General features: G+C 45.3%; 3 protein-coding genes and 1 non-coding gene across 4 annotated transcripts; 2 read left to right on the forward strand and 2 right to left on the reverse strand.

Moving 5' to 3' along the window:
- The first annotated feature begins 9,854 nt into the window (after positions 1-9,854).
- Positions 9,855-42,756, forward strand: BUB1 (BUB1 mitotic checkpoint serine/threonine kinase). The gene is made up of 23 exons (XM_056853020.1): positions 9,855-9,904; positions 11,816-11,875; positions 11,961-12,102; positions 13,294-13,490; positions 14,699-14,742; positions 15,014-15,111; positions 17,274-17,323; positions 18,223-18,419; positions 20,092-20,249; positions 20,997-21,349; positions 23,436-23,488; positions 24,937-25,065; positions 27,804-27,902; positions 29,529-29,610; positions 31,083-31,161; positions 33,890-34,064; positions 35,174-35,311; positions 36,776-36,891; positions 38,493-38,654; positions 39,392-39,549; positions 39,641-39,818; positions 40,240-40,346; positions 42,561-42,756. The coding sequence occupies exons 1-23, from the start codon at positions 9,855-9,857 to the stop codon at positions 42,754-42,756; spliced, it is 3,021 nt and encodes a 1,006-aa protein (XP_056708998.1).
- Positions 37,190-37,264, reverse strand: TRNAS-UGA (transfer RNA serine (anticodon UGA)). Its single transcript has one exon. It is a non-coding gene; the product is annotated as a tRNA-Ser (tRNA).
- Positions 42,757-44,035: 1,279 nt separating the features above from the next.
- Positions 44,036-73,311, reverse strand: LOC130480241 (two pore channel protein 1-like). Its single transcript, XM_056852694.1, has 18 exons — positions 73,212-73,311; positions 72,022-72,136; positions 70,921-71,049; positions 62,054-62,170; positions 61,192-61,310; positions 59,001-59,102; positions 57,889-58,015; positions 56,046-56,247; positions 55,187-55,331; positions 54,813-54,998; positions 50,675-50,739; positions 49,835-49,922; positions 49,495-49,564; positions 48,389-48,608; positions 48,009-48,099; positions 47,174-47,287; positions 46,110-46,234; positions 44,036-44,282 (listed from the first exon to the last, which is right to left on the reverse strand). The coding sequence occupies exons 2-18, from the start codon at positions 72,106-72,108 to the stop codon at positions 44,137-44,139; spliced, it is 2,133 nt and encodes a 710-aa protein (XP_056708672.1). The 5' UTR covers positions 72,109-72,136; positions 73,212-73,311; the 3' UTR covers positions 44,036-44,136.
- A 25,065-nt stretch (positions 73,312-98,376) lies between these two features.
- Positions 98,377-100,583, forward strand: MTLN (mitoregulin). The gene is made up of 2 exons (XM_056853741.1): positions 98,377-98,563; positions 100,515-100,583. Exon 1 carries the CDS (start codon positions 98,377-98,379, stop codon positions 98,557-98,559), a length of 183 nt encoding a protein of 60 aa, XP_056709719.1. The 3' UTR covers positions 98,560-98,563; positions 100,515-100,583.
- The last annotated feature ends 2,586 nt before the right edge of the window (positions 100,584-103,169 follow it).

Consider the following 103,169-nt stretch of genomic DNA (forward strand, 5'->3'; position numbering starts at 1 on the left):
TTCTTTTAAGCCATTTATGGTTCTGTCTTTTGCTACATTTGGCTCTAGAGCCTGGGGCAGATCAGCTGTTAAGGCCACCAGGAAAAGTCCCAGCGGGCCAACAGCCTGTGAGATGCCCCTCATGGCCAGGGATGCACCAGCTCCAAGTAAGCTTTGCATCACAGTGTGACTGTCCAGGAAAAATATAGACAATGGGTCTCCCCTCACCCCAAGTGAGGCAAGGACAGTCTCATCTTGAGCAGGACAGCCTTGTTACCACACACATACACACCCAAACACATGAACATACATTAAGATTAACATGGAGAATCAGTTTGCGTGTTTGTGCAGGGCACAGCAAACCGGGACCTTTTGTCTAAAGAGGTGGCTGTGAGGAGCAGGTTTTCAGTAGGAAAAGGATGACACGGGCCTGATTTAAAAGGAATATAAAGTTTATTGAGGGATTTGGTACAATAGCAGGGAGGGGACTTAATCCTAAGCAAATACTAGCAGTACTAAACCAAAGCACAGACACATTCCTTATCCCTATTAATACAGCAACAACCAACAAACATTCGGCAGAACTACTCCAATTTGGAGCAGGAGTTAATCTTTGACCTAAAGGTGGACAAGTGTGGAAAATGGGGAACAGTGGTTTGGAAAATAAGGGGGGTGAATAGATCAAGTGGGAGAGCAAAGATTACCTGTCCTATTCTGCAAAGAAATCAGATGGAAGAAGGAGGGCTCCAGTGTGTGTTGGGAGTCTCTCTGTTGCAGTTCAGTTGGTATCCAAGATCAGACTCTCCTGGCTTAAACCGAGGTTAGTTCTACTGGTTTTGGCCCATAGCATAAAAAAATTTTTTTTCAGAAAAGAAAAAGATTATGACAGAGGATGAAGGGAATACTTCAGACTTGGGCAACTAATCAGGAGAAATCCATAGAACTGACTAAATGGCACCAGGGAAGTGCAGTTTTTGATTGAATTATAATTCAAGATTACAAAACTGGAGATATAAAGGTGAGTCATGTATTCAGTGGGAGCTTTGGGGACAATGGGAAGATTCGAATTGGAGGTTCCAGACTGTCACAGGGCACTTAAAAGTCCAAATTGCGTTTATGGTCAGTGGTTGCATATCATGTAAAAGACAATACAGGAAGAGGGGTCTTTGTCTTCTCGCCTGGTGTGCCTTACTTGCTGTCATCCTGTTGGCACGCCCTGATTTCTTCCAAAAAAGGCTTCCCTTGGAAGCATTTGCTGTGCTCGTCAACCCAGGATGCTCTGTGTTCACCTTGCAAGGTTCCCTGTGAGACACAAAGCATGGCAGTGCTCCCCATGTTCGGTGTGTGCCTCGTGGGACTTGCTCACAGCGTTACGTTGGCAGTACATCCATTCAGGCTGGGAGAGAGGGTGCGCAGATGAAATGGGGGGTTGGCAACAGCCTGATTGTGGGTAAGTTTCTTGCAGCCACCCCCACCAGCCAATCCTCCTTCCATGGGGGGAGGGGGCATGGCCATTTTGCCTTCACAATGCACCCCCTACTGGAGCAACAGGTGGCGGACCCCCGTATTAAATAATAAACACATCTTCTTAGCCTTACCTTTTGATAAGTGTGACCTCCTTTTTTTGTTTTCAATAGAAAGGAAACTACCCTTGGCTTCCAGCGTTTCAGCCAGTGAATACAAAAGCATTAACACACTTAACACTTGTTTTCTTACTTTATTCAACTCCATATAAAAAGCTTTGAGCACATCACATTACTTAAATTTAAGGGTTTTTTTTTTTTTTACTGTTACACATAGACTTATTTCCCCAATGAACCTTTTCCCTCTCCCCTGCTCTCCCCCAATTTCTGGCTATGGGGCCCAAGCCATAAACTCTTATGGATGAGAAACTGGACAATTGGGATTAAAGCCAGAGTGAGAAAATTAAGGTTCTTTAGAAGAGGAAGAGTTGGTTTTTATATGCTGACTTTCTCTACCACTTAAGGGAGACTCAAACCGGCTTACAATCACCTTCCCTTCCCCTCCCCACAACAGACACCCTGTGAGGTAGGTGGGGCTGAGAGAGCTCTAACAGAGCGGTAACTTGCCCAAGGTCACCTAGCTGGCTTCGTGTGGAGGAGTGGGGAAACAAATCCCGTTCACCAGATTAGCCTCCACTGCTCATGTGGAGGAGTGGGGAATCAAACCCAGTTCTCCAGATCAGACTCCACCGCTCCAAACCACTGCTCTTAACAACTACACCCCGCTGGTGGTGTAAACCTTTAAAATGTAAACCTTTAAAAAAACCAAGATACAGTATTAAAGGGTAAACTTGGTGCGTGTGTAGAGGAGGGAGATAAACAATTTGAACCATGTGAGAAACAGACACCGCCCACACTCCAGGAAATCTCTCTTGGCTGTGTAGGTGGAGGTTCAGAGATGTGTTATCTTTAAAGGGCAATTCTGGGGATACCTCATTGCCTTTTTTCATGTGTAGATAACAGCTCATCATCTTTCAGCTACTAGAGGCAAGGGATGAAAATTCGACCGCGACGCCAGCTTAATGTCACTGACACAAAAAGCCATACCCGGTCGAAGAAATGAAAGTGTCATCTCAATCATCTCCATTCTCAAAATGGCAATATGTTTTTTTCCCCCAGACTCAGCAGTCGACTGTATCAGCCTGAAAAGAATAATAAGTTACCTGCAAAAACCTCAAGGCCATGCATCAAACTGAGATGTCACTCAAGACAGCAGGAAACACATCATTTGCCAACAGGGCTCAGCGCTGTATACATTTAATTACAAGGTTTAAAAACTACTCTCAACTCATCTTTAAATGCATACTGTACCCCAGTGTGGTGTGGTGGTTAGAGTGAGAAACCTAGGATGTGAGAAACTTAGGTTTGAATCCCCACTCTGGCATGGAAGCTTGCTGGGTGACCTTGGGCCAGTCATGCACCCTCTCAGCCAAATCTACCTCACAGAGTTGTGAGGATAATCAGGAGGAAAGGAAAATGTTGTAAGCCACTTTGGATTCCCACTGGGGAGAAAAGTGGGGTAGAAATGAAGTAACACACAAACTTATTTTCAGCATGATAAATTCAGAATTGTTCTTTGGATGATACGAGAACCACAATGTCAGGGTCTTTTCCCACCAGTGGTTTCAATCTACCTGTGTTGGAATATGCATGATAGAATACACAGTAAGTCATTTCCTGCTGAAAGATTAATTCACGTTCATGTAGGAAAAAGGCATCAAGCCCAGAGTTCATCTACCCTTGATTTACAGCCTCTCTCCATGATCACTCGCAGACGAAAAGGTACAACCACCAAGAATTTACTCATTAAGCTCAGACTCCACTCCCAGCGGTCTCTATATGATTATCCCAGGCAGTATCCCATCCAGAAAGCATTCAGGGCTAGATCTGCACAGCTCCAGCAGCATCACATGCTTTCAGACTAGCCTCTGAGTAATCTCTTGCATCAGTGCTGAACTGGATGATTCGCAACAGATCTGTAACCAGGCTCTGCAGAGCGTTTTTTTGTTGCTGTTTAAAAACAAGATCTCCTGAATATTTTCTTTTAAGGTTAAAAGCGGCTGTGTCTATAGAAGCCCTTGAACTGGCGCCTGGGAAGGAGCTCCTGCTGCCATTTCCCTGATTTTAAACCCCCTTCCCCTTCTGTTTGCCCAACAGCAGAAAAAATATGTGGTGGGAGGGGGGCACTGGGGTTTCTTTATTTTTGGGTGGGTTTAAACTGGGATGCTTTTAATTATGATATGTAAGCTGCTTTATGCCACAATGAAAAGTGAGATATAAGTGTTTGAATCAATAAATGCAGACATCTGGAGCAGTGACTCACACAGAGGGACACATGGCAGCTCTTCTGTAGGTGGATACCTTTGGGTTCACAGGAACCTTTAACTGCTTCACGTGTTTATTTCTCACAGCAGTTTTCTTGTAACACACTAGTGTGTTTTTCAGCACTGTTTGGAAATTGGCGCTTTAAATAGATACAGCTGGAAGGGACAGAAGCACAACAGAACAGTATTCAGCGCTCTTGATCCAACACCTGTGACAAAACGCTTAAGCCACTGTGATGTGATGAAGTGTGGATGAACATGAGACACCCCTTTGCAAGGAGTGAGAAACAGCATGTCCAGTGACATCTCTTACCTGGTGGGCGGTGAGTTAGCTTTTTATATGCAAAAAGTAAGAATTTTGTGGGTGAGCGCCAAGGTAGATTTTCTTCAACCTGACCAATGCTGCGGTCAGATACAGTACAGACTATTGGGCAGCCAGATGTTTCACATTAAGCCTGAAGAATTTCCGTATGAAAGAGAGCCCACAAAATGTGCAGATCCAACTGCCTTCAAGAGTAACAGAAGATTGTCAGAAAATGCCCAGAAGGGTCTCAGGTTGTGAGGGTCTCAGGTGCAGTTAGCAGTTCCTGATAGTCACACAAACATCATTTCTAAAAGTAAGACTTCTCCTCCAAATTAAAGGTAAGGCAATAGTCACATTTCCTTATATCAACATGTTGCTACTAGGACACAACCAAGTAAAGAATAGTTAATTGTTTAATCATTGACTTTGAACTAGTTGAGTGAAATTAAATTACTCCATGTAAGGGAATTTTGAGTGTATGAAATCTCTAATATGGAAATAGCAAAATAGTGCCGAACAGAACATATGCATTAAATTATACAAGCAATGAAATGAAATGTCAACATTAGGAGCCATCCATTTTATGCACCCTAACTCTGCTCTGAAACATAATGCAAGCAAAACTGATGATTGCACTATCAATGTTCATCAGATATACATAATACAGCCAGAATTCATATATATGGGGCTCCTGGGCAGAGTTAATCAGAGAATGAATAAAACAGAGGTCACATTACAAAGTGTTAATGTAAATACCACCAAACAAAATGTGTCACCAACTGCAGAATTAGCACTGAACCAATAATAATAATTCACAGTGGGTAGCCGTGTTAGTCTGTCTGCAGTAGTAGAAAAGAGCAAGAGTCCAGTAGCACCTTAAAGACTAACAAAAATATTTTCTGGCAGGGTATGAGCTTTCGTGAGCCACAGCTCACTTCTTCAGATTCAGCTAGAATGTGAATCCATCTGTCTTTAAGTAGAGGAGAGTGAATTCAGACAAGCATTAGTATGTAAATATTAATAGTATGTAAATGTGAATAGCAGGCGTGATGGGATTAGGTGTGGTATGCAGAAGAGTCTGTGATGTCCAGGAGAGATCTCTCCCCTGGACATCACAGACTCTTCTGCATACCATAACAGTATGTAAATGTGAATAGCAGGCGGGATGGGATTAGGTGTGGTATGCAGAAGAGTCTGTGATGTCCAGGAGAGATCTCTCCCCTGGACATCACAGACTCTTCTGCATACCACACCTAATCCCATCCCGCCTGCTATTCACATTTACATACTGTTAACATTTACATACTAATGCTTGTCTGAATTCACTCTCCTCTACTTAAAGACAGATGGATTCACATTCTAGCTGTATCTGAAGCAGTGAGCTGTGGCTCACGAAAGCTCATACCCTGCCATAAAATATTTTTGTTAGTCTTTAAGTTGCTACTGGACTCTTGCTCTTTTCTACCAATAATAATAATAACGGTTAGTATTTACAGCGTTCAAAACCAAGTAATGCTCACAATAACCTTGACCATAGGCCAATATTATTAGCCACAAATTTTAGGTGGGGGACTGAGGTGGAGAAGGAATGGCTTAGCCATGGCTACCTGGTGAGACTGTGGCTGCAATCCTAAAAACACTGTCCAGGGAGCAAGCCTCACTGACTAAAATGTGACCTGCTTCCGAGTACACCTATTTAGGATTCCTCTCTACAGCTGAAATGAGATTTGAACCAGAAGCCTTCTCTTAATCTTTGTGTTATACTAGCTCATTATAACACAATCAAAGAACCAAGACCACGGTTACACAGCCCGGATAACCGACGAGAACCAAAATCACAGAGGTTGTTTACCTATTAAAATCTATCTTGATTTATCACTTTTAAATGGTAGCACAATAATTTTTGTGGTTTTATATGTTCAAATTCTATTGCCTGCTCTGTGTTTTTGTGGAATGAAAAATCCAGCTACAGATTTAGGTTTTGATATAGCAGATAATCAGGTGCTCTTTAACTCGTTGGGCATAAGTGCCCAACTCTCTGCTGGATTGTGGCCTCTTTCCACAACTTCTGGATATATACCATGGCCCCTAAGCATGTTTTCTCAGAAAGTCCCACTTTCCATACAAATTACCTCACTAGTAAGTGTTTCAGAACTGCACAGATTATGAAGTTCCTCTATTTAAGACTCCCATCTCTAATATTTTGTAAAAGCAGTATATACTGTCACTGGCAACTTTTTTAAACAGGAAAAGAAGAGGAATATTAACTTTCTCATTATCACCAACAAGCAGTACTTGAAATTCAAACAGTCTCTTGACAAACTTCAAACCGTATAGAAAGAAGGCAGCACTGTGGAACTATGAGGTATTTTTAAAAACTTATTGTTTGCCACCCTCTTGTGGAAAAAATGGAAATTAAAATGTGCCAGAGGAGCTAGATAGAAGTAACTGTAATGACAACAAATAAACCAAGGGACATTTAGCATGATTTCCCCTGGCAACAAGATGAAAGAGCATAGTACCCACAGGGCAAGTTGGAGCGGTTCAGTTGCCCCAGGGTTTTTTTGCTGACTGATGCTGTTAACAGATGATTAGTGGCTGGCTTTCATATTTTCAAAGGAAAAAGGCCAGTTTTATGCTCTCATTCCAGTGGCTTTTGAGGCATCTTAAGGGATGTGAGCAGTAGAGTCCCTAAGGGATCTGTACTGGGACCGCTGCTTTTCAACTCATTCATAAATGTCCTGGAGTTCAGTGTGAGTAGTGAGTTGGCCAGGTTTGCAGATGACACCAAATTCTTTAGGAATAGGGTTGCCAACCTCCAGATGGTGGCTGGAGACCTCCCGCTATTACAACTGATCTCCAGGTGACAGAGATCAGTTCTCCTGGAGAAAATGGCCACTTTGGCAACTGGACTCTAGGGCATTGAAGTCCCTCCCATCTCTAAACCCCACCTTCCTCAGGCTCCACCCCCAAAATCTCCAGGTATTTCTCAACCCGAAGCTGGCAACCCTATTTAGGAATGTTAAAACAAAAATTGATTGTGAAGAGCTCCAAAGGGATCTCTCCTAACTGGGGGAATGGGCACTAAAATAAAAAATGAGATGAAATGTGAGCAAGCGTAAAGTGATACATATTGGGGCAAAAAATCCCATCTTCACACATACACTGAGAAGAACTGAGCTGGTAGTTACAGACCAAGAAAGGGATCTTGGGGTGGTAGTGGGATAGCTCGAACAAAATGTCATCCCAGAGTGTGGCTGCTGTAAAAAAGGCAAATTCCATGCTGGCTGTAATTAGAAAAGAAATAGAGAATAAAACTGCCACTATCATAGTGCCCTTATATAATCTATGGTGAGACCACACTTGGAATACTGCACACAATTCTGGTCACCACACCTGACAAATGATAGTATAGAGCATGAAAAGGTGCAGAAAACTACAACAAAAAAGATCAGGGGGCTAGAGTAATTGCCCTATGAGGATCAGTTAAAATGCTTAGGGCAGTTTAACTTAGAAAAAAGCGGGTAAAGAGAGACATGATAGAGGTCTATAAAATTTTGCATGGACTGGAGAAAGTGGACAAGGTGATGCTTTTCTCCCTCTGTCATAATACTAGAACCAAGGGACATCCACTAAAGCTGCAGGGTGAAAGATTCAGGACAGACTTCCAGCCCATTCCTAAAGTGGGGCCTGAATGTCCATAGGAGCCGGTGTCACCCCTACGCCGGCGTCCGTGCCACTTGCGCCGTGCAAACTGGCACAGACGCTGGTGTAGGGCAACTTATGATGCCCTTTGGACCACAGCGGCAGCGAGCTTAAAATGCACCATTTTGCAGGCGTCATGATAAACCTGCAAGATTAATAGTGCAGTCTCGTGGAAGTTTCACGGAGCTTTAAAAAAATGTTTTGAAAAACTTTTTTTGGCTTGCTGTGCTGACAGCAAGCCGGTCTGGAGGCAGCACAGCTCGCTCCACTTCCTCCGGGTGCCGCGGGAAACCCCCCCACTTAGGAGTGCATGGTTCTTCACACAGTGCATAGCTAAACTGTGGAACTCACTGCCACAGGATGTGGTTATGACTGCCAACTTGGAATGCTTTAACAGGAGAGCGTACAAATATCAGTGGCTACTGGCCATGATGGATAGCTATTCCCTTCAGTACTAGAGGCAGTATGCGTCTTTATATCAGCTGCGGGTACACAGATGGGAGGATGCTGTTGCAGTCATGTAATGTACTTTTACTGAAATCTCATACAGTGAGGGCTGGGGAGGAAAGGCTGGTTATGCTGTTAAATATAATTAATAATTTTGGAAGTTATTTGCTTCGTACACAGGCAAAGGGTAGTTGAGGAAGGGTGCATTTTAAGGGGGTAGGAAGCTGCCTAAAGGCATAACATATACTTCCCCAGAGCCCCAAATCCTTGTTATGCACTTCATCAATTGAATAAAAAGCTGTGTCTTCAGTTGTCGGATTTGTATGCATGGTAAAAGAGCATTTCACCTAGAGGACCCAAAGGTCAAGAACGGTTAGAGGCAATAGTCATGCTTCCAGGCAAAGCACAAAAGAATGATATCAGGGTGGAAGTGACTCATTCTTATTTAACTGGCATAGCAAGAAAGGTAAACAAGAATCTTTGTAAATCGCCTCAAGCAGAACGAATTTCTCTTCTCATAGTTTAGTATTTTAATAATCCTAGTTTAGGCAGCTTTTTTGAGTGTTGGGAGTACTTCAACTACATTCTCTCAGACTGGATCTGCATGTAGAGCAGAATAAGGTGGTAAAATGGACCACACCACTTCTGACTGCAGGAAGATAGAAGAGATCACATGATCGTTACTTCTATGCCAAATACACAACAACAACAAGCTCCCTAGAAGGAGACAACCAGAAAAGCAGGAAAAAGGCTAAGCGAGCACATTTTACCCATGAAGGGATAGCTTTCTCTGTGTAGGGAGTTTTTACAAGGTAGAAAACTCAAAAGAGTTATCTTAGCACTAGACACTGAAAAAACTAGCTTATATAAATGTCTTAAGTGTTTCTTACCTGCATCCTCAAGCGGCACAATCCATTCTACCGGCATGTTTTACCTGCAGGTATAGACCAGGCCTCAATAATTCTTGTAACAGCTCTGTGGGATAGGTCCCTTTAAAAAAGAAAACAAAAACTAACTCCTTTTAAAAGGCACCAATTCTAAGCTGTACAGAAACCAGGAAAACAACACAAAAGTTGCGACGCTATTTTCCTTCCCTGGCTTTACAGCTTCCTGTCCCATTCATTGGCCTGGCTCTGCTCGTAAAAACGCTGGTTGCTTGGTAGAGTCATGACACCCAAGACCGCGAAGGCGCTCCCGGCCCAGATCTCCCTTCCCAAACAAAACACCACTCGATGACGCACGAGGCCTACCACTTCTGCACGCGCGTCCTGTTCTGACTTGAACGTCAGGGAGCAACGGACGAGCAAGGGTACCACAGAGGCTTGCGGGGGAATGGGGAGCAGACCGTCTCTTTCTTGCTGCACTCTACGCAACGGCAGCTGTCGAATGGAAGCCGGAAGTGAAAGCTGCGTTCACCTCTATGCCCCTCTATGAATGCAACAGAACGAGGTCTCCTTGCCCTTCGTTCTGATTGGCTGTCCGTGCAGGTGACGCTACCCAGTCCCGAAGAAGCCAGGAGTCCTGCGCGACTGCGCGGGGCGATTTGAATTCTGAGGCGTTTCGCCCGTTGGGATGGACGGGGCTTCTGCCGAGGGGGCCGTGGACTTCTCCGCGCGCGCACGGTAAGTTGCGGGGATGGCAGACAAAGCACGTCGTCGTCGTCGTCCCCCCACTTTCGTTTAATGATTCCGGTCTCTTCCTTGCCTCTGAAATGCCAGCCCAGAACCGTGGAGGGGGAAGGCACTCTGTTCATGCTCAGAAACACGCTGCCCGCGACCTCGCACGCGGGGAGAGGCCCTTCACATGTGCAGGAGAAGGAGGTGGAAGCGAGCAGGCAAAAAGCTGAACGGGTAGAATGGAGCGTACCATTTCAGACAGGGGTTGGTGGGGCTCTAGCTTTGAGCTAGCCCATCATAGCTAAAGTGCCTTGACAGCTTAAACACCACCATGGACATGGGTGTGCTTATGGGAATCATGAGCTCCTTGGCAATGTTAATCTTGTCCCTTTTCCAGGGTTGATGGGAATAAAGCTTTGCACCTGGCCGCTTTCTTCCTTTTCCCTCTTCCCCATACCTATTGCATTATCCTTTTCCTACCTTTAAATTAAATGGCTCTCTTGTGAGCCAGAAGCTGGGCTCTTTTATGCAGGGATAAATTGGGTTTGGGGGAAGTCACAGAAAGCAAAGATTTTGTGAAGTTTGTGAGTTGAATCTTGTTGAGAAAGATTTAGAGGATTAACTGTCACCTGTTCTTGTGCCTTCAGCCTTTCTGGGGATGTTAATTTCAGCAATTCTAACTAGCACTGATGTGGCCACTTGTCCTGTTGGCCTTTAATGCCATCTTGACACAAATTTAACAGCAAATCTTTTCCTGGTGCAATAGCATATTAAAACACACCAATTCAAGGTGCCTAGAGAAAGACTAATGCATTTGTGCCATGAACAGGCCTATGGATGAAACTTTCACAATACATTCAAGATCCTGCCCCCAGCAAAATTAATCCAGAATAGCCATAACCCATAGGATGCTGTCAGTTACCAAAGCCCCACAAGAGCCATTTATTTATTTCAGATATTATATCCTATCTTTCTACAATGCCCAAGGTGGCTTACAAAATATAAACAATCAAAAACATAGTTGACACAAAAGATATATCAAGTTAAAACTGCAACTACCACAACATATGGAAGAATGCAAAAATAACAACAACAACTACAATTTGAAGGATGGTTTAAGTTATAATCCTCATCATACTTAACGCGAAATAAGCCCCATAGATCTAGTGGGATTTATTTCTGATTGGACTATCAAAAGTAGTATAATATTATGCAATCTTGATGCAACCTTAACAATGCAGCAAGTCCATTCATTCTAAAACAGTCTCTCTCACTGACAGAACTCGCTCAAGGCCAAAAAATGTGATAGATTTGTGAGCAGTAGAGATGTACAGGCCCTGACCTGGATGGCCCAGGCTAGCCTGATCTCGTCAGATCTCAGAAGCTAAGCAGGGTCGGCCCTGGTTAGTATTTGGATGGGAGATCACCAAGGAATACCAGGGTTGCTGTGCAGAAGAAGGCACTGGCAAACCACCTCTGTTAGTCTCTTGCCATGAAAACCCCAAAAGGGGTCGCCATAAGTCGGCTACGACTTGATGGCACTTTACACACACACACAGAGATGTACAGAGCAAGGAGAAAAGGCCAACACACTCCTTGTTTGGCAGACTGTAGGAGAATCTAGACTGGCCAATCAAAGGGAATTCCTGCTCCCTGCTAAGGGAGAAGAATACCAGTCCTTGGCATGTATAAATCTGAAAAGTCTTATCTAGGCTAAGTCCTAATCCTTGAGGTAGTGGGCTCTGGCCCTGTTTTCTAATGCCCTAGCTTGTTGGGACATTAATAGTAAAAACAACCCCTCTTTTTGTCTTTGGAAGTCTGTTCAAAAATCTGACAACGGTAATCTTCCAGTAGCCCCATTTCTATTATATGTATATATTATGGTCTACAAATACTATACAACTTTATCTTTCACAGATTATTTGAAGCTCACATACAGAGCTACAAGGGAGATGATCCACTTGATCCTTGGGACAGGTTTGGCTTTATTTTAACTACATTCTTTAGTCCGTATTCTAAACTTACGGTAGAAAATCACCTGATTGATTTGGTTCATTTTTAGATACTGTCAATGGGTAGAAGGGGTTTCTGAAGAAGGAAGACAAAACTACCTATCAAGTTTGTTGGAGCGGCTTGTGAAGATCTTTTTGGGTGACAAGAGGTACCAGCATGACAGAAGATTCATCAGTTACTGCATGAAATTTGTACGTACACAGAGTAGAAGTATAAACTGTCAGAATTTCAGCCTGTGCCAAACAGTAAATTTTAATAAGCTCAGTTTTTCTTTTGATCGGTTTTTCTTTTGGCTCGTTAATGCTTAGCCATTATTTTTAGCTCTTTTGTGTTTCAGACAAACAGATTAAATTTCAGAGAGTACAGAGGGAGCCAGTATGCAAGTAGCAATCTTCTCTGGCCCCACAACCTTCCCACGTGTCTTCCAGTTTATTCCCGAGTAAACTGAGACATAGGCAAAAGAGTTTGATTTTCCTGCAATGTCACCAGGGTTAACATGGGGAACCATCTGTGCATTTGGGAGGGAGGGTGTAAAGTTCCATCAAGCACCCTTCTGTAGGGATGTTATTTTGTGTTTCTACAACATGCTGTCAAGGGAGGCATCTGGGCCAGGGACCGAGTGGGAGAAAGGCCTTGATCCCTCTTTCCATGTTATTAGCTAATTCTCAATGTATGATTGTAGGTGTTGTTTTCGTACCCTCTGTAGGGAACTTTGAAGCTACATCTTCAAAAGTACACCTTATGCTGGAAAAGTGAACCTTGGATATTTTAAATGGGCACAGAACCGCTATCCTAGAGCCCGTACACTTGCCTATTTTACCATGGATTTTATGTTGATGAAAACCCTCCTTACCACTTGGTGGGGTGATCCAGTTGACCACCTTTGTAAGGGCTCAGAGAACTCCCTGCAGGCACCTCAGCTGCTCACTTCCCTTTGCCTGTTTTTTTTTTTATGGGGGGAGGGATCTGTGGCTCAGTAGTAGAACATATGCTTTGTTTGCTGAAGGTCCCAGGTTCAGTTCTGGCACCTCATTTTTCAAGGATCTGATGACATGGAAGATCTTGGAGAGTTGCTGCCGGTCAGAGTAGATAATACAGACGAGTCAGTACAGAGTAGCTTCTTGTGTCCATGCACTCAATTCATACTGTGACCACTGTTTTAAAAACAACAACGAGAACAACTTGTTGATCACCAGAGAATAACCTGACCTGAAGGGATTCCTCCTGACATTCAGTGGAGGTTATTTTGCGGTGGTGATATTGCTTGCTTTAAGGTGGAGAAAGAAAACAACAGGGAATTGACTGCTGAGCTCAACTGTCCCTCTGCTTAGCCATATGTTAATGTTAATTCATATGTTAATGTTAATTCATATCTTCTTTAGGCCACATTCATTGATGACCCAAGTCAATTTTTTGACTATATGTCCAGCCAAGGAATTGGTACCAAGTCATCCAATCTGTATGTTGTATGGGCTCAGCAATTTGCCATGCAAGCGAATGTGTCACATGCAATCGCTGTTATTGAGAAGGGGATTCACAATGGAGCAGAACCTGTTGAAAAACTACATCAGCAGTACAGGTAGGTGTATGCATGGTCTTTGATTGAAGCTTCTCAATTGCTGTGGAGAGGGTCAGCACAAAGGAACTCTGATCCCCCTGGCGAAGCTGGTACAGCGAAACACATAGGGGGCTTTATAATAAACAATAAAGCTGTCACTTGGCATCTCCCCCCCCTTTGTTGCTTTGCTGGCACGTTGCTAGGTTAGCCCCATTTTACTTTCACTTTAGGAATCAATATGCCAAGATAAGCAATGATATCTGGGCATCGCAAAAATGTCCGTCAGCCAAATACACTCCCATTGGCATCAACTCAGTTTTTGTGCAGTTAATCAAATAGCGAGACAGATCACCAGAGGTATGAATTACGTTCATTAATACAAGAATGGCTCAGGTTCTGAAATGAACAATAAAAGATCATCCATATAAAGAATAGTTTTAAATTCCAAAGAGATATACAAAGGCATATGCTATTGTTTTGTCTGACAGCACAAGCCAGAGGTTCTTAACATAGAACAAAAATAAGAGGAGAAAAAGACAGCCTTGTCTAGAACCCTCTCACAGTGGAATGGTACAGAAAACATGCAGTTAGTCTCAGGACCCTAAGTCTGGGAGATAAATAATTCTAATCCATTTCAAAATGTGTGAGGAATGCCAAATTTAGCCAATGTAACAAAAGTATAATTTCAGTATATTTTATGAAAGGCTTTTTCAGCATTGACAGAAAGGGTGGCAACTTGATCAGATCTCTTACTATTTAAAGCAATCAAATCAATGAATTAAGCTTATCTGAACCTTGGTTACCTTGTATAAATCCTATCTGGTTTAGAAAGAGAGCATAACTGGCCCAAGGCCACCAAGCAATCTTCATGGCACAGTGGGGATTTGAAGCTGGTCTTCCAGGTCCTAATCTGATACTTTTAACCACTGTGTGTGTGTGTAAAGTGCCGTCAAGTCGCAGGTGACATATGGCGACCTCTTATGGGGTCTTCAAGGCAAGAGACTAACAGGTGGTTTGCCAGTGCCTTCCTTTGCATAGCAACCCTGGTATTCTCTGGTGGTCTCCCATCCAAATACTAACCAGGGCTGACTCCGCTTAACTTCCAAGGTCTGACAAGATCGAGCTATACCATGCTGCCTTCCCTCCTCCTAACCCCTGCCCTATACTTTACTTTCTGAGTGTCACCTTGATTTTCAGTGTCAGTAACTACTACTTTTTCTTCAACCTAGGTTGTTACAGAGTTGCTTAGCCCAGAATCAAATTTCAAATCAAGGTGGGTCCAATTCTACTCTGTCAGTGTATTCAAAAAGGTAAAATATCTTGCCAGCCCTTTGTATAAAAAACGAAATAAAAGTCCTCAGTTGAGAAAATGTGTGTGATTGGATCCCCCCCCGCCCCCTGGGCCTTCACATTTCTAAAAGCATCTAAGATAGTTTTTTTCTGAGAACCAGTTTTTACTTGTAATATTTTTGAGAAGTGTTCCAATGTTAACTGTAATGATCAGATCCCATTTTGAATTTTCTAATGATAATTTTCCTTTGTAGTTGGAGTCTTGCAGTTACATAATTCTCAACACTGCAATCAAATTACTTCTAAAGATGACCCAGCCAGTTTTCACCAAAATCAGGGACCTAAGAACATGGTAGGCTGCCTTGCATTCTTCTTTGAAATAGCAGATTTAGACCTCTATCTGTTCACTTTCATGAGACTGTAATTAAAAAATTGTTTTTCTGTTTATACTTTTAACAATATTAAAATGTTATACACCACTACTTTTGTAAATTATGTCTTATAAATGTCTGAATACTTCCTTATTGTATCCCATAAACATCTATTAATATCTGCCTTGTCCAAGGTGACAAAAATAGGGTTGATAGGATAATATAGCCCAGTGAATTACTCTGCATGAAATTTGATGAACTTTAAAAAAAATCTTAATCACTAGCCTTTTTACAAGCTGTATGAAACCCCCCGCAGTACCATTTGCAATCTCTACTTCTCATCATGAGATGTCAAAATGTATCTAATTCTGAACCTGGCCCCAGTGTGTGGATCAAAAACCCCACACAATGGGGTCAGATGAACAGGCAGCAGGAGGGTGTTTTTACATACCCCAGGGAGCCCCCAGGCTTTTAAGAAAAAAATCTGAAGGTGGGTGGAACTGATGTAGAATTAAATGTATGAAACCCCCAAACAAACTCAAAACACACCTCATAATACTATGCTGTAAAATCTTGGTTGCTGGAAATGGCTTTAAGCAGAAAGGGCTGCAAATGCTTTGTATTCCAAGCTCTTCCCAGCAGGTGGCCAGTGGTGGTGAGGAAAGCTGGAGCAGAAACTTTCAGTTCCAAGACTACCCCTCCAAGCCAATGATGTCCATCATTGGAGGCTTGAAGTGAATGCATGTCAGGCATGCTTTTCACTTCAGATTCAGACTGCCTTTCCAATTAGCTGGTTAGTAGAGGGAGGCTTGAAACAAAAAGTGCATCTTGCACACTTTCTGCTCCAAGTTCAGCCCTTCCCAAGTTACCTGGTAGGTGGGGGCCACAAGGACAAGCAGGAATGGGAAGGAGGCTTAGAAGGGTTGTCGGGGAGCAAGACAGCTATGGCAATGGAGGGGAGAAGGCAGCAGAAGCATTGGGGATGGTGGAAAGAGGCAAGCTGTTGGAGAGGAAGCAGGGACCTGCAGAGGAAGGTGAGATATATCCTCCCTTGCGGGTTCCTGCTTGTGTGTCCACAGAGTTCAGATTTCTTTTGGGATGGCTGGAAAGTTGTACAATTTTTTTCCTCTTGGAGAGGCATGGATATTGCAATAACTAGCTTTGAGAGTTTTGTGATAGAAATGATTTAAATCCAAATTTTAAAATGAGGGTTCCGCTACCTGGGGCCTATAGGCACATAGCCACTGGTATACACTGTCTCCAATCCAAATATGCAGCTGCATGAGCCAAAGGCACTTCTCATCCACAACTAGCCACTGATGTCCCCTCATATCTACCTCCCTGGTCTCCTTCAGAAGGGCCCTTCAACTCATAGAGCCTGTTTTTGGAGTCCGGATAGACGGGCCAATTTGAATCCTTTCCCTGAGTTGAAAGTTTGTTTTACTATTTTTTTTTTTTTACCATTCTTTAGATTGTGTGATGCCACAGAGTGCCATAAAACAATATGGAGTCTGGCTGATATGACAGTTCAAATAGATCTTTGTTATAGCCTTAAAGGCATTTCTTATCCTACTAGGAGTCCACAGTGGCTTACAAAAATACCAGTAGAATTTAAATAAACAAAATACAACATAAAGAAACAGGGGCCATGGCTCAGTGGTAGAGCCTCTGCTTGGCATGCAGAAGGTCCCAGGTTCAATCCCCGGCATCTCCAGTTAAAGGGACTAGGCAAACAGGTGATGTGAAAGGCCTCAACCTGAGACCCTGGAGAGCCACTCCTGGTCTGAGTAGACAATACTGACTTTGATGGAACAAGGGTCTGATTCAGTAGAAGGCAGCTTCATGTGTTCAAATATAACCCTCTTATGGGTACTCTAGCATTGTGGGCTAGAATCCACTGGGGTGAGGTCCATTAAGACTTCAAGCTGCAAGCCCTGGGCTAAGTGTCCTTTGGCTCTTGCCAAAAGGCTTATACCTCACTGGTAACAGGACTGAAAGAAAAGCTCAGCCTATATTTTATGCATCTGGTGTCCATCTTCCCACAATTCTTCTCCCTCTTGCTCTTCCCCTGACCACTGCAAGTATTGCTGAGCCCCATGATAAAAAGCAATCCTTGGTCTGAACTTCCTATCTTACTTTTTAGACTCCAACAAATTCTGAATTGTGTTCTGTTCACGGTGGACAGGAAAAAATGTAAGTAAGTTTGAACAGTGTTGTGCTTGAGGAGCATGGGCAGCCCATTCCTGAAGGGGGGGGTAGTTGGGCAGTGGCCGGGAGTGATGCAGCCATACCGCCTCCACAGAGGCTTCCTGGACGCCGAAAATAACTTTAAAACAGTTTTAAAATAAAAGAAAATGCCCGCCACAGTGCGAGGGGGCGTTCCCAAGGCAAAAGGGGCTAGGAAACTGACTAAAGGCAGCTCCGCCCCCAGGAACGTCCCCCCATGTTGGCATGGGCTTTCCCTCCCGGGAATTCTCTGCCAGTGTGGCTGCGCTGGTGGCGGGGGCCAGCGCAGCAGCTCTGCAGCTCCCCAACGCCGACATTCCCCCCCCCCCGAATGGTGTAAGTGTCCCTTATACCGAATTAAAGGGGCACTTATGCTGGTGTGGGGCCATGCTGGCTCCTGAAGAGCTTGCCCCCCCCCTTAGGATTGCACATTTCGTTAACATGACTAAATTGTTTTAATCCTGTATACCTGCGTGAACACTTTTTCCCATATATGCCTTCCTTTCCCTTGAATGTGGGGGAGACGTTTGGCCAAGGCCAGTATAGTAACCCCTAGGGCTACCTGTGTTGAAGGGGCTTCCAGAAGGAGATTGATCTCATGGCTACCTCCCAAGCTGTGTTTCACTGCTCTCATTTGATTTGGTTTTGGTTTACAGTGACTAATTTATGATTGCTATTTTATTAATTGGTTGTAAATTTTAATATATGTTGGATGTTCGGTTGGGTAGAAGTTTTTACAAAATTATACTGATATTTTAAAAATAATATTGATATTTAATTTTGATTGTTGTACTGTGATGCCTTTCTGCAGTGCCTATGGCCAGTAAATGCCCTAAACAAATAAATTTCCACATTTTCCTCTGCAGGGAACAGCCTCAATATATAACTTCCATTTCAAAATCTGAAGTCTTACCAATGTCATCTTCTAGTGTGACCCATGAGCAGAGGGTTATGTATGACAAGAATCTTCTTAATTGTGAAGGCTCTGAATTGTGCTTTGAAGAAGTAAGAGCCAAAATATACTTGAAAAGGGCTGAACGTCTGAGAAGGCACAAAGAATGGGGTAATTGCTATTTACTCTTAAAATTAGCCCCCATCCCAAAGACTTACGGTGGGGAAACAACAAATGAGAAATGTACTAAATGGCCACTAATGCACACTGTCCATTTGCTGCTTGCGTAAACGGGTAACATCAAACCCTCTCCTAATTTCGTTTTAAATCTTGTCACTGAAAGGCAGCCTAAATAAAAAGTTCATAAAGTGTACTGTTTTCAGAAACAGTACACTTTAGTAATTTTGCAGGGGAAGGGGGTTGTGGAATTGCCTCTGTCCATACTAATCATATATAATTCTAAGCGTAGATCAGGAAATCCACACAATGGATTTTCCCTGGAATAGGATTTCACTGGCCTGTTGGGCTGCTTTGGGGGGGTGGACATGTCACACTCTACAGGAAGAAATCCTTATGCCTAACAAAACGTTAGTCTGTATCCAAGCCAACTGGCCCAGGTACATAAAAGGGAGATATTTTTACAAACCTGGGGGAGCTTCCAGGTTTTAAACAAAACCCAAATTTAAAAAATTGGGTTAGCCCGCCCTACACACATTCACCCAATAAAGTGATGTGTGCTTGTGTACACATCACCTATTATTCTCCCCCTACCACCAAATTGCCAGTGAAGATCTTGCAATGTCACAGTTCCAGACAACCAGGCATTTTTTAAGTAAGGACGATTTGAAGGGAGGTGGAGAATGGGGTTTGGGAAGAAGGAGAAGGCAGTGAAGGGGGTAAGCAAGTGGAGAGGACTTGGGATGGGTGGGGTGGGTGGGGGGTGGCATTTCCCCAGTCCTGCAAGGCCTTGTGGCTTCCCCTCATGTAAATTGTGCTGTTAAAATGGCTCTCTTGAATGATTGCTGTCTAGACCTAAGGCGAAGGCTGTATCTTAGGTGTGAGCTCTAAGGGTATTAAGGGATTTATAATCAGAAAGAGCAAATGCCTGAAATGTTTAGGTACTTGACAAAATAAACATGGTTCTGTTCACAAGCTCACAATCTAAACAAGTCAAAGCTTGACTTTATAAGCCGAATTCAGTGCCCGGAACCGTGCACAAAAAGTAATAAGGAACCACTGTAAACACAGTACAACATACTGCCAATGCACACCTTCCAGCCCACTCTTATCAGCATAATAAGAAGTGATATTCTGCGCAAAATGAAGCTTCCAAACAGTCATCAGGGACAGCCCCATATGGACTGTCTCAGGGTTCATGTGCATCATCTGTATTTGTTCAAAAGCAGCAGTCTTATCTGATAGGACTAAAGGAAAAGCTTTCTGGGCATGCTCTTTAACCCTGGGTTTGCAGAAAAATCTGAAAAAATTAGAAAATATGGGGTTATTTTTGGGGGGAAACCCCAAAACTAGAGAAGTGATGGCTTGGATCCACCAAAGTGTATCTGTGGATGGAAGGATTTTCACCTGCGGAGTGTGCCTTTCTTGCCTCCCCACTCCCACCGCAGCCCATTTGCGCTCCACAGATGAAAATCCGCCAATCTTCAGAAATGCTCTGATGGATCCCAGCTGTCCTTTTGCAGACATTGCAACCAACAAACCAACAAACAGATTATCCTGTGTTACCAGCTTTTTACAATAGCAGAATGGATCAGGGAGGGTGGGATGGGGAACCACGAGAGGTATTCATACGCTTTTGTACAGTAATGGTTTTTGACACTTTCAGAGGACGAAGACAGAGAATTCATGAAAAAGAAAGAGAACAACCTACTGGAGCTGCAGACGTTGCAACAGAAACTGCATCTTCTCTCCCAGACATCATCCTCTTCGCAGAAAACTCTGCAAGGGCCATCTACTCACCAGTCCCTGCTAAGCACCACAGTGGTACGTTTGTGATACTGTACATCGAAATGTGATATGGAATTCCTTTATAGAAACGTTAGCAATCTCAAATGTTGGCGCTGTAGTGAGGAACTCGACTAAGAAGTCTTGGTTACAATTTGTGAGGTCCAAGTTAGTTTCTTGAATCACCTTTCTCCCTGTATTGTGTTAAGACTAAGCATGAGTGTCCTTCTAAGAATGCCATCCGTGCACAGTGTAAGGGCATGCACAACAACATTTAAGTGGCTGTTCCAGAATCCAAGTTAAATGTGGTTTCGAGGTCTGTGCAAGCTATTGTTTGCCCTTTGGGGAAAGGGGAGGGTATTATTTAACAAATGTATGAAGCTGTCTTTTACTTTTTTAGTCAAGCCACTGGATCTGCTCATTCAAATATTGCGTACTCTGACTGGCAGCCACTTCCTAAGGTCTTTCCTCAACTGGCTGCTCTGTTGAATCTGAGAACTTCTGCATGCAAATTTGTCAGTGGCGGGCACTATCTGAATGTACATATTGAATCCTGAGGTGTATCAGGATAGGATGAGATGCAAATTTAAAAGGGCCTTTTATTAACAGTTTAGACCCAACACGCTGACTTTTTAAAATACCCATAAGCTGTTTCAAACATGGTCTTTTAATTTTCAAAGCTTATGGTGAAATATCAAAACGTCCCCATTTTTGAAGGGGTCAGTAGCTATATTGTGACTGCAAAGCTGGGTTTGCCAACATGCTCTTTCCTTTGTATTTGGAAAGGGTCACCCATGTGGACAGCTTGGGGCAGCTCCAGAGTGGGCAGCCCCTTCCCCAGCTGGATATCCACAGCATTCTTTGACGCTGGGGACGGAGCGTCGGAGCGCATCAGTGCTTTTCAAGACAGCAGCAGAGATTTCAGCAGCTGCGGCGTCATCTCTACAGCCTGCCGAAAAGCTTCAGGAACAGCAGGTGTCCCCGTCAGTCACCATGGCTGAAAAGGATCCTTCCAGAACCAAGCTTGATATCGAGGAATGTGAGGAAAGTCTACATAGACTTCAGGTCGGTTCAGAAGATGTCGTTCAGCCTCCTCAGAAACGTGCTGCCGTCTCCCACGACTACCACTATGTAGAGCAGTAAGTAAAAAGAACTGGGAGTCTCAACTCCTGCTCTGGATAACTTCTTTTGTTTAACTGTATTGATTCTGTTTGGCTGTCCCCCTAAGCCAGCACGCCACCTGTAAGAGGCGGAAAGCAGAATCTCACGCATATACCACACACTGGGCAATACACCTCATGTGGGATATGGTACCTGTAAAAAGTCTGTGTCTAATGCACATCGTCTCAGCCCTGTGATTGTTATCTGTCAGACTCCATGTCCAACTGGAGACATGCCTGGTGGGAGATGGTACCACACATAGGCTATCAGTGCAATCCTATGTGTAGTTATTCCAATTTAAGCCCATTGAAATGAATGGGCTTAGACTAGAGTGACCCTCCTTAGGAATGCATTGTACTGTGCTAAGGCCTAGCCTCCTATCCCACTGTTTATGTGCTGGGTTTTGTCAGCAGCATCTCAACGTTAAATTGTAGAAGTAGCGCATTTCTTGGCTTGTACCCAACTTCTTGTTTCTGAAACTGGAAGGGCCCTTGCATCTTTGAAGAGAGGGGTGATATCTGTCACTTCCCCCATCCCTGTGCAGCTCTCCCTTTCCTTTTATGCTGTTATTGAGAGTCCGCTCATTCCAGGACCAACATTTCATTGGGTTTAGTAGACTGCAGCTGAAGTGGGAAACTCCCACTTTGTGAGGTCCATTTCTCCAGCAGGTCTCACCTATATGTAAAATGTTTTCCCCTCCATATTTTTAATGCATTAACTTCACTAAAGCAACCCACATCAGTTAGTCTTGGGTCATCATGGAGTTTCATAATAATGTTGTCATAATAACGTCCCTCTCATGTTGTGTTAAGTCTTCTGTGGGGCTGTTGAGGGATATTGCTGCAGCTTCAGATAAAGAATTTCTATGCTCTCTCATCCTTGTATCTGGTCCGCTTTTCTTCTCTGCTTCTAAGCACCATGGCAACCCCTGGAAATACCACCATACTAGTTTTTAAATGTAATTTTTTCCCTTCGTGTGAAGTAGTCCATTATACTGCTAGTGTTATGTGAACAGAAGAAATGTGCAAACTCATCCTTTGAGTGGGATGATGACGAAATGTCACACTAGAACAAGAACAGGCAATCCCTTTGTTGGCGGCATGTCAGATTATTTTGCTTAGCGCAGCAGAGATGGCTGAGCGCATGTTATGGGTGCCAAGCGAAAGGGCAGGCGGGTCGTCAGCAGGATCCGGAGGAGGGATCCTCTCCACACCCCGACAGCTGTTGAAAATTAGAATCTGAAACAGTTGTTCCGAAAGTGAACTCTCCCGTCAGTATCCTAATGCCCCTTCTGGGACCCCTCTCACAAAGCATCTTTTAGGAGCAGGGGCTATGCTGGTAGTATTGCATGGTATAAGGGGCTGCCCATTCTGGAGCTGCCTCCAATGCAATTGTATTGCTAAGGGTGTGCAGTGAGTGCAGAACTACAGAGGCGGAAAGCAGAGGTGGAAAATGTCATGTGGACATTTTAAAAGCAGTTTTAGTTTAGTCTCTTAGTCCCATGCACAAAAAAGAAAAGATCTGAAGAAGAAGAAAAGTTGGTTTTTATATGCCGACTTTCTCTACCACGTAAGGAAGAATCAAACCGGCTTACAATCACCTTCCCTTCCCCTCCCCACATCAGACACCCTGTGAGGTAGGTGAGGCTGAGAGAGCTCTAGGAGAGCTGTGACTAGCCCAAGGTCACCCAGCTGGCTTTATGTGGAGAAGTGGGGAAATAAATCCAGTTCACCAGATTAGCCTCCCCCACTCATGTAGAGGAGTGGGAAATCAAACCCTGTTCTCCAGATCAGAGTCCACCGCTCCAAACCACTGCTCTTAACTACTACACCACAGCATAAACACTGTGTCTGGCCAAGTGTAACCCTCTTCTGTTTGCTGGCGCAGCATAGTCTTTGAGGTGGATGTTTTCACGTCGTTCAAGCACTCGGGTCAAAAAAGGCCGCCTAAGCACTGTACTATTTGTGGATCAGAGTTCGGCATCCCTATTACGTCTTGTCAGAATTCGTTTTCTTTAGAATGGACCTGATGCTGGAGACCTTCAATGTTGGTTTTTCTCTGCAGGCAACTGAATGCTTCCGATCAGAAGCTGCCGTGTTCTACAGAAATGAGAGACGGTAAATGAATCTGCTGTCCTGCTATCTTTGTAAGAGTTTCTTAGCCCCCTCGTATGTGTTATGGCCAAGATTATGGAATTTCAGGGGCCACAGTCAAGGGATCACCAGTGGTCAGGCTCTATAATAAAGTGGGCACCTCTCACATGGAGCAGTCAGGCCTGGACATAACACTATGTACAAACATGTACGTTTTGTATGCAAACTCCAAAAAGAGATGTCATGTTAGTAAATTGAATCGTTCTCCCTTACAACGTTATTAAAGTTCTTACATCCTGCCACTTCTGCCCTAAAAGTTGCCAAGGGACTCTCACAACAAAAATGTAAAAAATAAATAAATACATGGACAGTGGTAGCAAATTTAAAAAAACAACTAAATACAGCAAATGGTAGAAAGAAGCTTTGAGCTAGTTTTATCCTCCCTTTTCATCCTCCCCCAATAAAACCAGAGCTTTTGGGAGAAAAGCAGCTTTTCCCTGTCTCCAAAAAGACACAGCTCACTTCTTCAGATACCTCAGAAAGCTCATGCCTTGCCAGAAATTTAGTTAGTCTTTAAGGTGCTACTGGACTCTTGCTCTTTCCTACTGTTAGTGACAGACTAACACGGCTACCCTCCAAAAAGACAATGAAAGTGGCCAGCAGGGCCTTCTTTAAGATGATGCTCCATAACTGGGGCAAGCAGAGCTGTAGTGGAAGCTGCCTTATATCGAGTGAGTCAGAGTATTGCTCTGTCTAGCTCAGTGCTGTCTACTGTGATGCAGTGGCTCTCCAGGATCCCAGGCAGAGAAAGATCTTTCCAAGCACCTGCAGTCTGAGATCCTGTAGCTGAAGATGCCATATACAGAACCTGGGACCTCTTGTATGCAAAGCATCTATCTGTTCTGCCATTGATCCATGGCCCCTCATTGGGGACTACTTTTAGTAATGGCTTACTTTTCCTCTAATGGAGGTAGAGCACGAAGTCTTGCCTTCACACCTCTACCTGAGCGGGTGGTGAAGTTCATAGGGGAGCAGATATTTCTGGTATTCTGACCCCAGACCATTCAGGATTTATAGGTCAAAATATCAGAATTGCTTGCAAAGATTTGCATCTGGTTTACAAACCCTCAGTTGGCTACATGTTATCTACCGGAAATCTCTGTTTATGTAATTATTTTGATGTTTCTTTTGGATTAAAGAATTCTATCCTTTAGTGGAATGTATGCTAATTCTGAGTTAACAGTGGGTACTGAAAGTCACAGCTTAAATATTAATCTTTTAGCTCCTTTGAGACCTCTCATCAAAAAGTGGGTTGTAAATCTATAAATGTTGTTGCCACTTCTATAGTGCAACTGTTGTGTGTCCTCTGTGGCAGTTGTGCATAATAATGGAGTGTGAGCACAGAACAGAATCCAAAAATGTAAAGCGCATACCCTGCAGTTAAATTCTTACCACTTTTCTTATTGGTTCAGTATCAGGTGGCCGGAAGTCTTCCATTTTATTTGGTAATCAGCAAGCCACCCCAAACACATCAACGACAATGCAAATGGCTCTATCTTTAGTGCAGCCATCTCCTACTGTTCACACCAAAGAAGCCTTGGGTAAGTATGTGGTTTCTTTTCAAAATTCAGAATCTCCGCTTCACAGAACTTGAAGCGACCTAAGCCAGACTTCCACTTAGTTGAGTGTCAGTTACTTCTGAGTTGATTAACTATCAAATGACATGCATACAGCCAAAGGCATGAAAAGCTGATGAAATAGTGAGGGGGGGGGGCATTAGTAAATTTTGTGGGTCAATCAAAAAACAAAGCCAGGTATGATGGTCTCTGGCAGATTCTTTGGAGCAACAGGAACCCAAAACTAAGGTTGCTGTTATCCCACTCTGCACCTAGTTAGTGGCTACAGATCTTGCTAACCAGTGCCAGATTCCAGGACAGAAAACTAAAATGAAAGCAAAGCTAACAAAGTTAAATACCTGGGAATTTGGATCACTGCAAAGAATAAAGATCTGTTAACCAACAATTACCTCAAGTTATGGGGTAAGATTAAAACTGATATGATTATATGGTCAAACAAAAAATTGTCATTAATGGGACGTATCTCAACGATCCAAATGAATGTCTTACCGAGGATGCTCTTCTTATTCCAAAATTTACCAATAATATCACAAACAAAATATTTTGAAACTTGGAGGAAAGACATTTCAAACTTCATCTGGCAAGGAAAAAAACCAAGGACTGCTTATAAATACTTGGTGGATCTAAAAACTAGAGGAGGTTTAGCACTGCCTAACTTTCAACTCTATGCTGAAGCGGTAGCTTTAGTATGGCTAAAAGACTGGATGGATTTGTCAAATGTACGTTTGCTAGACTTGGAAGGTTATAATAACTTAAGTGGATGGCATGGTTATTTGTGGTATGATAAAATTAAGTTACAAGCAACATTCCGTAATCATATAATCAGGTCCTCTCTACTTCGTATTTGGATGAGATATAAACACATTTTGGAACCAGAAACACCGATGTGGATATCACCCCAAGAAATGCTAACTTTGCGCCCACTTAGACCAGACAAATTTATTACTTATCAAGATTTAATTAATTGGGAAGGAAAGAAATGCTCACTAAAAGACTTTCAACTGCTTAAGGATGATTTACAATGGCTTCAATATTACCAAATCAAATCAGTTTTTGTACAAGATGCAAAAAAAGGTTTCTCTAAAGAAAAATCTCCTTTTCAAAGGATTCTACTAGACAATAATACAAAGCTGATTTCTAAAATGTATAATCTCCTTTTAACAATATACTGTGAGCAGGACACGATTAAACCAACTATGATCGATTGGGCTCAAAATGTGGGACATGATATTGTTTTAAATAAATGGGAAAGATTATGGTCTAAAGATTTAAAAGGAATAAAAGCACAGTCAGTGCGAGAAAACATCTATAAAATGATGTATAGATGGTATCTAACACCCAAGAAAATTGCAAAGATTTATAAAACGATGTCCCCTACTTGTTGGAAATGTAACAAAGAAATTGGTTCCTTTTATCACATGTGGTGGACCTGTGACAAAGCCAAAGACTTCTGGGACATGATTTATAACGAACTGAGATTAATACTACAAAAGAATATATCCAAAACACCAGAAATGATGTTATTGAGTATGATTCCAGACGACTTAGCAACACAAAGAACCTTTTTGATATATGCCACAACAGCTGCGAGACTGCTTTATGCAGCGAAATGGAAAGGGCTAGAAACTCCAGAGAAAAAAGACTGGATTGTTAAAATGTTTGAAGTGGCAGAAATGGCAAAACTCACAGCTATTCTAAATGAAGAAAATGACGTTCGGTTTTTGGGGGAATGGGGGGCGTGGATGCATTATTGTGAATATGAGTTAAAATTGGGAAGAATGGAAGAATATTTTCTAATCTGATCCAGAGGATTATTTTTGATTTTTTTTTATATTGAATAAGCATAATTATATTTACTAACAGATTATGGTTTTTTATATATGGTATTGATATTTTATCAAGATTAGATTACCTATGACGGGAGGAACTTTTTATTAAGAGGCAGATAGAGGTGATGGGGAAGTCAAAAAATTTTCCATTTCTTTTTTTTCTTTTTTCTTTTCTCTTTTTAATTATATGATATGGAATTATAACAACTTTAGGTTAGAATTGAAATTCGATATTGTTATAGATGTTGTTTAATGCAATGGAAAATTTCTATCATAAAACCCAATAAAATTTATATATATAAAAAAAAAGAAAACTAAAATGAAAGCAGGGGAGAATTTTACCTTGTCAAACTCAGTTTCCTTAAATAATTATAAGTAACACCATCCAGCAGGTTTTTTTAGTCTTGCTTCACATGGCGGTACATCTTCTTAATAATATAACAGGAGGGGGGATAATAGGGAGGCCAGCAGATGATATTTGCAGTTGTCCTCAGCCATTGGCCTGGCGGAATAGCTCTGTCTTGCAGGCCCTGCGGAACTCTATAAGGTCCCGCAGGGCCCTGATGTCACCAGACAGAGCATTCCACCAGGCTGGTGCCAGGGCCAAAAAGGCCCTGGCTCTCGTTGAGGACAGCCGCACACTCTTAGGGCCAGGGACCACCAGTAAGTTGTTGTCAGATGACCGTAGAGATCTTCGGGGGATATACCAGGAGAGAAGGTCTCAAAGATACGAAGTTCCCAGGCTGTGTAAGGCTTTAATGGTCAAAACCAGCATGTTGTGTCTCATGAAGAGATGGGCCCTTCTTGAGATGATGGTGGGGCTGTCTTTTGTGCCTGACCATTGAATATTCTTTTCTTATTTGGTCTCACTAGGTTTCATAATGGATATGTTTCATGCAACTTCTTCTAAAGATTCCACTATGGTGTCTGAAACAGAGGAGGATGCATTTGAAACCTATTGTAGAAATCAAGGTATGACTAGCTACAAATATCAAGAAGATTTTATGTGTGTGTGTTCCCCTCATAATGAGGGTTTGTAATGGGTTTGTTAATGCCAAGATTTTGGAGAAGTTAACTTGTGCTTTATTAACTGAGTATGCTCTTGGTAGAGTTAAGATGTCCTGAGCAACGCTTTGTGTGTATAATTCATTAGAATTATTCCAGTGTTTGGGAAATAAACATGTCTATAAGTGGCTTTGCAATGGAATAATAGAAGAAGATGCTTTTTTTACAAAGGGTTGTTTTGTTTCTTGGACTGCACATGCCAAAAACACTCCTGGTTGAAATGGGAAACAAGACCAACTTTTCCCCACTTCTGCCTTCTAAATGACTTGCCAGTGCAGTGAAAGGAACAGAAACATTTTGTCTCTGTTTGAGGACAGGCAGAGGAGGATGCTTTTGAAACCTATAGGTCTCCTGTAGGTCTAGGGATTAACTTTAGCTAGGCTTGTTAGGATGCACCTATAGAACCTGTTTTCAGTGCTGAGGCTGAGCCCAAGGACAAATGAAATAACAGAACCTCTTAGCATATGCAAAATGCCTTCCTACCCATTGAGTAGTTAGCACAGGCACATCTGGAAATGGGCAGGCAAAGACTGGAAATAAACTGCCTACAAAAGTAATTTGTAGTCTCTTCCTAGAGGAGAAATGGCTAAAGCCTCTCTTTAGAATCATAAACACCCTACCATCATACCATTTCTCAGTGATTCAGCCTTGGGGTATGCAAAAGACAATAAAGAAAAGGAGGCGATAACTGGTCAGGTGGTAGCTAGTCTCCTTTGGGAGGAAACACACAGTTGGCAGGGGTTGATTGTTGTACAGGCAGGAAACATCCTGCACGAACTTTCTACTTTTCAAGGTCCAGATTCATGCTGGAGATGTAACACAGTGCAAGGACTCTGGGGCCCAATACTCTTGGGGGTGTCTGGCCTGTAGCACTTTAGACTGCAGGTACAGACTGATGCGATGGAATGCCCCACAAAAATAAGTGTCTGTATAGCAAATTAGATGTCCAGGAAAAGGATTTTAACGTCACCTTCTCCTTCATGTGCTAGTTTTTTGGTTTCGTTTTGTGTTTTGCTTTTAAACATGTGGAAATGCTTCCTTGTGGCAAAACATTCCATCCTGTGACCTTCCACCGCCAGTCTGGTGGAGCCCAGACACAGCTTTCCCACCTCACGGAGAACTAGGCCAGAATCAGCGCCCGCTAGGCTGGGGAAAAATTCTGTCTTGCTCTAGCGGCCCATCGCAGATGGTTATTTGTTTGTGTGAATATTAAGTGCTAGGAAATGTGGGTCCCCTTGCGCCTGGCACTGGTGAGGCAATGCATCCACTTGTGGTGACCGTGTTCTAAAAGGATGAATCCAAAATGAATGGGAATCTGAAGTCTCTGTAGTCCCAACTTCCCTCTTCTTTCCCGAGGTACTAACTAGATCTCCAGTCCAACTGAGAGAGATCTCTGAGTCCTTTGGTTAATAAAAATATGCACAGTTTGTCTGTAAAAGGCCTCCCCTGCCTTACTTCTGCCTGGTTATGAAAAGCCAAAGCCACTCCTCTCTTTTTTCCTTATTCTCTTTATCTCTCTCTCTTTTTTTTAAGGGCCATGCAATACTGACAGTGCAAAGTCCACTGCTCCTGCTGCAGCTCCTGCTTTCACCATCTTTGAAGATGAGAATGCAGAGTGAGTTAAAGTAATAAAAGACTGACTTTGTAGGAATAACAAGATGGTATCGTCTTAAGTGGCCTTCCTGTGATCATGTTTGGACTTCCTTCAGCTTAGGAAGAGTACAGGAAGCAAGACAAAGGGCATCATGGAGTGAATGAAGGGGTGGGGGGAGGTGGGCAACTCTTCTTTTTCTTGGGCTTCATATTGCCAGGTGTCCCATAAACGGCCTCCGAAGCTTAGTCCTGCCCCCTTTCTACACACACCAACAAATACATGGAATCATAGAATCATGGAGTTGGAAGGGACCGCCAGGGTCACCTAGTCCCACCCCCTGCACAATGCAGAAAATTCACAACTACCTCCCCCCCCGCCACACCCCCAGTGACCCCTACTCCATGCCCAGGATCATAGAATCATACAGTTGGAAGGGACCACCAGGGTCAGAAGATGGCCAAGATGCCCTCCCTCTCATCATCTGCCTAAGGTCAGAGAATCAGCATTGCTGACAGATAGCCATCTAGCCTCTGATTAAAAACCTCCAGGGCAAGAGAGCTTACCACCTCCCGAGGAAGCCTGCTCCACTGAGGAACTGCTCTGACTGTTAGAAAATTCTTCCTAATGTCTAGACGGAAACTCTTGATTTAATTTCACCCTGTTGCTTCTGGTCTGACCTTCTGGGGCAACAGAAAACAACTCAGCACCATCCTCTATATGACAGCCCTTCAAGTACTAGAAAATGGTTATCATATCCCCTCTCAGTCTTCTCCTCTTCAGTCTAAACATACCCAGCTCCTTCAACCTTTCCTCATAGTACTTGGTCTCCAGACCCCACACCAGCTTTGTTGCCCTCCTCTGGACACATTCCAGTTTGTCTACATCCTTCTTAAATTGCGGTGCATGCTTTCCTCACCCCTCTGCAATTCATGGCATGCCCATCTCTCCATTAGGTATCACCTTGCCTGGATCAGAGGGAAGGGCCTGAAGGGCATCTGATAAGGCTACCTTGTTAAAACTAAGCAGGTTTCTTTCTGGTCAGTGCCTAGATCAGAGACTGCTCTGTGCTTCCTGAAGGAGGAATGGGATATATGTCCCCCCCTTCTTCCATACACACATAATGTTTTCACCTCTATTCAAGGTGAAACCACTTTTTGCAAATTAGTGTGGAACCAAAAAAATGATAAGGTAGGGCCAATTATTAGGGTTGATAGGGAATTAATAGCAGGGGCAGATGGGAAGTGAGAGGCAGAGGGTTTGATTTGACTGGAGCTCAATATTGCTCGCTTCTGAAGTTAACACACACACACCCAACTAAGGCCACGTTATCTTATTTGAGGATTTTTGGTGCAATTATTTGTAGTCACAGTCTCTGTGAAGCTCTTAATTTGTTTCTCTTCTGAATTCTGTTATTATAATTTGCGATCCTGCTTTCCACCTTGGGCATATAGACCTCTGAAGACTTACTCTGAATTCAAACTCCCCTCTTCTAGGGTCCTCCAGCCACCTCCGAAGCCCACTGAAGTAAAAGTCTTAGGAGAGCGTCTCGCAGACTGTGCTGCCAAACCAGGAGTAAGTCAAGGGCCTCTATAACAGAGGCATGAATCAAGGATATTGTAAATGAGACATTCTGTAATTAATTCCAGTTAATACCGCAACGTTTTTGAGAGACTCGCAGCAACAAACACAACCAGTAGCCCTGGGCTTACATTCCCTTAATGAGGTAGAGTTTCATTGGGTCATGCTGCCGCATCCCTGGAGTGTACTTATTCAAAATGCCTTGATGGCTTTGTATTGTACTTTTTGGGGAGGTGCTGTGACTTAGTGCCTGCTTTGCATGCAGAAGGTCCCAAGCTCAATTCCCGGTTACTCCTGTTAGGAGGATCAGTTAGTAGGTGATGTAAAACCTCTGTCTGAGACCCTGGAGAACCACCAGGCCATCCCCAAGAACAGATCACCTGTTCCGGAGTTCAACAGCATGCTGTTGAAAGTGGGGTGTTGAGAGAGAGCAGCTATTACTTGGGTATTCTTATTCTGTTGCAGTTGTTGCAAGAGTTGTTCCATTCCTCTTGAGGCCAGGATCTTCCCAAGTGCTGTTTTTTTAAAAAAATAAATAAAACACTTTATGTCAGGGGTGTCAAACATAAGGCCAGAGGGCTGGATCCGGCCCCTTGAGAGCTCTTAACCGGCCAGCAAAGGCAGCCACCCCCCTCCACTCTCAATCTGGTCTGGCGAGGCCCAGCCCGACCAAGTGACATTTATGTCATATCCGGCCCTCTAAACAATTGAGTTTGACACCCCTGCTTTACGTGATTAATCGTGTTGATAATCTTTGCATGTTAAAGTATATTAAAAAGGTAAAGGACCCCTGTGCAAGCACTGGGTCATTCCTGACCCATGGGGTGACGTCACATCCCGACATTTCCTAGGCAGACTTTGTTTATGGAGTGGTTTGCCAGTGCCTTCCCCAGTCATCGCCCCTTTACCCCTAGCAAGCTGGGTACTCATTTTACCGACCTTGGAAGGATGGAAGGCTGAGTCAACCTTGAGCCGGCTACCTGGAACCAACTGTCAAGGAGGTCCGGCCTGCTCTCCAGCAAACCGGTTCCTCCTTGGGTCAAAAGTTGCCAAACTCCCCACTGGGCTTCAGGACTCTCCCTAAAGCACAATGCGGGTAGACTCTGCTACCTTGTCGAGGAGACTCGGTCTGCTCTCCAGCAGGCCGATTCCTCTGTAGTTCAAAGTCACTAAATGTTTCCCTAAGGAAACCCAAATTCCTTACTGTGCCCCAGGATTCCCCCTTTGAGCAAAGTACAGGTATTTCGCCACCAGCTCTCAATTCCAAAAGGCTGGCTTTCCCAGGGATGAGCTGAGAGCTACTCTTCCCCAGCCAGTTTCCCAAAAGTCAAAAACAAGCAAAAACCGTCCCTGCAGAGTAGAGCTTCTGCCAGGGGAGGCTTATTGCCACAAAACACTAGGGTAGGTGGTTTCTCACACACACACACACACTCAGGCACTTGGATTTAGCCCTGAGACCCAAAAAAGGTTTCTCAGACTTCAAAATAAAGTCTATAAGTTTATTTAATAAAATGTGCTCGTTACAGAAAGGAAATTGTTTGTGAGGCAGATAGCATAAAAACAAGAAATCTTAGCAATCTCTAACTTCACAGTAGTTCTTTAAGTTTCAGGCAAAATAGGCAAAGTTTCCAAGAGAGTAACAAATGCAAGGTTTTAGTTGATTTATAGTTACCAAGACCCAGTTTTGGTCCTAACACGCAGAGTGTCAGCCCTTCATGGTTCCCAGATGATGATCGCTTGGAGACATGACCAGCATGTCTCCCTCCCAAGCTTCATGATTTTGATTAGAACAGAGTTCATATTTATCTCTCCCATCTCATTGGGTGATGGCCATTCCGCCCAATGAGATGTTGGGGACGCAATAAACTTGTAAGATATTTGGCATGACACCTCTAGGCCTTTTGAAGTTACAGATGTATTTGCATCTCTGCAGCAATACAAAACATCTGGGCTCCTTCAAGCTTTTGAGATGTCAGGCTTCTAACAGGATTGTCACCAAAAGAACAGATAGCTGATTTACAATAGGAAGGCTTTGAAATGGAGCTGCTTTGAAGTGGAGGTGATGGTGCCTCCGGTCTCCACACCTTTCCCCCCCCAAAGTGAGGTGGCTTCCCATGGGAAATGGGAATGGTTTCTCACGGGAATGGTTTGTGAGAGAGCTGGTCATCAGCTCCCAGAGTCTGATATCAAGACATTGAAGACATAGAAGGCCGCAGCCTGAACCAAAGTTTGGTGATCAGAAGAAGAGCAAGGTTGCTTTTCTTTACACCAACTTCCGTCGGGATCAAACTTAGGTCGTGAGCAGACCTTGGACTGCAGTACTGCAGCTTACCCCTCTGCTCCACGGGGCTCCTTATATTACTGCGTTCATTTTTATACTTTTGCTTGTAATAGTGGCTTTTTTATACTCAAAACATGTCCCATTAAATTCAGAGCACTTTGTACGAAAAAGAGTAATTCTAGCACCTTTTTGAGGTTTGATTCCTTCCCCCTTGTGGTGTGTGCTCCCAGTTGCCAAACCGTGGCTCTGCCTTGCATCTAAACTGAGCCACTGTGAGCATGCGGCCTACATCAGAGAGAAATAGTTCTTGCAAGGCTGAACAAAATGGAATTGGTGAAATTCAAGTTTGCTTTTAAGTTTCTAAATCCCTCTTATGAAATTCAGCTCTTTGCTTTGAAAAGAAAGATAGATGCCGCTTGAGTGTGTGTGTGTGTTCTTCAGGAAGGAAGTCTGCCAGCTGAGTGCCTGACAGGTGACTGTACCGTGTGGGTTCACTGCAACAAAACCCTGGCTCCCAATCCTAACAGTACAAGAGACTTTGCTCCTGCGGCACAATACGTTTCTACGCCCTTCAACTCTGTTCCAGTGCACGCCTGCCAAGTGACACAGGATAAAGGTAAAGTGCTGCGCTAGAAAGGAAGAATGTAGTCCAGGACTGCAAAATAATTTTAAAGAATTATTCCAGTAGAACTACATAGAACATATCACTAAAGCGCTGGAGCAGTTAGCATTGAGACGTCGAAGAGACAGGGGCCATGGGAGGAGGAGAAAAGGAGGGACAGCTCCAAGGCACCCGTAAAGAGAAGAGTCGGGCAAGGCACCCACCCCACCACCCAAAACTCTTCTTGAAACCAGCCAGCAAGCATAGCCTCTGCTCTCTCCTGCCCTCCTATGCAACACTGTGATAGTTACATAGTCATGGACGACTCAACATTAATAGGTAAAAATGAATTCTGATGGGTGTTCACTGTTTTATTCAACCGTCAGGTATTCCTGATGTCTTTTGAGCACAGGCATTTTTATTCAATAGGGAGAATAATAGCCAAACTTTCTTTGAGGGTAGGTATTTAGAGAGTTGCAAGGATGCTTACAGTGACAATTCTTACTAGCCCCTGTGCCTTGAGGAAAATGTCATTCTCAGAACATGCTGGAAACCTCTGTTTAATACAATGCTAGGCACCCACTAGAATTGGATATTTTCATATGGATGGACGGTGATCAGATCTGAATGCTAAAGTTGCCGACTTCAGGGCAACCTGTGCAGTCTTCCCTTGTCAGTTTTATCTTCTCAACAACCCTGTGAGGAAGGCTGAAAGAGTGACTTTTTCAAGGTCACCCAGTGAGCTTCAGGACTGAGTTTGGTTTTAAGCAGGTCTCCAAGTTGTAGTCCAGCACAGTTAGGTCACACTGCTAGTGGGTTGACTGGACTGCTAAAAGTCTCTTAGATGCACTGTCATAGTGGCTTTTCCATGTGGCCCCAAAAGCCCAGTGCCTCTGAAGGCAGGGTTTTTACGTGATTCCATGCTATTGGGGAGGGTGGGGGATTAAGTCTGATACCAGTTTTCCAGACCATATGATTGCACTAAGATTCAGCCCATCAGCCCCTCAGACTAATTATTTAAGCTTGACTTTTCAACAACTGAAAATGCATGTCTGTGAAAGGATCTTGTTTTTTTTTCTCCCCCTGGTTCTTGTCTATGACTTACCGTTTGTTCTTACATGAAGTAATTGAAAACCCTTGGGATGTCGGCTTAATTTGCCAGCTCCTGTCCGAGGTGACTAAACCAATAAGTGCCTACAAAAATACTTTTGAATGGGAATCAAACCTTCCAGTTCTGAAGCCGAAGGCGCAACTCAGATTGGGTAAGATGCACACACAGTGGTTACTTAGCTTGCTTCTGTAAGCTTGTTTGGGTGTGATGCGAACGGTGAAAGTGCTGAAAATGGATCCGTTTGGGTCCATTGAGTGTGTTCCAGGTGCAAAGGGGGGTAGGGAATCAGCAATTGAAGCTCAGCCTTAGTCTTGTTTGCATTCTGCAAGATTGGAGCCATTTTTGTTACTCCAAAGCCAACTTGGTGATGGTTATATAAATAGCTCAGCACGTACAATATATGTCCCTTGCATAGCACTGAAATTAATAACAGGGCTGTGCATTTTCTTGAGGAATACAGAATGTCTTAAGGGGTGTAGAATTCAAAATATGAAGGATCACCGCTCACACATAAGTTTAAAGCCAAGTTTCTCACCCTTATGGCTGTGGTGATATATTTGAAAGTATGTAGCCAATGCCTGCTCCGATCTCAAAAATCAGAGAGGAGGCTGACACCGATTTTCAAGTGGCTCTTGAGGGGTCTTCAGTGTTGTTACCCTACCTCAGGACTAGCAAAATAGTAAAAAAATGCATAATAAATTATGCAGCAGACATTGAGCAAATGTGGCCATTTTTGTGATAATTTAGACAGGCTTCAGACTTCAGTTTTTCTGGCATGGAATATGGCTTGCCTGGGCACAGAATTTCTATTTAAGAACTGAATACATGCTGCCCTGGCTAGAATAGGGCTTCATAATAATGTATTACTGAGCATGTAAAGGATGTATTTTATGTTGTTTGTGAATAGCTTGTTACCATTCCAGGAGACAAACCTAAGCCTTGAGTTCCATCGGACATGATATTGGATACCTGTATCCATCTTGGAAGGGGCGTGAAAGAGTAGAATGGACTATAGCACTTTGGAGTGGGGAGAGGGAATGTCATGGAATTATGGTTGCCAACTGGTCTAGAGAAAAATGTTTTGTCCCTTTAATACAGATTTGAAAGGGTTTTATTCACCAGGTGGTTATTTATCTCCATGCCATGAAAAGCTTCATTTGCCTGCCTCTATACATTAAGCCTCTGTTAAAGGGAAATTTTCCGCCATTTGGCAGCCCTGTGTAGAATGTTCCCTTACCATTGCCGTTTATAATTGGTGTGCTTTTTTTAAATTTGCAGGGAGTTTTACTTGGGAAACATTAAAAAGAAAAAATTACCCCACCTTTTTCCTCCATCTGAATTGGTGCAGTCTTTTTTACCATCTCTGTTGCTTGTGTAGACCAGATATAATGCTAGATTTAAAAAGATAAAGTAGCAAGCTACCTCTTCCCACATGCAATTTCTGTCTGACAAACACTATCTCATGTAGCAACTCAAAGCAATTTAACTCATGTTTCATGGAATTTATTTTGAGAATACTTTAAAAGGGTTGGAATGTTAACACCTGCCACTTAATGAAATGGATAATTTTTACTATGTTCTAATTCCCCCCCCCCTTCTTCCTAAACAACATCAGATTCTACGTCCTTCCATGTTGACTGTTTACTTGGAGAAGGGGCTTTTGCGCATGTCTATCAAGCCTCTATCCTTGGCATGGCCAACACAAGAAATTATCAGAAAGTAATATTGAAAGTAAGTGAGTTTGGTTCTAATTTTGAACTGCTTGCCTAAAACTACACTCTACTGCCGTAAAAGATCACTTTGAATAGTGCTGAATACTTTTTAATCTCTCTGTTCTAAAGTTGTTAGGAGTTCTTAGTTTTGGGCTACACATGGCTGCACTGGTTGTGGCGTTGTTACAAACATGAAACTGCCTTACACTTAAGAGTCAGGCCATTGGTCTGTTGAGGACAATATTGTCTACTCTGGCTGGTATTAGCCGTCAGGGTCTCAGGCAGAGATTGTTCCCCTAAGGCCTAATCCTTTTAAGTGGAGAAGCCAGGAATTGAACCTGGGACCTTCTGCATTCAAAACAGATTCTCTACCGCTGAGCCATGGCCCCTCCCTTGTAATGCACAGCTCGACAGCATACACAAGTAGATATCAATATGGTCATAAGCTGATCCAGATCTACATGTTTGCATGTTGCAAAGGGTTTTCTTAAAATACAATCATTGCACCTTGGCAGAAGATCCAGGATATACTAGAATTCATAGTACTGTTTTTGAGTTATTGTTTGTCCATCCATATTTTTCTTTCGGACTAGCACCCACACATTGGTCTCACATGCTTAGTTTAGACCTTGGGATCCACATGACCCTTAAATACCTGGGTTCCAGTGTAACATGCTGACTGCTAAAGCAACATGAATTAACTCCTACTTGCTCTCCCCTAAATTCCAGAGCGAGCCTGACCTTATAAACATGTATGCTTTGGCCTGGTTAGGTTGGGTGGGAAGGATCTTGGGTAAGGAAGGAACCAATCCAATTCCACTACTGGGTGCTCTTGCTAGTTATGGGATTTTTGTTAGTGACAGATACAATATGGGCATCATTCACCCACAGAAGTGTGACAGTGTCACAGTATAAGAAATGTTGGTTCTGGTTTGTTCTTATTTATATATCCTCAAGAACTAAAACTGGAATTTATCCAGAGGTAAAGGTATATTATGGCTATAGAAAACCTCCTGATTCTTAGAAAGCAAGCTAAAAATGAACCTGAGCTTCTGATGAGCATGACTGGAATCAAGTAACATCTTGCAGAAGTACAAGATATCCAGGATATAAGCTTTTGAGAATCAAAGCTCCCTTCATCAGATAGTTCTAATGTTTACTTCTTCTAATTTTTTACTAACTTCTGATGTTTACAAACTGCACAATTCAAGATCAACTGAAAAAATATTGAACAAAAAATCCTGAGCTGACATGATTTGGTCTATTGCACTGAAGAAGGATAATCTTCAGTTTTCTAATTTTCTGGCCATTTTAGGAACCTGTGGAATAACAGCATATCCTAAAGTTCTGTATGCCATTGTACAAGACTTTTGGGGCATGCTTTCACTTGGAACGAGATCTAGCCAGGCTGGAGGCAAGGAGTATTCTGCCTGGACACCTCAAAAATGTGAAGCTGACTATATCCTTTCTTATAACAAGCTACAGTGGTGAAAAGGCCTAGAGAAATATTCCATTGATACAAGATCTGTTTCAATAAATGGCTTCAAGACCTCGGTTTCACTAATTTTGGGGATAGTTATCTCCCCACATTAGTTCAAAGCCGAACCTTTTCTTTTGTAGGTACAGAAGCCTGCAAGCCCCTGGGAATTCTACATAGCAACTCAACTGACAGAAAGGCTTAAGCCAAGCCTGCGTCATCTTTTCATCCATTTCTATTCTGCTCACTTCTTCCGAAATGGAAGCATTTTAGTTGGGGAACTTTACGGTTATGGAACTTTGCTGGTAAGTATAGAAGAACTTGTCTAGAACTGGGTCTAAAAGGGCTGCCTACTCCCATATAAAACTACCCAACCACTGCAGTCATCTTTGGAGGGCCTGATTTGGATGCCATTTGACTCTGGCTTGGTGGCAACCTGGGAAAGGGCCTTCTCAGTCATGGCACCAAAATTATGGAATTCCCTCCCCAGGGAGATTCATCTGTCCCCCTCTATCATTGCCTTCCACTAGTGGGTCAAGACTTTTTTTGTTTTGTCTGGTGTTCCTTCACTGATTCTCATTGAACCTCCCTCCTGTTCACGCGTTTGTTTAGGTGCTGTTTTGTTTTGTATAGTAGATATTTATACGTGTTTTAATCTTACTTTAATGTTTTAAACGAGTACCCAGCTTGCTGGGGGTCAAGGGAAGATGACTGGGGAAGGCACTGGCAAACCACCCTGTAAAACAAAGTCTGCCTAGTAAACGTCGGGATGTGACGTCACCCCATGGGTCAGGAATGACCCGGTGCTTGCACAGGGGACCTTTACCTTTTTAATGTTTTAAATAGCATTCATGCGCAGCTTCCATGGATTTTAGTGGGGCTAAAGTAAGATAACTGCAGCTGAATTTCATGCATATTTTCTCAGAAAGCCCCATTGTTTTGAGTGGTTTACTCCTAGGTTAGGTGTGTAATAGGAATACAGAAATATTAATGTGTTTGGCTACATTATGTCTAAGCAATTTCTCCCCTGCTCTGTTTTTAGAACACCATAAATATATATAAAAAACTGCCAGAAAAGGTGATGCCCCAAGCGCTGGTTCTCTACTTTGCCATAAAAATTCTCCATATGGTTGAAGAGCTTCATAAGTGTGGAATCATTCATGGTGATGTTAAACCTGACAACTTTATCTTTGGTGAAAGGCAAGTATTTCACTTTTAAAAAATGAAAAGGAAACCCTGACTTGTCACATTGCCCTTGTTGGTACTAACCATCCTTCTTTTCGACACACAGATTTTTAGATGAGGACACATGTGATATAGACAGCGAATCTCATGGCTTGTCCATCATTGACTTTGGCCAAAGTATAGACATGAACTTGTTTCCTGAAGGAACTGTATTCACAGGGAAGTGTGAAACGTCTGGATTTCAGTGTGTTGAAATGTTGATGCACAAGCCATGGAATTACCAGGTACACGTGAATTACAAAGATTGTGTCTGCGTATAAAGACTTGTATAAATGGAGTTATTGTGGGAAGATTTTGGTGGCTGTGATATGCTTGCTGACTGCCTTAGTGTCACCTTCTGGAAAATAATTCATAATGGGACATAGTATTGTTCACCCATGGGAGGCAGCATGCCAAAATGCTAAAACTTGATATATATTTTAAAAAATTATATACCACTTTTCCGACAGACTCAAATATTGTTCTTACATTTCACTTCTCTTGTTGAGCCTGATCACTACTATTTGATGCTGGAAAGCTTTGTAAAAAAAACTTGAGAGGCAAGGGTATAGGTCCAAATGACACTTGAAGAATAAATACTTCATTCCTCCCTCCAAACTATAAACTTTCTACAGCTGTCCCCTTTTCTCCCTTTTATTTCTTCAGACTGATTATTTTGGAATTGCTGGAACGGTGTACTGTATGCTGCTTGGCACGTACATGAAAGTCAGCAATGAGCAAGGTGTATGGAAGCCAGAGGGTGTATTCAGGAGGTTGGTCTTCAAGTGTTTTTCAAATTTTCTACATTTCTAGTAACACTTTTCAACATTATATTTGCTGAAGAATCCCTGAGTATTGCAGGGCTAAGTAGGAAGGGGACATTGCCATTCTGCTAGCATAAGCGCATTACACAGTCACCTTCGGATCCAACCCCATTATGAACACTGAGGGACTTGGGCTTTAGGATGGAGTTAACAATTTTAAGGATGGTTTGTTTTTCTTCTTGTACCTCAGTTGTGTCTACCTGTGGTTTTCTAATTTATATGTATCCATTCAGATATAAAAAGATCTTCAGTTATACCTAAAACCAGGCTTATACAATCAGATACTTTAAAACCCAATAAGTGATTCTTCATTCTGTAGTTTACATAAGCCTAAAACCGACAAGCAGTAGCAAAACACCCACAGTTCCCAAATACTAACTATAAGATAAAATGAGAAGCATTCTTACCAACTTCCCAAGCAATCCAACTTGAAATAGCCTAGCGGGCCTCTCGCCATTGGAGTGTTCGCACAACTAGCCCCTCAGCAGAAGATCTCTGAATCAAGGATTCCTTCAGTTGGAGATATACACGTGGGCAGATTTGGCTCCAATATAATTATCCTTTGGATGAAAATGAGGCTGTATTATGTAGCAGGTGAGACTCTTAAGACACCTTTTCCTGGGCAGATCAGCCTAGTGAGCTGAAGGTTTTGCTTTCCTTTCGTGTCTTCACATAAATGTTGTTTGAATATTTGCATCAGGAGCATCTCTGTAGAATCCGTTTTGAATTTATTTGTATGGCCACCAGGAAGATATTTCTGGTACCCTCATGAATCCTTTAACACCTGATTTAAACTAAACCTTTGAAGTCTGGAAGTAACTGGAGGCCTCACTTCAAAAAGGATGTGGATAGAATGTAGTAGTGGGTGCAGAGGAGATCAACGAGGATGATCTGGGGCCTGGAGACTAAGCCCTATGAGGAAACTCCTGAGGGAGTTGGGAATGTTTATTCTGGAGAAGAGGAGGTTGAGGGGGGAACATGATTGCTGTCACTTAGAGGAGGGCACAGACCTGTTCCTGTTGGTAGCAGAAGATAGGACCTGCATGAATGGGTTTAAATTATCAGTGGAAAGATACCGGCTGGATATCAGGGAAAATTTTTTTACAGTAAGAGTTGTTCAACAGTGGAACTGGCTACCTAGTGAGGTGGTGAGCTCTTCCTCACTGGCAGTCTTCAAGCAGCGACTGGAGAAACACTTGTCAGGAGGCTCTAGGCTGATCCTGCATTGAGCAGGGGGTTGGACTAGATGGCCTGTATGGCCATTTACAACTCTATGATTCTAGATTACAGCAGCAAATTCTTGATACTTCCATTGCAATTTGAGGATCTAAAAAAACTGAAGATGAAATTTCAGTTCCTCTCCTCAAGAGGTAATGGCAGATTTGTAGGCCTTCTCTGGGACAGAAGTCTGCTGGGGGCAGGGGTCAAAACTGAACATGGCCCTGCTTTGCTCTCTGAGCGTAGCATTTTGAAGAGAGTCACAGGATGCAGTACTTGCTCAAGGGAGTGTAGCTTTGTAGCTGCCTTCTATTTTATTTATCTAAAACATTTCTATGCCACCTTTTCACCCAAATGGAGTCCCCAAGGTGGCAAACATCAAATGTTTCGATACTAAAACATATAAAATAAAGCATATATATATATATATATATATATATATATATATATATATATATATATGAGAATACACACACACACAACACACACAATAGTTCAATACATATAAACAGACATAGCACCAAAAACCAGGGTGGAGGCAATAACATTGGTGGTATGCCAAACAGGACAAAAAAGTCTTCACCTGCTGGCAGAAGACAATAGAGAGTGACAAATGAGTCTCCCTGGGCTGGGAGTTTCAAAGTTTTGGTACCACAATCAAGAAGGTCCTTTCTCAGGTTGCCACCTATCTAGCCGCAGGTGGCAGGGGCTCCCAGAGCAGGTCCTCTGAAGATGACTGGGGTGGACGGCTAGTTTCATATGGAAGGAGGAGGTCCTTCTAGTTACTCCAGGAATTATTGCCACAGAGTTAAAGGGGGGGAGTGAATGTTTTTTCTCGTCTGAGGGGGACCACCATTTGCCCTAGAAATGTTAACAGTGGGTATGGCATTTTGTATTAAGAGATAATTAAGTCAAGTCTTTTTGCCCTTATGCTTCCTTCTCCAGGATTCCACATGCAGAAGTTTGGAGAGATTTTTTCCACACTTTGCTGAACGTGCAAGACTGCAACCATCTGCCTTCTTTGGGATCTCTACGGGCAAGACTGAGAGACCTATTTCTGAGTACTTACGCTAGCAAAGTAAAGGTGCTCCGTAACAGGCTTGCAGTGTTGCTTGTGGAAAATAAACGTTCACGTAAATAAACTCAGAAATCCCAGACTCAACTGGAGAAATGGAATCTTGTACATTTCCTGTGAAGAGATTTTATCCAGGCTATAGCTTGGATAATGTCTGGCAAATTGTATGAAGTGGTTAAGATTAGATGATGGTTAATCTTGCAGTTTTAAATAAAAACAACCTTTTTAGAGCTTTGACACAAAAGGTCTTGCTGGAATAAGTTACGGCAGTCTTTAAGGTGCCATCAGAATTGTTTAATTTTACTGCTATAGATTAATGTAGCTACCCTTGTGGACTTACTACCTCTTGATGTTTTTTCTTGGAGATGTGAGGAAACAGATAAGTAGAAATCAAGGACAGGGCAATTGCTGTGAACAAACAGCCAGAAGAAGGGAAATAGGTGGGTTCTCCAGTTTTATTACTAACAATGAATTGCTAGTTAAGTCCTGCATGTTCCCTCTTAGATTGGGATCATCTGATACCCCCAAAGCCTGTGAAGTCGCCAAGGAATAAACACAACTGAGAATTGTTCTGTCAGATTTGGATTAGGATCATGGTCATGAGGGAAGGGGATGCAAGCTTCATGCACCCAATGGCTACATTTAAGTTTCCCCAGCAGGATGGTAGCAACTGTCCAGCTGCAGAGTAGTTTCCGAGTAAGGAACTTGTGGTACACATTTGATAAACGTGTCATAGCTGGTTCTTGTAGGTTATCCGGGCTGTGTAACCATGGTCTTGGTTACACAGCCCGGATAACCTACAAGAACCAATGAACTCTGACCGTGAAAGCCTTCGACAATAGTCTCATAGCTGTTTTAACCTTTACTGTATCAAGTCTGCTGCACTGAGACCTGCCTTTGAACACTTAACTGCTCATGTACACTTGTTCATGCTGTAACGTAAGCATGTACAGATAAGAAAAAAATGATATGTGCCCTACCCCTATTCCTGCTTTGCCTGAAATTCATCTATGAGATCAAGCGAGTATGCACAGCACTATGGTCTATACATAGCTTTTTATTTTCCCACATCTTGTTTTGTAATGCTTCCACAAAAAGTTGCTGGTTGTAGACAATGAGGTTACAAAGTACCAAAATGTACACAAGTTAATACTATGTTTTATGCCAAGAGTCTAGATAGAGTCAAAAATTTTGGACACATTCAATGTGCTTCCCTTTTTAACAAAAATACTGTATTTTTCATGATTTATATACATTATTTTTTTAAATGAGCACTACGGAATGTTTAATGCTTTGGAGGGAGAAGTCAGGGACCAGGGCAGCAATACCTCTTCAGTGGAAGTGGTAGATGGGCCTTGCAGTAAGTTTGAACATTGTACCGTGAGGTGCAGAGAGGTCTAGAAAACTGCTCCAGCCACTTCCAGTAATTTCCCTTCATTCTGAAGGTTATGCAGCATTGTCAAAGGTAGGGTTCTTCAGGTAAATATCATCTGCAGAAAGGTTTAAGATCTCATCCAGTGAAGGACCTTCTTCTTCTGGAGATATCTCTGCTTCAAACATGCGCTGGAGTAAAGCATCCACTGTCCTGTATCCTGGGGAAAAAGATCCATCAAAGTTTCTCATTGTGTGGCTGACTATAAATGGATGGGGGTCTCTTACTTGAAAGAGTCACGTCCTCACTAATACACACCATGTAGATAGAATCATGATTCACCTGTGTTAACCAGTCCTGCAAAGTCTGGATATAAATATACAGGTCATTCAGCTGCCTAGAGAAGTCTAATTCTTTCCCTTCTAGTTTTGAGAACTTATCTTCAGTTTGGGAATTGTCTTGTGGGCTTCTTCAGGGTGCAATTTCCCCCCCTGTGTTATTCAACCTCTATGTAAAGAAAGCCTTTAGAATAAATAATTTGTAGCTTTGGAAATGAATACCATGATACCCAGCTTTCCATCCCTCTATCAAAATCTCCCAGTGATGCAATAGAGGTCCTGAGACATTGCCTGACTGATGTGGTTGAATGGCTGAAAGCAAGTAATTGAAGCTAAACCCAGACAAGATGGAAGTGATGGTGGGTGGGAAGGCAGATATCTTGAGACTCCAGTCAGAGGTAGCTAGGTGGAACATGCATATCACTCCCATTCTGCAGTCACTCCATCAGCTGCCCATCAATTACTGGGCTCATTCAAAGTATTGACTATCACATACCAAGCCCTTCATGGGCTTGATCCCTCTTATGTGCAGGACCACCTCCCTATGCACCACCATGACAACTTCACTCATCCTAGCAAGGCCTTCCGCATGTACCATCCTACAAATGGGCAAAATCAATAACCACTCATACTCATGCATTCTTTGATGTGGCCCCCACTTTATGGATTGACCTCCCTGAGGAGGTCAGGAAGGCTACTCTCCTGACTCTGCAAACTATGCAAAACGGAATTATTCAAGAGAGTTTTTTGCACAGGTAAATAGAACAGTTACTGAAATGGTCAGAATGTTGCATTGATAAATGGAGAAGGACTAACCTACGCCACTATTGCTACCTAATACTAAGTTCAACAGTTTCCATATCTAGATACTTTCTATACCACTAAATGTATCATGTTTAGAAGTTCATGCGTTTAGATTTCTGTAGTCCAAACCCTATTGTATTGGATGTCCCATCCTGTTGATTGTACTTGACTTACGCTTATGTAATCTGCCTTGAATCTCAGTGAGAAAGGTGGACCAAAAAAGCCTATTGTTATGAGACCTGGTACCTTAAATTTTATTTTCACTGCAAAAATAAGATTTGTGAAAACAGATGCAGTACTGCACGTAGGTAGCAGTAATGGTCAAGTGTGTTAACATACAAGAGGCCTGCATTGCAAAAGAGGGTGGGTAGGAAAAGAGGTAAAAGATGCAGACCCATGCTTCTTTCAGTGAGCCTGTTCTACCTTTTTCTTGCTGCTTCACATATCTCAAATGTTCTTCCATTCTGGGGGAAAGGAGTATGACTAACATCTATTTGTAGCAGTTAAAAGATGAGACAGAGCCATGGAAAACATAGCCATAAGTGTGGAATAGTAGTTGGAGTGTCAGACTAGGATCCGGAGGACCCAGGTTTGAATCCCCACTCTGCAGGTTGCTACTCACACTTGCTCATCTAAACCTAGCCCACAGGATTTTTGGGAGAATAAACTAGAGAATATGTGGCTTATAAAACTTTTAAATATGGTGAGAGTTGGAACTAATCTCAAATGTTTGGGCATTTGAGCAGATGGTTACTACTACGCTTGCCTTTTAAAAAATCTAGATATTGCACCAAAGATGGTCACCATTCATGCCCCCCAATACTCTTCAATCAATAGACATTCTCCTTAAAAATTACAGCATGTGAAAGATTCCAAACAGGGCTTTCTTGACAGCATATACTCACTTTTTGAAGCAATTTTGAACATCAGCCCTTTAGGTTTCTTCTTTGTTATTGTCCCCTCTTCACCTCCAAGGTCATTTTCACTGGTTTCCATGTTGTCTACTAGTTTGCCATCCAGTAGTTCTTCCCTAAAAATCCACCCATCAAGGAATCATGAGACTTACCAGCCTTCTTGATACATTTTCTCCAAAGGCTGGAGGTTAGTTATTTGCCATTTGGCATTACCTACTCTCCCATTCTTCTTCCACTCATTACAAAGTTATCAGAGGGAAGAGTTTTTAAAAAAATGTTTGAGCCTGTTTGAGGTAGCACAACTGGCTCCCAGCTACCCCTTGGTATTTATTTGCCCTTTAACAAAAACATGACGGTTGCATGAACTTTTACTAACATGTAATTTAAGTTATCCTGACAGCACATTTCTGCAACAAGTTATAGTCATTTTGTAGAGTAACTTGGATTCTGTTATTTATAAGGCCCATAAAGTTCATACAAATGCTGAAGAGATTGGTAGTGCCTCCTCATCATGAAGAATGGGGTAAAGATCTGAGGCCCACCCATTACAGCCAGGTAGAGAAAAGAGATAACAGTTGGGAAGGGATGGCAAAGGAAACCAAGGACCCAAAGTGCCCTCCCACTGTCATGGCATGACAAACAGCTGCTTGTGCTGTGAACCAAACCTGCCGGTCCTTTTAATACCACAGAAACTGCATCCAAGTCATGCTGAAATGAACTTAGCTTTCAGGCTATGGCTAAGTAACCCCTTTTCCTGTAGGCTGAGAGTGCTGCCCCCATGAAGACATAAAAAAAAAAAAAAAATCAGTCACCAACAATGTGGCTGTTATCCCCAGCAACTAAAGCAGCTGTGAGCAATAGCTATTAAAAACCATTGCTTATGAGAAGGTTTAGATCATGAGATATGGAAAGAGGACAGGGACCCCAGTACAGATTCATACATAGCCAAGTTAACCTGGGAGTGGGATCAGATCTGATTTCACACATGGCAACTAGGCACAACCAGAAGTTACTCAACTATCACTGGCATTGGGAGCAGAGAGATGTTTACTTACTCCTGGATTCCTACACCGAGTTCTTGGATTTTCTTTTCGATGGCAGTTTCTACTTCGCTCTTTTCAAGGGAATATTCCACAAAAAAAGCTTCCAGAATAAATGCTACAAAGATGCTAAAAATCAAGTCAAGATGTGTGGAACATTGCATTGTATTTAACATTTGCCCATTCTTCTTTCCCTCCCCATTCCCACAGTAAATGCATGAAAGATTTCCTGGCCTGCACAATTTGTATCATTCACATATTACAAACCAAAAACTCAGATTTAAAAAACATGAGTACAGATGGCCATATGTTTGCATGATACCTTAATCCCAAACATGCTTAGGGATGCTCAAACTGCCACCAGTTCGGCTCACCAGTAACAAGCAGAAAGCCAACTTTCTGACTGGCTGTTTGTGCCTGTGTCCCAGGCCTTTCAGGGATGAAGGGAGAAGCTTGTGGGGGAGAAAAGCTGGTTCTCAACTGATCAGTCTCTCCGAGTCCTTATCTTGCGGGAACGTGGGATGTTGGGGCGGGGAGAAAAAAAACTAATGGTGTCTGTCCTGCTCCTAGATAGAACAGTAGCGATCGGCTTCACATCTGACAGTTTCTGTCCCCAGCCCTGCATGGGGGTCCGAAGTGATCAGCCTCTATCCTCCCTATTGCAAATGGGGAGGTGAGAAGCTGATCTGTTCCTCCCCTCCAAGATGTGACAGGGAGAGGGAAGCGAATCCCATTGCTTCTCTCCTTTCCCCTCCAAGCCAGTAATTACAAGTATATACACAGCATTAAACAATGTGCACAATAAAAATATCCTCTCAGGCCAACTAATCAAAATCAGCACAGGACTTACTTAATAATCATAATAACCACGACGATATGAAAGATGATGAAGTACAGTTTCGCAGCCTGATGAGTCACAAGGGCAAATCCACTGGCAAGGAGTACAAAGTTAAGGTCTACAAAAAAGAGAGAGAGAAGCACTGCACACATTTAGATGCTGTTCAGAACCTTTAAAGGTTTTGAACTAAAGTGAGTGACGATGAAGGTACAAAGACTATCACCTGCCTCCCATTCTCCCCCAAGAGCACTTCTGAGCCCCATCTGTTCTGGGAAAGCAGTGGATCAAGCACATGCTGCTTGGCTAAGGGTGGACGGGCCTGGTTTTGCTAACCTTTCAGTCCCTTCCAAATCTTTTTTTTTTAATAACATTTGTATGTCTACAAAGGATATCATGCCACTGGTTGACAACCGTGAGTTCCATTAGGACAATGAAAGAGGACACAATGTCATTGAAGTTGTTCTTGCAATATTTGGAATGAGCAAATGCAGAGTCCTTTAGAGAGGGGTTTCCGCAGTATGAGGCATGCTGCGCGGTGGTGTTTCCAGCAAAGAACTGGACCTTCCCATGGAAAATTTCCATCCCAACAATGGCAAAGATATAATATACCACCTAACAGGAAAGAGAAGGACATCTATTTACCATGGGCATATCGCATATTAAACATACAGTAGATATGTCAAGGATTAGTAAGGTCAGTCCGCATTACTGAGCAGATGAGGTATTTGACCACTTCTCTGGCTTATCTGCCCCAAGAAGCTAATCACTGAACACCTTAACCTTCTAACAACTTGGGATGCCACTACAGCTATCTGCACACATATAATTCTAGGTACCATTGAAGCTGCATACAAAGCATCAACCCACATTTACTCTGTGGGAAGCACACCAAGTCCTTCATACTTTTTCCTGTGTCTTTGAGGGAACACAACAGAAGTTAAGGTGGGAACAGAAGCATGGACTTCTCTACTTCCTATGCATGTATGGCCCTGTTTTCCTTCTGCCCTCCACCAGAGAGCATGTCTCTGCATCCCATACTGAAATAATAGTTTTATAGTCCACAAGGACTATATAACTCAGTGGCAGAGCAAATGTTTTTTGCATGCAGAAAGTTCAAGGTTCAGTTCCTAGCATCTGCAATCAAAAAGTTATTGGACAGGAGGGCTGAAAAATCATTTGCTTGGTTGAAACTGGAAACAGCCATTGTCATTTGGAGCAGATGATACTAGATGGAGCAAGCCATGTTAAGGTTCCATACAGTCACATGACTTTTCCCTGAGAGGAAAGTAGCTTTTTAGATTTGTCTTTCAAAAAGAGGAAAGAATAGTACTGAAGAGATTCAGCCTTCTGGAAAATGCAGCATTTTTTATTTTTTTTTACACAATGCTGTGACACGTGACCATAAGCAAACAATTGCTAAATTGATTTGTCAAAGTCATACAGGATGGAGCCTCAACCTTCTTTAGTTTAGGATTAAGTTAAATGAGAAGTTGCTCACCAGAGCCAACCCACCAAAGGTCAGCATTGTAGGTACAATGTTTATGAGCGTATTCATGATCACACGGAACCTAAAAGAGAACACAATGGAAGAGATCTGGCACAAAATGCACTGTGCAAAAAATGTATTTTCACTTCACTGGAATATCTTTCTGTTATAAAGCTACAGCTGGTAATTTAAACAGGAAAGCAGCAAGAGGAAATACATGGGAAGAATTCTAGCTGATGTTCCCCCCCACCCCATTCATTCAACTGTGTCTTACTAAAAGTAACTAATTCAGTTACTCCTCTACACTCTGAGTCTGCACATAGCTGTTATTGCAGAGCTAACGAACAACTACCTTTGTATACTGTCGATAATCCGTATGAGCCTAAGAACTCGCAGAATGAACACGATGTCCAGTACTTGTTGGCTGTTGTATACAGTCACTGAGGAGGAAAAAGAAAAAAAGGATGTCATGTGACGTCCTCCCCAGTTGCCCATATGTTTGACCAATCTTATCTCAATGTCAGTGAGAAATCTTCCCTCTTACCTTATAGCCAGTAGAAAAGAGCAAGAGTCCAGTAGCACCTTAAAGACTAACAACATTTCTGGCGGGGTATGAGCTTCCATGAGCTATAGCTCACTTCTTCAGATACAGCGAGAATGTGATCGTGACCTTATAGCCAGACATTCTAATTTAGTGCACATTAAGTTCTGTTCTTATTTGAATCCCTATTGTATTCTAGGAGAGGAAGTCTAGGACCCTGGAGCAAAGATTCCTCTACTCAATGGATGGAAGCCCAGAGACATGGCACCTCCTACCACACCTGGCATTCAGCTCTGCTCCCTACCCAACCTCTCTCAGCATCTTTTCTAACTCACTCAGGGAACCACATGGAATCATAGTGTATTAAATTGTACGCTATATTTAAATAGCTGCTTTGAGCCAGACCTAGTCTGGAAGAGCAGCCTAAAAATCCAATCAATCAATATTTAGATTGCAATAGTTTTGGTGACAAATGAATTTTGGGGGGGGGGGGAAACTGTTCTAAGTTGTTCCAATCATGACGACCAGGATATAAATTCCATGCCCTCCTGTGGAAGAGGCTGCTCCAGAGACTGGTTTATGGAGAGTTTTCATCTTGCTCACTGCATACGTCCCCACAGAAAAAGATCTGGACACAAATGCAGGGCTTACCTGATTTAAGTGTAGTGTTGAGCACTGTCGCTATCAAGGCAGAAATAATGATAAAAGTATCAAACCTAGGAAGGAGGGGGTGACATGTTAGAGAAAGTGTGGCAACAATACTTTGAGCCCCCTGCCTTAACAGTCCAGATGTAACAGGGAAGGCTGGGAAAGAAGGTTGTCTGAAATCAGCTGGGTTGGGGCACAGTGTTTTCAGACTCTTCCTGGCCCCATGGGAGGGACCACTGTTTATGTTGCGCCCTTGTGTTGCCCAGCCAATGCTTCTCTGTCAGTGATTCTCAAAGGGCAAGAGCTTAGCCCTTCCCCTATTCACAGCTGATCCCCTGCATCTTTCCCCCACTCTCCCCACCAGTTGCTCTTTGCTCAGGGTACCAGACCAATACTGGACAGGAAACACTAGTCTAGAATCCCAATGTTTGTATAGCGAAGCTAGGGAAAGCAACAGGTGAGGGGGGAAAGGTTAAGCAAAACATCTCATCTTGAAGCTACTTAAAAAGGTAAAGGTCCCCTGTGCAAGCACCTGGTCATTCCTGACCCATGGGGTGACATCTCATCCCGACGTTTCCTAGGCAGAATTTGTTTTACGGGGTGGTTTGCCAGTGCCTTCCCCAGTCATCTTCCCTTTACCCCCAGCAAGCTGGATACTCATTTGACCGACCTCGGAAGGTTGGAAGGCTGAGTCAACCTTGAGCCGGCTACCTGAAACCAACTTCCATCAGGATCAAACTCAGGTCATGAGCAGAGCTTGGACTGCAGTACTGCAGCTTACCACTCTGCGCCACAGGGCTCCTTCTACAAATGGCGGTAGGAGATTCAGTGAAATGTGGTTCCAGCCTTAGTGACACACAGCTGTGGGTTCAAGCTTCAAAGCGTCTGCACAACTCAACCCACTGTTGCATGCAGCCTGCCTCTCCTGGAATGTGGCTTGCCAGATGCTCAACAACCCTCCTGTTTTTGTAGTCTCAAGCAACTTCAAACAGAGTCCTTACCTGGGCCACCATACATAGGTGACCCTTCACCTGTGGGCCACTCATTATGCATACTTCATGCACATAGCACTAAGTCGCTGAATTTGAGCAGTTTCACATAGTTTTTTTAATTATTATTAAGTACTGCTTTCTCCAAGTTTTCTAGTTTTAGATACTAGGGACGCAAGATGAAGGGCCCGGAGCCTTTCACATAAACAAGATTCAAAGTTCAGGTCTTGGTATCTCCAGCTGAAAAAAAAGATTTGAGATGACAGGATGGGAAAGATCTCACCTTGGAGAGCACCTGCCAGTTAGCAAGAGCAGACCAAAATGGGTTAGATAAACCCAATATTTGACTCTGTATGAGGAAACATCATACATCCACTTTGCCAAGAAACACATCCAGTCTGCTGAAATTCGCATACCACCAACTAGCAATATGAATATTTAACCACCAATCCTGCCATCACTTTGATTTCCCCCCCCCCAAATGTGCGCCTTTAGATTCTCCGCTGGAGAGGCGCGGGCTGTCATTTAAACTCATCTGCGCCTCCCAGCTGGGAGGCTCAGATGAGTTTAAAGGGCAGCCCGCCCCCCTTCAGCGGGCTCCGCTGGAGAGGCTCGGGCTGCCCTTTAAACTGATCTGAGCCTCCCAGCTGGGAGGCGCAGGTCAGTTTAAAGGGCAGCCCGTGCCTCTCCAGCAGAGCCCGCTGAAGGGGGGCGGGCTGCCCTTTAAACTGACCTGCGCCTCCCAGCTGGGAGGCTCAGATCAGTTTAAAGGGTAGCCCGCGCCTTTCAGCGGGCTCCCCTGATGGGGGGCCGAATTTGCCGAATTTATTCACGAACTCCCGAACTCGCTGAATTCGGCCCCCCCGGTTGCTTTTGAGTTCGGATCCGTCCGAACAGAAAATCACCGAATCAGGGGAAATTCGGTTGATTTTCAGTTCGGACCGAACCGAATTGACAGCCCTAGTTGTGACATTCACATTTATCCGTATACTTTAGATGATTTGCAAGCCATTTAGCTGAATCTTGCCCAGGTTTAGTTATCTAGTAGTAAAGTTACTTAATGCTTAAAACATCTGGCGGGGGGAGGGGAGGAACACCACATACAGCCAAAGTCAGAAAACTGTCTGATACTCATGATGTCTTTAGTTTAAGGAATGAAAAAAATGCTGCATTGGGACATAGACCCGTGTTGGTGAACCTATGGAATGCGTGCCGCAGCTAGCACACCGAGCCCTCTCTGTGGGCACGCGCGACCCGTCGCGTCTGACTAGGGCTGTGCCATGTTGCCGTGGTGAGGGTGCTGAGGGCGGTGCTCCTTCTCCCCAAGCCCATGTTCCCCATGCCTGTGCTGGGGGTTTTTATATGGGAAAAAAACAAGGTGTAATTTTTTTGGTGCAGTGGTTGGACTAGGATCTGGGAGGCCCAGATTCGAATCCCCACTCTGCCATCAAAGATTGCTGGGTAATCTTGGACCGGTCACACAAACTCAACCTAACCTAGCTCACAAGGTTGTTGTGAGGATAAAATGAAAGAGAGGAGAATGATGCAAGTTGCTTTAGGGCCCCCATAAGGGAGAAAGGCAGTGTACAAATGAAGTTAAAAAAAAGATAAATAAGACCAATCCCAACCTTTCCCCCAAGCTGAGGCCCTCAGCATCTAGCCAGCCTGCAGCTGACAGCAGAGGGAAGGCTGATAGTGATTCGACCCCTCCCCTTGGCTGAACTCCCAAATTATATTATGTAGTAACTTTGCATGAAGAACTTCAGGCTTTTTCTTCTGACAGAGGAGTTGGGACAAAGTATGCATTCAATTTTTTGTGTGACAAAAATTAAGAGCCCATACATTTCACATGGTCCTAGGCTTGGTATCACATCCAATCAGGCCATGACAGTGAGAAGAACAGCTTCCCTTCCTGTCCATTATGTCTAGGGTTGCCAAGTGCCCGGTGGTGGTGGGTAAAATCCCGGCAATCCACCGGGCTGCCCACCGACCAGCTGAGGGCTGGCGGCCAAAACACATGCATGCGCGACACACCTACGTCACTTCAGGGTTTACCTGGAAGTGACGCGGACGCTCTAGCAACCTCCACAGAAACTCTATGGAAACCATAGAGTTTCGGCAGAGATTGATAGTGTCTGCTTTGCTTCCGAGTAAACCTGGAAGTGACATAGGCGCGTTGTGTGGGACACGCACACGCATTGCAGCAGGCGTGCAGGCGCATCACACCAGGCACGCACACACCACACGCTGCAGAAAAGCTCCCGTCAATGGAGCTACAGGACCTGGTAAGCCTAATTATGTCCCAACCTCAGATGGCTGGCATCATAGTGGAAATATGGCTGACCAAATGCTCCTTGCTCTATGGGGCTGTGCTCCAATGGCACCAGTTTATCTCCACATGACTCTTTCCTTCTGTGCCAGGCCCTAGAGATTCTACTTTGAAAACAGCAATAATCATGAATGACATTAGTACCTTACATAGCCACAGACTACAGCAGTAAACCAAGTTCATCTGTCAAGTGAATTTGACCTCAGCAGCATATAGGGCGGCACACCTCATGAGCTTTGGTCTCCTTTTGTGTTAGTGGTATTATTAGTACTAATGCATTTGCTTCCATTACAGTGGGAAACATTCACATCTTTTGCTCTCTGCTGACCATCCTAGTCTCGAAAACCAGGCATAGGGGAAATAAATGTAACAGACAAAATATGTTCATTTGTCCCCCTGCCACGGTATCGGATTCACTAATGAATGCAACAAATGGCATTTCTTTGATTTGTTTTCCCCATTAGGTTGGAAGTGAGTGCACATCGCTACTTGGACATTAAAAACACCAAATACAAGAAGGGTGCATGGCAAATCATCTAACTAACTCAGTGCAGAGGTGTAGAGCGCCTTTCCCATCCCATTATGAACATGTATGAAGCTGCCTTACACTGAATCAGCCCACTGGCCCATCAAGGTCAGTCTTGTCTAGTCTGACTGGCAATGGCTCTCCAAGGTCTTGGGTAGAGGTCCTTCACATCACCTACGTCTGTGGTCCTTCTGATTGGAGATGCCCAGGTTTGAACATGAGACCTTCTGCCTGCCAAGCAGAGGCTCCACCACTGAGCCACGGCCCCTCCCCTGAACAGGTGAAGGCTGTACTCACCAGTTCCAGAACTGGTTCCTTGCAAAAAAGGTTCTGGGTTCATAGGTGTACAGCTTCAGGAGGATCTCAACTATGTACAGAGAAAGGAACACCCACTCTGCATATGAGATAAATGGATTTTTCTCATCCAGAGCTATGAAGACTGCATTAATAAGTATGATTACATCATACATCCAAACGAATCCCCTGCAGGAGAATGAGACAGATTTGTGAAAAGTCCTCCGAAGTATTTTCTCAAAGTTTAACATTCGTCTTTTTAAAAACCAAGCAGCTGCTCAGCTCTCTGCCATCCGAACAGTCACTCGGGCAGGTAGGGGGATTCTGCCACTGACCATCAGGGGCCGCTTGCAAAAAGAGAATCGTTACAGACTTACTTGTGCTGAACTATACTGCGTATGCAGAGGCTGGAAGCAGAGTTGTACACATGCGGAAACCAGATTGCGAGGGGGTGACTACGGAGCTTCATCGTAATCACCTGTATATTCAGAAGATCAGCCAGACGGACAAAAGATTTTTTGTCTGCAATGCATAAGCATAGGATAAACAGAACTTAGAAAGCATCTTGTACCAGTACTTTTGCAACACTCGACTAACAGTAGCCCATATCCAACAAGATATTATAAGCTATGGCCATTGTGGGAGAGCTGACTTGCAGCCCGCTGCTGTTCTAAACAGAGTGCTCTGGGTGAATATACACACAACACAAGTCATGGTTTTAAGTAGGATCCTCATTAAAATGAGCATTTCAGACTGTAAGTAGCAAAAAACATTTTTGAATGGTCCCCTCCCTAATATGCTCTGCAAGATAAAATCGAGTACAGTAGAAAAACAGCTGAGCTAATTGGCTTTCTCTGAGCCTGATGCTTCCCCCCCGCCCCACACACACAGGGAATATGTTCCTCAGTTTTAAGGAGTATAGTCCATTCTACAACCTCAGGACTTCACCTCCATCTCACTAGGCCAAACGAACAATTTATGTACATATCATGGGTATATCATAATGGGAGAATTCAGCCCCTGCCCCCACTTCTACCTTGCTCCACATTCGAAAGTTTTTTTTTTTTTTTTAACACAAGTAGCACAGGACTGCTTTTAGGCTATGGAGCTCTTTGAAGTACTTGTTCTTCCTTGAATGAGACATGACTCCCTACTGCTTCTCATTCTTCCCCATTCCTGGCAACTTCAGCTTCTATCTGGCTGGCTCAGGTGATCTGTCAGTCTGGTGCTACTTACCCACGTGGCCTTTTTGTTCTTCGTCAGATATCCTTAACAGAAGTTCTCGATGAGACGTGCTGATGTCAGGAGCCACCAGTTTGATCAAACTCTTCCACTTGTCCTCTTTGACAACAAACTCCGTTCCCTCCTTGATCTTCAATAGGTTGAAGGCTTCTATCATCTTGCGACGCTTCATGTAAACAAGTTTACGGATCTCATTCTGAAGAACATAAAAGTTATCACTTTAAAAGAGCCCCTTTACAAGGTGGTTCATAAGAATGCTTCAATGTTAAGGGATAATGTTTCTTACAATGTCTACATAGGTCAACATTTCCTAGACTTTTGACACACTGAGTGCAAATATTTTTCTGGATCTAAATTGGAGGACGAGGCATTTCCTAGGTAAGCTTCCAGATCACTAGGCAGGTGTCCCCTCACAACTGGAGGGTAGTCCTGTTCATAGTGGCTCTTAGTATCCCTCCTTCTCCTTTGCAGGATCAATCATGGCTTAGAGATGAAACCATGCTTTATCTTTAGGTTGCAAGGAGTGAATGGGAACTCATTGTTGCATGGGGCATCTCCACTGTGGAAAAGCACAGAGTGACAAATGGACCAACATGGAGCCTCATTTTTCAAGGCATTCACCACCTCCTCCTGTAGCACACCAATATGGCCTAGGACACCGTTTGGGAACGGCAGACATCACAAGAGGTCTTGCAAGAAAAGTTAGTAGTTTTTAGGGATGCACAAACTTTTCCCATGATAAAATCTTAAAGCTGCATATTAGATTTTGTAGAATAGTTTTGCAAACACAGAATTAAAGGGAACAGCATGATATGTACTGACAATGAATTGAGGTGATTAGTAGCCTTTGTACAGGGGTGCCAAGGAAGATATCCATCCAGCAACCTTTCCCACACTCTGAAACAGCTAGAGAGTTTACATGTTAGCACAATGCGAAAGAAGGACAGCATTCAGATTGCTAAAAGCATTCACAATAGCATCTGAGGCTGATTCATCTCACAGCAGAAGTCCAGTGATCACAGGAGGACACTACTACCAACACTACCTGGACACACAAATCAGACAATTAGTCTGTCAAGGTTGGTACTTTCTACTCTAATTGGCAGCAGCTCTCCAGGGCCTCAGGCAGAGGTCTTTCATACCACCTACTACCTAATCCTTTTAACTGGAGATGCCAGGAATTGAACCTGAGACCTTCTGCATAACAGGTAAATGCTCTAACAAAGAGCCACAGCTTCAACCCAACTGCTAGTACATCAACAATGCTGTGCCATTCTAATCTGTCAGGCTAGTGTTGCAGTTTCATTCAAAGTAAAAAGTGGGGGCGGGGACCATCACAAGCCAAGGTTTTTGTTTTGAAAAGTGGAAAGTTTGCATTTATTTATCTCCTCCTTTTCTTCCAAATGGGGACCCAAAACAACTTAGATTTTTCTAACCATCAACCTGTGAGGTAGGCTGAAAATTACTCACTGTCAGTCTTCAAGCAGCAGCTGGACAAACACTTGTCAGGGATACTCTAGGTTGACCCTGCATTGAGCAGGGGATTGGACTAGATGGCCTGTATGGCCCCTTCCAACTCTATGATTCTAGCCCAAGATCATCCAGCAAGCCTCCATGGCAGAATGGGGATTTGAACCTGGGTCTCCCAGGATCCTACTCCCACATTCTAGCCACGATGCCACATTGATTTCAAATTTGGCTAACAATGATTAGGCAGCAACCTTATCCGTAGCCTCCATAGCAGCTACTGGGAACTACTGTTCCACAGGGAGATACCTTTCCACCACTGTCATAAAACAAACCCAGAATGTGCTTCCTTTCCTCATGCAGAACTTACTTTTAAGTGTTTCCTGTAGTTGTTGTACACCACAGCCAAGAAGACGGACATAAAGATGTAGGTGTTGATAATCACATAGGTTATGAAAAACAAGCAGTACCACCCACTGAAATTGTAAGCTGGCATCCTGCAGGACAGAAAACAGCAGTTACGAAAAGTACTACTGAAAATGCTTGCAGCTTTGTTGCTCAAGGTACTACTGAATTCCATGGAAGTGCTTCCCAAGAGTAGGGGCCAGGAGGATGAGCCGTGGTCCAGAAAGTCTCTGGTTCAACTGGCTAAGGGGGCTTCAAGAAGCCATTCTCACTCAGCCTCGTCTGTAACAGAGATATACTGGCCTACTTTACAGGGCTGTTTAAGAATAAAGATAACATGGAGCACTTTGATCTCTGAAAGCACTATATAACCACCTAGTATTCTGCAGTGGGTACGTGAGTTCACTCCACACTTAACAGGCTCACAGGGCCAGTTGCTGTCAGGGCCTTGTATGTAGCCAGACACCAGCAGTCTTTTCATCTGGTGGTTTTCCCCATGGTTTGGGTGCTGAACTGTGAAGTGTTTTTCCTCCAAGCTTCCTCACTGCCTTGCTGTACATTTGTTCCCTTTACGTGTTTTCCTTATTATTTCTCTATGCTTTCTCAAACTACCTTTGATCCAATCTGAGAAAGCACAGTGAGGTATCCACAGGAAAAAAAATGCTCCTTACATAAACCCATGAAGTTGCCTTATACTGAATTGATCATTGGTCCATCAAAGTCAGTATTGACTACTCAAATGGTCAGAGGCTCTCTAGGGTTTCAGGCTGAGGTCTTTTGCATCACCTACCTCCTGATCCTTTTTATAGCTGGAGATGTCTGGGATCGAACCTGGGACCTTCTGCATGCCGAGGATATGCTCTAACTCTGAGTGACAGCCCCTCCCCAGAGAAATATCAAGACAGAACATGGATTTGCAGAGAGTCAACCAAAGGGTAACGGCACTTTCAGATTACCATGTCAATAAGGTCAAAGAGTTCCTTCCTCTGCTGAAAAGAGTCCCACTGCTACAAATCTACATTTCATCGATTTATGCTAGAAGGAAAAATCTAGCGCCTGAACAGGGGATATACGTACATGACATCGGGACTATTTGCCGTGGTCACCAGCACATACATATCAAAAACGATGTTCAGGTAATCTGTAAAATATGGCAAGCCCTCCACTGTCTTCAGATTCCTAAGCAGCAAAGGAAACAAATGCGAAGGGGTCAAGGCCAGCTGTGTAAGAGATTGTTCAGAGCTACTCTCACAAGAGGCTTTCCACATGCACTGTTTGTCCCCCTTCTGGTGTGTGCTGCTGCTGCAGAGGTGACAGAGATGGAAGAGACAGCATCTGTTCTCCTATATCTCCAGACAGCACCCTAGAAAGAAAAGACCCCACAGAACCACACTCAGCACTGTCCCCATCCCACTTTAGCCCTTTGCCAGAAGGCTGTCTCCTGCTCTTCCTCCAAGGCATTCACAGAAGCTTACGCCAAATGTGTGGGTCATTTTTTTAAAAAGCCAGAGAGGTCATTTAATGGCTACAAGATCAACTAAGCCTGTCTACACACCATTATGGAAGTGTTTGTCATAACTAGCCAGATGATTATAAAAGCAAGCAAGCGCGCCCCCCATCCCAGCAGCACAAGAGTTTAGGAGAAGGATCTGGAAATTTATACACACATACAAACTGGCAGCCAGCAAGGAATATGGAGAGGAAAAGAGGGAGAAGAGACCAGTTTAGAAAATCCAACCCCTCAAGATCTCGCAGAGGCTTTAGCAGGCTAATTTCACACGTACACCTTTCATTTAAAAGGCTGTTGAATATTCTACCCATTCTGGAGCATTTTCTGTCTTCATCAGGCCATTTTTTCTCTCTTTTGCTAATTTACAAAGCAGATTTTTCTACATATCCAGGCAGAGTCCCCAAAACCTGCAGAGAACCCACCTTATTGGTCGGTGTTGAGTGGCTACCATCATCCACAGGGCTGCCAGCCATTGTACTATTGGATACAGCAGTAGGCATGACAGGAGTTAGTCTGGAGGTAAGTGGTGATATTTGTGCCTAGTAAAGAACTGTCATGGACTTATATCCCCTTCCCTCCCGCCATTCACAAAGACCACTGGCTGGCTACTCACCAGCTGGTTGGAGGGTTCCATGTCTCCAGACTTCGCTAAACCCCAAATAAGAGCTGCTGTGTTTGGCTGTGGGCTAATGAGAAGATAGAAGGGCCATTCTACCTGACCTGCTACCCTCTCAGTATCTGGGGCTAGAAACTACATTACCTTTGACACCCATTTTGTGCTACACCAGGGAGAAGATGAAGAAGAGTAGGTGTCTCAGCCACCCTAGTTATACGCCCAACAATGATGTATCATATAGAGCTCCTCTTTCTCACTCTGTATTATTTACTTCCAACTGGTTATTAATATTTCATGGGTAACAGTTATGTGATAAAATGAATGCTGATGGAATTGTTCAAAATGTTTTATCCCACCTATCAAAGAATACCAGACAACTACCAATAGAGTTTAAGTAAAAAAAAATCAAATACCTCAAAAACCTGACAAACATAATTAAACCAAACCACAGCAGGCAACTAAAATCATGACACATTTTCAAACATCAGAAAACAGACAGCTCAGCCCCAGCCAAAGTCTACAATTTCTCCAGCCTAAAATGCTCTCCTCCAGCTGCTTTTAGCCTGGGAGATGGGAAGAGAAGACATAATGCAGTCTTCTCACATACAGATGGACTAAGTGCAATCTGGGAGGGCCATTTTCAACTGGGGAAATGAGGAACAGGAAAAGTTAATGCCCTTTTCCAGAACTGGAGCCTCAAACCATAGTCTCTACACTCTCTCTTACACACACAGAGCAGCAGCAGCTTTTTACACCTAAGTTACACCTAGGAGGCTCTTCTCATGGATCTCCAGCATCACATGTAAGTTGGCCCCCAAAAGCAGCTTTTCACAGAAATCAAGCCATGGAGAGGAAAAGGGGGACATCTCACAGGAAGGGATTGCACAACAACAATGCCACGAACTCCATCCATCCTCAACTCACTGAGCCTCTATAGTCACAAGAAGGCCAGCTGATGATCCAAGAAGTTGGATAGGTACATATGGGAGGGAGCAGCCCTAAAAGTAACACATGGTCGTCTTAGCTGCGTATTAGAAAGCATGACCACTTTCCCTCCCTTTGTGCAAAAAGGCTGACAACAATCTGTGGGTCCCCACTGGAGAAAAAAAGTAGGATATAAAACAAATAAATAAAAATCTTACCTGTCCCCAAAGAGTTTCAAGGCCATAAGAGAAAACATCAGAACGCTGAACATGAACAGAAGAAAGACGTAGGTGATCTCAGGCAGGGTGTTACGGATGCTACGGAATGCCCTTCGGATCTGTCAAGAAGCAGCAGCTACTAGTTAAGAGCAAGATGAACAAACTGTGCATTGGCCAGAGTTAAACTCCCCCTAACCCCTCCCCCCATAGCTCTATTCTGAGCAGTCATAGGTGGCCACAGTTATTTCATTTTTAAAACCTCAGGGAAGACCCAGTTTTGGCCACACACACCCTGGTGTCTCATTAGACCATCCAATTAACCTCAGAATCGACTATCTTCATTACATGCAGAACCCCCAGCTCTCCCACTGCATACAGAAGTTATATTCTCCTACTTCCAGGACCTAATGATACCTTACCTCATGCTTTTAGCTTCCCCCAAGCTAGGTCAGGCTAAAGCCTGCAGGTTTGCATAGAGAGAGAAGAAAAAGTAGAAAGCAATTTCAGAGGGAGAGGAAAAGTCTTTGGAAAAGACATGATACAAAGCTAAAGCAAGGCCCTTTTCACTTTATAAAGAATGTCCACTGACCAGTTGCCAATTAATTTGATAAACAAGCATGCTTATTTCAGAAACTCAAGTAGGGTTGCCAGCCTTCAGGTGGGGTCAGGAGTTCTCCTGAAATTAGAACTGATCTCCAGACTACAGAGATTAGTTCCTTCAGAGGACAAATTCTACAGTATACTAAAGATTCTAGGTGAAACCCCTCTCCGAATTCCCACCCCCCAACAGGTGCTGCCCTGAATTTCCAGGGATTTTGTAGGCTGGAGTTGGCAACCCTAAATACAAGCCATTTTTTTTTACCTGTCGACTTTCTGCAAAGTTTATTAAGAAGATGGGCCTCATGGTTCTTGACCACCTGACGCTCTGAATGTTCGAGATCCTAAGAGATCCATAGATAATTAGGTCAACCAAGGTCATCTGGTAAAAAGAGACAAATTATGAACCAGTAAAATAAAGGAATGATACTCTAGAAACAGCCAAGAAATGGCATAGTCTATCATTCCTGATATGCAGAAAAGGAGCCACATTCACGGACTGAAATTGCATGGTCGGGACTCAGAATGTTAGCAAGCCAGTTGCAGGACTGTGACTTCCCAAGTCAAAACATGGTTTATGTACCTCAACCACACATCTTAATCTTCACACATTTAATCTATAGCCTGGGAGTGCTTTCACTCCCAAAGTGAATATAGAATCACATCTATCTCCTGCTTTTCCCAAATGAGATGACAAAGGTCTATAAAACAGACAATTGAAAAGAATATTGAATAATCATGCAATACAGGAGCCAGATTCAAGTCTAGTAGCACCTTAGAGACCAATAAGATTTTCAGGGTATACGCTTTCAAGAGACAAAGCTCCCTTATTCAGATATTTATTTATTTATAGTCCGCCTTTCTCACTTGGACTCAAGGCAGATTACAACATAGTGAGCCAATACAATAAGCAGGATGGGACATTCAATTAACACTGTAATAGGAATTAGGGTTTAGAACCAACCAGAACTGAGGTAAAGCGTAAGTATTACCATGACACATTAACAGTGTAATCCTAAGGGGGGAGGGGTGGGCTGAACGTGCAAAGGGAGCAGACTGAGTGTTGTAACAGCAAATCTCCGAGATACACTGGTGTAAAACTCAGTTACACCAGCACAGGCCCCAGCGCTGCTCCACCGTTCTCGGACACTGTTGCAGCCCTGCAGCAGCTGCCCATTGGTGGAAGAGAGGCGTAGGTGCCTGCAGCAGTGTGGTTGTAGGGCATGGGGGCATTTAGTCAGCTTTCAAAGCCATTTCAGGCTGGGAGTGCCCCCTGTCACAGGCAGAAAGTTACACCACCCAAAAACATAACATAGTCCACAGTGAAAAACCTCCCACTGGTGCAGACACACCCATAAGGCTTGGAGCTTCTCAGGATGCTGACTACAGCAGCGGCCAATCGAATCCCTCTCCTGTGGGGGGCCAAAGCCCCTCCCCAGCCCTAAAACCCCCCAGCTAGGATGCAGCACAACTCACAAGATAGGACACTGGGCACAAGACTGTCTCAGAGCACCCTGGTGTGTGAATTTAGAGCGAGCAGCAAGGCACCTTGGCGGCAGGAAAAGCACAGAAAGGGCACTTAGTACTACTGGGCAACCACTTTGCACCAACACCCAAAGGGGACAGCGAAGTCCATAGTCTGTAGATGACCTCTCCTGTAGAACCCAAACAGGTACCCCAACTCTGGAAGCAGGACCCAAAGGCCTGGCCGTGCACTGACAGTTAAGCAAGGGCCTGTTTCCCATGCCTGCTTCCCTGTTCCCCTTGGTCATGGCCTGGAGCCGCCCTGGCAACACTTCCTCCCACACCCAAACCCAGCAGTGCTGCGGTCAAGCGGGCATAGCAGGAACAACGACCTCCCAGCACCATGGCCCCTTGCATACAAGGGGGATTGGTGCATGGGGAGTGCTTCGGGACAGCTGCCCTGGGAGGGGGCCCAAATTTTTGGCTCCGCACCGGGCTGTAAGCTCATTTCTTTGGCAGGCTCACCCATGACAGGGTGTTTTGATGGGGGGGGGTATGTGCAGTGGAGCCCTCCATTCTAAGTGGAGTAGGTCGCCACACAACCCTTGAACTCATTCCCTTGCAGAAATAGAGCCCTATGCGGCAGTTGCCATGGTGGATGGGTCACTAGCAGTCACTGAGTACTTCACTGCAGGACAGAGGAGCATGGTTCAGATGTCAGTAGCCTGTGCTTCAGGGGTGGTAGCAGAGTTTTATCCTATGGGCCATGGAGTGAAGTCGCTGGCAGGCCACAACAGACATGGCTGTGCCCAGCAAGGCACTCACAGCTGCTTGTAGTCGCTGCACCCACTCCATGTCCAGAAGATGGCCAAGATGCCCTCCCTCTCATCATCTGCCTAAGGTCATAGAATCAGCATTGCTGACAGATGGCCATCTAACCTCCTCTTAAAAACCTCTAGGGAAGGAGAGCTCAACACCTCCCGAGGAAGCCTGTTCCACTGAGGAACCGCTCTAACGGTTAGAAAATTCTTCCTAATGTCTAGACGGAAACTCTTTTGATTTAATTTCAACCCGTTGGTTCTGGTCCGACCCTCTGGGGTACTAATTAGTACCCTCTGAGGGTACTAATGTGGTCCCCAGAGACAGTACATGTGGGGTTTATCAGGCAGCCTTGGGCTTCATTGAGTGGCTACATTTGCTTCTCCTTCCCCTCTGTTTCTATGTTCTCTGAGGCAGAGGCTGACACGTGGTACCACAGTTGCGGCTGCTTATGTCAGTTTCAAATTTGCCTGCTCCCCACTTTCCCCAGTCCGGCTCCTGCAACCTGGCTGAGTGTTTTCTTAGTTGATGAATGATTGATGGGGGAGGAGCTCAAGAAGGATCCCACCCAGGAGCCGGGGTCTCAAACCCATTTCCATGCATTCCACAAGGGTTCCGGTGTGCTAACAATGGGAATGGAACAATCACTCAGTACAGCAGCCGAAGGAGGACGCTACTCGGGAGACATTGAAGCACTCCCATATCGCAGGGGAGATCCACAGTGCCACCAGGTTGTGGCTCCCTGTCCCGAGGTCACCTGAGCAGGGACTAGAGTCGCTGCGGGCAGAGTGGATGGGGGGGGGGCAGATTGCCTGCAAGCTCAAAGGGTTTCTGACCACATAGCTGCTGGAGATTCAGCCTTCTCCAAGGATGGAAGAGAGGCAGCTGTCCCAGTCAGACATCTGGGGGGCAGGGCGCTTCATGCTCCATATGTGTCCCCATGCCCCTTTCTAGGTGATGGCACCCTTTCAACACATGAACACATGAAGCTGCCTTATACTGAATCAGACTATTGGTCCATCAAAGTCAGTATTGTCTTCTCAGACCGGCAGCGGCTCTCCAGGGTCTCAGGCAGAGGTCTTTCACATCACCTACTTGCCTAGTCCCTTTAACTGGAGATGCCGGGGATTGAACTTGGGACCTTCTGCATGCCAAGCAGATTCTCTACCACTGAGCCACAGCCCCTCCCCACTCTTTGCACCATATGGGCTGAGGGCCTGCTTGCGGTTTCCATGGGAGGGGGATTGCTAGGGCCCTTGCCAACTCTGTCAGCTGCCCAGTGGCCGATGGCAGGGCTCAGACCCTTTAAGGGGGTGTTGGTGTGTGCTGCAGACACGGAGCCTCGATCCCCAGGCATGCCCCTTCCCCCCCCCTTCACCTGTGACATGCACAGGAGTAGGTTCATGGTCCTGCCAGCCAAATTGATTATCCCTACTCTATCCATCAAGGCTCAGCTGTCACAACAAACCACCAGGTAGGGGTGCTATGGCATGGTTATCGAGGACACTGATGTGGTTGCAGCCTCAGAAACCCAGCAACACCCTCTTTTTCCTGCCAGCCAGTCGCTAACCAAACTCTTCAGGGAGCAGACTAGTGGCCCCATGGTTACACCAGTAGCCAGACGCGGCAGCACAGGCAGCCCGTAGGACTGCATTGCCCAGGAGGCAAAAATTACATAGCAGGATCCTAGTTTCAGCAAACTATACACAGTAGTATAGACCACAGTCCCTAACAACTGATCCAAGTAACTCTGAGAAACATTTAGTACAATGAGACTCTACTGCCTGTGCAAAAAAATCACTCTTGAATAATTCAGTTTTGCACAGTTTGCAGAAAACCAGGAGAATGGGAGCCTTCCTGACCTCCTCAGGCAGGCCAGTTCATAAGGTGGGGGCCACAATGGAAAAGGCACATATACAAGCAGTTGTTGATTTTGCCCATTTGCAGGTTGGCACCTGAAGAAGACCCTGCTCTGGTGAGCAAAGCTGTCGTGTCGGACAGCAGAGGGAGAGGTGGTCTCACAGATATGAGGGTCCAGGCGCTACTGGACTCAAATCTCCTTTTCCACTGCAAACCAACACTGCTACCCTCCTAGAACTATCACACAATACAGAGTACTGTTAAGATACAACGACCGCCCTGGGCCTTGTGTCCCACCTGCAAGAGAGTTGGAAGCTGCCTTATAGAAAATCAGACCACGGGTCTATCAAGGTCAGTGTGTCTACTCAGGCTGGCAGTGGCTCTCCAGGGTCTCAAGCTGAGATCTTTCACATCACCTACTACTATATTCTTTTAACAGGAGATGCCAGGGATTGAGCACTGAACCTTCTACATGCCCCAAGCAGATGCTCCACCACTGAGCCGCAGCCCTTCCCTTTAAGCAGAATATTCAGCTTAGACATCCAGGCTCAAATGCGCCACACTCGCTCATTTTCAGACTTGCTTTAGAGGCTTACGTGTCAAGAGAACAGAATGCAGTGTCAAACACGTCGTACATTAGGGCTGAAATCCCAGCATAAGCCAAAAGAAGTGCATCAAACAGCTTGCCTTATGTCTCTAGTTTGGCATCCCCGCCGCAGGCTGCTGGCGTGCTGACATACTGCTGCATAGCAGATTCACTGGAATTCCACAGGCTGTTGAACTGAAACCAAGGCCTTCCCCTGACTCACAGTGAATAGCTGGCCGCTGGATGGCCTACCATGTGTGGGAAGGCAGCCTGGCAGAGGAGGCTCAGCTGAAGCCTTAAGGGACATTACTCTGCTAATTCATTTAAATTCATTTCACTGCTCATACACATGCAGGACAAAAAAAACCCAAACGCATTAGCCACCAAAGGCTCAAGTATTACTGTTGTTAAGCCAATAGTTCCCAAATATTTGAAGTGAACCCTTCTTTTAAATTCACTTTACCTTTTGGTACCTACTCTCAAGTAGCTCCACACTATTCTGCCTCTTCTCCCACTTTCCCCCCAAAACCAGTTAACTCCAAACAAGTTTGTTTTCCCCATGTTTAGTACTTATAAATATGCAGCATTACTGATAGGGTTGCCAACCTCCAGCTACTAGCCGGAGATCTCCTGCTATTACAACTGATCTCCGGCCGAAAGAGATCAGTTCACCCGGAGAAAATGGTCCCTGTGGCCATTGGACTCTAAGTCCCTCCCCAAACCCTGCCCTCCTCAGGCTCCCCCCCAAAATGTCCCGCCATTGGCGAAGAGGGACCTGGCAACCCTAATTACTGAGCCAGTGGCTGTATTTCATGATGATTTTGCACATTATATGAGGCAAATACAAATTTGCCATAGAGTCCCCTCCCTTGGCTCCCCCGGTGTTTTATCTCTCACCTGGTCTCACCTGGTCTTGCCAGGGGCAATCTTAATGATTCTGGGCCCGAGCCAAAAGGCCATACAGGACCCCCGTAATCACTGCCACCCCCCCCCCCACTGTTCCCTGCAAGGGTCAAGCAGGAGGTGGCCCTAAGGCTGCTGACCTCCACCTGCAGTTCTCCCAGCAATCCAACTGATCTTCCGACTGAAGAGATCAGCTCCCCTGAAGAAAATGCCAGCTTTGGAGGCTGGAATCTGCAGCATCACAACCCTGCTGGAGTCCCTCCCCAAGCACCGCCCTCAAATCACCAGGAATTTCATAAGCTGGCAACCCTAGGTGGCCCTCAGCCTGTGCAAGGTGGATGGGAGTTGCTGCTGGAATACAGTTTCCAACCTCCAGGTGGTTGAAATGGAAAAAACAGCACTACAAGAAACCTAATTAAAGGCAATGAGATCACAACAGTGAAAGCTATTGGAAAATATATATTGTGAGGACAAGCCTCAAAATGACAACCACAGTTGAAGAAAAGACGTAAGTCATGTAAGTACGCAAAGCGTTAAAGTGCTACAAACGGCGTGGACTGAATGTGAGCGTCCGCGCCGTTTGTAGCACTTTAATGCTTTGCGTACTTACATGACTTACGTCTTTTCTTCAACTGCAGTTGTCATTTTGAGGCTTGTCCTCACAATATATATTTTTCAATAGCTTTCACTGTTGTGATATCTCATTGCCTTTAATTAGGTTTCTTGTAGTGCTGTTTTTTTCCATTTCAACTTCCTGTATAAGCACTCATAGCCTTCTTTGATTACCAACCTCCAGGTGGTGGCTAGAGATCTACTGCTAGTACAACTGATCTCCAGGTGATAGAGACCAATTCACCTGGAGACAATGAACGCATTAGAAGTGGGACTCTATGGCATTGTACCCTGTTGAGGTCCCTCCCCTCACCAAACCCCGTGCTCCTCAGGCTCCACTTCCAAAATTTCTAGATATTTTCTAACCCAGAGCTGGCAACCCTATGCTGGAAGCCTGTTGCCCAAGGCCCAGAAGGGGCAGGTGCCAGCAGCAACTGCTCGAAGCCTGCTGCCTGAGCCCCAGATGAGGTGGGCATAAGTGGCAGCAGGAGCCTGCTCTTCTTCTCTCCCCCCCTCCATTGAGTGGAGCAGGTCTGTGGGTGGTTGAGGACTCTCCCAGAGTGGGGCCAGGACAGCTGCTCCTGTTGCCTATTAGCTAAGACTGCCCTGGGACTTGTGTCCCACCTGCAAGGGTTGGACACTACAACAGGAGATTTTTGGGGAGGGGTTTGGGGAGGGACTTCAATGTCCAAACCCCACCCCAAAAATCTCCTGTTGTAGTTCAATGCCATAGAGTCCAATTGCCAAAGCGGCCATTTTCTCCAGGGGAACTGATCTCTATTGGCTGGAGATTGGTTGTAATGGCAGGAGATCTCAGGCCATCACCTGGAGGCTGGCAACCCTACAACTAGGGTTGCCAGGTCCCTCTTCGCCACTGGCGGGAGGTTTTTGGGAAGAGCCACAGGAGGGCGGGGTTTGAGGAAGGGAGGGTTTTCAATTCCGTAGAGTCTAATTGTCAAAGCGGCCATTTTCTCCAGGTGAACTGATCTCATCAGGTGTAATAGCAGGTGAACTGATCTCCAGGTAAACTGATCTCATCAGTTGTAATAGCAGGAGATCTCCAACTAGTGCCTGGAGGTTGGCAACCCTAGCCACAACCCACAGTTTGAGAACCGCTGGGTTACACCAGTAATTCTCACATTTGGATCCAGCCCTGAAGGATCCTAGAGACAACATGAAATCTGAGCCATGTTTTCTCAAAAACAAATCTTGTTTAAGAATGGAGGCTAAAGCTTCTCATTGCTGTTTGACCTGCAGCAGGCTTAGCAGAAGTGAGTGCAACATACTGGCTGGGCAGAGTTATCTGATTTACAAGCATGCCTGAAAACAGATGTGAAACAAATGTATGTTTTCTGTCTAAGACCAGACTCATCATTTACCCACACTGATACATGGTATGTGGAGTTAACCCATTACCAAGTGATTTGCCAGGCCTGACATTTTAAAATATCTGAGGCCATAATTAATCAAAAGAAAGGGCTCCCAGTGCCCAAAATCCAGAAATACAAAAAAGTCACTAATCTAGAGACAGTAAATGCCAGATGTCAGGCAAAAATTCTTTGCCACACAAGCAGCTCTTATGATTGGAGATAGAAAAGATTATGGTGGCTCAACGTTACAGAAAAGAAAAGGAGGGAGGCCTATTACCATTCATAGGAAAGTCTGACAACAATTCAAGAACCTTTTGATTTAGAGTATTTGTTGTGAGGCATGAAAAAGTGCTTCCTATAGGAACTGATTAATACTTGTCCCCAATAGTTACTTCTGACGTGGGAGTAAGTGGATTAGCAGTTATCCAGGACACACCACCAGAACTCCTTGGCTTTATAGAAAACAGTGTTGTTTAATTTACAGTGCACAGATACAAAACAACAACAACAACAAAAACCCCCATCACGTACTCTTCTCTCCACCAAACTTCCCAACACAGAGTTATAATCATACAGATTTATATACAGAACTGCACCAGATACCAATTAGGCCACCTGTGGACCTGCCCACAGTATTGCATCAGCCTACTGCCTGAAACTGGTTAGCTGCAGTTCACGCTGGGACCTGCAAGGCTTTTGCTGCCTCTTGCATCAGCTAGATGTCCCAGATCTGACAGTTACCTATCAGCTGTCTCTGTTAAATCTATTATGGCCAACTTGTAACTCTGACAACTTCAAGGTTGCTCCCACACAGTGACTACTCTTCACATAGCTTTAATTGCCACAGAAAATATAGGCCTGTGGCAGTTCCCCCTCAACTGCCTCAGCCCCCTCCCCATTCCCCCCTCATACCACCAGGGATTTCCCCCCGGCACTTTGACTACAAAAAGAGTATCAACCAGAATTAGGAAAGATAGCTATAAAGAGAGAGAAAACAGAAGCAGGGCGAATAGATAATCTTATTATGTGGATGCTCCTGAAAAGAGCACTACAGTAAGGAAACCAAAGTGGAATGAACCATTTGTGAGGAAACAGCCAAGTCCTCAGGTATGACAGTGGAACTGATTTGGAATGAATACAATACGTATAGGATTGCTACACCATGGCTACATGATCATTAAGACAGAGACCAAACTATGCAAGCAGAACAGTGCCCTGCCTCAGGCTTACAACCTGCCTCCCTTCTGTGAAGCCTCCAGCTGTTTGGTGTGCAATGTAGTATTTAATTGTAATTTTAAATGATCTACTGGTTGGTTTCACAAGATCTCTAAATGAATACATACAAAGTTTGCACTGTGCCACCAAGTGGTACCTGTGCCCAGTTACACTGTGAGCAAGAGGGTATGCAGCGCCATCCAGGTGGGGCTACCAAGGGGTGGCGGCATTCAGACCACTCGGCTTCGCTATTGCTCTTTATGCAACACTGACTTGAGAGGAAGGCCTTGAGTTGCAACTGACCAGGATAGCTATCATGATGCAGATATTCTTTAGATCCTTCCAAAACACATCACGAGGTGTAACTTTTGCAAAGTGGAAGAGTCGTCCGAAAAACACCAAAAGACACATGACTTCAACCAATGAGGTAGCCTGTGGAAGTGGGAAAACAAAAGGAGAGTCAGACTGAGGAGCAAGACTCAACATCTGGGGCACTGGCTTGTTGGATGAGAAGAAGTGTTCTGTATCAAAAAGTATTCCCAACTGCAGTTACACAAATTCCTTTGGGAAGGGAATATTGTCTTCTCTCATTTTCGCTAATGTCTGATAAGGAGAAACGGGCACTATCAACAAATATACCAATAGCCGCTGAAAGCCTGCAGTCACCATTTTTGACTGGTAAATTCCCTGCCCACATAAAAATTCTTTCTTCCCAAATCATGTGAGAACCTCTCCCTCCCTCCCCTCTTCACACATCTCTGCCTTGGTTCACGTGGAGGTAAGGGCCCCACACATAAAGAAGTAAGTGGGCATCCCTCTTCTCCAGCATACTTTCAAATAACATCTATGCTGGATGCTCCATGGTAACACCTGAAGGCACGGACACCTTATTTCCTCTCTTTCGCTAGGGCACAAATCAGAGTATCCACTTGCTTGTGCATCATTGTGGAGAGCCTGGGCTCACAGGAGAAGCCACTGCAGGCATCATAACCTGAGCTAACGCTCGCCATCCTCCTCAGCTGTCTCTCTCCCTCCTCCTGGTTACAAGCACAATGTGCAGAGCCAGTGAGTGTAGTGGTTAGAGTTAAATCAGCTTAGTTTGTCTTCCACCCCAAGAAAAAAGGCAGCTGGGATCCTCAAACTGGGACAACACAAGTTATGACATTATATCAGATTTCAGTAATTGCAAGCAACTAACTTTACATGTGGTTATTTTAGTGGGTTTTTCTTCCAGGAAAATATGCTTATAGGTTCAGGTTGCAAGATTCCACATAGGTGCCAAAGGAAACAAAAAGTGTTTCCATTCAAATATATTGCATGTCAGAGTTTTAGATTACATATACACTATGTAGCTCCAACATCAGGAAGCAGTTATTACTGGTTGGGTCAGGTCCACATGCTTACCAAGAAAGGAAGTGGGTATGCAGCCGGTTCTTCAAACAGGGCAAGAGAGAGGTCAACAAAAATAAAGAAGTAGGTGGCCGCTTGCATAGCCCAGTGGTTATAAAGATAATAAAGCCTGGGAAGAGAAGTCATAGAAGCAGTTGAGAATATCAGTAGGACAGCAACTTGGTTCAAACACAAGGGTTGTGAAGACAACATCTGACCCATGCTAAACAAACATAACCACTCTCAAAATCTGGAAGCTGCAGAAGTGTGGAGTCTAAAGAATTCCTCCTTAAGGGACCACTGAAGGCTTTTCTCCCATTCTGGCACCGAACCGGGAATTTAAGGTTCCTGGAAAACCATTGGCAAGCCAGAGGGGAAAAAATCACAGCCAGCACATGTCTTCCTCAACCTGTCAGGAATGGTCATCAGGAAGGCCAAAAACCCATAAATCAATAGCCAGCCAAGTCTTGACAGCTGTGTTTCATCTCTCAACTCTCTCCCAGAGATTAGGATAGTGGATATAACCAGATTCTTATAATGATAATAGAACTTCAACATCAGGAACATAATTTCATAATAGAGGACTCACACCTTTTGCCTAGCCAAGTTTTCACACTAAGTTCCACTTGTACTCTGTCACCATCCAAATCCCTAGTATCCAGAGAAATATGAGGCTGAATCCACACATTATTAGATATTGCACAATAGGAACAGAAATTGCAACTGGGTTTTCCTTATGTTGACAATCTGGGTGGTGAATACTGTAATTGTTGTACTGCAACACAACTGCCAATGACATAGAGATACAGCCAGAAATATACCCATCCACTCTCTCTTCCAACCAGATACATATATGCAATCATAAAGTTTCCTACTGAAAGCAGAACAAAACCCCCAAACTACAGTTGATTTATCAGCCAGGATTAGCCATGCTTGGGTTGAAATCTTGAGACACGCAGGTTCTTTGGACAACTACAGCACCAAGAGCTTAATTCCATTCAATACTTCTTGCAACAGCGTCACAGTCCATTGGAAGTGTGAGCCGCTGGTCATATTACACCTAGATGAGTCCAGTGTGGGCACCTTGCATGAGGCATGAATGGGGGCTGTGTGAACAAAAAAACCCAATAGACTTTGCACCATGTCTTTTGCACATTTCCCACCATCCATCAGTGTAGTCAATGCAACCCAAAGTGTGCATTTACCTGACTGCTTGTGATGAAGTCTCAAAGGGGATATTTCTGTTATACTGGGCATCATAGACATAAGCTGCTGCCAGGAGAAGGCTCTGTTGATAAAGAAGAACAAGATGGTTTTTCAATACAGTTATATTTTAAATTATCCTTCACTTACCTTAGCACCCCCCTTCCAGGCATGTTTCTACCTCCTACGCCTTCTCTTCCACTGGAGACATTCCCAGCTGCCACAGGGGTTATTCAAGGGGTCAACTTGAATGGGACCATTTAATTCTGGCCCTTCTGGGCCACTGTTGCTCAAACCATAATGGGTGCTACTATTCACGGAGGAAAATTTTTAAATATGTCACAGCAATCTTATGCACAGTCTTTAAGGAGCCCCATGACTTTATCCCACTTCTGCTCAAAGGAACGCAGGGCAAGACAAACAACACCTTTCCCTTATTTTATCTTCACAATGACCTTGAGATGTAGGCTTAGGTTGGGAGAGACTAGCTCAAGATCACACCGTGAGCTTTATAGCTGAGTGAGGATTTGAACCTGGATCCTCCTAAATCAGCACTTCAACTACTACACGGCCCTAGCTGTCCACTTGAGCATGAAACTCAGCATGAAACCAGACAGATACTTTGTTTGGATAGCAATATATCTTGAGAAATAAGCCAGAAATATGCACGTGTTTCCCAAGCTGAGAAGGCTTATTATGTGTATTGATGAATATAAGCCTGCACACCAGCAGGCATTATGCAGTATGTGAGTAAGAGGATTACTTCAATGGCATGGTTTAGCTATTGTTGTAATGGTTAACTTTTTACTTAAGCGGTCTTGCAAGACAGCCTTTTCGTGGCACATGAGATATTATGATGAAGTGGTCATACCTCATAAACTCACAGAAAGAACAAAGGGGAACAAATCTACCACCTTATTTTTATGCTTTATAGTCACAACATGATCATGAGGAAGTTACCATGGTTGACTTAATACAGCCAAGCCAAGGAGCGGAGGGTGTTACCAAAGCACATCGTGAGCAGCAGGTTTCATATGGATTATGGGCAACTTTACAAATGCATTACACAAAGTCTTTATACAAGGTAGCATGGCTGCAGGGACAGGACAGTTCCCACTAAAAATATATATATATATATATATATATATATATATATATATATATATATTTTCACCTTCTGATTTGAGACCAGTGGATTTTATTTGGGGGAGGACCACCACAAAGCTAACTTGGACCATAATTCTGCTACAAGTCTCTGGACAAGCAAACATTTCCAGCCTTTATCATATTCATATGGAGCTGCATGAAGCTGAAGCCATCACAGGTCTGGCAGGCCTTTTCTGAAGCATCCATTTGGTAAGCTCCAGTCAACCCAGAACACAAGGTAAGCTGCTGTAGATAAGAACATGTTTCACTGTGCTGACAGAAATGAGGACTTTGATTGGAAAACCTGGACTCAAACCTTATTCTGTCACAGGTACACAGAGACTTCAGCAAGTCACTGTTTCTCAACTTCAGTCCTCCCCCCAATCACTGGCTGCTTCCACATGGCAATCCTTTGGGTAGCCTTCTCTACCACTGTTAATGGACAGGCACAATCACATAGCAGTTTCCCTGCACTTTCCTTGCCTCAGTCATTACAGCTGACCCCCATACCCACCCCAGACCGTGACTTACCTACTAGGTCCTCTGAATTCCCAGTTTTTTTTAAAAAAAGTCAGCCTCTAACCCCTTTCCTTGCAGAAATAAGGGGAAAATAATACCTCCACAATGTAAAGGGCTTACTTTTCATTTGAGTTCCCAGATTTAAAAAGAAGAAGAAAAAAGAATGAGGTCAGCCTCTGGCCCTTTTCATTGTTGAGATATGCCTTTCCCCTTATCTTTGCAATGACAGGGTTCTAGAGACTTACCTTTCACAAAAAAACAAACACACACCCAAACCCTGGGAATTCAGAAAACTAGTAAATAAATTGTAATATTATAAGGCTATAGCAATATGTCAACCACCAATTTTTAAAAAGTTTCCAGAGCCCTTCAATGGTGGTGGAGGGAGCTAGTTGTGATAAGGAAAATGGTGGTCGTATGGGAAGGACTTTTTAAAAGGAGCACCTTCCCATCCACATGGCATACAAACACAGTTTGACTGACATCTTTCTAGAAAAGACTGTGCCAAATCAGGTTTGGGAAACATTGCAGCTACATAAGGGAAAACATGGAGACTGGATAATGAGGGGATGATGTCATGGGGATGCTACAAACACCCCCCCACACACACACACACACACAACTGCTCCAGTTTGGATGCCAGGCCAGAGCAAAAGCTCTGTGCAGAAGAAACAAGAGTGTTGCCATATTCTTGTGAGATTAAAGGTTGTAAGAAGGATTCCAGTGCTGCAACACACACACACCCGCACCCTACCTAATGAACCCTGATTTTGGTGTGGAGAAATATACCTCATTTTGGATTACATCCCAATATTAAGAGTTTTGGGGCTACAAAGCCCCCACATTCATTTAAAGAAGTTTCTCTGTCAGCAGAAAGACAGAAAACAGGAAAGAAGTTAATGGCTCTCAGGCACCCCCACCCCATTGATGGCTCTCACATGCATCTAATACTTAAGGCTGGGTTATGTAAATGCTAGCAAAGAACAATCAGAAGGCCATCTCACACACTGGCAGGCATGCAGCTACTCGGAAGGAACAGACACTTGGGCAGGCCAGATGCCAGATAGTATCTCTTCCTGGGAAGGACAGGAATGGCCCACAGGGGGTGGTGCAGAGGGGGCAATAAATCCTCTGGACACAAAGGGAACAAGATATATTTTTCTGTGTCCAGTTCGGCTGATGTTTTCTGGAGGGAACTCTCTCATCTGTGCCCCATTTGATGGTCACCATTGCCACACAGACAAAGACTCCAAGGTAATAAGAAGCTTTCAGAAAACTGTAACTGTAAGTTTATGGAGACTTCCTTAGAACATGACCAGCTAGGGCATGCACAGATCTGAATGATAAAGAGCTGCGTGTTTGCTCCATTTCTTTGTATTCTTTGCTTGATCTGTTGCTGTGCAGAGTATGTGCATGGATTTTTTTTCAATAAATACTTTTAGTCATGGGTCAGCCTACTGATACCTCCTGAAACAAAAAGGAAATAGAGGGAGTCAGTTTGGGAACAGAGGAACAGCTGCAGGCAGAAAAAGTCTCACCATGTCTGCAGCCTTCTAGCTCAGTGACACCAGCTGGGCCTGAAACCCAGCAACAGTCAGTGTCACTGGTAAAAGGTAAAGGTCCCTTGTGCAAGCACCGGGTCATTCCTGACCCATGGGGTGATGTCACATCCCGACATTTCCTAGGCAGACTTTTGTTTATGGGGTGGTTTGCCAGTGCCTTCCCAGTGTCACTGGAGGGCTTGCCAAAGCCTCTAGACAGAGCAACGAAAAAGACAGCTTTGACAAGAAATGCAAGAAAGACAACGGAGTGTCCGGCTGCAAGTCCAGCTTAGATCACTCCCTGATAGTAGTGGGGCAGAGCAAAGCTGATGCATGACACCTGGTTTGGAATGCCTGAACAGCCTAATTAGCAACAGCGGGCTCCTCTATCCTGGTGAAATAAGGGCCTATTTAAGCAGTCAATTAGACTTGGCTGTTGTGGGAGCAAACACATTGCAAGTACCATGTGTATCTCTGCTGTATTTTGCACTCCTGGTGTCCTGACGTCTTAGACTGACTGATCCTGACTTGGACTGTCCTGTCTTGTGTTAACACCTTGGACTCTGATGAAACTGTGCTTGACTTTGGACTGCCTTATTGACTATGCTTCATGCCTCTGGCCCTTGTTATCTACCAGCTTTAGGACACTTTTCTGTTTTAATTCTGGTAGTTGCTCTCCATACCATAGATCTCTATCATTAAAACAGTCTATCTAAAACAAATGTCAGGGAAGGAGGCAGTTGATTGCGAGATAGCTGTTTCCCAAGGAGTGCACAATAGCAACAAGCTATTCCCATGGGTAACAGAGAATCAGTCAGGGGTGCTGGCCCACTTGACAGTGATTTCTGAAATTGACCAGTTGGTGGCAGTGCATTGAAGAAGTGTGAGAAAACCCTTCTGAGAGTTTGGTGACCTCATGTGAGAGGTTAATTGCTGGGCAGAGACTTGGGATAACTGCTGAGGGCCTAGATGACTTGAAGGGCCTAAACAGAATGCAGCTAGTGTGTCAGCAGCATTGTTCTGCAACATCTGGTAAGGACTTCTTAGATCACTTTTCCAGTTTAGCCTTTTTGAGATTTAAAAGTGTGTTAATGTATATGCAGACACATAGAGTTGAGATTTTGATCCTGTATTTGAAAAGCCTACATGCATGTGTAGGTGTGTTAAGTGCCATCAAGTCGCTTCTGACTCATGGCAACCCCATGAATCAATGACCTCCAAAACATCCTGTCATTAACAGCCTTGCTCAGGTGGCTTCTTTTATACAGCCAATACATCTCCTGTTTGGTCTTCCTCTTTTCCTGCTGCCTTCAACTTTTCCTAGCATTATTGTATTTTCCAGTGACTCTCATCTCATTATGTGTCCAAAGTATGATAGTGTCAGTTTAGTCATTTTAGCTTCTAGGTACAGTTCAGGCTTGATTTGATCTAGAACCCACTTATTTGTTTCTTTGGCAGTCCACGGTATCCGGAACGGTATCCGCAATTGGCCCCCGGGCCGGACTTTGGACATGACTGTTTTAGGGTCTTACAGGTCAATTCCAAGCAATTTGATGGGTGGGGTGGCATGTTGCCTACAGAGCCTCAGTCAACAATCCAGCTATCCAATTCTGGACCAGTTAAAGTTTGCAGACAGTTTTCAAATGCAGCCCCAAAGCAATGCATTGCAGTAATCAAGCCTGTAACCTACTAAGACACGGATAGCAAAAGCAATATAATTACTATGCTAGAATTAACTTTCTTCCAGTTTCAGCCTTTTCTCCCAGGTTACTAGAAACACATCACAATAGCATGTCAATTTTGCACATGAAAGTCACAGCAGTGAACCCATGCACATGAATATTAAGTCACCATTTAGGGGACAGCTGTCAGGCTGCTATCTCGGTTTCGTTATTGCCTCTGTCTCTGTGCTGTATTGTCTGCCCCCCAAGGTCGCATACCTAGGCCTGGGAACTCAGCTCCTGGGAAACTGTATTCATGCGTGTAATCTCCCGCCTTTCCTGCCTTATAATATCTCCCAGCTAGTGAGCCTCTCATAGCTGTCATTTTATTCGTTTGCGCTGTATGCCTATTTGATCAGTAAAAGCCATCTGTTTGGACTCTATATGACTTTGTGGTGATTTCTGGTTCTGTGGGCCAAGGGCTGACATTATGACAGCTATCTCATCTTCACCGTTCTCCTAGCCAGGCTGGAGCCCAGGGGGGTTCGCCTGCCACTTGGATGGGAGCTGTGCAGCTCTCCAGGTGATCTACTACCCTGGAGCCCTTCTCAGAGGACCCTACTCTATTACAAGACTTAATCGCTGAACTTTTCCGGACGACCCGAGAGGTTTGCCGCTTGAGGGGACTGGTACAGGCGCAGTGGCGATCTCTTACAGGACGTCTCTGGATGTTAACATCGGAGGATACTGATGCTCGTTTAGATCTTCAGGACTTGGATCAATTACTGGACGATGCCCGATTGGCGACTGAGGATTTACAAATATTAACTGGACTTTTGGATAATCTTATTTCTCGACAAACTCTTTCTACCATGGCGGGAGCCCCGCCGGAGGGTTTTTCCCTGATCCCGGATGCGGCCAGCTGCCAGGCTGAGGCCAAGCGAGTCGCTATTAGCACCGCTCTTCTCCTTGTGGAATGTACAAAGGACACCCCGGTAGCCACCTTGGCTCAAGTTTTGACCCCGACGTTTGGAGCCGAGGCATCCGCACTGGCGGTTCGAGTACAACCTCTGCTGGGCGGGGAACCTGACCCCATACTCTTGCTCCTCGAGACAGAACTTTTGCCGCGCATTACGGCAGAGACTGCCCTAAGACTTGAGAACGCCAAAGTTCTTGCGGATCAGCAAGCCGCCGAAGCGGCTAGGGTCGCAAGAGAGAGAGAGGCGGCGGAAGCAGCCAGGGCGGCTGCAGCAAGGATTAGGAATCAGGCGAACGTGGACACGCGCCCCAAGGACTATGTACTGGGACTATCAGGTCTAACTTTTTCCCCGGCGTTTGTCCCGTCGCGTGCGACCCAACGCGCACGCCGTTTGGCTGACCGACGTCGAGACTCAGATGAGTCTGAAGACGAGGATTTATATGGGGATAGCTCTCAATGGGCCACGAGCTTCCGAACCAGTAAGCCTCATCTTACTGGTGGCCCAAGTGAGGAGGTTCATCTTTTACGAGCCCAGAATCGGGAGCTCTCCGACCGTGTTGATCAACTCCAGGAAGTAATGGAACTTATGCTTCAAGAGAGCAGGCAATTACAACAAACCCTGATAGCTCAGAGACAGCCCGTTCCGATACCGGGTCAGGGGGTACCCGTACAACCACCCGCTAATGTGCCTGCTCCACCCTTACCTCCTGGAGCTCCTGTTGCTCCTCCGCCCGGACCACCCGTGCAACCACCTGCTAATGTGCCTGCTCCACCCTTGCCTCCTGGAGCTCCTGTTGCTCCTCCGCCCGGACCACCCGTGCAACCGGGTCAACCCGCGCCCGGCCCTTGGAAGCAACTCAAATTGAGGACTACGTATGACGGATCTCTTGAGACTTTGCCTTGTTTCTTGCATCAAGTGGACAGTTATATGCGAGAACAAGGTCAACTTTTCCCCACGGAAGATAGCCGGGTGCGGTACGTAGCTTCCCTCCTGACAGGCAAAGCGGCTGACTGGATGGTCCTCCAGTTTGACACCCGCTCTCGTGCGATTCGTTCCCTCAACAACTTCATGACTGCCCTGAGAAGGAGGTTTGAGGACCCCTTCCTGGGGGAAAGAGCCAAAACGGAACTCTTACAATTAAAACAAGGCTCTGCTACAGTTCGGAAATTTGCCGATGAATTTCAGCGACTGGCAAGTAAAATTGTAGGTTGGCCCGAGACCACCCTAATCCATCATTTCAGGGAAGCCTTGCATCCTGACATTCTGAACTGGTCTTACATGCGGGGCGATCCCGATACCCTCGAAGGCTGGATCCTATTAGCCGAGGAAGTGGAAAGCCGCCGCCGCTTTATTTCTCTCGTCCGTCAAAAGCACAAGGAGAAGGGCACCCAAAAGCCTCAACCCAAGGCACCACTGCTCGTCCCACGAAATCCCCCACGTCCGCTCCAGGAACGTGAAGCCCGATTTCAGAGGGGTGCCTGTCTTACATGCGGAGAAATGGGCCACTTTGCAGCCGTTTGCCCACGCCGCCAGGAATTATTTCGTCCCAGCACGACAACCCGCGCCCGAGGTCGTCCACCACGCAGAGGCACCGCGGCCACCCGCAGCGCAGCTCCGGGAAGGCCCACACCCTCTGCACTCCATGCCGGGGACCCAGCCTCCCTGCCTGCTTCCAACGACCCCGCCGGGTCTCGGATTACAAGTGCCCCATTGGGGGACAGCTTTCCCTCTTCGGATGAGGAAAACCCTTGGATTTCTCCAGCCTTAAACCTGGAATCTCCCCTCGACTTGTCAAAAAACGGCTCCGGTCTGTGGTGAATGGAGCATCTCCACAGACCTCTCAGGATCTTCCTATCAAACCGAATGCTCCTACCAAAATCAAAGAAGTGGACTCCACCGTCTACGTGGATGCAGTTTTACAACAACTTAACGGAGGTCCACAAATCCCCGTCAAAGCACTAATTGACTCCGGTTGCTGTCGCACTCTCATAAGCGAAGCCACGTTTGCTGCACTCAGAGCCGACTCAGAGGCTTTACCCGCCCCCGTCCAATTTGCTCAAATGGACGGGAGCCAATTCCAGGGGGGTCCAGTTGATCACCGCACCATAGGGGTGGCAATGGGAATTGGTTCCCACTGGGAACAAATAGACTTCACTATAGCCCCTATCCGATTTGAAGTGGTCTTGGGAATTAACTGGATTAAAGGACATAGTCCCAGTATTGATTGGGAAACAAACACTATCTCTTTCGCTAGTCCCACCTGCGACCAGCATCGGCAAAACTTTGCTCTGCCATTTCCGCCCGTTCCAGCATTAACCTCTACTGCCCCAGTACCACCGGCTCTACCCGCTGTATACCGGGACTTTGAAGATGTCTTCGACCTTAGGGAATGTGATGCCTTACCCCCCCACCGGGCCTCAGACTGTGCGATTGAAGTAGTAAAGGACTGCACATTAACCAAAAGTAAGATTTACCCTATGAGCGCTTCCGAGCGCACTGTCCTCCGGGACTTTTTGGACAAAAACCTCGCCAGAGGGTTCATTCGCCCTTCGAATGCCCCAAACTCGGCCCCCGCGTTTTTCGTCCGGAAAAAAGAGGGCGACCTTCGCCTGTGCATTGACTTCAGAAAGCTCAATGCGGTTACCCAGACCAACGCCTATCCTATCCCATTAATATCGGATATTTTGGGACAATTACAGGAAGGCCGTGTGTTCTCTAAATTAGACTTGGTGGAAGCCTACTACCGAGTCCGTATCCGCGAAGGAGATGAACACCTCACTGCCTTCTCTAGCTGTTTCGGAATGTATGAATTCCTTGTAATGCCATTCGGATTAAAAGGGGCCCCGGGGGTCTTCATGCAACTCATCAATGAAATCCTACATGACCTTCTATATCGTGGGGTGGTGGTCTACTTAGATGACATTCTCATTTATTCGAAAACTGTGGACGAGCATGTGACTCTGGTCAGGGAAGTTCTACAACGCCTGCGTAACCATCAACTGTTCGCTAAACTAGCTAAGTGTGAATTTCACCAAAGCAAACTCACGTTTTTGGGATACATCATCTCCCACCAAGGTCTTCGCATGGACCCCGCCAAAGTCCAAGCCGTCCTCGATTGGACTCCCCCCACCAACCGTAAGCAAGTACAGCAATTTCTGGGATTTGCAAACTTCTATCGGGGATTCATCCCTAACTTCGCCCAAGTGGCTCTACCCATTACGGACCTGCTGAAAACTAAGGGAAAAGTAAGCTCGGCTGCCTTGCCCTCCGCAAAAATCCTATGGACTGAGCAATGCCAAGCCGCCTTTCTGGCCCTCAAACGCCTCTTCACTTCGGAGCCGGTGCTACGGCACCCAGACCCAAATCAAATGTTCATTGTGCAAGTCGATGCTTCCGATGTAGCCATGGGAGGGGCTCTCCTCCAGCAAGGACCGGACGGTCTTCTTCACCCTTGCGCTTACTTTTCAAAAAAATTTGCGCACGCTCAATTAAACTGGCCCATCTGGGAGAAAGAGGCCTCTGCAGTTCATCATGCACTGACTTTATGGCGGCAATTCTTGGAAGGGTCTAAAGTACCCTTTGAAGTTTGGACCGATCACAAAAATCTAGCTGCCCTCACGGGGTCCCATAAGCTATCGGCGAAACAACAACGGTGGGCGGAGTTCTTTGCTCAGTTCCGTTTCACCCTGAAGCACGTCCCTGGGAAGCAGAACGTTCTCGCGGATGCCCTCTCCCGTTTACCACAATATCCGGTAAAACTCGAAAGACCCACCAACTCTCTGTTCACCCCTATGCAACGTGGGGCCCTACCTATGCTGGCTGTGCAAACCCGATCCCAGCGTCAACACACCTTCCCTAACTCGCAAGCTCCGCCAGCCCAACAGGCTGCCCAGCCGCCACCGCAACAGACCGGAGTTCCCGCCCCTCCTACCCCTCCGACCGCTCAGCCGCCTGCAGTCTGCGCGCCGCCGCACGTAAGCACTAGCCCTATAACTGTTTCTCAGATCTCCATGACCGACGGGGGGGCTCCCTCCAAAATCCCCATCTCCGAATCCTTTTTAACTGTCCTTCGGGACCAGTGCCTTTTAGAACGTTCCGCTCATACCCTACCTCCTGGTGTTTTGGAACAAGGGGGGTCCTGGTACAAAGACTCAAAATTGTATGTACCCAAAGCTCTCCGGAAGGACGTTTTACATTTAGCTCATGGAGCCAAAACAGCTGGGCACTTTGGGTTTCTGAAGACCCTTCACTTATTGCGCAGACAGTTCTGGTGGGGGGGAATGCGTTCCGACATTGACTCCTTCATCCGCAGCTGTCCCGTTTGTGCCGCTGCGAAACGATCGCAGGGCAAACCCCCGGGACTGCTACAACCTCTTGAAACGCCCAGCAGACCTTGGGAAGTGATTGCTATGGACTTCATGACTGATCTCCCTCTCAGTGGGGGTAAAACTGTGTTGTGGGTTGTTACTGATTTGTTTTCTAAGCAAATACATTTGATTCCATGCGCAGGGATCCCCTCTGCTCAGAAACTGGCCCGCCTCTTCGTGACGCATATCTTTCGTTTACATTCGTTTCCGCGTAAAATAATTTGTGACCGCGGAAGTGGTTTCGTTTCTAAGTTTTGGAAAGCTTTCCTCAAGTTGGTGGGGGTGGAACAGGGATTGTCTAGTGCATACCATCCTCAAACTGATGGTCAAACTGAACGTGTCAATGCTGTACTTGAATGTTATTTGCGTTGTTATGTTAACTACCACCAGGATAACTGGGTGGAACTGTTACCTTTAGCAGAATATGCCTACAATAATGCCATGCATCAATCCACAGGTTTTAGCCCGTTTTTTGCTGTGTATGGACAAGATTTCAGTCCCATCGCTCCTACAGATGATGTAGAGGGGGAGGGGAACCCCGACATTGCCTCCTGGGCACACGCCCTCCGTACCACTTGGCCCTGGCTCGTTAGCAACCTCGACCGAGCCAAACGTAAATACAAAGCGCAAGCTGACAAACATCGCTCCCCCGGGGGTGATCTGCAAGTGGGTGCTTTGGTTTACCTTTCCACCAAAAATCTCCGTTCCACCCAACCGTGCCATAAGCTCAGCGCCAAATTCATTGGCCCTTTCCCCATTACTCGGGTCATAAACCCTGTCACAGTGGAACTGGCTCTCCCCAAATCCTTGAGGCGTGTGCATCCTGTTTTCCACATAAGCCTCCTCAAACCCCATATTGCTTCTCCACGGTGGCATCCGGACCCACCGCCTGCGCAACCCATCATGGTGGGGGGGGAAGAACACTTCGAAGTCTCCAAGATCCTTGACTCCCGTATTCACCATGGCAATCTGCAATATCTAGTTCGTTGGAAACATTTCCCCCCTGCCTATGACGAATGGGTGCGCGCACGGGATGTCTCCGCCCCCGACCTCGTCGACGCCTTTCACATTGCTTACCCGGACAGGCCAGCCCCCTTGCGAACTGGGAGGGGGCCTTGAGGGGAGCAGAATGTCAGGCTGCTATCTCGGTTTCGTTATTGCCTCTGTCTCTGTGCTGTATTGTCTGCCCCCCAAGGTCGCATACCTAGGCCTGGGAACTCAGCTCCTGGGAAACTGTATTCATGCGTGTAATCTCCCGCCTTTCCTGCCTTATAATATCTCCCAGCTAGTGAGCCTCTCATAGCTGTCATTTTATTCGTTTGCGCTGTATGCCTATTTGATCAGTAAAAGCCATCTGTTTGGACTCTATATGACTTTGTGGTGATTTCTGGTTCTGTGGGCCAAGGGCTGACATTAGCCAATCATTTCAAAATGGAGCAGCTGAGGGAGGGGGGAAAATGTGATTTCTTTCTAGAATATCTTTCAGCAGCAAAGAACAAGACACCCTCTTTGCTTTGAGATTCCAGGGCCAGAACTGTGGCTACGCCAATGGTTTTTTGGCTGCCCAAGTAAAGAATTTCCATTGCATGATTTCCTCTTCTGTCCCCCAGTGTTGCTGGATGTGCTCGGAGTAGTAACCACTACAGCGATCAGATCCACCCCAAGATTCAAGATCCCCCCCTTTTTTTTACAAAGGGAGAAAGAAACAGCCTGTCACTTCACCAAACACACTGTTTTAGATGCCAAAGCCATACAGAGTAAATGAATAAAGCATACAGCTGGAAGAGAAGACCTTTCAGATGTGCAACAGCAAAGGAGGGGAGAACCAAGAGGAAGCAGGGGGATTACAAGCAGCCTATTTGCATTTGTGAAATCTTGAAAGGCACGCAACCGCTGTAGCCCTTTAGAAAGTTGGTTTCCAGGCACAATTTTAAGTGCTGGTTCCACTGATAAAAGTCCTAACTCAACCCCAGATAGTGAAGGGCTATCTTCTCCCCATGCCTGTTTGCTAAGGTGCTACTCTGAATATCTCACATTCAGAGGACAGTGTCCCTTCTGTCGTGGCACCCCAATCCCTGGACATCTGCACAACACACCTGACTGGGACCCACTCTTTAAGAGCCATGCTGAAGTCTGTCCTGTTTTCCCCTGAGCTGTTGATGGGCTGCAATATGGAATTGCTTTATCATTTTGAGCTGCTCTCTGCAGCCCTGCTTTATTGTTTTTGATTTGAGTTTGTTCTGTCACAAGTCTAATACATAGAAGAAAAAGAAGAAGAGTTGGTTTTTATATGCCGACTTTCTCTACCACTTAAGGGAGACTCAAACCGGCTTACAATCACCTTCCCTTCCCCTCCCAACAGACACCTTGTGAGGTAGGTGGGGCTGAGAGAGCTCTAACAGAGCTGTAACTTGCCCAAGGTAACCCAGCTGGCTTTGTGTGTAGGAGTGAGGAAAACAAATCCAGTTCACCAGATTAGCCTCCACCGCCCATGTGGAGGAGTGGGGAATCAAACCCGGGTCTCTATATCAGAGTCCATCACTCCAAACCACTGCTCTTAACCACTATACCACACTACACCATACTGTCTCAACTAATTGTTTAGCATGCAAGCCACTTTAAAAGGACAATCAAAGAAGCAAAGTAAAACTCTTTAAATAAACATATAAAAGCTTAGAAGAGCATCTGCAACCATCAATATCCTCGAAAGGACTTTGTTCCCAGAATCTTTGAGGGAAGCCGAAGGAAACAAGGCCTGCCAGCCAGCCCCTCCCACTCACCCCCGCTGCACTAAATTCCAGAGAGCCCCTCTGAGAGCATCTCCTCCTTCACACCATTCACAGCAGGCAGCCACTAACAGCAGTACATGGAAACAGCATGCCTTCCACAGGGAAGAGCTCTGCTGTTGCAGAGGCCTTGGCTACACAACAAACCTGGATGTTACTCCAGGCACGCAACATTGTTAAGATCAAGCACTCCAAAATGCCAGCTCTTGGAAGAGGGGCGGGAAGAGACAACAGCTCGCCAGCAAAGCACCATTTCATATGTCCCGATGTAATCCAAGTGCCAGTGGGCAGAGAATGAGACAAGTCCTGCTTTATGCCCATTTAGAACACAAAAGTTGCCCCGTTATGCAGCAACACACACTGTAGCCAAGCTAAAAAGCACAATCATTTTTGGAAGCTGTGTGGCTCGAACCCTGATGCAGCAGCTGTCATAAGGCACAGTGCCTTTGGTGCCACAGCCTCCTTGTCTGACCAGGCGCATTATACATACTCCTTAAGTTCATTTCTGCCGCAATGATTCCCTTACTGTGCCTACCTGCTACCCTGGGATCAGGGGAATAGACTTTCTGATTTCCCAGAGGGGGCTGGGGATAAGCAAGAGGCATTGCTATAACATCATGGGGAGGGGCCAGTGACATCACAGGGAGGGGCTGCCTTTGCAACTATCTATGGAGGCATGGCCATGGGAGATTTAGGGAGGGGCTCCCCAGAAATTTAGGGGGGCTTCCCAGAAATTTAGAGAGGCTTCAATCAAATATTCTCCTAATCCCCTATTACCCCTTCTGTTGAACCCACAAGCATCCTCTCCTGCCATATTCCACCTATCCTTCCCAATTTCCCTTCACCTTTCCACCCCAATAGTTGGCATGTGTTGGTATAATTAGTGGTAAACTTATTCAGATCGTATCATCTAGGTACAACCCACTTGTTAAGATGCAGCAATTCAAAATACACTGTACTTAAATGACATATAAGAACATAAGAAAGGCCATGATGGATCAAACCAAGGTCCATCAAGTCTAGCAGTCTGTTCACACAGAGGCCCAACCAGGTGCCTCTAGGAAGCCCACAAACAAGACAAGTGCAGTAGCATTGTCCCGCCTGTGTTCCAAACCACCTAATAGGCATGCTCATCTGATCCTAGACAGAATAGGTATGCATCATGACTAGTACACTAGTAGCCATGAATACCCTATGAAAGTCTTCTAAGTTGGCAGCCATCACCACATCCTGGGGCAGGGAGTTCCACAATTTAACTATGCATTGTGTGAAGAAATACTTCCTTTTATCTGCCTTATACTGAATCAGAGCCTTGGTCCATCAAAGTCAGTGTCGTCTACTCAGACAGGCAGCGGCTCCCCAGGGTCTCAGGCAGAGGTCTTTCACATCACCTACCTGCTTGGTCCCTTTAACTGGATATGCTGGGGATTGAACCTGGGACCTTCTGCATGCCAAGCAGACACTCTGACACTGAACCCCCGCCCCCGGCTCCAGGCGGTGGGGGCCCTCCTCCACAATACTTGGCAGCAGGGAGATGGAGCAGTCAGCCGAGGGGAGCCAGCTGGGGGTTCCTCTGTTCCGGCGGAGCTGAGGGGAATTGCGTGTGAAGCTGATGGGGTCTTGCCAGCAAAGGGGTCGGCCGCTTCAGCTGCCATTGTAACTGAGCCCCCCCCCCCCATAGTTTACGCCTATGCTGGGAATGCCAGCCCAGAAGGCTTAAACCGTGCTTCTTGGCTTCCCTCTTCAAAACTCACCACTGCTACAAAGTCTACAACTTCAGTCCCTGTTCCCAAGTGAAATGAAGTGTTCAGTAAAAGCAACTGTCTTTGCCATATTCATATCTTCTAGGCTTCACTTCTCTTCCTTCCCCTCCAGTCAAAAGGTAGATTTCAGTCTTCTTGGGTACAGAGACTTCTTTTCCTTGGCATCTTGGAGAGCCAATGTGGTGTAATGATTAAGAGTGGTGGACTCTAATCTGGAGAACCGGGTTTGATTCCCCACTCTGCCACATGAGCTGCGGAGGCTAATCTGGTGAACTGGGTTGGTTTCCCCACTCCTCCACATGAAGCCAGCTGGGTGACCTTGAGCTAGTTACAGTTCTCTCCGAACTCTCTCAGTCCCACCTACCTCACAGGGTGTCTGTTGTGGGGAGGGGAAAGGAAGGTGATTGTAAGCCGGTTTGATTCTTCCTTGGTAGAAAAAGTCGGCATATAAAAACCAACTCTTCTTTTTCTTCTTCATCTGTGCCTGCCAAGTATGTCAATGGAGAAAAAGGACCAGCCTGGCAATGGTCTAACTTCTGCCAAAGGTGGTCATTTGTATTTTCTTCCCACATTCTTGGTTTGTCAGTGAAAATCCACAATGGAAACCAACGGCATGGCACACAGGTTCAAAAGGTCAGCATAGCTGGGGTGGACCCAACAACCCAACTTATGCCTGGCCTGAAGAATGAGCACCCTATACAGCAGGTCAAGAATAACATTCCAGGCTTTAATGCATGGGGGGGGGGCTCTTAAAATGGACCTCCTCCACCTTCGGGCTGAAGTGGCACAGCCTGTCTCTTCTGCCACCAAGTCAGACTCATCCGCAGTGCAAGCAACGGGTCCAGACTGTAACATCTACAACAAGGGGGTCAAAGATAAGACCCAGGGGCCACAGACAGCCCTTAGAGCGCTATTATCCAACCTGCGAGCTGAGGCAGCCACCCCCCTGGTCCCCCTCGCTCTCAATTCTGGGCTGTTGGGGACCTTCCAATCCATGCTGCTTGCCAGCTGGGACCGCCACATGGAGTTCCGAGTCTGCAGGTAGCAGACATTGGATGGCGGGGGGCTCCAGCCCAGCACTTGGATAGCCCTCCCCCACTGCCCCTGAAATCGGGTGCTGCAGAGGAGGGTGATGTACATGCTGGGCTTACCAGCTGAGGCAGCCACCCCCCAGTCCTGATCTGGGCTGGCAAGCCAGCTGCAGGCTGGTACATGTGGCCTGGCCCTACCAGATGACATTTATGTCATATCCAGCCCTCATAACAATTGAGTTCAACACCCCTGATCTATAATGTATGTGGATCAGTGTATCAAATGAGCACATCTGATCCCTGGAGGAGCACCAAACACACATTGCACAGGACTGAGGAAGCCAGAACGCCTTTCCCCACCACAGAACGAAAAGAACCAAACCCAGTTACTCCACAACAGGAAAGTAGGACCAAGATGTCAACCGAGTTTTATATCACATTTCACTCAAACTTCCTCTTTCCATCAGGACTGGCTTCCCCCTTTTCCTTAGGAACCGGTACAGTGAAACACCTCCACCCTCCCCTAGGGCACGGACTGCACTACAAGGGAGGATGGCATCTTGCAGTTACAGACGTGCTCTGGGGATGCAGCCCAGAATGCCTCCTGAGTTAAGAGGAAACAGCAGCTCTCTGGCTAGGACCCACAGGGCCTCCGAGTCTCCCTCCCACTACCAAAAGCCTAACCAAAGCAAATCAAATTTATTAATACGGTCAACTGACCAATCACATTCCAACACATCAAAATTTCCAGACTAAATAGTTTTGCACTGCAGAATCACAGACCGCCCATAACAATTCAAGGTATAAGATCATTAAAAACAACCCCTGGTTAAAATTATCACCTTAAAATTGATAAAATTGTAAAATATTCTAACGACCATTCTCTAATAAAGTTCTATTTTAATCGCAACAGCGCAGAACTTGGCAGTTTGGAGCGAAAGCGGAGGATCTTCTCCGACCACGAGCTTCTTTGCCAAAAGCGCAACTGACTCTTCGGGGAACTTACCCGGCGGGGCCAAAAGCCCAACCATTATCTGAAAACCAGTCCCATCACGGGACCCCGGAATGACCAGACCCCTGGCATACCAGACCCCACTCTCCCCTCCCCCCCTCAAAAAAAAAAAGCAGCCCCGCACATCTGCGACGTACACACTTCACGTGCGCAAGGACCTGGCCGGGGCGGAAGACAGGCAAAAGCCGAGCCTCGCACGCGACTTTCCAGCGGGGCAGCCGTCCCGTTGGACCCCGCGGGTCTGAAGCCGTCGTGCAGCCGGCCCGGGGGGTCACGCCGGCCCTGGCCGAGGAACGCGCCCAAGGGCCGGCCTCCCAGTTTCCCTTCGGCTTGCAGAAAAGCGAGCCCAGCGCGGGGGGCCAAGTAGCACCATCTGCCCGACCCAGGCCATTTGGGCACGGGGGGGGGGGGGAGGCTTGGCCTCGGATCGGCCGCTCTCGAGATGCCCGTTGCCCCCACCCGGGGGCTCCGAACTCAACAAGAAGCCCCCCATGCAGAGTTTGGAGCCTTCGGCTCCAAACTCTGCATGGGGGGCTTCTTGTTGAGTTCGGAGCCCCCGGGTGGGGGCAACGGGCATCTCGAGAGCGGCCGATCCGAGGCCAAGCCTCCCCCCGTGCCCAAACGACCTAGCCCCTCCGGCACCCTAGCGGCGGGACTCCTGCAGGAACCCCCCTCTTAAAGGGGGAGAAGGGCCGAAACGAAGACGCAGGGGCTGCAGCCGCAGGACGCGCGCCGCAGCCCCCTCCCGGGCGGCCAGCCAGGGCTCTCCCCCCAGCCCCGGTCACCTCCTGCGCCGGGTCGCTCATGGCCACGGCTGGGCTGCCCGCCGCCTCCTCCCCCTCCTCCCGGGGCGACTCCGGCTGGGTCCCCGTGCGGCTCCTCCGACGGCCAGGCTGCAGCCCCGGGCCAGCCCCGCTTTAATCCCCGCCCGCACGTGACTCCGGCGAGCGGAAACGGCCGGCCGAGGGGAGCGGGGTGGGGGCTTGGCGGGCTGCCCCCCCCCCGACCCGCCGGGACCCTGCCCCAAGCCGGCGCCGGGGTTGCAAAGGGGGCTTTTGCCTGCGGCCCCAGCCTCCGGGCGGGCTTGCCGGGGATTCGCTGCCGTGGGAAGGGTCACCCCGCGCAAGCCCATCCGATGCAGGCATGCTGAGCCAGAGGCGCCACGTCGATGCGCGCAGGGCCTTTCGGCGCGAGCCTCTGCATTTGGCTTGCAAGTAAGCCCCTCCACGGATCTCGGTGGGCCGGAGTTTCCCCCAAGGGACTGTACTTTACCCAGATTCAACGCCTGTTGGCTCAGAAGAAACGCCTCCCCCCCTCCGGTTTTCAATAAACTTAATTCTCGAGTAAGTGAGTTTAGGATTGCAGGCAAACAGCCTTTACTTGTTTCTCCCATCTCTTCATTCAGTGTCTGATGTATACACTTGCCTTCCAATGCAGAAGGGTTTTGGTGCTGCTGTTAAGCATCTGTTAAGCATCCGTTAAAACTAGAGATGATAAGAAGAGTCCTGCTGTATCAGAGCAAAGGTCCCTTTAATTCAGTATCCTCTTCTCTGAAAGCATCCAGGCAGGTGCTTAAATATAATTATTCAGCTTTTTCGGGTTTGGTTATTCGACTTGGTGACTCTACCTCAAAAAATGCCCCCCACAGGAGCGTGGGGAAAAAATCCCCATAGACTATAATGGACCTGAATTTTTTTGGTAAACCAGAAATAAAGCCGAAATACCCATTTACTGGTATGGGTATTCAGTATGGCTCAGATGCACAGCTCTGTGCTTTCTCCTATTTTTCTATCTTTTGACTGGTTTTGTTGAAGCCCCATAGTTGGTGCCCTTTTGAGGTAGGGGTTGTGTAATCGGAGCCAACTTGGTCTGACAACCATTCAGTGGGTTGATCTGCAATTCTGCATCAAGCATAAGGGTTATTTAAAAGATGAGGCCACTCCCATCTGGAGGGATATATGGTGCAACTAAAAAACGCCAGCTTCTACAGCTGCTTACCAGGCTTCTGAAGAAGACTCCTCACCTGCACGGATGAGGAATCTCCTTCACAACAGCTGCCTTGGTCATGACTTTGGCTGGCTCCGATATCACACACCCCTGAAAACCCGCTCTCAAACTGTAGGTTGCCCTGAGTAGAGGCTTCATTTCCCCGCACCGTGACCATATCTCTTGAAATCAGTTTTTGATTACTATAATAAAGGACTGTTTACAGGATGCCATTTGCCACCAAAATAAATGTTTTCACAGTGCCTTATTTTTCTTGCATTTAAGCCATTTCCCTCAATTTGGAGGCTAATTTGCGTGGACATCATGCTATGTGCCCCAGATATGAAGGGAGCCCCCAGACTTTGAGGCACCAGCCTGCCAATTGGTTTTCTGCCAGTCCTCAGCAATGCTGAACTTCTGAACCTGAAAACCAATGGGCATCTTGGCTCGCAAATGCCTGGAGGATGGGGTGACCCCTTTGTGGGCCCATAAAATTGGACCCCCTGTCCCAACGTTCACCAAACTTCAATGTCCATCTAAGGAGAGTCCTGTGCAGCTACGCTGCTAATTTGGTGACTCTACCTCAAAAAATGCCCCCACAGGAGCGTGGGAAAAAAATCCCCATAGACTATAATGGACCTGAATTTTTTTGGTAAACCAGAAATAAAGCCGAAATACCCATTTACTGGTATGGGTATTCAGCTTATTCTGGGTTTACAGAAAAAAACGGCCCAACAAACCCGAACCTGAAATTTACCGGATCTTTTCTTCACAACCCTAGTGTGTAGAGAAGCAAAAATAGTCATTTTGGTATATTCCTTAGTCATTGGTCTAAAAACTTTAGGGCTATGGAGAATCAGGTTCAAATTGGGTAATAACTACCCTCATTTTCTAGCTGTGAATGACTCCACAAAAGCCTGGGAAACACATCTGTGCATTTATGGTTCTTGGTCAGTGCCAATGTGGACTGTAGGACTGCCAATGTTCCAACCATCTTCCTTAGTTGGGTCTTTAGCAGTGGCTTGATATGCAGAAATTAGCAGGTGAAGCTTCTCATATTTTGGAGATGAAGATTATCCTCTGCTAATTGTGGCAAAGAGAAGAGAAATCCAACGCAGGATAAATTTACAGTCAGGGCTCAATACACCGCGTAAGCTAGTTGAATCCTGAGGTTAGAGTACATTTCTCTTCCACTAGCTGCTGTTCAGGCCAAGCTATAGAGGTTGAAAAATTGGCTGCCCTCATGGACTGTGGTTAGCACTTGGCCACAGCTCTCCGCTTTGAAAAAGTTCATCTGCCAGTGGCGGGATTTGGCATGCAGGAAAAGGAAGTTTAACGTTCCAGTTAGCTTAATATTGTTTCTCTAAGCAGTGCCCAAGGAATGCTGAGAAAGCATTTATCTTCCCAGGGACACACACAGAAGGAGTCTGCATCGAAAGAGTACAATGCAGTCCATTCAGCTGCATTTAAGGTGGGGAGGGGGAGACCACTCCCCAAATGTTTCATCCACTGTAGGCCCACTCCTGGTTTTTTTTTTTTTTTAGCAACACTTAAAGGAAATGGGTTGATCCCTAGTGCAGGTCTGTGTCTGGCAGAGCTGTGAATACAATGATCTTGCATTTGCTGGGGTGCGGGAGGGGAAAGTTGGACACCTTAACTTTTCCCCCAGCCTCATTATTACGAACTTCTACAGCACCCTTACCCAAACTGGAGAGCAAGAGGTCTGGAATGTAGCTGTATAACTTTCCCATGCAGCCATTTTGTTACAATGAAGCAACACACTGCTCACCATGTATATATCTCATGTGCAAAATTAATATCAGCAATTACCTTGCAGAGAAGGGGACCAGCAGGGGAGGGTGCAGAAACTCTGGTCCACCACCCCCACCTCCTCCAGCAGGAAGTCTTTGCCTGGCGTCTGAGGGCAGCTTCTCCTGCTGCAACTCATTACAAAACTGTGCTCTAACAGAACTACTAGCGTGGGCGCTAAAACAACAGAACCTCTAACAAAGTGAGCTCTGGCTCACAAAAGCTTACAGATAAGGACATAAGACAACCCTTGCTAGATCAGAGCATCTACTCCAGCTTCCTGTTTCACACAGTGGCTAACCGGCTGCCCTGGAGGACCAACAAACAAGGCACAGAAACCAAGGCCTTCCCCTGATGTTGCTGTCTAGCACAGGTATTCACAGGTTTGCTGCTTCTGACTTTGGAGGTTCTCTTTAGTCTCTATGGCTAGTAGCCATTGATGGACCTATTATCCATGGATCTTTCTAATCCCCTTTTAAAGCCATCTATGCTAGTGGCTATCGCTATGCCCCAGCAGCAAATTCCACAATTTAGTTACTCGTCCAGTAAAAAAGTACATCCTTTTCTGCATCCATTGCCTATCAATTTCATTGGGTGCTCCCGAGTTTTAATATTATAGGAAAAACGTTCTCTCTTTTCTCCACCTCATGCATTATTTTATAAACCTTTGAAACTGAAAAATCCAAGATTCTTTATCCATTCCTCATAGCAAAGGTTCTCCACCCCCTTAATCATGCTGGATGTCCTCATCTGCACTTGTCCCAGCTGTGCAATGTCTTTGTTTCAGCTACAGCAACCAGAACTCTTACACTGGCTGCACCATCGATCTGTATAAAGGCAGATGGGACATTTTATTTTCAACCTTTTCCCTAATAATCCCCAGCATGGAGTTTGCCTTTTTCACTGCTGCCATACACTGAGCTGACATTTCTGTTGGGGCAACAAGACTCTTTTCTATTTTGGCTGCAGACCCAGGGAGCCACTATTTGCCATGTTAAGGACACTTGCATGTACTGATTAGCTACATATAAATTTCCCCAGCGGGGCAAATAGTGCCCCACAGAGCTTTTTCAGGTCAGAAAAACTGCTCAGGGCAGAAGATTTAAGCTCTCTCCCTCAATATACTGTGACTTGATCCATGCACCTGGGAATTTAATTCTGAGCACAGAACATATCTGGACTTTGTTACATCATGTCTGATTAATGTGGAGCCACTCCTCCTGGAGTAATGTGTACGTTACTTCTCTGTGTACGTTTGATACAAAACTGCTCAAAAGAGAAATGCTCACTGAAATGCAGGAGAGGAGCTCCTCCGAGCAGGGGCATTCTGCAGTGTGAGCAGAGTTGCCAACAGCCTGGGGGAAATTGGTCCTGCCCCTTTAATGCAGGCTTCATAGGATGCTATTCATCAGTTGATGTTATTTACCTTCATACCAGAAAAGAGTCCCCCACCTATTTCTACACATTAAGCCTCTACTAAAGGGACATTTCATTTTTCTCCAGGTTGTTGACAGCCCTAAGTGTGAGCAGTGGGAAGTGGGATCAGATCAATGGAGAAGCTCCAAAAACACACTTTAGTAAGAATAGAAACAAAAGAGGAAGCGTTATAGTATTGCTTCTGCCCTATCCATAAAACAGTCCAGTACACCCCAGCCTACGGGTAACGAAACCCAAGAACTGTATTTAAAACATGAAACGTGTCCTTGACATTGTTGCTGTTGGAAAAAGCTGTTGTGTACATGTAATATATCTTGTTACAGACTTCTCTGAGCAGCAGGAAATTCTGGGGCAGCACTAGCTGGGTTGGTTCCTTTCAGAGAACAGAGTACTAGAGACTTACGGAGGTTCGGTAATATTTGTTGTATATACAATATTGTTAGTAGGACACATGAAGGGCTGCCAAAAAGTCTGGAGAAAAATCAGTGCCTTGATGGGGAAGGCATTCCTACTGGTCATGTAGATTTTAGGAGATAATCCTAGGGTTGGAGAAGACTGTCCTATCCCTTTAATTGAGGCATAATATGTGGAAATGGGCTTTTCATGGCATGGAGGTAAAGAACATCACCTGGTATTTGCTGCAGACCAAACTGTTATTAAAGGGACAGCGAGAGGGACCAGGCTAAAAGGGTGACAGTCCCCAGGTTTGCTAACCGCAGGTTAAAAAATGCCCTGTCCCTTTTTGGAATATTAACTACCAGGTGGTGTTATTATATTCCATGGTATGAAAAAGTCAACTGTTCATTTCCACACACTAAGCCATGACATTTTTCTCCAGGGCTGTTGGCAATAGGGTTGCCAGGTCCCTCTTTGCCACCAGTGGGAGGTTTTTTGGGCGGAGACTGAGTAGAGCAGAGTTTGGGGAGAGGAGGGACTTCAATGCCATAGAGTCAAATTGTAAAACTGTATTGGCTGGAGATCAGTTGTAATAGCAGGAGATCTCCAGCTAGTACCTGGAGGTCAGCAACCAAAATAAACACCTCTGCACCAGTACCAAAGGTAAGAAAGTTAGTACCTGGAGGTCGGCAACCCTAGATGACCCTCCAAATTACAACCATCTCAATATGTCATTTCATAGGATTACATGTTGGATAAACACATCAGAGGAAGCTGATAGTGGATAGAAATAAAAAGGGCTGAAAAGTTCCAGCTGAAAAACTTCCTGAGGTCATTTATTTATTTATTTACTTGATTTATATCCTGCCTTTCTCCCCAATCGGAACCCAAAGCAGCTTAGATCATTCTTTTTTCCTCCATTTTATCCCCACAATAACCCTGTTAGGCTGAGAGTGTATTACTGACCCAAGGTCGCCCAACAAGCTTCCATAGCAGAGTAAGGATTCAAACCTGGGTTTTGCAGATCCTAGTCCAACACTTTAACCACTACACCGCACTGGCTGTATAAACAATTTTTTTTCATACATTTCTAGTGCCCATCATGAGCAGTCCTCTAAGGCTGCAATTTTACGCTCATTTATATGGGTGAAAACTCCATCAGACTGAGTGGGAGACTCAACTGGCCTGTCTAACTTTCAGATGACCACACTTCCAATCTGAAGCACATATACAGGCGGAGTATCCCTTATCCAGACATCCCATATCTGGACTGATCTGAAAACTGGACCCTTCCAGCCGTAGGCTGACCATACGTACCGTTTTGAAAGGGACAGTCCCGTTATCATATTTCCCTGTCTTTTTAATTAAAATGTCAACTTTGTCCCGTTTTGCACCTCATTACACTTCCAACATTTGTTTTCTTCAGTTCTGACATTTCTTCTGATGCATACAGGCATGGCTAGGTAAATTCTCATAGAAAATGTACTCCGATTGGGTTACATTATTACATAACCCCTGTCCTGTTTTTGCCATCCCAATGTCCCGTTTTTGTCTCAAGGAAATATGGTCAGCCTATCCAGCCGGCATGCAGGCAGATCCATGCTGCCTGCTTTCAATGCTTCCTCTAAATTAAAGAAATAAAATACAGTGTACACTGCATTGTAGGTGGAGACTAAAAGCTTGCCATTGTTAGTTTGTGGTTTGCTGTTGCTCTTGTTTAACAGCTGATACAGGTATTCTGGTGAGATAGTTACACCTTTGCTTTCTGATGGTTCAATGTACACAAAATTATTTAAAATATTGTTTAAAATTACATTTAGGCTGTATATAAAGTATACATAAAACATAAATGAATTTGGGTTCCATCTCCCCAGGATATCTCATTATGTAATTGCAAAAATTCCAAAATACGGAAAGATCCGAAATACAGACCACTTCTGGTCCCAAGCAGTCCGGATAAGGGATACTCAGCCTGTACTTGTGATTCCTGCTGGACTCAATGGCAGTTCTCGTCACCATAGACACTGTATTGGGTTGTAAACATCTGAAGCAGGCAATCATTTGGAATGGGGGGTGGGCAGGGCAGCTGGAGGAGTACAGGGGAAAGGACTGAGCTCCCTCCTCTGTAACAACTTGCTCCAGTGCACGTTTACTCAGAAGCAAGCCCTATCCCTATCAACAGGGCTGATTATCAGAGTCTGCAGAAGCCTGAATCTCCTTTTGTTGGGGTTTCCCTGGAGTAGATTGCATGCAGTTAGGCTTTGAACTCTCTGCCTTAGTCTGGAATTTCATTTCCTCAGAAGCAAGCTCCGTTGACTTTAATAGGGTCCACTGGCGAGTAAAGCGTGCCAAGGATGGAATCCTTGGTCTCATTTGCTTAAGCAGGTCGAAGACAGCCGTGTCGGTTCATATTAAAATTCCCGGACAGCAGCAGCGTAAATATTAGGACCACAACCAAAATAAATGAACAAGCGCCCACTCTTTCCCCAGTTCTTCACTTAGTTACCCTGGAAACAACAGCCTGATTAAAAAAACAACAACAACAGTTCTTGCTCGCGAACGTGGTCGGTCCCCTTTGAAAAGTTTGTTCAAAGGCAATCGATGACCGCCACTAGAGGGCGCTGCGCTACGAACCCAGATTCCCTCCCTCCACCTCTCCGTTCGTCTCTGAAACGCGTGGCGAAGTGGTTTGGGCCTCGGAAGCTGCCGTAAGGGGAAGGAAGCGCGGTCACCATGGCGCTGGGCTCAGAGACGCTGTCGGAGAGGTCGGTGCAGCTCGCCGTGCTGTTGGCCTTCGCTTCGGGGGTGCTGGTGGGCTGGCAGGCAAACAGGATGCGGAGGCGCTACCTGGATTGGAGGAAGCGGCGACTGCAGGACCAGCTGTCGGCCACGCAGAAGAAACTGGACCTGTCCTGAACCAGTGAAGAGGTGACGGACGGTGGCTGCGAAGGGTCACGTTCTCTGTCTGGGGGTTTATTTCTAGCAAGCGCGGCTGGACGGCCCCTAGCTTTCTGTACTTTCTTTAGTAGAGCAGGGGTGGGGAACCTTTTTTCCGCCAAGGGCCATTTGGATATTTGTAACATTATTCGCGGGCCATTCGCCACTTCCGCCCCCAGCCCTCTTGTAGTACAGAGGGAATACTTTTCTCCATGGCCCGGGCGAGAAAGGGTTAACACAGTTTCTTGGGCGGTCCTAGCAGCTCCATAGCTAACGACTCTTCTGCAAGGGGGGGGGGAAGGTTCCTTTTCTTGCCAAAACAAACTCACATCTGCCTTGAATAGAGGCTATTCCTGTCTGCGGGAGGGGGCGGATCGCCAGTCTTAAATCCTTCTGAGCTAGAGATCTGCCAGGACCCATGAAGGGCCAGACCAAATGACTTCGCGGGCCTTATACGCCCCCGGGCCTGACGTTCCCCACCCCTGTAGTAGAGGGTTCATCTGTAGTAGCCAGCATGGAACTAAACTATCCGGATGATTCCCGGATAATTGCTCTGAATCAAAGTGCTGTTGGGGGCAGCTGCAGGGAGAAGCTTAGCAAGAGCCTTGTGGTATCTTCGGTCTGGTTTGGACATGCAGTGGAATGAAGTGGCAGAATGCTGGGGTAGCAGAGGGGATTTGCACTACTGAAAAAGCCCCTGGGGGTGCAGGGGTGGGTGACTACTGCCAGAGGACTGGAGCAAGGGAACTACAAGGAAACCTGCCGCGTGGAAGCGCTGCTGCATTGTATTGACAGCCACAGCAACAACCAGGAAACAATAAAAGTTTGGCCCCCATGTGGAAAACACCACTGTCTCCCTACATTTTGTTAAGCTGACAGAAGCAAACAACTGACTGGAAATTCAGCCCAAATACTGTTATATTTAATACCTGCAACCTGTCTTTAAAAGTTATTTCTTTACTGCCAGATCCTGTGACTCGCTTAAGAAAATAATACCGTATGGTTTGACATCGCCCTGATCCACAGGGCTGTCCAACAAGACTTCTGGTTCCCCTCTGCCCTTGTGCTTCCTGAGAAGCTGCCCCTTGAACTGGAGGGTGCTTCCAGGGAGACCTCCACACCACAGCATAAGGACTTGCTGCTTTGCATAAGGGAAGAAATGCTAGACGTGCTGTGTGTGCCCAAAGTTTTGCAGGCCCTAAGACTATGCCTGCCTCTTGTCCTTCCTGGTTCCTTGATCATCTAGAAAAATAATTAACTTCTTTGGGGTACAATTTCTCTTTCTTTTATTCATCAGACCTGTGTGAAGAGATTGTGATGGAAGCAAACTCTTAACTATTTTGAAAATATGAATTATTTTAATGGACTAGTTTTATTTGTTTCTGTGGTATCCTTTATGACTGTTTAAAAGAAACCATTAGAAAACACCAAAGGCACTGGATTGTTCTTTTAAGAAATCCCACAGGCCTTTGGCGAGCATGTACTTAATTGGGAGACAATGCAGCTTCCCTGCAGCGGTTCATCTATTAGCTGGGTATAGATCAGTAGTTCAGAACCATTTGGGCCTGGCTGTCAGAAAACATGCCAACTTGATCAGACCATAGTAGAGGCAAGCTGAGCCCCAGCCATGCAGCCAGTGCATCAGGAGCTTGCCTTGGTTGCTTGGGGGTGAACTGGCCCAGTGATGCTGTTTCTCGGCGCACATGCCAGGGTTCTCTACCCTGGCCCTGCTTATTCTTCCCCTTGCTTCTGTAACCATAAAACTAACTTATTACAGTAATGATTTCCTCTGGCCTGGGGCCCATCTTTGCTGGTATTTTCAGTTATAATGGTTCAGCAAAATCCTTTTTCTTTGATCTCCCCACCCCTGCTTTCTCAAACTTCTTTTCAGACTTTGAGAAAAAAACTGATTTTTTGTTTATTTTCTCTTTCAGACAAAAATGGAAACTGGGAGAAGCACTAGGATGAAGTCCTGTTGCGTTTTGAACTCTATGAATTGACTTGACCGTGCTCTTGTATACTCCCATGCACTCGTTCTGGAAAGAAACATTGATGGAATTACTTTTAATCTGTCATTCAGATGGACATTTTTGCAGAGGCATCAGTCTAACACATGTGGAAAGGAAGTGTTGAATTAGTTACCTTCTTCAATTGTGTAAATTTGTCAAGTGCCAAGCATAGATGAATTATTTCCTGGTGTGACACTTGATGACCCATGAAGGCTGAATCAGGATGCTATGTACGACTGAATAAAATGCTATTTTATGAAGTTACTCTGACTAAATTGTGCTAAGTTATCTTCTTGGGTTGTGAGCCTGCAGACACCTAGTCCCTTTTATTTGCAAAAACCTATATGTTTACAAATACAGTATTTTGGTCTGCACTAGGTATGTTTTCTTCACCGTCTTATAGAGCTTTCAATAATTGTTATGAACATATCATTAATTTAGTATAGTGCAGCTTGGCCATTTGCTCTGGGTTCGATGCTGTTGGGAAACAATTTTTTTTCTTACTTCCCCACATCATTGTGGTACATTCCTGGGCCTTCTGGGGTTTCTCTGGCTTTGGCCTGATCTTTCTCCAACCTGCTTTGCTGGAAAGATCATGGTAAGGTCTGGACAACTGCTGGGTGTGGGAAAGTTCAGATTTTCCCACCTAAATGGTAGCTACAGTGAGGGAAAAAAGTATTTGATCCCCTGCTGAATTTGCCCGTTTGCCCTCTGACGAAGAAATGACCAGTCCATAATTTTAATGGTAGGTTTATTGTAGCTGTGAGAGACAGAATAACAACAGGAAAAACCCCAGGAACCCAAAAGACAAAAGTCAGAGATTGATGTGCATTATAATGAGTGAAATAAGTATTTGATCCCTTTGAAAAAGATGACAGTGCTTGGTGGCAAAACCCTTGTTGGCAATTACAGAGGTCAGACGTTTCTTGTAGGTGGCCACCAGGTTTGCACACATCTCAGGAGGTATTTTGTCCCACTCCTCTTTGCAGATCCTCTCCAAGTCAGTAAAATTTCGAGGCTGATGTGTAGCTACTTGAACCTTCAGCTCCCTCCACAGATTTTCAATGGGATTAAGGTCTGGAGACTGGCTAGGCCACTCCAGGACCTTAATGTGCTTCTTCTTGAGCCACTCCTTTGTTGCCTTGGCCATGTGTTTTGGGTCATTGTCATGCTGGAATACCCATCCTCGACCCATTTTCAATGCCCTGGCTGAGGGAAGGAGGTGCTCACCCAAGATTTGACGATACATGGTCCCGTCCATCGTTGAACCCAGAGGCACTTGCAATCTGAGCTGAAGAACATAAATGTGGAGGTAAATCCTGTTGTAATTTGGAGATATAATGTGCTTTGAAGAGCACCAGGACTCTCCTGGGATCCTGATGGTGCTTTTTCTGGCCTCTAGGAATGCAAGCAGCTATCAGGTTAGTGGAGCAGAGATGTGTCTCTGCAGAGAGATAACTATTTGCTGTGTCTGCCAGGAAGGGCAAGATGAATAGCTGTTCTAAAACATGATCTAGGTATTGAGATGTGTGGGATGTGGGCCCTTTGTTGATTGGGAGATTGGGGTTCACCTTCCCAGGTGAGGGTGAATTCCTAAATCTGCAATGGGTGAGTGTCTTCCTGCCAGCAAAGGCAAGAAGAGTTAAAAATTGCTAACAAGCCTGGAGTGATATGGCCCCTGGCCTATGGTCGACTACGGTCAACATTCTGTCTGCAGCATTCTGTTCCACCTGTAGCTTCCAGACAGTCTTCAAGTGCAGTTCCACACAGAGTGCATTACAGTATTCTATTCTAATGTTACCAAGGCATGTACCACAGTGGCAAGATCCTTTCTACCCAGGAAGGGCTGCAGCTGGCTCACCAGCCAAAGCTGCAGGAAGGCACTCCCGGCCACTGCTGCCAACTGTTTATCCAGCAGGAGGCCTGGGTCAGGAGCATGCCCATGCTAATACATCAAACAATAATAGAAAATACTCCCCTCACATAGGGTTGCCAACCTCCAGGTGGGCCCTGGAGTGCTCCCAGAATTCTAACTGATCTCTAGGCTATAGAGATCAGTTCCCCTGGAGAAAATGGCTCTGTGGCATTCTACCCTGCTGAGGTCTCTCTCCAGGTTCCACCCCAAAATCTCCAGGTGTTTCCCAACTTGGAGCTGGCAATCCTAAATTATAGTACTAATTTAGATTCTAAGATCAAGTTAATTCATACTATGGTATTCCCCATCACTATACCATGTATGGGTGTGAAAGTTGGACAGTGAAGAAAGCTGACAGGAAGAAAGTTGATTCATTTCAAATGTGGTATTGGAGGAAAGTTTTGCAAATACTGTGGAACAACAAAACGACAAATAAGTGGGTTCTACATCAAATCAATTTTTCCTAGAAGCTACAATTGGTCACGTTATGAGATGACAAGAATCAATGGGAAAAACAATACTGCTAGGAAAAGTTGGAAGACAACAGAAAAAGAAGACCCAACATGAGAAGGATTGAGTCAATAAAGGAAGCCCTGGCACTCAATTTACAAGACCTTTGCAAGGCTTTTAACAATAGGACGCTTTGGAGGCCATTCAGTCATGGG

This window comes from Euleptes europaea, chromosome 7 (genome assembly GCF_029931775.1).
Source record: "Euleptes europaea isolate rEulEur1 chromosome 7, rEulEur1.hap1, whole genome shotgun sequence".
Taxonomy (NCBI): Eukaryota; Metazoa; Chordata; class Lepidosauria; order Squamata; family Sphaerodactylidae; genus Euleptes; species Euleptes europaea.

What these genes read in the sequence shown, in the direction of transcription:
- LOC130480241 (XM_056852694.1), bottom strand. Translation starts at nt 72,108, where the DNA reads ATGCAAGCGGCCACCTACTTCTTTATTTTTGTTGACCTCTCTCTTGCC. An exon ending in ATTATCGACAGTATACAAAG is followed by an intron (nt 49,565 to 49,834) that starts GTAGTTGTTCGT and finishes GTTCTCTTTTAG; the next exon opens with GTTCCGTGTGATCATGAATA. An exon ending in CTCGGTGTAGGAATCCAGGA is followed by an intron (nt 46,235 to 47,173) that starts GTAAGTAAACAT and finishes GTGGATTTTTAG; the next exon opens with GGAAGAACTACTGGATGGCA.
- BUB1 (XM_056853020.1), top strand. Translation starts at nt 9,855, where the DNA reads ATGGACGGGGCTTCTGCCGAGGGGGCCGTGGACTTCTCCGCGCGCGCA. An exon ending in AAACTACATCAGCAGTACAG is followed by an intron (nt 13,491 to 14,698) that starts GTAGGTGTATGC and finishes TCTTCAACCTAG; the next exon opens with GTTGTTACAGAGTTGCTTAG. An exon ending in AACCTATTGTAGAAATCAAG is followed by an intron (nt 27,903 to 29,528) that starts GTATGACTAGCT and finishes CTTTTTTTTAAG; the next exon opens with GGCCATGCAATACTGACAGT.
- MTLN (XM_056853741.1), top strand. Translation starts at nt 98,377, where the DNA reads ATGGCGCTGGGCTCAGAGACGCTGTCGGAGAGGTCGGTGCAGCTCGCC.